Source organism: Mytilus edulis, chromosome 1 (genome assembly GCF_963676685.1).
Source record: "Mytilus edulis chromosome 1, xbMytEdul2.2, whole genome shotgun sequence".
NCBI lineage: Eukaryota > Metazoa > Mollusca > Bivalvia > Mytilida > Mytilidae > Mytilus > Mytilus edulis.
In genome coordinates, this window is record NC_092344.1 from 19563865 (window position 1) to 19708043 (window position 144179).

Consider the following 144179-nt stretch of genomic DNA (forward strand, 5'->3'; position numbering starts at 1 on the left):
CCTTTTTATTTAAGTCCCTTTTCCAACATATATGTTCATAGCTCCTGGTCATAACTCTTATATTTCCAGTATAAAAAGAATGTTTTGCATGATTACACACTCCAGAGATATCCATGTGAAAATTTAGTCAATTTTTTTTTTATAAAACATTTCTTACAAAGGACAGAGATTTACTTTGCTATTTTTTATACTAGTAAATTCTTTTCTTCCTTTTTTTTAATGATTTTTTTTAATTTTCAATACCTAGATTTAGCATCCAATTTATATGGATGCAGAATTTCCCATCTTAATTTTCTCTCATTTTTGTTATGATAAAATTTTCAAAAGTACTCTCAGATAACATTAAAATTGGAACTTAAGCTAAATTGTATTATTTTGTGATTTTTTTACCCACTCAGAATATTTTACCATATATTGTTTTCAAAAATAATACCATGATTTTAACATTTTAACTAAACAGGACATGTAAAATAGTCTATAAAGTATCATTTATGCATTTCCACCTCCATTGTCCAATCCTTATCTGATTCTGTGTCTTAAATTAATTAAATTCTTGTGTGATTTACATAAATCTTAATTCCAATACTTTAATATAATGCATGACAACAAATTGGTCATATAAAATTAGGATATGTGGTATGATTGCAATGAGACAACTATGCGTCTTTGTTACTTATTATCTAAGAATCCTATCCAAATCAAGTTTCCTTCTCAGTTAAAAATGTTGTCTTCACTATAAAACTGGTTGGACTCTTCTCCAAACAATGGAATTCTGCTTCTTAATGGGACCAATTCAGATTCGATTTTTTTGTTTTTTTCACCTGATAAAAGTAAAGTCATCAATGTTATAGTCCAAGATATCACTTGGTTTATAGTAACCAACAACAACAACAATACTTTATTTTAAAAGGGTTACACAGTTAGCTAAATAACTAATCTTCCCTGAGGCCCTCATCCTGAGACTACTACAACTAGTCTCAGCCTCATCATAGAAAAGCATAAACAAAAATGCAAACATATACATGATACACAAGTAAGTATCTTAAAGCATAGTGTATCAATAATAATTTTTTTTTAATGGAATCAAGTTGAAAATTCGAGTTGAATTAAAAGAAAAAAGTTCTTAATTGTAACAAAAAAGTATACAATTCATTTAAGTTGTACGTTGCATAATATGAAATATTTCCTTACCGAGTGGTATTTAGTTACTTCTGATCTCGATACAAAATACTCGTTGATTTCCCCTAACCCAAATGATTGCTAATGATGTTGCTACGAAAAACACTGATAACAATATGTTTATTACTGTACAGCTTCCCGTTATGTAAGCAGATTGTATAGGAGATAAACAATTAAAAAAATCTATTTCATAATTAGCTAATTCGCACTTACGACCCTCTATTGAAATGTTGAATTTTATGAGAGAAAATAGTAAAATAATAAATTAATTTTGCATTGTTGACATTCTTCAATTTAAAAAAACAGATGATATTACTTATTATCCCTGGCTGAGTTTACTTCTCGGATGTCCATTGGCTAATGTCATATTAGCCCTGATTGATGCTCTCTTAGACTCTGGGGAAGTTCATGGGCGTGTTCCAGGATATGTCAGTAATTTTAATTAAATAAATGTATCCTAGTGTTATCAGTTTTCGATAGTGTAACAAACTTTTGCTCTGTATGCCCAGTTCTTCAAACAAATGTAGTCAATGCTTATTGTGTTAATTTAAAAGTAGATACTTTTATTCATTTCCTATTATCCTCACGATTTTCTCTTGCGTAAATCAAGAAAAATCAAAACATCTGTTGTTGTGCTCAATTTTGACATTGTGTGCAATATGTCATCAGTTCTCGATAGTTGTGAAAAGTATAGTATGGTAAGCATGTTTGATATTAATAGAAGATTTAAAATTATGCAAATTGAAGAAAAGTATCAATTAACTATCATTTGTCTCTAGAAACATATTTTTTTTTTATGAATTTTAGCCTTATCGATCAATTAAATCATCTTTAACCGATATCCTAGGAATTATCACTCAAGTCAGTCAAGGACAAAAATTTGCATTCAATATTAATCTTTAATATATTTTAGATGATTTTAAATTATTAAACCAATTCTTATGTTATAAGATGTTGTCACAGCTGTTATTAATATTTTACTGTCACAGTAATAATATTAAAGGGCATTACTTTTCTGATAATTGAATTGAATTAAGTTTTAAAGTTCATAAGATATGGCCCAAACTGCATTCCATAGATTTTTTATCCATAATGACGTCACACCACATCTTACAATTGTGTATTACGTATTTTGACTTGACCTTCTTGTAAGTTTTGTTTACATTTGAAAACATATTATTTATGAACCGAGGGGATGAAGTTGGGGTTGTTTTGGGAATAATTAAAAGTATGTTAAAATCGGAAAATATTATTTTTACTGTTGTAAAATGTCTGAAAACTTGAAGTGTTGAAATTAATGCATGCTTGAAGCTACTTTTTAATCTGTCTTGGAAATACTGACAAAAATAAAACATGTGTCATTTCGCGAACTACTTTTATTCTTACCACACACATTGCTATCTAGAACTAATTACTATCGAGAACAGATGACTACACGATAATCCACTGAAGATTTTGTCCTGTTATGCGTATCACTAGCCCTTACTATATAGGGAATCACTGGATTTATTATTTTCAGTATTATAAGTTATAAAAGTTACAGTTGAATTTAAATGGCTTACAAGGCAAATTGAAATTAGGGCACATTTAAAAGGTGCTTTTGAGTTTTACAGATTGGCTCTGTAGAAGAAATTTATGGTGCAGAATCATAGTGAATGCAAATTAAAGTAACCACTTCAATGATGATGTAGTTAGATTTTGTGGCTATATAAGGGAACCTTGAAACTGTTTACATTATAATATGTATCCAAAATTGCTATATATCACATTATAATTTTTTTTTTACTTTTAATTTAAGGTTTTTCTGTATCATCAATCTTGTATGAAACTGGATATTTACAAGAATACTCGTCGTTTAGAAATGTCTTGCCATACATGTACTCCATGCCTCAAGATGCCAAGAATGCTAGAATAACATTCCGTTCAAGTCATGTTCCAGATAGTTGTGATACAAGGAAAGTACAAATGTAAGTATAAAATGTATTAACTAATACTCAAATATCTTTAAATAAAATATATGTTTAAAAACTTACATGTGGGCATTACATGTACATACAATTAAATATTCATTGTGACTGAAATGTAATGTACTGAAATGTTTTGTAAAGGAACAGTTGTTTCTAAGCTTAAAGGTGACTACGGATGCCAGATTGTGTATTCGGAGTGGCTATTTCCTAGCCGGACGAATAGAGCCTGGGCTGTTTTCCACATGGAGTTTTATCTTCTGTTAGTTTGGGATCCAGTCTCAGTATTGATTCCTTCTCTGGTATCCTTTCACAACTTGGATTACTGAAATAGTAAAATAATTATTTTCATTCTATGTAAATCAGGATTATGATATTCATATTTACTGCAATGCTTATATCACTAGATAAATAGTTCCTGAAATGTTCAAATTTAGTATTCTACTGTATGTGTATCCTACTTGTTTTAGCAAAGTATTCCATTCAGGTTGATGCAAGGGTCAACTTAAACTTGCAGTGAGGTGAGATCGGTTTTGCCCACATGTTGAATGCCTTACTGTGACTTTGAGATGAAGAGCAACAATAAAAATGTTATTCCTTTGCTATTTGTGTGCTTTTTACTGTGCATTTACAGATTTTGTATCATGGAAGGATACCCCATATCCTTTGTTTTTTATCGATAAAGCAGCAGAGAAATTTGTACATGTTGCAGTAACCAAAGTAAAGAGAATACAACAGACTACAAGATAAAACTGAAGACTTGTCATCATTATAATGTATACATTTTGTACCTAATGGTAATGGCTATTTTTTGAGAATTTACAAATATTTTACTGTAAGATTTTACTTTAAATCCAATGGTGCTTATTTCACTGTTTTACTGCTAACTATCAAGGTTATATCAGTTTCTCACATAACAAGACAGAAATTGGACCTAATGGTACTTTTTTCTAAACTAATGTTTTATCTTAGCCAGATTGAATTTAATCAAAATAAATCTGTTTAAAAGTTTTCTTCAACATAAAAATATTTCAGTATGAAAAAAAAGTATTTTTGAATATTAAATGATTAAGATATTCCGTTAATTCAAATATTTTGCTTTATTCCAATTTTTTTTAACTATTTAAAAAAAAAAATTTTTGGAATAACATAAACAAGGAACACTTATCAGTGTTTCATTTATTGTTCATAAGTAATATATAACTAATTAAAAAGATAAATCATAATTAAAACCTTTTATTACAAATCAAGAACTTATTAATTAACTATGGTAATAAGCTTGTGTAACCTTCTCAAATCCCAAGCTATACCAACCAATGAAATCATTTCTTATTTTTCATAATCCCAAGCTGTTAAATTCCATTAAACATTGTTTTCATTGCACTAGCCAATCAGATTAGGTGTTTTTACAACATTTTATGATAAAAACCCCATGACCACCAGGTCAGCCATCAAACAATCTCATACAGTAACCTCCAGTACATCAAGATGTCTCACTACCAGTCAATTCAGTCTTCTGTCCAGAGTTACCTGTCTTCAATACCACAAGGACTACAACTTACTCATCATACCAGGACAACAGATACTGGTCACTTCCTTATCTTGCATTTAAAGAATGATCCAGTTGCAGTCGACAGTAACCCAGTCCAAGTAAAGCAAGAGCCAATGGAGTATGCAACCAATATTAAACAAGAACCAACTATTAATGCAACTGTAAAGATGGAACCTATGGACCAAGACATACAACCAACCTTTCAAGACATCAAACAGGAAAAAGTTCAACAGGAAAAAGTTAAGCCATCACTCATCAGATGGGAGACAACTCCAGAGAAACCAAGCACAACTCAAACAGAACTGGCAAAACCCAGTGTATACTCAAGACTTGGAGAAAAACAACAACATGACAACAGATATTCATCAAATAACAACAGAAATCGTAGAAGGCACAACAAGAAGAGATCAACCAACTCCCACAACTCAGTCCAAAGGGAAGATCTCCGTACATATCTGAACCAGAAGAAACAAACCATGCCTAAAGATCTCAGAGCTTTGATACCAAGAAGACTTCCTCTTATCATGGAGTCAGAACAAGATTGTTTTCATCTGTTGACATCTGGTTCCTATTATAGATAGACTTTTAAATAATAGTTTTAATTCATATTATCATGTACTAGTTTGTATAAGTGCTATATCTGACTTTTAGCTATGTTTTTTTTTTATTTATATGATTTATTTGAAATTGACATGAGTGCTAAATATTGTTTACAAATAAATATATTTATAACACTATCACAGTTTTCATTTTATTTCCACCAATATAAAAAGATACAATTCCATAAGTCATTATTATGAAAGAAATTGATACATGAAGAAGCAAACCAGCATCAAAATCATAAAATAGCAGAATACATTTTATTTTCTACTTACAAGTTTTCTTCCTCCAGTAGTCCTCCTGTACAAAAATCTACATCTAACTGACATTCACAAGGACACTCACAAACCGTCTGTTCCATCTGTTTACAATTCAAACACAATCAGTCAGACTGAAAAATAAAAATATCAATTAAGTCGAAGGGCGGTTCCATAAAAACATACATGGGACCCAGGAATTTGCAACAATGGATGGATGCAAAATATTGTGTTGAACAGGTTAAAAATTATTCAGGACTATGTTTTCAAAGTGCCTTCCCTGGGTATCATATATGTTTTGGAATGGAATATCCCTAATGTAATGAGGCCAGAATATTCTTATCTAATGTTCATTCTCAGACATTCATAAATTACAGATATTTGAGATTGGTTGACCCACAGATTTTCCTCCTATCATGACTGAAGAAACTGATTGATCCGAAACTTCTTGAATGATCTGAAGTCACTAGAAAAATCACTTTTTACATGGATCTCTAGTGTAAATATAAAGTTTTGTTCACATATAATAGTGGGGCGGCTTAGTACCGAAATTTGACAAAATCATGCAAATTGTGATACAAGCAAGGGATTTGGCATAGACATTTATTAGGAAGTACTTTATCATATTAGAGGGGTAGCCAACATGTTTTCGATTTTATTCACGGCGGCCATCTTGAATTCAAAATTTACATCATTTTGCTCAATCGTGGAGATTGAAAAACTGTCCAAACCATTTTCAACGCTATATATGTCATGAAAACTATTTGAAATACAATAAAATGATATGAAAATATGTCAAACAGACAACAATTGTAAAAACAAATCACCACTTCCGGTTTGGGTCGAAAAAGTTCGTACACTAGAGTGAAATAATAGTGGTATAGATATACGATGAAAATGTCTGTTTGATATATCGGTAATTATGTTAGACATGCTGGAGGATTGATCAGTGTAATAATCTACGATTTTTTTCGATGTATTCCGTTTAAACAGCTACATGAACACAACGTTGTACAGGTCAAGTCAGCTTTGTAACACTTACATCTACCAGAACAAGTTTTTTTGCAGGCAAAACTCCTGGCAAGATGCAGCAATTGCTGCTAATTGTGTCCAATGAGGAATCCACATTCTATCTGCGTTCTCCTTAACCCATCCCCAATCACCAGGACTAGGTAGATGTTGATCACGTATGACTGTCTGTCCCCATACATGACCACCTTGGTATGTAGCTTGATTGGTATGATCAAGCAGAACAGCTCTAGTGGGTGGAATGGTGTCATACTGTCTTTGTTTGCGTGCAAACAGTTCAAGTCTGGATTCCTTGATGTCAAATGTTGTTGTAGTTCTGTCGTACATAACCACAACAAATGCCTGTGTCAACTCTATATCAGCGTCACTGACCAATACAGGTTTCTTACTTAATCGTTCAAAAACCTCGGTTACATCATTAAATATTTCTCACGTCTGCCATGCCAATTTCTTCCCCTTTCCATGAAAAGCGGAGACCGTGTCACATCCAGTAAAAGCATGAAAAAATGGCAAAGCTTTTGATTTAGGACCAAGAGCATGATTAATTTCGTGAATCGGAAGCCATCTCAGGTCTTTTCCCTATCCAAAGGCAACCCAAAGTTTTTCTACTTTTCTAGTGTTTTGAAAAGAGTCACCGCCAAAACCAGTACATCAGTGTCTGAGCTGATTATCAGTGAAGACTTACACCCTTTTCAGCTGCACTTTTGATATGAACAAATATCATTGTGTCTGCTTCTTTGTGATTACACGGACTGAGATCATCATGGTCATCATCAGAATTGGTCATAACAATTTCGCCTTTTGTCACAAAAATAATTTTGTCAGATCGAATCGAGTTAATTTTGTCGGCAAGGAAATAAAACATTTCCGTTTTGTTTTCGTCCACTCGAAGGAAGCTTGACCAAGCTTTCCGAGTCTTACTGGTGTCGACAACTTTCCTTCTGGATCCAGCACCCCTCGCTTTACTTGTTTGTGCTTTTAGACTGTTTTCTATGTAAATATCATAGATAACATCTACTCTGGCATGTTTTGAAGTAAGGTGGACAATGTACGGCAAAATCACATCTTTTGCGTATTCTTCAAAAGTGTATGTTCCACGCGGTGGTCTTGAATTGACCATAGCCGCACCATCAACAACTACCATGTCTGTCTGAGGTTCTTCTCTTGGTAAATCTCCCTTAGCTTCTAGGATTTCCATTAGCTGTGATTTGACGCCAATATTGATTTACCACTTTGAGATAAAGATGGAGGACATTTTTGATTTTCATTGCTGAAAAACTCTTCCAAGTCGCATTGTCTGCTTTGACAGGATATGAAAAGCCTTGAAAACAAACTGCAGTCTTCTCGGGCGAGATCAAGCTTGCTTTTTGTTTCACATGAACTTTTCTTTTGTTGGCGACTTAACAACAGAAACTTATTTTTCTTGATATGCTCATAGATGCTTTCCGTGTTCTGCATTCTGTTTCTGAAGTCAGCAAACTGATTGCATCCAATTTGTTTGATTTGTGACAGTTTCCCTGTGCCTGCTTGTACAATATCGTTACTGTCTGATCTTGTAAATATCTTCAGAATCCTAAAGAAATGGATTTCCAAAATCATTCATGACAGTCTTAAGACTTCTCACGTCCAAGATACACACAAAAAGGGTGTCTCACGATCAGCTGAATGTCTTTGTTCTACTGTAACCTTTTGTCTGTTTGGGTGATAATTAAACAATAAAAGTTGGACCAGAGCTAAGTCAGACTTTGTAGAAACGTTGTCTAACTGCGATTTGATATCAGGTCCATGTTCTATCATTTTCACCAACTGTAACAATGGAGGGGGTATGCTATCATCGATATCTTGAGAGACCTAGGATCCAGAAAATGTTGTCTTCGTTGTAGCTAATTGGCAGCGAATCATTTCGGTCATTTTAAGCAAAGGCTATAGCCGGTCCTATATCTTTTTCAAACATCAAAAGTACATCTCTGCCCTTTGTGTGTGCTTCTAATTCTGGCATCTTTTGCAATAGCCTGTCCTTGAGTCCAGTAGAATGTACCTGTGCAACAGAAGAACCAAGCTATGCAAATCTTTCCTCGTACAGGTTTGCCAGGTCTGCTAATCGAAACACAACCGACACTTCAGAGTTTCTTTGAGTTTCAAAAATGTATGTGACCAGCTCAGCTAATGCAGTTTCTTTCATTATAGTTCCCTCCTGTGTGCAACTGCTTCCGATCTCTGTTTGTCTCTTCTTTGATCTCTCTCTGTTATATACAGCTGCGAGACAAAACGGATGATACTTCATCTCTTGTGCTATAACATCACCACGACTCAGCTTTGTCAACAGTTGTTTATTCTGAAGAGCTGTTGCACAATCCACTAGTCGTTGGTTTGGTTTCATTGCCATTGCCTCTCTTAAGACAGATAAAGGTGACTCTTTATCACATATGAAACATTGATGCACATTTTCAACTGGATTTTGTTGTTGATTTTTAGAACGAGGAGTACAACTAAAAAGTTAAGAGGAGACGTACAATCACTAGGACTTCCAGATGGTATCGGTGACATATTGCGTTTCTGGGCTCTCTCCAGTTTAGTATTATTGAACTTTATCCTACACAAATTATGGTACTTGGCATTTTCTTTTTTCATTGTGCTTTCAATACCCTCTCCGTAGTTTAATCGCCGGATATCAAGAGGGATAGGGAGGGCATTTAATTCATGAAAAAGAGGGATATTTTTGCCTAACATTGTATATCCTTCGTCTGACGATTTCAGTAGGTCTGTTGTGACCTCCTGCCACAAACAACATTTTGTCCAATCAGTTTCCCAACTGTCTGCTGAAGAAGCTGATAATGCGAATTCGTTTCGCCATTTCAAAATCTAAGTAACTATTATATAAACAAAAGTAATCAACAATGAACTTATAGAACAACAACGCAAATATTATATGAGCAATAAATAAATGCAACAGCAAGCTAGAACCGAGTGACACTAATCACCTATTAAAGAAGTGCATGAAGAGTGTGTATCTGTAACATGAATAAATTTACGCAACATAGAGAAACGTCAAAGGAAAAATTCTAGAAATTGTATGCAATTCAAGATTACTTTCTACTAATGTTATTTGATGTATTAACAACATTATTATTATAGAATTGTGTTAGTAATAGGGATAGAATTCCTTCAAATCAATATCCGATCAGAATTGCAAATAAAACTTCGTAACTAAAAATATGAACGGTGGATAGACAAGTACCGAGCCACGTCTTATAACAATGAGAACACACACTCTTAAAATGGTTAACTAGAATAAAATTTCGCCCTCTATTGGCCTATAATCTATCGAACCTAATGTAGCAATCGAAGATTAGTCGTAGATTTGTGGAATATAACGACTGACATTATTCGGGTTATTAAACAGTCATATTCGGGATATTCATTAAACCAGGAGTGGGTTATCGACCGATATTTGACCGAAAGTGATACTTTATCTTATATAACAATCATTTACTCCATTTTGTAACATTTTGGATTCAATACAAGTTAAATGGGACATATATATGATGTCTTTTCCATGTGAAGACGTCATTTCGAAAATCCAAGATGGCCGCCATGATCGGATGATTTTTTTTCGTGGCTACCCCCCTAATATGATTACATACACTTAAAGGCATGTTCTTACAAAGTTTCATGCTTGTATCACCATTTGCATGATTTGTGTGGTAAGCTGCTTAACTATAAGTTTTCTGGCACTCAATTAAGACTTTCATATCAACTGAAGCTAGATGCTCGGCAGGGCACATCTTTATACGACCCCAGTGGTCCAACCCTGAACAGTTGGGACCAGTATGGACACAACACTCAAGCTTGATACAGCTCTGAATTTGAATTGTGATTAAGTGGTTGACACATCATAGGTTTCTGACACAGAATGAATGTGGTCTAATGAACTTAAAAGTTATTTGTTTTTGCTATTGAGCAATACACTATGCTGTTGAATATTAATCCCCTCAAAAAAAATGTTTGCTGAAAGATTCTTTTTAATTTCTGAAATCTGAAATGAGAAAATATTTACACCCCTACCCCTTACCCCCCCTCCCACATTTTTTTTCTCCTCCCCGGTTTCCTTATTAAAAAAATAATCGCAATCAAAATTTCGAATGGAGTTCGCAACAATAACTACTCATTTAATTACATCATAAAATATTATAATATAAAATGACATACAGTCATGGTTAAAATTAATATTAATAAACAGTAACTTCTAAAAATAAATTTACAGCTACACATCTTAATCCAATCATCATTTCTTAATACCCCGGTACATAATTTTCAAGCAGTGTAAGGGAGGTAATCCATACATTAAATAAAATATATGTTAAAAAACTTACATGTGAGCATTACATACAATTAAGTATTCATTGTGACTGAAATGTAATGTACTGAAATGTTTTGTAAAGGAACAGTTGTTTTTAAACTTTAAGGTGCCTATGGATGCCAGATTGTGTATTCGGAGTGGCTATTTGTCCGGCTAGCTGGACGAATAGAGCCTGGGCAATTATGGCCATTGTAATGTGCCTGTCATTATGTGTGTTCAGAAGTGCATGTAATATTATCTTCTGTAGAACCAGGGGGGGGGGGGGGGGGGGGGGCGCGTATAATCGGATCACTGATTTTCAATTTTAAGATCATGGCTGAAAATGGCGATATCAATATTTGTGATAAATTTTGCAGTTTTCGGAATTTTACAATGGAATAAGATAGAATGAACTTCAAAGAATGATACAATACAGCTGTATAAATGTTGGAAAAGATTTTCAAAACAAGAGTAGTTGAGAAAGGCCTTTACAATCGCATGTCTAACTAATTAAATTGCAAGTAGACCTGGAAAATTGGATAGAGTGGGGTGGGGGTGGGGGACGAGGTTACCAAAAGTGGGGATGTTGATATAGAATTATAAAAAGTGGGGTAATGAAATATGGAGGACTACAAAGGTGGGATCTGGAAAAAAAGAAAAAAGAAATTTGGGAAAAGGAGTACACCATGTCACCCGACCCTTCACATAAATTTAATAAAATCCAACCTGGAATTTCTAAATAAGATTTTAACAGGGCATTTTCCTTCTATTTTTTTTTTTGGGGGGGGGGGGGTGGATTATAGAAAAATCTCCAACCTCTCACTCAAAATATGGATAATTTTATGCCAAGGTGTCTATAATTCTCTTTGCCAGCTACAGACAACCTTTTTTCAGCTAGACAAAATCCTTTATGTTAACTAAAAATACATGAATCAATCACGACCCGAGTTTGTTGTACAAGTAACTTCTTAAAATGGAATATATATATGATTTTTTTCTAATTATTCATTATCCACATTGGACTATATACTAGTATAAAGAAAACAACAATTTCAATTACCAGTAACAAGATTGGGCCTTAACAATAAAGATTACAAACATTGGCTACCCCCTGGTGCTGCTGAAGATAATATTACACGCACACACAAATAGTGACATGCGCATTGTATTGGCGGGACAAATAGTTCTGGTACTATTCGTCCGGCTAGCCAGACAAATAGCAACTGCCTTGTGTATTTAACATTTACTTAATAAATTCTTTTTTTTTTTGCAGACAGTTACAGTATGGTAGTCTTCCATTAGGTAAAGATGAAACATTTCCTGTAAACTATTACCTTGATAGAGGTGATGTACAGGAGGTCAATATTCAGAGTGATAATAAGACAACACATGTAGATTTGACACGCCCACTTCCTGGTGACTGGTTTGCTATTGCTTATATCCCTGATAAAGATACTAAACTTAGACCAAAGGTAATTGTAGAGCACTGTTTTGAAATTTTTAGGCATAATTCAAATTAATAACAGGAAAAATTTACATGTTCAAAGAGGTTGCCAGTCCACAACAGGTTAATTTACACATAGGCAATACAAATTAATTGAGGTTTATGGTAACTGAATAAATCAATGTACAATGTATAAATCACTTGTACCTCAAAGGAAAACAATTAAATATCAGCTCCTGGAAAAATGGACAAAGTGTGTAACAATAGTAATTAACTTGGTGCAGGCATTCTTTAGAAAACTAGCTGGCTAATCGAGGTAGTTTATAGCTGCCAAAGCTGCCACTATTATTAAACGCAAGTTTCGATACAAAACAAAACACAAGTTCTATCACTAGTATCGGCAAACATAAATCTTAAACAGAATCATAGCTTTATCAAATTAGAATGTGAGTAAAAAATGTTTCTTTTGTGTGTATCATATATGCCGGTATAAGAAATATGTCGATATAATGATTTCTTCTTTTTTCAGGGTTTGTTCGCAACTTGTTATTACAGATTGAATGTAGAATTGACTTCCACAGTCCTAAGCAACATAGACAGTATTCATTTATACCATAATTATAAAGTTAGAATTTCTAAACCAGTCATATATAGGTATTGGATTCTTCCATTTGTTTAATGTGAAGTCTTGTGGTATGAAAGCCATTTCTCTATAGACAAATATAATTGTTAAGCTTTTTTTATAACATTTAATCAAATAGATTATTATTGCTGTTCATTTAAGTAAGATAATACAAAATCATTAAATGATCATGGATTACAAGTTCATTCACCCAAACAGGTACTATAGTTGCTCTGCAAGATAAAAGAAGGCGAATGATACCAGAGGGACTTTCAAACTCATAGATCAAAAATAAACTGACAACGACATGGCTAAAAAAGAAAAGACAAACAGACAAATAATAGTACACAAGACACAATATAAAAAAATTGAAGACTAAGCAACAGGAACCCCACCAAAAACTGGGGTGATCTCAGGTGCTCTGGAAGGGTAAGCAAATCTCACTCAATATGTGGCACCTGTCAGCCTTCATTTCATAATAAACTTGTATCTTTTTGATTAATTCAGTTTGTAGTATTTGCTGTTTTTCTTTTAACTACCCCTTGAGAGCAAGTTGACATCATTTGAAAATCACAGACACACATCTGTTTATTATTACTTCCACAGTTATGTCAGTAACATGACTAGTATATATGGGTCAGTATTGTTTACTGGTACAAAAAGGTTTTTCAAGAGATCATAAAGTGTCAAATACTGTGTTAAATTATGGAAAAATAGTATTCTGTATTTTCTTACAGTCCATTTTTTAGGCTGAAAATGAATTATAAAATTGATGCACATTATGAATTTTTGCTTTTCAGGTTTAACATTTTAGAAACAACTTCAGCCTACCATGTACTAGTTTCTGGTTGTACCAATGCTACAGGTATTCCAGTAAGCTGTTTAGTTGATGTGATAACCAGAGGTCAAGGGGTACCAGATTTAAATCACTATGACAACAAGTATATTTGTAATGCTACAGATCAATGTATTATCACTGTTCCCGTATTATACCAGTATGGTCATCAATATGTCATGTTTACATCCTCTGATGATATTACATTCACATTTAATATATCAACCTCCAGTAAGTATTCCACTTGTAGAACATATATTTATGCATAACATATTCATCACATTGTATTACAAAGCATATTTGCATTTTATATATCCCCCCTACAAAACATATTTGCTTTGGATATATTCACCTACAGAACATATTTGCCTAAAATATATCCCCCTACAAAACATATTTGCTTTGGATATATTCACCTACAGAACATATTTGCCTAAAATATATCCACCCACAAAACATATTTGATTTGGATATATTCACCTACAGAATATATTTACGTTTAATATGTCAACCTACAAATCATATTTTATTCGCATTGTACAAATAAAGCTGCAGAACAAATTTTATATTTACTATATCCATCAACAGAATATATTTTCATTTAATATATCCACCTACAGGTATCTACCTACAGAAAATAATTGCTTTTGATATTTCTACAAAACATATTTACATTTGATATACATTCCCCTACATGTATCCACATGCAGAACATATTACATTTAATTTATCTGCCTACAGATATCCACATACAGAACATATTTGCATTTAATATATCCAACTACAGATATCAACCTTCAGAACATATTTGCATTTAATACAGTATATCCACCTAATTAACATATTTACATTTACTTTATCCACCCTCATAACATATTTGCTTTTAATATATGCATATCCAAATCAATCATAGAAGATGTGATAAAGGTTTTTAATGCTGAAAGTTTAAATGTACATGCATATTTTATACCTGAAATACTATATATATACATGTATTACTCTAAACAAAAGTAGAATATGAAACATTAAGTCAATTTTTTTGATTATTTAAGTGTAATTGACTATTTGAATATGAATGTCTTTTTGACTTGCATCTGGAAACTATAACTAATGAATTACTAGATACATGTAAATATTGAATCTCTAATTGATCTGTGGAAATTATAAACAGTTTAAGGATGTACTTAGGTGAGGTTTTGGAATTTGTGTCAAATGTTCGGACTCCTTGGTGTTTTTCCATACAACACAATGTAAAATATTTTGCCCCATAACGTACACCCATTTATTTTTTCATATAAGATTAAATACCTCATGAAAGGTCATTTACCAAAATTTTAAAAGATTCTTAATTTTCTTTCTTTTGTTTTGAGACCCAATAATACCAATGCAAATATAAGGTAAAAGTCTGAGTCAGTCTTTTCCCGCCATATTTTAAATCTCAAATATCTCGAAAAGGAGGTCCATGACCTATCAATATTTTTAGCTTATTTTTATCCTTAATTGATGCTCTACCAGCTTATAGTATAGATTTTAACTTCTTAATTTATTAATTTTCACCTAACCTCACCTAAGTACACCCTTAAGACACAAAGTTTCTTTCAGTTGTCATTTTCATATATATACAAAAACAGAGACGTTTTTAGTTTAAATGAAATGTAATAAGCAAACAATTTAGTCAATATTTAACTTTGATAACAGTTATTTGGGTTTTTTTCCATAAAAATAACGTATGACTTTCCTTGTCAGCACCAAAAACTCAAACAGAAAACTACCTAGCATCCTAGGGAAACCTGATTTGGGTCTGTATCACTGCATGCCTCATGATCAAATAAGGAGTGCTCATGCCTCATGCGTCAGTACTTATCATGTGCTACACACATTCATCGTATGATATGTCTTGAATAAACAATGCTTATAAACATAATATAAGCTCTAAAAAATGCTGTTATGACATCAAAATTCCTGCTTTTTTTCTTCATTTTTTTTAAAAGAAAAACCAAATTTATGCTAGCTTTCTACAGTTAAACTTGCAATGAATGTTCAAGAAAAAACTCACAGTTTTAACCTCGCTTAGACCTATCAACTGTATTTACGAAAAAATCACATGATTTTGTTATATTTCAATTTTTTAGCATGCCTGCTCTTTTTACATTTAATAATTTCATCGTAAGTAAGTATTTAGATTTAATCTTTATAAAGCATTAGAATTATAGTATTACGATGTATTACTTTAGCTTCATATAACAACCTCTAGTGCATTATTGCAATATTATATCCACTCTATATATTATTAACATTAAAATAACTAGAAGATGCCCCCAAAATCGCAGTACAATTCGGCAAGTGTTAAAATTTCGCAGGCAGTATGTTGACTGAGTATGTGCCAAAGCATATGAGAAATGGATCGATATAACGGTCTCCAAATTGGATTATTTTCTTAAAAATTGACGTTTTGTGTGGTAAAAAAAGATTGTTTCAAAGCATATTTAGGAAGTACAAAACACTACATTTATACTGCATGTCATCGATATTTCCGACTTTGTATGGTTTCAGAGGAGATGCATCTCAATGAAATTGGTCTCTTCCTTCAGAAGTATAGATACAACCTTTAGTACATATATATATTTAATATATCTACTTTTAGTTGTGTGTTAAAATTTGATATATCTACCTTTGTGAAGAAATATGATAAATTTAATTATGAATATTAAATGGACACATTAAAGTCAGTATTTTTTTTAACTTTTGTTCTTTAAGAATGTAATTCATTAAGTCCTTAAGTTTGTAAAATTTTAATTGTGTTTCTATTTACAGATCATTACAGAATGTAATTATATTTAAAATCTTACTTCAATTTAAATACAAATGGTACATGTATTTGCTTTTGTTTACAGAGTGTGAATCTCAAGATCTGACCTCTAGTATGTTGAATGATTCCTGTATTATGTACCCTCTGATGGATAGACAAGAGTCCCAGACAGTCTTTAAAACAAAGTACATGTACATAAGAAATGGTACAATAGTAGACAAGCCTTATATTTTGTCAGAGAATTCAACATTAATTGTGCCATATGAAATCAAAAGTGGTATAGATAATGGTGGATCTGTTGTCTTAAAAGTCATTGTTTTAGCAGACCCAAAGGTTAGTTAGCAAACAATTGCAGGATAACTGGAGTCTGTTAAAGTTAGTATGTTCATACTAAAAAAGTCAGGAGATATTTTATTTCAGATATGTTAATTGTATTAACCATGTTAACATTTAACAATTTGATAGTGTGTAAAAAAGTCTTTTCATCAGGATACACAAAAACAAATTGTAAATTGAACCAATTACTTGACCATATTTTTGTATAAGGGTGATAAATATAAATCAACAGTACCTATAGTCCTTTAATTAAGAGTTTGAATTGCAAATTGATGCCACTACCTCCTGCACTAGATGGGAGTACTAAAACACAAAAAAACTGATGCAGTTTTGTCAAACTGGTTTATGCATAAGATTTTTTAGTTTATTTCATCATAAGGGCTAGTGTTAGCTCTTATCATCATTTGGGGTCTAGTTGTGACAAAATGAGAATGAAATAGTTAATGTTTCTCAATTGTCCAAAATCTGCAAACACTCAAAGTAAAGCTGGTTGAAAATTTGTTTATTTTATTTATAGGTAAAAGACGTAGATGTTAAAATCTTGGTTAGAGCATGTCTTCATAGGACAATGCCAGAAAGATCAGGGAACAGTGAATGTCCACCTAGTGCCGCCCAGCTGTCAGTCAACACTAGTACATCTGTTGTGTTACAAGATAGTGTGATTGTTCCATACCCTAAAGCAGGCACATGGTTTACAACACTGTCTATGTCATGTTTTATATCTGATACAAATACAAGGTTTGTGATACATTAACTAGAATCTCAAATGAGCCTCAATCACTCAGCTATATCTATTTTATTTGAGTCCTTAGACACATTAAGATTATTGTAGTGAAATAAACAAGAATGTGTCCATTGTACACAGATGCCACACTTGCACTATCACTTTCTATATTCAATGGACCGTGAAAATGGGGTCAAATTTCTAATTTGCTATTAGAATTAGAAAAATCATATCATAGGGAACATGTGTACTAAGTTTCAAGTAAAGCTGGATAGACATACAAACTAACGGACAGACAAACGGAACCACAGTCCAAAAAAACATAATGCATCTCTACTGTTGTAGGTGAGGCATAAAAGAGGATGGTATAATATTATAAGTCATGGAAGAAAGTCAATTTTAAGAACTTTTTGAATATTACACCCAAAGCATAAATGGGTTAAGTAATTCTCTTGCAAAACATAAAAAAAGCAAGCAGAAGATACAAAGGGGCTGTTCAAACTCATAAGTAAAGATAAAATGACAATACCATGACAAAAATAACTCAGAAGACTACAAAAAGACAGACAAGTTCACAAATCACTGCAGAGGAAACTAAAAACAGAAGACTACAAAAAGACAGACAAGTTCACAAATCACTGCAGAGGAAACTAAAAACAGAAGACTACAAAAAGACAGACAAGTTCACAAATCACTGCATAGGAAACTAGCAACACAAATTCAAGAAAAAAACTAGGGTGATGTCATGTGCTCCAGATAGGTAAGCCAATACTGATTAACTAGTGGCACCCGTCACATTTCTAGTGTAAGTTACTGAAGTCTTTCAGTTCAAATTTTATCTAAAAATTCTAGATATAGAAATTAATAGGACTGGCGATAAATACTAGCTCAGTCCCTTAACATTTGATATTTAATCTAAGCTTTTTTTTTTTATCAATTTACTTTTTTTCAACAAGCTTTTCATGAAATGGAAATGTGATTGACCTGTTGCTAGAAAATTGATCAGGACAGTTGTTGTTTAAACTGTAAAATTTCATTGTTTAGTGTAATTGCTGTGTCATGTGGAAACAGAACAGTGAATGTATCATTAGACATACAATCTGATAGATGTGTAGAAGGCAGATGTAATGACAAAGGGAGTTGTGCTGTTTACTTACAAGGTAGACTACTGGTGTCAACATGTGTTTGTCAAGGAGGTATGTAAAAATGAAGAGTTTTTAGAAAGGTCATCTTATGATTTCTAAATTATTTTGTTGAGTTTTTCATTATAATCAAAGAAAACATTTGGGGAAGATACATTCCAACATCTTGTAGTTACATTAATATAAATAATGATTGGTGTAAAAAGATTAGGCTTTTAAAATACTTGTGATACTTTCCAAATTTTAAAGTGCTTAATGTCTTGTAAATCAGTAAATATGAAACAGTTTTGATTAAATCCTTGTAAGACATGAAATTTTAATAGGTGTTAAGCTATATAAGTCTTTGTTGACAGATTTAAAAGATATAACCCTTTTCTTTCTATTTAAGGAATGACTGTAATATTTTTTCTGTCTATGAAGAAATAACATCAGAAATGTGGTGCACACTAAATAACCTGTCTAGGGGGTTATTTTAAAGTGTTCACATTTTTTATGTTATTTTGAATAGACAGAAAAAATATTTCAGTCATTTCTTATAATTTAATTCTAAATTCCATTTTAAACAGAGTAAACCATGAAAAAACGTTGATTACATCACGGTCACATGACAAAATTATGTCTATGAGCTGATAAACAAAACAACGTCAGCCAATCAGCAGAAGCATTACATCTAATATTAAATTATTACTTGATACAAAGTGATGTATTTGAACACACTCAATGTTTTACTATTTCCAAAACAAGAACTAACAACCATTAAAACCCAATTGTTATGGTTGTTATTTGTATTGCAGGATGGTCTGGTTATGCTTGTAATGATGGATCTGACCTAATACCAGGACATGAACAGCTTACAGAGTTAATACTACTGACAGTCAGCCATGTTATGTTTATACCAGCTGTTATTCTTGCTCTTTACAGAACACATTATGTTGAAGCATTCGTCTACTTCTATACAATGTTTTTTTCTGCAGTAAGTGTCTGAATTATTACATGTAAAAATACCTCTATATAAAAAAGTTGAAATGTATACCCATGGAGAAATATTTTATACCACTCAGAGAAGGATATATTGCTCAGTGTGTTATTTGGGTCGTTTAATTTGTGCTTAAAAATGGATGAGGTATGATGATAAGAGCCACTATCTGGTCGTGAAATTGCAAGGTTTAACATTAATGTGACTATAAAATTAACTCAACTTAACCGAGCATCATATCACCAGGCACTGTTAATTATGTGTATTGGTATATATACTATATTTTTATGCCATCATATCAACCAAGTTTGAATCATCAGAGGTGATTATGTATTGAATGAAGTGGAATTTTATGGAGAGCGAGAAATTACTTTAACTCATCCTATTTTTCGACACAACAAGGTTCAACAGTACCTGTATTCTTTACATGTATCTTTTTTATATACTTAAAGGCTGTAGTATTGTGCCAACATGACATAATTAACATACCTTATTGTGGCCTTCATTGTACTTATAATTTTCCAAGCACCTGACAAATGATGATATTTTTACATATTTTAGTTTTACCATGCCTGTGATGGAGGTAGATCTGATGAGTACAAATATTGTATAATAAATCTTAGCGTCCTCAGTTTCTGTGATTTCCTGGGATCTGTGACATCTATATGGGTGACACTTATAGCCATGACAAAATTACCTCGTACCATTAGGAGTGTGTTATATACAGCTGGACCATTACTTATAGCCATGGGTATAGAGTTAGAAAGGACCAGTCTGTACATGTTTGTAGTACCAGGGGCATTAGGAGCTCTTTTTATAGCTATATCTTGGGTATGATCTAGAAAAATTAGGCAGTTTATTTTGTATTTTGTCACATAAACAGTAACCAAAAAACACACAAAGAGACATCTAAAGGATGCAAGATGTGTATACGTTTTAAATTCTTCATACACATTATTTCATAAAATAGACATTTTTGTTGGAATTTGTTTGGTGTGGAAACATGTCGATTTCAATTTAATATAAAAATAAAGTTGAAAATAGTATTTTTTAGCATCAATTTCAAGAAATAAAAAACTAACAAATTAAAAAATGTTAAAACAACATCCAATAGTTTCTTTGAATTTTGTGTTCAATTTATGCATTAAAAATGAGGCAAATGTATACAAAATACAACATTGTCATATTGAACAAAATTTAACAAAAATATTAACCATCATTCCTTTAAGATCTTCATGTTGAATTGAGTTCCAAAAAAGAAATCTGTTATTCTTAAAATTCAATTGAATGAACATTTCATCGGAACAAATTTCATTTATATTTAGATATTTCTTTTTTTTATAGGCCAGAAAATGTTATGGAAGGCGTAAATGCTACCCACCATGTAAACGATATTTATTATGCTTGTTACCAGGATTACTGATATCAGGAGGTGGTCTATGTATATTTGCATTTGCAGAAAACAATCAAAATTACAAATACACACATAGTGTATGGCATATGTTAATGGCTACATGCACCATGTTTTTATTACCGCCTAAACCCAAGAAACAAGGTAAGATTTGAAAGGTTTTATTACATGTGTGACTGTGGCTTCCAGTAAGCAGTGTTTTATTTTGCTTGTTAATTTTCTTGTTAAAGCAATACACCTTCAGTTGGCCATACCATGATCACAAACTCATGTTTACAATAATTCCACCAAAATTCATACTACTGAGTACTGACATCATTTTCATGGTTCTTTGGTCAACTTTAGCTTTTGTTATTAGACCCCATCAAAGATACTATTATATTAAGACAACTATAACTATAGTGTGTATATAGAATGATTGTAAGAAAATTTACATGTCTGTCTGGAGGGGTTTATCTAACCTTGACCCATTATCATGGTTCATGGACAGCATTAATTTATTTTAGATTAAATCTGTTTATCATTTACATGTCTTTTTGTCAGGGATCTTTTAAACTTGATCTTCTTTTCATGGATCCTTGATAATGTTATATGTAGTAAGAACTTTCAAAATAAATTTAAGTAAAGAAGACGCGAAATTTCTTCAATGGTGTACACTCTTGTTTTAAATTTGATAGTTTTTAATTTTTTTAAATCATATACACACTCACACATTTAATCTGGATAATAGATAATACTTCTCATTAGCAATAGAAATAATTGAGACACAAGGTGTTTTACTGAGAATGTGTAAAACTTGAATATGCTTACAGGAAAATATGACATCGATGACGAAAACAATGCATTCAAATCTATGGTATACCAGTTATATTCTTTCTGTATACATTTGTTGGATTCAGGATTATACATCAGAAATTACTTTTTTTAGATTACATAGCCCAAAAGGCATTTGTTATTTTTTTGTTTTAACTAATTGAATATATTATTTAATGATATAATAAGTTATAATTTTTGCTGAAATCTTTGTAAAATTCTTTCTTTCAAAAATTCTGATGGTAAATGCCGTTTGTGACTCAAATATGGCTTCAAATGTTGAACATATTTCATATTCCCAGTAATGTATCATTTATATTGAAACAACTGAGCATATTGTTACACTCATTTACAGTTTCAATTAGTAAATGGCACACAGCTTAAAGTAAGAGCAGGGCATCATAATGAGTTACAAAAAGGGCAGAGGGCATTATAAAGAAAGAGTGAAACTACAGGCTTCTTCAATTAGTGCTACTAAGTAATCTTGTTCAAAAATTGATTTTTCAATGATTCTTTTTAGTTAAATCCTGAATCCAAGCTGTTGTAAGCTAGTATAGTTTATTTGTATTCATTGTTGCCTGCATGACATATAAGATGCGTAAATACAACTACTTTTGTATTTCTAAATGGACAATATCAATAAAGGTGAATGAAGACATCCTTTTTTATACGACCGCAAAATTTGAAAAATTTTTCGTCGTATATTGCTATCACGTTGGCGTCGGCGTCGTCGTCGTCGTCCTGCGTCCGAATACTTTTAGTTTTCGCACTCTAACTTTAGTAAAAGTGAATGGAAATCTATGAAATTTTAACACAAGGTTTATGACCACAAAAGGAAGGTTGGTATTGATTTTGGGAGTTTTGGTCCCAACATTTTAGGAATTAGGGGCCAAAAAGGGCCCAAATAAGCATTTTCTTGGTTTTCGCACTATAACTTTAGTTTAAGTTAATAGAAATCTATGAAATTTTGACACAAGGTTTATGACCACAAAAGAACGGTTGGGATTGATTTTGGGAGTTTTGGTTTCAACAGTTTAGGAATTAGGGGCCAAAAAAGGGCCCAAATAAGCATTATTCTTGGTTTTCGCACAATAACTTTAGTTTAAGTAAATAGAAATCAATGAAATTTAAACACAATGTTAATGACTACAAAAGGAAGGTTGGTATTGATTTTGGGAGTTTAGGTCCCAACAGTTTAGGAATTAGAGGCCAAAAAGGGACCCAAATAAGCATTTTTCTTGGTTTTCGCACCATAACGTTAGTATAAGTAAATAGAAATCTATGAAATTTAAACACAAGGTTTATGACCATAAAAGGAAGGTTGGTATTGATTTTGGGAGTTTTGGTCCCAACAGAATAAGGGGCCCAAAGGGTCCAAAATTAAACTTTGTTTGATTTCATCAAAATTGAATAATTGGGGTTCTTTGATATGCCGAATCTAACTGTCATGACTGTGTATGTAGATTCTTAACCTTTGGTCCCCTTTTCAAATTGGTCTACATTAAGGTCCAAAGTGTCCAAAATTAAACTTAGTTTGATTTTGACAAAAAATGAATCAGTTAGTTTCTTTGATATGCTGAATCTAAAAATGTACTTAGATTCTTGATTATTGGCCCAGTTTTCAAGTTGGTCCAAATCGGGGTCCAAAATTAAACTTTGTTTGATTTCATCAAAAATTGAATAAATGGGGTTCTTTGATATACCAAATCTAACTGTGTATGTAGATTCTTCATTTTTGGTCCTGTTTTCAAATTGGTCTACACTAAAGTCCAAAGGGTCCAAAATTAAACTTAGTCTGATTTTAACAAAAATTGAAATCTTGGGGTTCTTTGATATGCTGAATCCAAAAATGTACTTAGATTTTTTATTATGGGCCCAGTTTTCAAGTTGGTCCAAATCAGGATCCAAAATTATTATATTAAGTATTGTGCAATAGCAAGTCTTTTCAATTGCACAGTATTGCGCAATGGCAAGAAATATCTAATTGCACAATATTGTGAAATAGCAATTTTTTTTTTAATTAGAGTTATCTTTCTTTGTCCAGAATAGTAAGCAAGAAATATCTAATTGCAAAATATTGTGCAATAGCAAGATTTTTTTTAATTGGAGTTATCTTTCTTTGTCCAGAATCAACTTAAATCTTTGTTATATACAATATACAATGTATATTCACTTTTTACTACCAACTGATAAATTAAAATAATCTTTACCATTCAGTGATAACAAGCAGTTTTTTTACATCTTAATATTTTATGATGTATTTAAATGAGTAGTTATTGTTGCAAACTCCATTAGAAATTTTAATTGAGATTAGTTTTGGAATAAGGGAAAGGGGAATGTGATTAAAAAAATTGGGTTCAATTTTTCTCATTTGAAATTTCATAAATAAGAAAGAAAATTTCTTCAAACATTTTTTTGAGAGGATTAATATTCAACAACATAGTGAATTGCTCTAAGAGAAAACAAAAATTTTAAGTTCATTAGAACACATTCATTCTGTGTCAGAAACCTATGCTGTGTCAACTATTTAATCACAATCCAAATTTAGAGCTGAATCCAGCTTGAATGTTGTGTCCATACTTGCCCCAACTGTTCAGGGTTCAACCTCTGCGGTCGTATAAAGCTACGCCCTGCGGAGCATCTGGTTTCTAATTCTGTGTGTTTCTGCTAGTTGAAAGCTTAGTTTATATTCATACCTGCATACCATACCTTGTGTACAAATAAGCTTGTTATCGTTTCCTTTTCAAAATGTCTACCATATAATGTAATGTTCATCTACAAACGATACTTAAAATTTCACAACAAAAATGTTTTATCTTTTCTATTCAGTCATAATTGTGTTATGAAGGGACAGTGAAATAAAAATGGGATTTATATCTTTTTATTATTGTAATGGTAAACACCTTCAAAAATTTAGAGGGCAGCAATCTGATTGGCTGATATTAAAGTTACCAGAACAGAAACCACAATAGCACAGATAGACGATGTCTATTTTAATCAGATTTACAAAGTATGTTAGGCCACACCCATTTAATTTCTTGTTCTACGGATTTTTGGACTCCAAAAATTGGGGCGAGCGAGCGATTTGATAATTTTAATAAAATTATATTTAATTTGCAAATTTTTTAGGCGAGCGATTATAATTTTTTTTTTAAAACATAAAATAGTAGGTTTTTACAATATTAAAACTTGATTTATCACTTGTACTTTGACATTTCTTTAATTTATGAAGTATTTTATTCCTGTTCACCAAGAAATAATTGTATAATTAAATCTGGTCTATGCATATTTGACTGACAATGAGACATTCTGCATCAAAGTGGCATACTCAGGTTGGGAACAACCCCTTAATGTTATAAATATCCCTTTTATGAGGGGTCAATATAAGTTATAATATATTTCTTTATAAAAAACACCTTTTAGTACAAAAGGGCTCATATTTTCCCAAAGAACTATATATCTATCTTGTATTTTAAAAATGGTCAAAACTTGATCAAGAATTTTGTAATATTCCTGCACTTAAACCATGTTAACACATTTACTTCAACAGTTCAATATTATTAATCAAAGCGCTGTAAGCACTGTAGGCAGTTAACCAAAAACCAAGGCAAACATAACAAGAGGCTGTCACAACGACAGCAAACCGGATTTATTAACATTTATTTGTCTCCTGGCAATATCACAAGAACCATAAACTGATGAACGGTGAAAGTGAAAATCATCAATATCAAATTTGACCTGCATTTTATCATCAGTATCAACATATTAAAATTTGAAAGAGCTTAGGTTGAATGATTCGTGAGTAAATGCAACAACATGAATGGAAATGCCATTTTTTATCTTTCAAGAACCATATCTCCTGAACGGTAAAAGTCAAAATCAACATTATTGAACTTGACCTCCATTTTGTCATCAGTAACAACATATTAAAATTTGAAAAGCTTTGGTTGAACAGTTCGATATATCATGAGTAAATGCAGGGACACGACTGGAAACGCCATTTTTCAATCTTTCAAGAACCTTAACTCCTGAACGGTAAAAGTCAAAATCGTCATTCTTGAACTTGACCTCCATTTTGTCATCAGTAACAACATATTAAAATTTGAGAAGCTTTGATTGAACAGTTCATGCGTAAATGCACGGACACGACTGGAAACGCCATTTTTCAATCTTTCAAGAACCATAACTCCTGAACGGTAAAAGTCAAAATCGTCATTCTTGAACTTGACCTCCATTTTGTCATCAGTAACAACATATTAAAATTTTAAAAGCTTTGGATGCACGGTTCATGAGAAAATGCACGGACAACATTTGGTGCCGCCTGAACGCCCGCCGTACATCCCCAAATCAACAACCGACATTTTTGTCACAAAAATCCGGTTAATTATGAAAACTGTGGCAATGTTGATTCAGTTTTTTTTTTAAAGATTTAAAAGATCAAACATTAAACATTCATATATAATTGTACATTTATGTTCATTTAATGAATTAATCATTAAGGCAAATAATTCATATTTTATCAAGGTTTTCAATAGCAACGCACATGACCACGAATGGTTATGAGTCTTTCATGAGTCAGCAGTGGTACAAATTTGCAATGATTGCAGTTCTTCTAGTTGATCGTAATTGTTCGTATTAGTTGATTGTCGTTCAAGTTGACTTTAGTACGAGCTTGTAAAAGTATGAATGGACTTGCTTCCCTGGAAAGAAAACTGAGTTTGTGTTGTACAGTACAAAAGTTATGAGACACTAATCAGACAAATGTTTACTACTACAGGGATCAATGGTGAGGTCTGACTGACCTGTCCATAGTAAATGTAAATGACTCCCACCTTCACCCCAAGTCCATGTTGTCCCAGTTTGGAATAAAATGACAAGTGTTAGGGTCTAGGAAAGTGATATGCATATGTGTCGCCTATGAGATTGACCTTGTATGTCATTCAATCTTTTTTGAAATGACAAACAGGAATGAATATGGTTTAGGTATCTCAATCTTTTACAAGTCCTCAAAACACACACAAGAGGGTGTGGGGTGACCCTAGGGACTACCCCTATTTTTCATTTGATTTTTGGAAAGATTAGAACTTGTTCTAAATCTTTACTTAGGCACCAGCCTCCCTAACAACAGGACAGGTTAGCTACTGTTACTAAATGTATTCACACTGAAATATAGTTCCCTATGGTTCTCATGTATGTGCACATAATACACATGTAAACTGAAAAAAAACCTGGGTATATTATTGGAGCAGTTCATTCAAGAATGTATGTCATTAAGGTGTGTTGATGTGCAGGCTTTTTAAAAAAAACATTTTGATTAGGTAACTGGGAATTGATTCAACTAGTATGATTGACAACTGTCATTATCACTAAACAATCAAAGACAAGGTGGACCTTTAATTACAATGCCCCACCTCCTAAACTGCCAATCAAATTGACCACATTACCTATCAACCTCAGTCTTACATAATTATACAGACCACTCAATATACATATAATTCTTAATACACAAGCATTTGACCTCATAATTGAATACACAAATGTGTATATTAGATGTTTGATATTTATAAGGATGATAGATTTATTTATTGCCTATTACTTTTGATCTACATTACATAAAGTGATTCTGTAAATTATATCTGAAAGATAAATGATTAATGGATTAACAAGATCTTAAAAAAAATGAAATATGAATATAAATATGAATAAATAAAAGGTATTCAAGTAAGGCCTATAATTTACTTGATAAATTTCCAATAATCATCTGTAATTAATCAACAATTAGATTAATTTTAGTACACTTTTTTTCATCAGGAATTAACTTGAAACAGTTTAAAAATTTTAAAACTTTTAATTATAACAAACCATTGTTTATTAGTTTATTTCCCATCAATCATTATGTCTATTTTAGTCATTTGAATTTTTATTAGAAGTGAATATATATTTTTGCAATCAAGAAAGAATCCACATTTCAATAAGAAAAGTTTTTTAATTGGTTTACCTTGAAAAAGTACATTTTTAATGCCCTGTGTTGAAAAATACTTTAAAAATTGATCAAAAGGCACTCTAAAACTTTTAATCTCCAATGCCATATAACCTCTGTTTCAACTTACAAAATGCCCCAAAACAACATTTTTCAATTTTTTTTGTTGACACTTTAAAGTTTTAAGCTGTTAGTCCAGATTTTTGTCTTACAACGATAGTTGGTAACATTTACTAGAAGAATTTTTGCATTTTTTTGTTTTTTTGAAACATGTTCAGAACTGGCAACATAATTTTGATAAGATATAAACTGCAGTTTAAATAAAATTGTGCAAATTAAGAGACCAATATTATTTAATTTGAGCTCATTTTATCCTCATACTGGAAAAGCAAATTTCCTTCTAAAGACCTGCTGTAAATGCAATTTTCAGCAATAGTGCTTTATAAATGTTCATTTTTCCCCACCATACCTTAATATGAAATAATTCAAACTACTCTTCTAATCTTTCCATGAGTGATTTCCATCACTTTGATTTATATTGTCCCATACATGAATATATATGGTTTATGGGTGGGGATCTCGACCGTTATCAAGTTTTCAAACAGGAGGGGGTGGGGGACCCCAGTGACTTCCCCTATATTTCATTTGATTTGTTATATTGTCCAATACATGAATATGTATGGTTGAGGGGTGGGGATCTCATCTGTTTCTAAGTTATCAAACAGGAGTGGGTAGGGTGACCCTAAGGACTCTCCCTATATTTCATTTGATTAGTTCTCATACATGAATATATATGGTTTAATTTAAAGGTGGGGATCTCGACTGTTTCCAATTTCTCAATCAGGTGACTGCAGGGACTCCCCCTATATTTCATTTAATTTAGAGTTGGGGATCCCAACTGTTTCAAAGTTCTTAAACATGAGGGGTAGGGTGACCACAGGGACTTCCCCTATATTTCATTTGATTTGTTATATAGTCTTATACATGAGTATATATCATTTATATGGTTAAGGGGTGATGATCTCGAATTTTTCCAAGTTCTCAAACAGGAGGGTGTAAAGTGACCATAGGGACCCCCTTATAATTCATTTGATTTGTAATATTGTCCCATACATAAATATATATTGTTTAAGATTGTGGATCTCGACCGTTATAAATTTTTAAACAGAAAGGGGTAGTCAGAGTGGCCCAACGAACTCCACCTATATTTCATATGATTTGTTATATTGTCCCATACATGAATATATATGGTTTAGGGGTGGGGATCTTGATCATTACCAAGTTTTGGTCATGTTGGTCTCTTGTGGATAGTTGTCTCATTGGCAATCATACCACATCTTTTTTTTTATATAAGAAACTTCCAGCTATTTTAACTGACCTATCAAAATTGAGAAGAACCCCTTGAAATTGCAGTAATATGTTTAACTTGAAAAGCATTTAACATTCATTACCAACATTTATAACTGATAAAAAAAATTATACTGTTACCAGGAACATATATATTGTTTAATAGATAAAATGTTCCCAGCTGTCACATTGTATTGGATTTTGACATTAAAATTGGTGTACAAAATATTTTCTGCTTTTTCTTTCTTTTACATATATAAGTCAGGGACTTTTTTTTTAATTTAAAGTAATCACTTATAAGTTATCATATATCTTTTGGTTTTAAATTCTAGTGTTTATATTTATTTACCAGGCATATATGTATTTTGTCACCTGTCTGGATTTTTGTAGTTGATAGCCAAAACCCGGGATTACCCTTATCCGCTTCCGGAATCGGATCCGATATTGTAATCTCGCGGCAGCCATTTTGTTTTCAATGTTGTTTTTGACAGATAGTGAGATACGATTTTACTCGGATTTACACATTATTTATCGGCGATTTTCTGTATAAAGCTAGCGGTTGAACAAATTGAACATCGCTGTCATGAATGGTAATGATGAAAATAAGTTTGAGATCGTTTATTACGAAACTTCGGTAAAAATGTTTGCAAAGTTATTTTTTTTATTTTCTTTCAAGGTCCGTCGGGCGTAGCTAGTAACCAAGTAGAAAGTCCGACTGCAAAAGTGGAAGGTCGCAGACCTTGGACCACCGCTTATTTGAACCCTTGCGTCCAAATTGAAATTGAAAAGATACGAAAATTTCGTCTTCTATTTCAAAATTGCCGCCAACAGGGTGATCAGTTGAACTTATATTAATAGACTAATGACGTATATATACGTAGTTGACTACGTATTGACGACAAACAATATTCCTACGACTTTTGCAATTTGGGAAATCTTAACTACTTGTCTTTAGAGATTTTCGGCGATTAAATATTTCATACATTTGTTCTTTGACATCTTAGCCAAAAGCTCAGGGGATAATAAACTACATAAGGATTCCTAATGTGCTCTACTTCCTATGTGCAACTTCAAAACTTTTGGGAAAATCGACGATCATTTAAGGTTTTTCTGGTCATATTTTTTGTAATCCAGAATGAAAAGTATGAAAAAACTGTCCAATAAGTTATAAATAATATAGTAGCCAGCTAGATGATAACAATGGCACGTATTTCAGCATTTATTGGGTAGCACACAAATCCAGGGCGCTCGCATAAGGCAGCTTAACTGCCTAAAAATAAGTGGACCCCTCTTTTAGAAAAGTTATTTAAAATATGATGTACAGTATTTCTCCTCCTTTTTGAGTAAAAAAGTTTTCAAAGTTTTTGTATAGTAGCACTATACAAATCCTTGGTATTTTATTTCCTTTTCTACAACAGTAAAATGACCCCTTTTCTGAGGGTGTTTGTTCTCAACCTGATAATAACAAAGACAGGTCAAAGTAGGGCCTTTACACACGACTTTGATTCAGACTAAACAGCAAGCTATAATTAGTGTTCACAATTCGAACAGGAAAACCAACTATCTAATTTATATATCCAAACGGGAGAATACCAATGACCCACATCAACAAACAATAACTGCTGAATGACAGGCCCCTGAATCAATCAGGACAGGTGCATAAACATGCAGCAGCTATGGATAGTTTTGTTTCGCCAGCATACAATATAATTGCAGTTAAAGGCACATCCTTCAGAAGTTCTTTGTACTTTATTCTAACAACGAACATTTTTTGATAGGGAATATAAGTAAGGGGAAAGAAACCAATGTTTTGTACTGTACAGATATTTCTGCTGTTATATATTTATATCAGAGCACTCCCACGTGGCATAAATTGCTTTCATACTAAAACAAATATTCTCACAGATATTTGCACAGTGTGATGGGGTGCTTATAGGTTTAAAACCGTTATATATACAGGTTAGACTGTGATTTTAAAAAACAAATGTTGATATCTTTTTCTAATATTCTAAAAAACAGTGCAGGAAATAGACATGATTAAATTTCCAGATGCGGGAATATAAAAAAAAAATAAAAAATCTGTTTTGAAAAAAATAGGTGCAGGCGGGTCCGTCGAACAAGGAATTAAATTGGTGTGGCCTTACCAAATTTTATTTTTCAACAGCAAAACAAGTTCATTCAATTAGTTTTGAATTTTTCAATTAACAGGTAAGCAGTTTACCCTTCCAAAGAGTTGTTTCCCTTTTTCAAATTGATATAAAATTGAAAACAATGCTAGTAACTTGAAATAGACTTTTTGGAACAAATTTTTTCGATGAAACCTTATCGATTCTGCAAAACTTTATATGATGATCTCCTTTACAAAATACCATCAAATGACTATCAACCTATGAATTATATTGCTTCAATGCATCATTTGTTTGAGAATATATTAATGGTACAAAACTTTTCTTCTTTTCTTCTGTTTTATAGTGATTACATACAGTCAGGGATACAACTTATACTCATAATTTTTATATACTTAAATAAGTAAGTAATATTTTCTTGTACATGTGTCAGTAAATTTGTCATGTTTATATTTTCTTTTCAAAGTGGAAATCAACTCCTCTTATGCTTTACCAAGTTCTTTTCACAGAACTTTACAGCTAAAGAAAGAATGCAAGGCGTTTAAAATTCTTTTCTTGAGGCAGTATTTTTTTAAATTAATAAATAAAATTAAGATTTAAGACAAATATTATAGTCCGACAATAAAACACTACTGTATAATTTATAATAAAGCAATATGGTAAAGAAAATTCAAGAAGAATACAAAGCTTTCTTACTTATAAAGTTTTTTTTTTTAATTTTGAATATTTAAGGTAGATAAAGCTACCTCTAAAATCAGTTACCTGTACCAGTAAATAAAACATATGTACAAGAATTTTCCCTGACTGGCAAATGAATATTGTATTTTTCCATATGATTTACCGGTATATATTGTTTTATCCTGCAATTTAATATCTATGTTTGACTACATTTGAATATCTATTTATTGTATTTATTGTCATAGAAATCTATATTGCTTGTATTCAGACATCATAGAGGTCACACATTAATTAAATTAATTAATTGAATGAATTAATATTTTATTTGCAAAAGAATAAATAATAGGCTATGGCAATACATAAAAATGTACATTGCTCATAGTAGAAACAGTATATCCTAAGACTTGATTTATATGCATGATTTACTTCAACAGCGAAACTGTAAACCATTACTCTAACTGAAGGATGATAAACTATTTTTGATTTTTTTTTCTGTGTGATGTTTCTGTGCTAGTTTCCTTTCAGATGTGTATTAGAGAAAAAAAAGTGTGTATGCTAGTTCCCTTTGAGATGTGGATTAGAGAACCCATATGGGAAAGAAAATAAAATATTTTGTATAAAATACAAAATTCCTGTGAGAAATGATGTGGCATACTTTCTGATATGAGACTTCATTTTTTATAAAAATTGTTTTTGGATAAAAATTATAGCAACTCTTGCTTGATTGGAATGAGACTTTTTACAGATGGATTAATAGGGTAGAGGGAAGGACCCTAATGGTTAAGGGTTCATAGGTCACAGAAAAAGGTTTTGCGCCTCTCCCAAGTCAGGAGCCTCTGGTCTTTGTTAGTCTTGTATGATTTTTAATTTTAGTTTCTTGTGTATAATTCGGAGTATAGTATGACGTCCATTATCACTGTACTAATATACATATTTTTTAAGGGGCCAGCTGAAGGAAGCCTCCGGGTGCGGGAGTTTCTCGCTACATTGAAGACCCATTGGTGGCCTTGGGCTGTTGTCGGCTCTATGGTCGGGTTGTTGTCGCTTTGACACATTCCCCATTTCCTTTCTCAATTTTATTTCTGTTACTAAAATAGGGTGGTTTTTTTTAAGTTTTTCAGATGGTGCCTTGATTTCTTTGGTTTGGTTGGAATAAAACTTAAAAAGAGGAAAAAATATTAAAGAGAAGGGATTAAAAATATATCTTTTTGGTTTGTTTTGGGGTGTAATACCACTTTGAATTGTAACATACATGTATTTATGCAGGTGAAAATTTAGAAATAGGACATGTTTTTCATTCCTCATTTAGAACCATGGCACTATGATATAGATTTGTGTGGGAAATCTTTTGCAGTCATATAAAGTAAAATGCATAATTTATTGGTTACATATTGATACACAACAATTTTTATTTATAATTAAGACATTTTGGGTTTTTGAAATTGAAAAAATTCTTTCAGTTACATCATGATTTCGAAGATTTTTGTGCTAATTATATCTTTCAGGAATGCTTTATTACCTTATAATATTTTTCATTTGAGCTTATTTGTTGAAGAAGTTGTCCATTTGAACTCGGGGTGTTTTTAACGACCTTGACTGGCTATACAGCCTTCGCACTGTCATCTCATTGAACTCTTGTATCTTCTTACAAGAGTGATCACAAGTTCAAAATGGACCACTGATAGAATTTGCATTTGACATGTGAATAAATGCACAGATATACTGAATATTCATTACACATTCTTATAAAATTTTACGTCAGAAGTAATAATTAAAGGGAGATAATTTTATTTTTATTTATTTTTAGAACCACTATTTGGATCAAACGAAGGAGGGAGACAATGTTTGAGCAGCTGTTTAGCAGATGATCCTAATTCTACACCACTCACCAGTTTTAGAGACACAGAATCCCTAGAAAATCTTATTATATGATTATTTGTCTTTTACAACAAAATCATATATGTAACCAAATCTCAGTTTAGATGAATTTTAATTAGATCTGTTTAAGCAATATTTTTTGCAAATCAAAACTGCTCAGATAAAATATCTTGCATTAGTTTACCTTTAATTGACCTGATTTTAGAATTTACTTTATTTCAAACTTAGCATTTTTGGTTTTGACATTGGGTGAGTGATGGGGGTGACTGTATTTTGAACACATTTGTTGGAAAATTGACAAAAATGCCAGATGAATTATTGTGATTTTAGGAAATTCTACATGCAAATAATGCTTTAAATTTTAGAATGTGAGTTTTTTTATATATATATTATTGCAAAACCTACCCTGTTTCTGTAATGACAAAAACATTGCAAATTTCTGAATATAAAATATTTTGAAAAAAAGGTCTTGATGAAAATAATTAAAATACCATCTAGGACTTGTCAGAAATTTGACAAGAAAGACTTGTGTGGTTTATATGATGCTTATATCTTTTTAAAACAATAATGCACTTAGTGGTATATATATGTACTTAAAATCAGGATGGTCTGTAGACCATTTAACGGATTGTCTAGCAAATTGTAATTCAGCAAATCAAACAGTCTGAATATTGTCAATATATGTCACAGGGTTTAAACTACTTCAGAATCATTAGGAAGTCACTTCTCTTTTTGTGTGAAGTGTTGACACTTATCAAGATAAATGCTCATTCTATCTTGCCACAATAACGCTTGAGACGCCTGTAATTTATATTATGTTGTTTTCATTTTTACAAGGTTTGATTTATAAAAATGATATATCTTGCCATATGTATCCTTTTGTATCCTAACTATTTAATTCTTTTTTTGTATTGGTCAATTAAATTTCAATGAGGAAAACTATTCTCTTTATGATATTATTTTTTTCATTCTAAATTATGTATCAATTAAACAAATTTTAATAACTTGAATCACTTTTTAAAGAAGTAATAAATTTATTTTGTCAAAATTTGGAATCTTTTGTGGTAACATCACTTACAAGTGCTGAAAGGGAAAGAAATTTCATCGATTTGTTGGCATAAAAAGGTGTTCCTTTGAAATAAAATCAACCGTTCTTCAAAGTCGATGCTTTCACAAGTTTAAATATATCCTAGATCTGTTTTTATGAAGTTGATTTGAATATTTTAGTTGTTTATAAATGATAAACTTTTATAGTTTTTTCATCAATATTCATGTTTATATATTGTGCAATTTTAGATCTGACGAAATGATGAATCTTAATCCGATTGTAGTTTTATAACTTATTTTTTTGATACCAAGAAGTGATTAGATTTTATTTTATATTCTATGTTTACTACACAAATACATTACTTTGAGTCTTGCTTTCTAGTTCAAGTTTGACCAGTATAGTGTTATATGAATGTATTTGTGTGTTGTATTGTCTGTGAATATTTGTCAGGGCATTTTTCATCATAACCTGAATGTCAAAAATACTGCACATCTTAGGTCATTGGGTTGCTATCTCATTGACATATTTTTTATCTCCTGTTATATCCAATTATATTTATTGTGTGTGGAGTGATTTCAGCTTTTATGGATTTATGAGAAAGCACTCTTAGATTTTTTAAATTAGTAAAGTTGTACTAGTTATTTGTGAAAAATACCCAGCATCAATGTATTTCTGAAATCCAATGTACAGCAGAAAATTCAAAAGCCAGAATATGAATTTTCTACAAGACACTTATGTACATTAATTTTTGTGAAGTAGCTAGCCTAGCACCTTCATTTCTCTTGTCAGAAAGGAAAAAACCATAGAACACATTAATTTCAAAGGATTGGATTCCTTCATAAATTTTATCAGAAACCTTAGCCTTTTTCATGAAATTTGTACTAATTTTTTCATCAAATATTGTTATTAAAATCTTTGTATCAATTATATAAAATAAAGAAATATGGTTAAATGTTGAATTCCATGTATTATACATTCCCAGGGGCCATGAAAATTTCAAAAGGCATTAATTTATTGAACTCAACTTTTAATATACATTTTGTATTAGTTATTTAAATTTTAACACAAATTATATGCAATCCATAAACTTGAGTAAGTTCACTAGTTTTTGTGAATTTTTATCATGTATTTTATATTGTTTAAATGCCTAGATTTTTGTGGAAAATGACAAATTTCCTGAATGGAGATGAGGTCATGGGTTAATTTAAAATCCAAATACATGCTTTTTAATGGAAAAAAGGTAGTTTCAGTATAAGGTAATGAAATAGCTGTCCCCGTCTGATTGGGACAGCATTGGTCTTAAACTTTGTGAACACATTTACTCCTAATACTCCCATATTAGAATGTTTAGTCATATGTAATTGTTATTTTATCCCAATATTCTACTAAAATGTATTTGTTTACATATTTATGACTATCACACTTTTTGGAATAAAGACATAATAACATAGAACAAATCTCAGTAGTCCTTTTCATTTTTTGGCAGAATGGTTTTCCATCACTAAATAAAATTACAATAGTATCATACTTATTCAATTAAAAACAATTTAACAAGACCATATTCCACTGTTTACTTTGTATGCCTCAATTCTTAAAAACTAATGTGATCACATCTGTTTAGTATTATTTAGTATAGTCTTTTTGTTATTCCCTCTTTTAGTGGGATTTTTTAGTCATGATGCATAGCTTTTCATATTCACTTCCCATTTCAGTTTCAAAAACTTTTGCAAAAGCTTCACCCAAACAATTGAGTCTTTCACTACAATTCATCTCTCCCACTTGCAAGGACCTGAATCCTTACACACTTAAAACTCTTTACGAATCCTGGCTTTTGATTGGTGTCCTGTGGAAGAGGTGACCAATCAGCAGTCAGTTCCATTTAATTGAGATTGGTATATTCTAAGATAGTTCCAAACGATGTATTGACAATCTTTTTTTATATTCAAGGCATCCAGGCATTGATGTAGGCTGTAGCCATAGTAGAGCAATGAGATAGAACTACTAAATTATTTGTGTTAGCAGAAAAAAACACCATTTTAAAAAGCTAAATAAATAATACTTTTTAGCGCATCCTATTAGCTCATTCATGAGAAGTTTGTTGTATACTGATGTTATAAGTTGCTTTGTCTTCCCATTTGTATTAGTTAATTTTTAAAAGAAATATAAGGTAATTTTTTAATGTGCATGGCAAGGAGGTTGCCATTTTTCATATTTTTCCAACATCTCACTGTAAAATGTACTTTTTAAACATTGTTGATTGTTGTTATTTATTGTTAACATAATTGTTGTGTATGATATTTAATATATTGCACTGTTCATGAACTAATAAATAGTTAAACTGATAAAATATTGTTTTCTTAGACTACATGTATATTTATTGGACATAATCCCATCAAATGCTGTATTCATTTCAAAAAGAATTTGAGTTATTTTTATGCCCCTGCAACTGAAGGTTTTGGGGCATATTGTTTTACCCCTGTTTGTCTTTCCTTCAGTCCATCCATCTGTCCCATTATAGTTATATAGCTATTCCACACAACTCCTCCTACAGTTTCAATGTTAAGAAGTTTTCACTTTGCTAGCTGTTTTTTCATATGTATAAGGTGTGTATGAAGTCAGGGTTTTGATCTTTAATGATATATACTCTTTTGGGAAAAAGTTGAACTTTTGTCATTTTGGGAATACCAGGTATATACTTACATAAGAGGTGCATAGCATCTACGGATAACTCTTCCTACAGTGAACCATAGACCTATGTGCTCCCATGTTTATATTTGTGTATTTTAAAATAACACTTTGCATGTAAGGGCAACATTGTGTCTCCCAGAGACAATAATATCACAAGGGAGTCTTTCATTGACTTATAAAACAGTTACTTCAGAGTGGAGTGTGGGGACATCAATTAGTCTAGTTTTTTTAAATTGACAGTTTTGTTGAAGAATGCATGTTGTTCTCTATATGTTTTTAGAGTACATGTTTAGGCATATTTGATAGATTGTTCACATTTAAGCTTGAATGGGGGCGTTTTTAATGAGTAAATCAGTTAAAATCTTTCACACAAACTAATTGAATCAACTTAAATAGACACTTGAGTGTTTAAAAAGAGTCCAAAATCTTTCGTCAGATGAACCTGAAATTTGAGGCCAAAATAGGCCTTACCAGACCTACTCCTTTTGCATATAAGCCAAAGAAAATTTGTATTATTCAACAATCAAATTTATTGTTCACCTTATCCAAAGAAATCCTTACAAATATTCACAAGTAACCGTGAATTGACATAATGTAAAAAAAGAAATATCGAACAAGACTGTACATGTTGCTATGCAAAGAATATCCCTCAATTGAAATATGAAGTACCAGCAAACAGGAAGTAGGTGTCTGACAGAACTGAAAAGTGCTCACACATTACAAATCATCACTTTTAAGCTGCAGGCCAATTAAGTTATTCTCTTCAGTAGTACATGTAATTGAGAAAAGTCTGACAAAATAATTTCATTCATCTTATTGAAAACTCCATAGGTAAGCAGGAGGTGTATGACAGATCTGATAAGCGCTCACAACCTACACCTAAATTCAGTGTCCAGTTTTAAAATATTAGCTGTGGTGTATAGAAATCGACCTTACGCAAGTGCACATATACACATACATTTATAAGACTTTGATTGATTATAAAACTTTAAAATATGAAATAAAAGATAAATAATAGTCTGTTTTGAAGGGTTCTTTGTTATATCAATTAATTTTTCAAACAATTACAGACTTTGTATTAAAAAAAAATTTTCATTCATTTGCATAAGGTTTATTTATATCCGTTGCAGCTGACATTATAATTCTGTTAAGTAGCAGCTGAGATATTTGTGATGCAAATTTTGTTTAACAAATTTAATAAACAGATGGAGGGGCAAGGTGATTTGAAATACAATAATAATAGAATGACATTTCATAATTTAATGATAATCACAATGGTATATGTACAACTGGATGATATAACTCTGTCAAATGTCTTAGCTCTTCTCATCCTTCTGATTCTTCTGTCTAACAGCTGGAAAATAATAAAATTCACCTCATTAACAAATTTAACTTTTTAGGTCAAAAAACCTATACACACAATAGTTTATGCAAATAAAAAAAAACAATTCAACTGTAGAATTAGTAACTCAAAAAGTAATCACAACAAATATCTATTTAATATTCAATCCTATTTTAACTACAGTCATATACTTTTTGTGTTCACTTGCATACCCTTGGTTTAATTTTATCATGCTGGTTTAATCTTAGTATCACAAAGTTGCACATGTTTTGAAAATTATATCACTTTTTTTTACTTATTTTAAAAATAGTAAATATTAAATTTAAGAAATAATTCCTTCATGTCATGCTCTATGCTCATTTTAACATGGGTAGGCATTATATAACGCTCAGTGTAAAATGTCGACAAATATAATGCCTACCCATGTTAAAATGAGCATAGAGCATGACATGAAGGAATTATTTCGATTCTAATAGGACAAATACAGTACTTTTATAGGTCGAAGCGTACGAAATTACCGTAAAAATGTTTGGCTGTTCCCGTTTCCTCCTGGAGGAGTCTGTGCATTGCATTTCATATTTGATAAGTTTAAAAGCTACGAGCAGGGTAAATATATGTTGTTTCATAAAAAAATATAATAAAAGTTTATGTTAGCTGCTTAAATATATATATTTTAAAGGATAACAACGGAAAATAACGTTAATATAAACAGTAAGTTCGTGCGCATGTGTCAAACATATTTTTTGTTTACAAAGCGTAATAAGGACGTCATATTAGAATATATGATCAAATTGGCATGTGCAATACTGATAAGGTCATCCATTTTTCTAACAGTTGGTTGAAAACTGTAGGAGTAATCAATTACTCAAAGTTAGTAAAATGTGCAGAAAAACAACAATGTTCCAGTCTAGAAAAGAGGGGGAAGAAATCCTTAAACATTTCCATAGTAAAAAATAGTATAATTTGTGTTGATTACACAATATTGGTCCTGTCCTATGAAAATCATCTGAAAAATGAGTACGTTTCTGAGTTTTGAAATTGGGAGAAAAACATTAAACAATTCCCAAAATCAATATATATATATATAACTTTTCTTTGAAGTTTTAAGGATTTGGTTGAAATGTGTAAATATTTATTATACACATTAGTACTGAACTTGGAAAATTTAATGAAAAATAACAATAATTAGAAGAAGTCCTCAAACATAACTTCTGGGATATGAGTTAATTAGGGTACACAAAATAAGTTCCAATTTTACTCATCTGACCACCCAACAGACCCCTGACATCCCCCATACTATAAGCCAGTTTTGCACTCTGTGCAATTCGCCAAAGATTATTTATATTCTGCTTACAGGATATTATGATTGACTATAATATATGTACTACTAAGTTGGTTTTAAGACATCACCTTTTCCTGTAGAAAAAGTAAAGTACATGAATATTAACATAAAACGCACTTGTGTCATGATTTAAACAAAAAAAAGTGTTTACAAAACAATTTATTCAGTTCATCAAATGAAGTATTAAAAATATAATGTCGACAAACAAAACTTTTTTTTTCTGTCATCAGACCATTTGATGGTGCCAATTACAGAAAACAGAAAAAAATTTAGTTATTTTTTAAGACTGAAAAAAAAGTTCCTTCGTACATTTCCTTTGTCACAATGCTTATTTTATTATGTCACAGAAAATTACCTGACTGTTCAACGAAGTCATTAGTTTGGATTGACCTTTTTGAACTGTTGCTACTGAGTGATTCATAAGAAAAGAAATTGGTCAATATGATTTTGATTCTAAGAAAAAAGGAACTTTAGTACAATCATGTACTCGTAATAAAAGTGTCATTACATAGGTAGAGAACTATCCATATAGAATATCAGTGCCAAAGTTACTTGCTATCATAAATCTAGTTAATAACTTTGTTGGCCTCTGTTTTTCTCTAAGTGGTTTTGAGATGTGGAAGCTTTCCTGATAAATGTCATTTTTTCCAACACTATGTTTGCATTTATCATAATAATTGCAGAAGTTATATAGTATTTTTTATTTTACACAGAAATACTGATTACAAAATATATCTTGCTATCACTGATAAGTGGGCATTATAGAATAATACCAAACAGAATTGTAGATGATTTTGTAAAAACACACATTTCAGTATACTGTGGAATCATATTTATTCATGGAATACCAATATTCATTGATTTGGTGTGTACAGGTGAACCACATACCAATTTTCAAATGTTTAAGGAATTACAAATTTTCTATAGGCTTGTATGCAGACTTTGACAATGTTTGACAACAGTTTGAAACCAATAAGTTGAATTCCTTAAAATCAAAACTTACCTTCTCTCATTTCATCCCTAGCCTTCATCCTAGCTATAAATCCATGACTTTTACTTTTCCTGAACTGTTCAAATGGGTCTTTTAAGTCCATCCCTATTCCTTTAAACATATCAGTTTTATCCCTGGCATCAGCAGCACTGATAGGGTCTACAATACCTTGTTCTTCTGCCCCTAATCCTTTACCTCCCCAACCTTAAATATCAATTATAGATAAAAGTTACAATCTAACCTCTATTTCAAATCATTTAAGGATGTACTTAGGTGATGTTTTGGAATTTGCGTCAACTTTTTGGACTCCTTGGTGTTTTTCCATACAATACAATGTAAAATATTTTGCCCCATAACACCCATTTAATTTTTCATATAAGACTTAATAGCTCATGAAAGGTCATTTACCTAAATTTTAGAAGATTCTTAATTTTCTTTCTTTTGTTTTGAGACCTAATAATACCAATGCAAATATCACTGGGGTAAATGTGATCTCCGTAACTGCAGTTACGTATATCCAAAGATGGCGAACGATGTTTCTGGTCAATATTTCTTTTGTCAATTGTGTTATAATTCTGTATTATTCTTCGGTATTTCGTATCCTATCTCAAGTATTACTAAGTTTGAAACTTACATACAACGTTTCTTGTCATAGTTCAACCGCTAAATGGAGAAATCATCATTTAAAAAAATCCCGAGGATATGGGTAACTGTAAAGGCTGATATCCGTAACTGTAATAAATGTTTATAGAAGGATATCCGTAACTGTTGAATTTTATTATTTCTGCTTCATTCATTATTCTCGATTAAAAAGTTCGGACAATCATTTATTTCGGAAATAAATATGTCATAAATTCGTCAAAATAGTTATCAAAGGTACCAGGATTATAATTTAATATGCAAGATGCGCGTTTCGTCTTCATAAGACTCATCAGTGACGCTCATATCAAAACAGTTAAAAAGCCAAAACAAGAACAAAGTTGAAGAGCATTAAGTACCCAAATAATTGTGCCAAATACAGCTAATGTAATCTCAATCTAATTAAAAACCGATCTCTCATCGCTCCTGTTTTCTGATATGTAGCGTGGTAGCCCACGCGACATTAAAAAAACGGGAGCGATGAGAGATCGGGTTTTAATTAGATTGATGTAATCTACTCCTGGGATAAGAAAATCCTGAGTTTTTCGAAAAATTCTAAATTTTGTACACAGGAAAGTTATTAAAATGACATATAACTGATGTCCATGTCAACACCGAAGTGCTGACTACAGGGCTGGTGATACCCTCAGGGACAAACGTCCACCAGCATCGACCTAGTGGTGTAAAATAGTTATCAAATGTACCAGGATTATTATTTAATACGCCAGATGCGCGTTTCGTCTTCATAAGACTCATCAGTGACGCTCATATCAAAACATTTAAAAAGCCGTTTGAAACAAGCACAAAGTTGAAGAGCATTAAGGACCAAAAAGGAAAGTTATGCCAAATACGGCTAAGCTAACTATATGAAATCATCGGGATCAAAATAATATGTCCACAATATTCTAACAACATTAGAAAAAAATCTACTGTTTAAGACTTCTTCACACTTAACCCCTTGGATGTGGGATGTGCATTAACTGATAAATTAGTCTTAGATGCATGATTTTTTTTAATTGTTTTGGCTTTGAAATAGCTTTCAGTACTTGCGACTACTTCCAGATCTTAATTTGGTGACTGCTTAATTTTGGGATTTTGTTTTTGGGATGTACAAGTACCCTCCCACGTTCACTTTTTTTGTGTACAAATTATTTTTAATTGTATCCACCTGATGAGTTGAGCCTTTCAACTGATTTTTTTAGTTTTCTCTTATGTTGTACTGTTACACCACTATCCAAGTCAGTGGAGGATTGGACGCCAGTTAACATGTTTATCATCGCCACATTCAGTATTTGCCTAGGTCTGACACCAATAAGGAGCCTGCAATTTATTGGATGTCATTTGCTTCTGTGTTTTTCGTTATTTAAAACAAAGGCCCTCAAATAAGGCCTAGGCCATTAGTTGACCTGTTTGAATTGTGATTTGTTACAAGGGTTATAAACCTAGCTACAAAGAGCACGGAATTCTCTCAACATGTGACATCTGAATTAATGTCTCCATTCTGATCAGACGTAAATGCGTACTTGCGCATCCCGGACAGCAAAACTGACGCAACACTTTGGCAATAATTTAAGGGGAAGTAGACCAATGGAGACCATTTTTCCAACCCCAGTCTCTCTTGGGGGAACTTTAAATATGGTGTTTATGTACTTGTTTATCATCTGATGTACGTGATTTTGTGCTATTTTGTGTTGTCCAAATGTTTATTGTTAACCTTAACTCTATAGTACTGTTTGATTATGTTTTGGGGTGGCTCAGTATTTATACATACAGCCATTGTATTACGTTGCTATGGTCATTTTGTACTCTTGCCTTCAAATTTGTTTTATGAACTCTATCTTTAACGTGTGTATATGCCGTTTTGTGTTTCTCTGTTCAAATAGTTGTAAATAGTGTGATGAATTTTAAAATTATATTGAATTAGATAAATTGTTCCCCAAATTTTGATTTCTGACCTATCATGTCTGTTTGCTTTGTATTATTGTAAATATAATGGAATCCTATGTGAATATCATATAAGTTAGGGGCTTAGTTAGTTATACAACCAGCTTATACTCTACCATCTACTTAAGGAAATGCTTCTGCCAAATTAAGAATATGACAGTTGTTATCAATTCGTTTGGTGTTTTTGAGATTTTTTTCTTTTTCATTTGCTTAAGTTCTGTCCGTTCTCAATTTTACTTATATTTCATCTATAATAAGCTATCAAATCCTTTACCTCACTATGCATGCATCCTGCTGACAATATAGAAATTCAGAATTGGAAGCCTGATCAATTTTCCATAATAATTTAAGACTTCGAAGTTCGAAGATCATTTCTGATTCATATTTACTACACTTTTAATAACCGGAGACATTTATTTCATTTCAAACATGATTGAATTATTCAAAAATAAAATCAGTTACGGATATCAATATTTCCAGTTACGTAAATCATTAAAAATTTATTAACTTCAGTTACCCACATCATGACGATATTTTAAATGGTCGTTTTCTCCATTTAGCGGTTGAATTATGAATTAAACACTTAGTATTTCAGTTTCAAATATTGTAATACGTTATAAAAGACACGAAATATTGAAGAATAATACATTATTATTACAAAATTGACAAAAGAAATATTGACCAGAAACATCGTCCGCCATCTTTGGATATACGTAACTGCAGTTACGGCGATCACATTTACCCCAGTGAATATAAGGTAAAAGTCTGAGTCAGCCTTTTCCCGCCATATTTTAAATCTCAAATATCTCGAAATGGAGGTCCATGACCTATCAATATTTTTAGCTTATTTTTATCCTTAATTGATGCTCTACCAGCTTATAGTATTAATTCTAACTTCTTAATTTCTTAATTTTCACCTAACCTCACCTAAGTACATCCTTAAGCATAGCATTCAGTAGAATCAGTGTTTCCCAAACTTTGTCTGATAGACAAAATGTCAGACAAAAATCATTCGGTCAAACAGAACTTTTAAGATTTTTTAAATGAATATATAGCAGAAAAGTCCAAATTTCTTTTTCCGTAAGACAAATCCTAAAACAATTTGGCATAGACTGCAGTATTGTTGACTTCTATAAACAACACATTGCAGTTTCTCACCAAGTTATATAAATGTTCAGTGGTTGTTGTTTGTTTCTCGTTTTTATATAGATTAGACCCTTGGTTTTCCTGTTTGAATGGTTTTACACCAGTCATTTCTTGGGCCCTTTATTGCTTTCTGTTTGGTGTGAGCCAAGGCTTCATGTTTAAGACCGTTCTTTGGCCTACGATGGTTTTACTTTTACAAATTGTGACTTGGAAGGAGAGTTGTCTCATTGGCACTGATACCACACCTTTTTATATCTATATTTATATATATATCTATCCTAAATAATAACTATGTGGAGGAAACAATGCAACTATTTTACATTAAAATTCTACTTTTTGTGGACTATATTAAAGAGAAGATTTGCATAATAAAAATTCTATAGGTATATTTGGGGAAACCCATATATAACCTGTTATCTATAAAGGAAATTTATTTTACAGTTGTATCAAATGGTAAATATTGTAAATATTGATGTAAAAACAAACCCATTTTCATTAGAAGCTGATGTCCTTTGTTTTCTTGTCCTAGTTTTGAGTCTCCTTGTATTGGTGGAGGACCTCCTACAGCCATAAAGTCTCCAGCTGTACTAGAACTGAAAGTATAAAGTATACAACATAAGACAATTATATTTATTCAATGGGACGGTTCACTTTCAAAGAATTTAATACCATCACCAACACTATCTGATTCTCATAAAAGGTTGTATGCCCTTTGCAATCATATAACAGTTATGTAAAAATCAATACTTCTGAATCTTTCTAGTAAGTACCTATATTTAAGTAGTATGTAGTATATAAATTAAACTTACAATGTTCCCATTGGTGGTGTAGGACTTCTGGAGATCTTCTTACGTCCTGCTGGTGTTGGTGATGGGGACTTGCTGGACCTCTGGTATGGCAATGGTGATTGTGACCTAAATAATCAAGAAGTTCATTTAATCAAATTTGTCAAAAGATCTAAGCAGCCAAGGGTAAAAACTTGACATAATGCATGGTGTCAGCAACAAAAAAGAAAACAATGGCACACATTATTTTGAACAGCATTGTAGAGGGGGGATAGGACTTTTATTGGGACTCCGGGATCGGGTGTTTTTAAGCTCGGGATTTAGGGATTGACTCTTTCGGGATCCGGGAATTCTTTATTCAAATTTTGGGATGTCTGGATTTAAAATTAAATTCTGGACCTCTGAATTTAATGTTTTTAAACCTGGGATTTCTGGATCAGGACCCCTCCTATCCCCCTCATTGTATCTATTTTCCAAGATAAAGGTAGTGTAAGATATCATTTATACATTAATCTACAGCAACAAATACTTTAACTTTAGAAAACAAAATCAAGAATGAAAATTGCTGAATTCAAATAAAAATTTGGTAAAAATCATAAGCCTACCTAGATCTACTTCTTCTCCTTCTCCCTCTTGGAGGTGTTGGAGAAAATGACCTTGACCTACGTCTCTGTACAGGAGATCTTGAAATTGACCTTGACCTTGATGGTGACCTGGAGGGTGATCTTGATCTTGACCTTGATGGTGATCTGGATCTTGACCTTGAAGGTGACCTTGATCTTGATCTTCCTCTTCGAATTCTTTCTTCCCTTTCCATTTCTTTCTCTTGATCTCTAATTTTCTTTGCTCTTTGTTTTGCCTTAAAAAACTCATACAGACCAAGTTTTTCCCATCCTTCACTGAAATGATTGAAAAAACAATATAATGATAGTATAAGAAGTTGAAAATGTTAAATTTAAACTATCAAACTTATCATGAAAAGAAGCAAAAGATTTTTTATATATACAAGCTTTTCAACATGTTAGCCTTTTTTCATATTCCTATATAGATATAGGAAGGTGTCACTGTGGTATGAGTGCCAATGAGACAACTCTCCATCCAAACAACAATTTATAAAAGTAAACCATTATCTCCATTTTACAATTCTCAGAAAGAAGACAAACTTTACCTACTTCACATTCCTTAACTGTCCATTCAGTAAATATTCTTTAAACAAAGTATTCTTCTTTTTCAAATGAATGCAGATTTGAAAAAAAAATCAAACATAATGTCTTTCAATACCAACCTGTCTCTAGGACGCTCATGAGTAGGCATGCTATAGAAAGCCTCCACAGCTGCAAGTAACCTCTCACTAGGAGGCATAGGTGGAGGAAGTCGTATGTCTCGTGGATCTAACGATTTATACTCATTTTCATGCAGCTAATAAAAAAAACCAGACAGAAATTTAATGATGCAGACATGTTGCACATGATACTTAACACAGTAACACCATAATTCATGGCTTGGAGATGACATTAAGGGGATATACAATAACTAATAAGCAGATCTTAATTGCTATTAATTCAAAATGGTAACTTACTGAGGATATTATGTTTGAAATATGTTATTCATATAGGTAAACATTGTGGTATATTTTTTAGTTGGTTCTTCCATGTACCATTGTAACAGCTGGTCCTTTAATTTGCGAAGAAAACAAATTCTTGGATAGCAGTTAGGCATACTATTAAAATCATTAAATGCAAACAAAAACATAGAATTACAGTGGTAATTTTGGAAATAAGTTGGCGCTTCTAACGATTTGAGAGTCACTTATGAGTCATTTGTAGAAGAAACATGAATCTAGCACACACAATGTAATTCCTGGTAACTATGATGAGTTTTTTTCTAACCCTTGTTTATAAACTTTCCTAATTTCACACTAAATTTTTGTTTTTTAAAAGAAACAGTATATACATTAAATGTAATAACCTTTACCAAGGGGGCCATCAATCCTGCTGGTAATTCGTAATATGGTACTGAGGGAGTAAGATCTATGTCTGGTATGTGTCCTGGAGGTGGTCCAAATCCAGGAGGAGGTTTGGTGAAGTCTGGCAAAGGGAATGGACCTGGAGCAGATGTTGGAACTCCAAACTCTGGATGAAAAGTTGGAGCAGGTATCTGTCCATGACCTGTATTATAATATGGTAAGACAAATTGTAGATATGGTAAATATTAGGACAAAACAATAAACAAATAAAAGAAGAATGTGTGTGCTTATAATACATGAAAATATGTTTGAAAAGCATTTGATCTAGCTGCTTGTTTTTAAAGAGTTCTTTTGTTCTAGTAAGCATTTTTGTACTGTGTGTTATTTCATTAACTTTAAATGAGGCAAACTTAAGTCAGAGGGTGAAAAAAAGACAATTTTCAGTTATAAATGGGCAAATAATACAAACCATATTCAAACTGTTGTGGGGGCGGTCCTCTGGTCCATCCTGGATGGGCTCCAGGTGGTGGATGTGGTGGGCCGAATCCTCTATGAGGCGGTCGTGGGCCATCTTGAAAAGGTCCTGGTGGAGGGCCATCTTGAAAAGGTCCTGGAGGCGGCCCATCTTGAAAGGCTCCAGGAGGCGGTCCATCTTGAAAAGGTCCGGGAGGTGGTCCATCATGGTATCCACTATATCGAGGTGGAACAAAGTCTAATGGTGGTCCCTGGGGTTGACATGTTTGAATGGGAGGGGCAGTCTAAAAATTACAAAAAAATATCATATAGATGACCATGTCCCGTACATAGCAATACAGTCAATAACTTAATATTTGATATATTCTGTCATTCAATAAATGCATTATTCACAAGTTGTTCCTTAAAATAAACAATCTAATCTGAAACTATATCTTAACTCTGAATATGATTACATTATGAGGAGGGAAATCAACAGAAATAAATCCAATATTGTCTTGTTCTACTGAAAGATAGTCAATGACCATATTACAAGTGATAGAATGTTAAGAATAATGATCCAATATGTGGTTGAACAAAAGAATTATAGTGCAATATCTGCCAGATAAATATGTTGGTCTAATAACTGTCTGAAACAATGGTAATGAGCCATACATTTCATTTTATCAACAGATGTAAATCAAATTAAATCCTGTTGTCACAGTATCACTCCTGATTTCATATTCAGTTTTAAGATACAGATGAGTATTAGTAAATACTAGCATAAAACTATCATGGTAAGTATACACTTTTAACGTATAATTTAAAGACTATACATGTAAATGAAACAAGAATGACTAAATATAGACCAGGTCCAATGAGTCGACGTAATTGTAGATGGAAGAAAAAAACTAAATTCTTGGTAGAAATGGCACTAATTCAACTAAGACTAAATGGTCCACCATTATAGACTGAGGTTAATAACATACCTGGACTTTTAAATGGTGATGACCCCAACAGCTACACTACAGGTAGAGGATCATAGACCATGTTATACCTAGATTGAAACTGGTCCAAATTCAGCCTCTTTAGAAGGGATAGAGAAGAGACCCTAACATACCTGAAATGTGACCGACTCAATAGATACTGTTCCAATATCGGTCTGGACTAACGGTGGTGGTGCAGACACTACGATAGGTGTTGATTCAATGACAGAAGTCTGTACATGTGAAGAACTGATAGGAAATGATGTTGGTATTTGGATAACTGATGATGGCACCACAGATATTACTGAAGTAGATACTGATGTTGGTATAACAATACCTGGAAAGAAATAAGATATAATCAAAGTCAATGCTAAGGTAACATCTAAAACTTCTATATAAAAAATAATGTGTGGTAAATGGAGTAATGTGGAATCATTTCTTTTTGTGGGTAATATGGAATCATTTATTTTTGTGGGTAATGTGGAAAACATTTGTTTTTGTGAGTAATGTGGAATCATTTGTTTTTGTGGGTAATGTGGAATCATTTATTTTCGTTGGTACCAATTTTTATGGATTGAGAAAAATTTGTACTTTTCTTGGATAATTGATTTCGTGTTTTCCAAAAGTCTGCATATAATCAGAAAGCAAATTTGTAATTCATTGAATAGTGGTTTCCAATTGCCCACAAAATACATGAAAATTGGTATACAATAATAATGAATCCACAGTGATATTTACTTCCAGGAAAAAACTACATTTTCAATCCTTCAATTAAATGCAAATATAGAATGCATCAAAAATATAAAGATTGCCCTGTCCCAATCAGCATTGTGCATTAACTTTCAAATCACTATAACAATTAACTATATGCTCTATTTATAGTTACAATCACATATTTATAGTTACAACCACCAATTCACATGATTGTAGAACTAATTTAAACAGGATCCCATAGGTACATGAGCAGTATCAACTATTGGAATTGGTAGTATAGTCACTAGTACGTTTTGTTTGATGGACTAACAGTATTCCTGTAATTTTACTAACCTGGTGGAGGGAGAGATGTGGATACATCAACAGCCTTCTGTTGTTGAATTAACTGTTGTAATTGCTGTTGTTGATCCTGCAGTTGTCTGGTTAAATGGCTGGCATATTCATTATGTTGTTTCCGTAGGTTTCCATACTGTAAATTGATACTGTTAGTGATGGAGCTTACAACTGATGTGTACTGATTGACTAACTCTGCCTGTAAAACAGTCGAAGTTAAACTTATACAATGTTATTATTGATACATGACATTTCAACAATCAAAATCTTAAAGGGCTGGGTGAGATTTTACTATATACTAGTCTTTAACATTAATGTTTTTCAACAATCAGGATGATGTAAAGCATCGGTCATCTCTTTTTAAATTTTTACCTTTTTCATTCCAGAGCCATGGCTTACTATAATGTATGGGTTTTGCTTATTGTTGAAGGCTGTAACGTGACCTGTAGAAGTTCACATCCACATTTTATGGTTTTTGGTTGATTGCTTTCTAATTGGCCATCACATCACATCTTCCTATTTTAATACTTTTTTTGTAACAATGACCATGCTGAATGTATATCGGGACAATAGTTTCATAGGGAAAGATGAAGTTGTGATTTGTGCAAATAGATTTTCATAGGCTTTATTGTTTGCTGATAGCATTATGTTTGTTCGTTAACCTATTCAAACCAGCTAACCTCCATTTTCAAAAAAGCTAACACAACTAACCTGGTAATTTGTTATTGCCGAACTTGGATCTTTCAATTCCTGTAAATAGATAAAAGAAAAAACAGGTTAATTTTTTTTAAAAGCATAGGTAACTTAAAACATCTTATACCACATTCATCCCATTAATATAGAAATATTTGTCAGAAAAAAGGGATACAAAAAATGTTTCAAAATACTTGAGATACATAAGAACTCAGGCACCCAGCAACTACAAATGACTAACAACCTCTAGGTCAAGTCATCATTAAATGCATCTAGAGTTACTTCCCTTATACCATTTAGCATACTAGTTTGTTTCAATCAAACTTTTTTTAAGGAGGAAAAGTAGAGCAGTTTTATGACATCAATTTTTGTATAAATATTGACTTTTTTCAATTTATCGTTTGACATTATCAATATAGGTCATTTTATCAACCTGATTTTTAAATAGCCCATAGCATTATATGGGTCAAAGGCAAATATGGAAAAAAATGTTATTATCTTTTGTCACATTAAAATGCGGTTGAATATGAAGGTGGTTGAAAAGCCAAATTTGGCTGGAATCTAAAGAAAACTTACAATCAATCACATATCAAACTTTATATAAAAGCTAAATATTTGAGGTTAAACCTAACCAGATAATCATTGTATGCATAAATCACATTCAAATATATGATAATTAATACATTTAATTTCAATATTGATTTTGTTTTTTACAAATCATAGAACTGTTAAATGCATGCAATTTCCTTCAAATCAAATTGATAATTAATCATTTTTTAAGTTTTCATTGCAAAAGTAGGAAAAAAATTGGCAGACATGGCTTATTCCTCAACATAAGTCATCATCAAATGTGTTAAAAGTTACTTCCCTTATACCATTTAGCTTACTGGTTTAGGGAAGAAATATAGAGCAATTTTATGTCATAAAAATATAAATATTGACTCTTCATTTTAATTTTATCGTATGACAATATCAATCTGGGTCATTTTATCAACCTGATTTTAAAATAGCACACAGTGTAATGATGGGCCAAAAGCTTAGTACATGAAAAAATTTGTTATTAAGGTCTTTCCCCTACATGGGAAAGACCTTATTGTTTTTCTAATGTTTTTTTTTCTTTTTTTTCTTCCAGCATTTTTTTGGCAGGCCCTCCTACCGCTTCTATTGGAGTTATCAATACCAAAATTTAACCGTCGATAGACCTCAACATGAACTTTTACCAGATGAACTTTTGTAGGATTTCATCATCCCCTTGAGGAGTAATCTCCCTTTTATTGATTTTTTGCAACATGGTCCCCCCAAAATGAGTTAAAAGGTATCATGACTTTATTTGGTCAATAGGTAGATCTCATCATGATGTATTACCATATGAGGCTGCATATGATTTCATCATCCCCTTTGAGAGTTATATCCCCTTGAAGCAATTTCTTGTATTTGCATTTTTCTCAAAAAGTATTAGAGATATAATTGAATTGAAAATGACAGCATGTATGAGAACAGATGGCAATGTTTATAAACATAAACAATTAATTTGTTGCTATCCCTTATAAGGAGTTATTTCTCTTTAAAAATTAAAAATAATTTTTCAAAAATTCTATTTCGAGAACTGGAAGTCATAGAGACTTGGAACCTTCACCAATAATCTTAAATTCATATGACCTTTAATATGCACCCAAGGTCAAAGGTTACAGAGTGCAAAAAAAAAATTACGCTGCAATTTCAAGCTTACATATTAGAAAAACGATAAGACTTTGCTGTATACATACAGCGTATAAAATGTTCTTCACGACGAGCTCTACATTTTATACAATAAGTCCCAAAATGTCCGACCGTCTGTTCAAAAGTTACAACGAGATGATTCTTAAAAGTATAGTATTTTGTGTATATCTGTTTAAAGGTAACAGATATCAACCTACTATAAACTGCAAAGATGATCAGTAATTCAAGACCTTCAATTTGAGGTCAATGTCAGGTCATGATGAAATTTCACCTTGACCTTAACATTATACTATGACCTTGACCTTGTGATATTTGAAAGGTCAAGTGGTCCTGAGTTGAATGGTGGTAGTCCCATGTCTCCACGACTTCCGGTTCTCAAGTTTGGTATTGCATCATATATTTGATAATGGATTGTGACCTTGGTGAACTTTGAAATTGTCCCAATTCTTTTACTGTAATGTTGTCCTTTATCTGTAGGCCATTAACCATTTAACAGATTTGAGATATCTATTGTCGTTTTAGAGATAATCCAGTTTGAAGTTTTATGAGCGGCGGCATGTATTTCTGAATCAACAACAGCCTACCACTTAAAATGTTTAAGAAATTGAAGAGGTTAACATAGTTATATGTTTGACCAAATACCAAAAACATTCCATTGAAAAAAACATCAAAAAATCATTTTGAAATTTTCATGTTTTGCATCGACTTTGTAAGTTTCATAACTTCTATTTATATCGTTGATATTGCATCATTTTTGGCACTTTGTCAAATGGGGTCATCTGATATATCAAATTGAAGGTCTCAATAAACTCTACTTAAAAATGAAAAATTTAAACCTCTTTTTTCATCCCAGGTGGAAGGGTGGGGTCATTTAGTGCAAAAATTCAAATTTCTCAGATGGTAAGGTTGTCGCATATCAAATGAAAGCACATAAAGCGTACATTTTAAATTTCAAATTGACGTCCCCCAAAAATTGGTTGGATGGGGTCATTGAGTGCAAATAATAAATTTTCTTTTACGATAGGGTTGTTGTATATCAAATGAAAGGTCATGATGTGTACATTTGAAATATCAAATTCCCAACCTCCAAAAATTGGTTGGTTGGGGTTATTAAGTGCAAAAATCAAACTTTTTAGAACATGGCGTTGTCGCATATAAAATGAAAGCTCATCTATCCTGTGTTACATATATCATACTTTCGATCTTAAAAATGTAGGCGGATGAAGTCATTAAGTGTAAAAAGCGAAAAGTTTCAGAAGGTATGCTTGTCGTATATCAAACGAAAGGTCGTACAAAGAACATGACGAAAACATCACTTTTACAGGAAAGACCTTTCAATTGTTTTACAAACAATTGAGATACTAGTTAATTTATCTGTTTGTCACATTACAATAAAGTCCAATGTGAAGGCTGATGCAAAGCCTCTTGGCTGAAATCATACATTTAACCACACATCAGACTTGAAGGCTTAATATTTGAGGTTTAAACTAACCTGATTATCATTAGGTATACAAAAATCACATAAAAATACATATAATTTTAATATTGATTTTGATTTCTATAATGCAAGGAACTGTCAAATGCATGCAATTTATTTCAAATCTACATGATATTTCATCATTTTTATTGCAAATGTCATAAGAAAAAGGTTGGCTTCTGTTATAACAAATTGGCCAACGTGGCTTATTCCACATTAGCAGTATTAACACTAGGTGATGAGTCAGACTCTTGTGATGTGTTCAGTCTCGTGGATGTCACATCTGTTGCTCCTCACATACCATCCATTTATTTATAGCTCATGTAATCTGTAGTAACATTTTATTGAACAGTCTAATTTACTATTTTCCAGTTCTTTTTCCTTGTTATTAAAATCAATATCAAGTTTCTAGCTTACTAATATATAATACATATAAGTTCATAAATATTATTACCAGCTGTGTATTTTGAGAAATTTTTTCGTGTTATAAATCTTACTTAGACACTGTCACAGAGTATCTGCATTAAATACAAGTCTGGTTTAGAAAGAGTCTTTTTTATGACAGGCAAATGGTCTACATAACTTGCTCCCACTATATGTATTAACATGTTTCAAATACATGGATATTAAAAAAAGCAGTTATGAATTAATGTCAAACAGTCAGCGAATTTATAATTGTCTTAATTAAGGTGAAAATAGGCCACTTAAACCTAGTTTCATTTAGCTAATTTTTTGTAAATAATTAACATGTTAAAGGTACATACACTGCTTCCAAATTTGTTAAAATTCATAAGATGAGGCAACTTGACTATTATCATTCTGACATGGTTTAAATGTCTAAATTTTGCTTGCTTATAATCCATGGAATAACCCAATGTTAGAAAATGCAACAATTGGATTCTTAATCTTTATATTTAAAGAGTAATGCTTGTACAGTTTTCAACTTAGCATATCTAGAAAGGGAATGATGAACTAGTGTAACCTTATAATATGGCTGAAATAAAGCTCTATAAAAAGATATCTTTTCACATAGACTATAAAGAGAGTATCTGTACTGCTCACATGACAAACATTTATAAAATCAAGCAAAGGGAGGTAACCTTTGAAGAAAAATTGTGTCAATTTTGGTAAAAAAAAAATCAAAAACAAAAATGCACAATATTGCAGTAGAGACTACATAAACGTTATCAAAGAAAGACACTCCAAGCATTATTTTTTCCAGCAATTGAAAAGAGAGAATTCTTTTTGAAGCATCTATTTTTCTCCAGTATACTATGCACAACGTCAACAAACTCTAGGTGTCATTCAGTGCACATAAAACTTTTCTTAAGACTTGTCACATAGAAAGCCACAGGTTGGAACATTTTTTGTGGTCCTGTCAACTTTGGGTTAGCCTATCATTAATAATAATCTCTGTCAATTTATGCATCTATCAGAAAAAACTTGACCTTCATATTGTTTCAAAGTCATTTTGCACCTTAATCCTAATATGTGTCCGTTTGTAAACGAGCTATGTACTTTCATTAATTAAAAATTAAAATATTCTAGCAGAAACCTATTATATAATGATAATAAATTAAGGGTTACTAGGTTAATTAGTACTTTGTTCTTACACGTAAAATTTTACAACTATAAAAACTATTGTAACTGTGTTCCACCTTAAGACAGATTTGTACTAAACAACATAACTATCATTATACGTTGCATCGCAAATCTACAACTTTGAAAACCTCAGATTCAATGTACCTCCATAATGCAAGAGTGTGTCAACTTTTAATTTCATAAATTGTGGCAAGATTTATTAACAAAGTTAAAGAAAGATTTTAAAGCACTCTTAGTTCTTTCCTTAATATCTTTATATTCTTAGTCTCTAAGGCATTATAATTTTTTCCTATTTCCAAAAATTATTCCATAAAACAGTACAAAATAACAGATTTAAGACTTTTGGGAGAATAATAGTAATGCCAACTTTTAAACAGCACTGGTAGTGCTTTGATAACTTAAGAGCATCCATTCTTGGAAGAGGGGATTGAAAAGGAAAAAGTTGAAAAAGGACAAGCAAAAGATCACAAAAGACTACACGTAGAACTAAAGAATGAGCAACAATACCAATATCATTATCCTCAGTCAGAACGTCACTTTCACAAAATATATTAAGATCGTAAGATCGTAAGATCGTAAGTTTTACACTATTCAGTATACTTATGATAAACTTTAGTCATAAGATTTTTGGCAAAACTCATTCCAGAAACACCCACAATATAGAAAGTGTGAAGGGACTGATTTCCTTTATGGTTAAAAAAAAATAAAGAGGACAAAGCATGACTTATTCCAGGTATGAAATTTTCTACACAGGAACTGAAACTTAGTAAGATATATATGATGTAGGAGTTGGGTAAACAACCAGGATGTCGATCCCTACTGTTTTACATATATCCTGTCATATCATATTTTTTGTATCAATACACCTTACTAATATGTATTATGCAAATTTGGCAAACCATCAGATTGCAATATCTAAGGTACTTTTTATGTTCTATTTAAAATCCAACAATGAGTCCTAAATATAAAGGTAATCTATAGTCCCAACTTTTAACCACTGAGTTAACCATAAAATCGTCATTTAAAGGTAAACATTCATAAAGTCAGGTCTACATTTGTTAATTTCCACGTCATTGGATCTCTGCTGGAGAGTTCTCTTATTGGCAATCATACCAGATCTTCTTATTTTTATATTACCGTAAAAGCAGGTGTCAAATATTATGTGTAGAACTACATGTAATATATCATTTCATTTTAAAATGCCAAAGTTTTCTCACTTTGAATATGATAATAAAGAAATGACAGCTAGTCCCCTTGCTTGTTATTTATTGTATAAAGTGAAGGCCAAGGTCTCCTACTTTAAGTTCAGACCTTCGTCACTTTAAATATGATGAATTGAAAAACATATCAATTCTCTAAAATTTCTTGGCTTCAGTCTGGAGTCAAGAAGCTGGACCTTAATGAAAATTTAAAACCCGAGTCATTTTTTAATTCAAAATAAAGGTAAAAGTCACCTTATTTAGAATGGACTTTTGTTATTAAATGATAATCACTGTACAATTTGATGTTGATAAAACTTGGACCATCACAAAAACAACAGGACGACTGTTGATATCTAGTGTGTTGGTTTAGTAAATACTGATGACATGTGCACTTATACATTGTCACAATGCACTGATGTAGGTTATTGCGTATTTGTCAATGAGATAGCTAGCATCCTCCAACCTTTTTTCAAAAATTAAAACAAACTTAACAAAAACATTTATGTATGGACTTCAATAACTTAAAGTCTAGAACAATTGTAAAATGAATTTCCCACACTTTAATCCCTATGTGTTAGCCATTACAGGGTATTACAAACATTCTAGAAAATGCTGATGTTACATCAGAAAAATTTCTGATGTAAACTTAACAAGGAGCAAAAGTGATTGTTCATTGTTGTATGCATGTCAAAAGTTCAAGTGCTGATATATACAATGCAAATTCTCAGTCAATTGTAGCAGAACCAGATTATCAATATGGTCTATAACACAGATCATGTGTATAAGCTTTGCTTAAAGGAATCTGAAAACACTCTGTCTTGCTTTTTGTTCTGGTAATCATTCCATTCACCGATGGAAATTTTAGCCTTTAGATTTTTGAAGGTGTGTATCAATCGGACAAAACCAGGGGATCATGAATTTTAGTCTTTACAAAAGTGAAATGAATGGTTTTCATTTTTCAGATCCTTGAAAGCAAAGCTTATACACACACATGATCTATATTCTAATCAGATAAGCAAAGCTGCCATGAAGAATCTGCCCCAACAAGAAAAGCTGCCATGAAGAATCTGCCCCAACAAGAAAAGCTGCCATGAAGAATCTGCCTCAAAGAGAAAAGCCATAAAGCACCGAAATTCCTGACAGGGGACAGGCACATGAATATGTAGACAGTTAACCTTAAAATCAATTCATCTCCTTTGATAATCAGTCCAATAATGATTGAAGCCACTTTATATTCTATTAAAATGGAATCCAACGCACCTGCCACCTTTGGGGTATGAACTCACAACCTCAGTTGTTGACAGGCTAGTGATATTGTAGATGAACTACTTAGACCATAGAGGCCCTTCCAGCCATGAAGTTTTGTATATGCACATATTTGAAAAATGCATTTTATTTTGTTAACTGCTTATTTTTATAAATTACAACTGACTGTCTGATGAACTTAATTCTTATTAAACTATGACACTAAAATCAACTTTCTTCACTAAAAGATACATACATATTAGTTCAGTGCCCTTAACCTTTATTTTAGAGAAGACGTTGCAAAGTTGAAAAAAACTTGTGTCTGATCCATGTCCTTTTAAACAATTAAATGTGTTTAAACTAAACCTTTCTTATATAGTATTAATTATAAACTGGCATCATCATTAATTTGACACTCAAATGACATCATATTAAAGTGAAAAATAGTTTTCTATTTTAACCTCTAGGCCTCTCACATCTGCTTCTTCACATTATGAAGAAAATATATCTTTTGTATGGAAATTTATGAATAAATTAAATTGCCTGTATATTTTATCAAAGTGCTACATACATCATATTAATACTTTTGTGGATACAATATTTTATCATTTTTTAAAAAGATCGTGCTTTGCAAACTGAGACTTTTTTATGTATATGCCCAAAATGGTTAATTGGTTGACTGCATGTTTCCTTCTATAGAAAAGTGGGGTAGGGGGATTTCTATTCATTGAACATTTTTTGACCCTTGAAAATGACTTGGTTGTCCAAGATTTAGATTTCAGATGAGACTCAGTTTTCAGAGAAGAAATGTACTGTTCCATGTTTAGTTTTCAGCAGAGAATTAGGTTTTTAGAGCGATGTATTGTTTCAGGCTTAGGTTTAATGGCAATTCAGTTTCAATGAGGCATTGTTTCAGTCATAAGTTCAAAGGCAGTTCAGTTTTAGTGAGGTTATTGTATTTTTCATGATCTGGTACCATTAAAGTTATGTTTTAGTGAGGTATCATGCTTTTCAAATCTTGCCTTTCCCTTTTGGTTTTACCTGGTTTACAGATTCCGCAGGCTTTCTCATCCTAGTATTTTCTATCTTTCCATTAATTGCATATAAGAATTGTATGTAAGAAATCTTTCATTTTCAAATAAAATATTTTTAACATTTGTTTTTAAAGCTTGAAACACTTCGTTGTCACTTTATCTTATGATGTAATATCCTTGTTTTTCATTAACAAAATATACACCTCCTCAGAATAATAAGTTTTGGCAAATTTCTATTTATCTATTCATTTATTTTATCAATATTCAAGGTTTCACTAGCTTCATGTGTGTTCTTCAAGGTTTTTCCTATTTTTGAAACATTCAATCAAGTTATCAATGCCTAAAGATCATGTTTCTTCCATGTAATTAAGACTGATAAATGTCATTTAGTACATGAGGTCTTCATGGAGACCTGTGTGCTCATAAACACTCCAAACAAGAACATCAAGGATACTACATGAATTAATAACTACTTTGTTGAGACAAACTTAATCAAAAAGTACAATTTTGCCATTTTGACAGTTCAATGGCAGATTCAGAAATTTCACAAAGGGGAAAAAGGAGGGTTGTGAGGAGGTTAGACTGAAAAAGTCACAAAATGTTGCAACATTAATACATACACAAATTTTCAGCCATAACACCCTCTCCTATTTTTCAGTTAAAATTCAATTGTGCTGTACTTTATGAATTATATAAGGACTGTAAGGTCCTGTTGTCGCAATAAAATATGTTCTTAAATTAAACATAGACAAATAGGCCTACAAAATATTACTGAATTTGTTGCAAGAAATTGATAACTTTACATTAGTGTTATAACAGTATTCATTATATGAACTAGCAGGACAAGAAATTGATAACTTTACATTAGTATTATAACAGTATTCATTATATGAACTAGCAGGACAGCTTGACATATGTTCTTATTCACTTTATATGTTAACTTACAATATCTATATCATAATCAAGAAAAAGGGGAAAAAAGCTGACATGGCACACATATATACGGTCTATTAACTTTTTTTTTTAGGTCAGGTGATTGAAAAAAATGGTTTTATTTGAAATTTAAACACATTGTATGACAAAAAACTTTATTTTTAGGTCAGGTGATTTGAAAATATGGTTTTATTTGAAATTTAAACACATAAAAACGTATGACAAAAAACTTATTGTTATGAATTTTAATAGGATGTCACATGAATGATATTTAAATGTTTACTGGTGCAGTAAATATGGGGTGATATATTGAATGAAGTAGGTATTAAAAGTATATTATGAAAGTAGATTGTTTTGGCCATGTGACAGTTGGCATATACCCAATGTTTACATATTTCATCTAGACATAGCTGATTTTGTTTTGTTTTTATAGCCAATCTAGGTCACCTTGAAGTAAAGGTCAACCTTACCTGCGGCAAACGCATAAAAATTTCAAAATACTTGAATTGAATTGAAACTGATCTCAGGTGGAAAAATTTTCAATCTAATAAACAAGTATTACGGGTCAACGACCTAGTATAACTGTGGTTGGCTCATATCAATTGGCTCATAGTGGCAGGTGATTTCCACACAGAGATAAATATTATATCAGTGTAAAAATAAATACGGATTATGCTTATTTGTCAAATTGAAAATCCTTACCAAAACAAAACACCTTACTGTTCAGTTTCTTGTTTCTGTCAAAATGAATATCCTGATTGATACCTGAGTACATAAGTACTGAATAAGTTTCTTAACATAATAAAAACAATATGATTGGATCTTAAGTTATTAAACAGAATAAAGTGCCTCTTTTCCTATGCTTAGTAAAGCTATATACATGATATAATATTGAGAAATACAAGGAAACATAACCATGATAACAGCTAATCACCGTTATATTCCGATAATTCGTTAGAAATATGAAGGTTTAACTACCAAAAAAATACATATGAAATGACAAAAAATATCAATCCTAACAGCTGGAAATTTTCAAAAACTACAGGAATTTGAAAAATTTTGCATACAGTCTGTCACTTAGTAAGAAATTTAGTTTCAAATCGTTACAAAAATATTAAAATTTTTACATATACCTGTAATTCAAATGACTTTTAGCCTAATCTGGGTGCCAATTTGCCATTTGAAGACTGTTTACATAATTTTTCAGACATGGGTAGATGAGATTGATATTCATAACAATAACAATGATATATAGATCATTCTAAAGAGTACTTGATCACCCTTGCAATAGTTAGTTTAATATATAAAAATACATCATATAAGTTATAATAACAAGAATTAATTATTAGACAGAAAATTGTAAAGAAGTGGTTGCAGGTCAGAGAATGAAACGACAATAACTTTTCAAGATATGAGATATGCTGTTTTGAACTTTTAAGGTTTTTTTTATGTGGTTGATTACCTCCAAACAAAAAACATTTTAAACCTGACATATGAATGAACTTGGACAGCGCTAAAATCCTCTAGGTAAATTATAACAACACGCAATGCGTGTCTGCATCTACGTAAAGCATCAAATTCTTGAATGGCGTCCAAGATTTCAGTCAATGGAAATTTAATGTTTGTAAACAACGATCTGCGCAGAACTTGCCTCTCAGCAATGAATGACCTTTCAACTTATTTGTGTTGATTCAACAAGTTCACTTTTTTGTTATCAAGAAAATTTTACAAAACATAAAATTATGCTTGTAGTGCAATCCTCTCAGTACTTACATAAACAAGTGCAAATTGAACCAAAGAATTAAATTCAAGATAAAGTGTGCACTTTCATTACCAAAATACTCTTTCATTTATAAACCCCCAGAAATAGCAAAACAAGCAACAAAAACAAAGTTATGATTTAAAACATATTTTAATCAAAAATGATTTGTAGAAACAAATTGAAGCCTCCTAAAAGGTCATTACAAGGTCAGTTAGTTGGAAGTATTCAATTTTTATTGGAGGGACTTTGTACATGATTCTTCAATATTCTAAACAAACAAATTTTGACTTTTATACTATTTTTATATACCTGTTTTTATCTAAATGAAAAAAATGCCTTTTTAAAATGTAATCTATCAAAATCAGGAATTTGTTGACAATTTACGTTGAAAAAATAAGGTAAACAAACAATAGTAAAAGAAAACAGTATCTTTTTTTTTTTTAAACATATATGTCATAGAACAATTTTTTAATAAATTATCATAATTACTAAAAAAAACAATGAAAAAAACTTTTGTTTACAACAATTAAAGTTCATTGGGTAATGAATGCTACACTATATCAAGTGTCAACAACTTACATCCAACATTTAAAATACCAAGTGAAAAATAGATAATTATAATACGGATAATATTTAATACCGCAGAGAAATACAGGTCAAGTGCTGACCAGTGACCACCAGTTAATAGCTAAATGTACCAATAATATCTTGTATTACATAGCAGAGCTTAAAGTAGATAGCCGACACTGGCTATTACTAGTAAGTGTAAACATCCTCAGGATAATGTAATGGACAATGACCACTTATTGGGAGCTGGTTGTCCACTGGTGACCTCTGCCAAATTTGCCAGCAAATAAATACTGGCCATAACTATAATGACATAATGTTTTACTTAGATTTTACATTATTTCGTTAATTTCACTTTTTTGTTCGAGGATATAATAATTGACATTGACCACTTTTTCTGAGATGGTTGTCCACTGGTGACCTCTGTGAAATTTGCAAGCAAAATAAATACTGGCCATAACTATTAAAATTAACATTAAACGTGGCTTTAAGTTTTTTGTTTGTCTTCCATTTTAATATTGAGATGAGTAACATTAATAGCATTTCTCCAATATACGTCTTTTATTTTGGTTAAGAAAGAAAAACTGCAATGTTCATATTTATAATTGAAATGTTTTTGTTGACAAAAATATTATCTAGTAAGCAGGATATTGAAGGCCCGTATATTCAACCAGTGCATGTAAACATACTATTATTGATAAACAAGGTATAATAAGTGGGACTTTTAACTATGTCAACTGCACAGGGAAAACATTTTCTGCTGTTGTTACAATTTCAGTAATAGACATTCTGGGAATTCTTATTAATCATAGAAATTAACATAATTGATACTTGAATATCGGAAATTCCTCTTATTGTTGGTATCCATTAGCTGTCTACCTAACATGTCTAATTTGCAGAATTAAAATGACCGATATTAAATGCATTGAATAGAAAACAATGATTTTTTATTGGTTTTTCCTTAGGGTCAAGTTACTTTTTATCCATTATGGGTTTTTTTTTCTTTGATGGACAAGTTACTCTTTATCATGTGAATCATAACAATAATGAAAGTCTATCCACTTGTAATTATTCAGCTGATCCTTGGACTTTAACTGAACTCTGTATAGTAAACAGAAATAACATTACGGAAGCTATGTCTACATCTGCCATTATTATTCTGTTTTCTCATCGATCAGCCAAATGCATAAACAGAATTCGCAGATGTAAAAAGTCTTGTATAACACAAACTTTCCTGCTTAATGAAATGGTTGGTTTTTTTTACAATACATCTGAGAATAACTATATCTATTGTAATTCTTATAATTCCCTTTTACCCAATGGCTAGCTTTCAAAATGTATTTCAATGTATGTATTACAGAAATTTTCTTTTTAACGAAAATGTTTTTTTAATCATTTAGGTGTAGCTTCTTTTATTTCCTTTTTAAAGTAATACTAAAACTTGCAAAAAATACCAATAGGACGTAATTAAATGTTGTAGCCTTTTGATTCTTAAAATTGCTAATTATGAATGTCCAAATTTCCTATCAAATGATTGGCATTCCATTAAGGACTACATGTGCTCCTCTTCATTCATTACTTTACTGTTTAATACTGTTATAATTCAGTTTCAATGCAACTGTGAGTTATCCTTATAAAAAAAAAAAACAACATATTTTATATATTTTACAAAACTAATGAAAATTCATATGAAATATTCTGTTTACAATCCACATTTATTCAAACATAAATAAAATTTGTTCATCTCAATTCATTTAAACTAAATAAATACCAATAATAACAATTGCCCTTTCTTATATCTTGATTTTATAATTTTTCATGGTAATCTTCATGCTTAATTTAAGACCTTTTGTTTTGTCTAATTCATCTTTTCCTAATGGTAAAACATTGTTTCTTCTTTTTGAATGTACTTTGCTCAGCTCAGGTAGAGTTGGACCTTATTACATGTCTGTCACAGTTTGAATATGTACTTCACTATAGCTAGTACAATATTTATATAAATATATACAAACAGTTCAATATGGACAAATCATTTACAGCTTGCTTTATTACAATTATACAAATAATAGACTTTTTTCTCGCATTTACCAGTTACATGTATGCATTTAATTCATTGGTATAAACATCTCTTAGTCATAAGCTGTTAGGTACTAATGGACCCCTGGCTAGTATATTCAGTTCACACTTTGAAAGATTAGAAGGTGCTAATAAGAATCTGATAATACCATCCTTATATAGAAATAATGACTAGAGTTTAAACCTTTGAAAGGAGGGTGCTAAGTAAAAAGAACCACATAATGCAATCCTTTACCAGACGTGTAAAGTTATATTATAATAGATATGGGTGTTGAGCTGAGTGGTCTAGTTTCCTTCTCATTATAAATTTTATTTTTGACCGACAATATCATCTGTTCTGAAGAAAAATCTATGAACTTTTCGTTATAAACTTAAATCGAACATACCTGACATGTTTCTATATAAAAATATTTAGATGTGGTATGACAGTCTATGAGAAAACTCTCAGCCAGAGACCAAAGGACAGAGATGTAAACAACTATAGGTCACTGTACAACCTTCAATAATGAGCAAAACTGTACTATCCCTGAACTTGCATTTTATTTGCTGCTTTGAGATTAAGTATTGAGACAATGAAATTTTGAGATATCCATCTTTCAGTCATATCAAAGTTAAAGAAAGGTATATAAACTTTATGGAGGTCAAAGGTCATTAAGCCACAAGGACACTTATTTTATTTCTAACTGAAAATTTGATCAAATCATATCCTAAGGACTTTTACAAAACTGACCACAAGTCTGACCACTAGATTTAATAGTACATTTTGTTCATATCAGATCCTGAGGACTAAGTACTGTTATTGATAACTGGCCGACAATCTATTTTCAAATGATCACCATTTTATGACTGTGCATATCTGATATAAATTACTGATGGTTTGACATGAATCAGTATATACTGTAACATCTGGATATGGTGTGATTTGTTTCAGCAAATGGCTGACAGGCAAATCAACTCAGTTTTTAATCAATTTGAATCTTTTTAAAGTATAAAATCTGAACTAATCAATTTGAATCCTTTTTAAAAAAACAAAACCTTTAATCATCGATTTGTTTGGCACTGATTATGAACTAGTTTTACAAAAATAGCTAAATCATGATATTCTTTTAAAATTTGTATTGGTAAGCCTAAAGTCTTTGATACCGAGCCAGCAAACCTCACTGTTTAAAATCATAAACAAAAATATTTGGTTTAAAGTTTGCTCTGAATCATTGACATTTAAAAATCAGCTTATATCATGTATATGGTGCTATTCTACCTGTTCATACGTGGCATTCAAATTAAATATCTGCTGACTGACTTACCCATATAAATAGGTCCTTACCTGATCGAACAAGAAAACAACAAGTTCAAATCTATTAAAAAAAATTCTTGTAAGAACTTAATCCCACAAAGATTCAGAGTGGGTCATACTCAGTGCACATAGACTAAGGAGGGGGCTATAAGGAGTCCCTAAGTATCCCTTATTCATCCACATACATGATGAATGCATAGACTTTTTACAAGCATCCCTCTAAACGTTGGCCTTCAAAGGGGCAACCCTTTTCCAAACCCTGGATTCACACCTAGCTGGTACATGTATTTTTTTAAATGGACAAAAATTTATTAAAATTACCAAAATAATTAAAAAAAAAAAAAATATAAAGAATTATACTTCAGTTTTTATTTTATTAATAGCAAACTATTTGATCTTCAACAAATCCTACTTCACTACAATCAAAAGAAAATAAATTATAGATATTTATTTCCTCTTGGTTTCATTGGCGCTCTGCATATATATACTAGGAAGTAGGTTAATAGGATTGTACATTTATATTGTCTTTCTAAATACAGCTTGTACTTATAGATCTGATTGAGGATGTTTACAGTTCTAATAGCTGTATACTTACAGGATTATATTGTGAAGAATTTCTTTTTATATAATATCACAAATATTTAAAATTGTGGTCTTAATAAATATGCAAAAATTAAGAAAAATATCTCAACCAGCAGCCACATTCTCTACTGTATTTTATTGATTGCACCTCATAGTACTTTATATATCTTTGTTACTCATAGTACATAGTATGCACTCATTAACTTTTAAGATTATGTCCATACTACATAATAGCTTACGTATCTTGTCATCCAAATACAATATCATCTGTCCCCATTGTCAATCATATGTACCACTATCTTAGATATCTCATCAGTTTTACCTTATTTCAATGCAGATATTGTTTTTAAAAGATTTCCCTAATATAGACAATTTCAAATTAGGCTTGGAACACAGCAAATTCAGTATTTTTGACTTTATTACAATGTAATACTACAGTACCCCTTGGTCAGTACTACAGCTGATACTGATGGTCTAAGTACATGAGAGTATCAAATATATCCCAATAGTATTTAATATTTATATACTGAATATGAGTATCATTAACCATTTAAACTTTACAAAAACAAAAGTTGCAAGCTGATTTTATGTGGCATGACTATTCCTTGTGGTATTATTTGCCTCATTTGGTTACACAGCTACACTATGTGGCTTTCAAATATTTTGGCTCTGAGCAGTGCGATGTCAGATAAATCTAGAAATGTACATCAAATCAATCATACTACATGTATTAAAAGTCTGTTCTATTTTTGTTTACCTATATAAACCCCACCCCAACCCCCCTTTCTTCCCCTAATTGTTATTGTCCATAACTAACTAGATAAAGGCTGAACTAGTGTTCCTGGAGGAGATTAGACTACTTTTAACATGTAAAAAATAGGAAACCTAAAATAAACAAAATAAACAAAATAAAAGTACAAGGGTAATACAATCTGCTTAGGTATATGATTGCATATTAATATTTGGAAAAACACTGAAGCAACTGAGTCATACAGCAATAATAAAAAATATCTCAGAAAATCAAAATATGCATGTGTTCCAAGTCAGACGAATCTTTAATTCCATGAATTAGGAGTAGGTAGAATTTATGACGCATTTTTTTTTTAACTTGTTTACAGAATTATAATTTCATGGCAGCTAGGTTACGGGGTAATTTAAGGAGAAAACCAGTGTTGTCATTTGATACCTTTAACAAGTAACTGCATTCACATATGGAAAAGACCTTTTTGCAACAAACTGACTGAATGAAACATAGACCAGTATCTTAAAATCCCTTTTGAAAAAATTGGAAATGCAATAAGTATCAGCATATCTCCTATTTCACAAGAGGGAACTTAATAACAACAGAGCATCAAGTGTAAATAACTAATGCACCTCAATCAAAAACAGAATGCATCAATAAAGAATGCATCAATAAACATCTAAATAAACATCTAAACAGAGATAGCCATCATTCTGGGCCTCAGACCTGCAAAATGACACCAAGTTCTGATCTGTCAAGCAGAATAAAGCTTAGTTAGCTGAAATCAAACAAACAGTTGATTAGTTTTCCATGTTCAATAAAAGACCTGTACCCATTAATCCCTGTATATATCCATACATGTAGGTGGCCTTATGTTCAATGACTCTACGATCAGATACTCCTAATTTAAAAGGTAATGTATCAACAAAAACCACCAGATTACAACCTATCTTTGACTATCCATGAACTTTAAATGATTATTTGCTGGTTAAACAAAGCTATTTACACAATAAGAGTATATTTTTAAACCAATTAGATAAGCAGTATTGGGTGTTCCAAAACAATAGGGTATTGACGTCTTTCTTCTTCAATATAGGTATAGACATGCAAAATAATTAAGACAGGTACAAAGTGTTATCTTATCAGGAATAGCGCCAGTAATTAAACTTGAATAATATATTGATTTTAAACACATATGTAGTCAATATATTTCTTCATTTCGATCTGCCACTCTGGTGGTATTAGGGAAACCACCTACCTATTTCCATATGCATACCGTAATTTCAAATAGATCAAAATCATGTTTAGTTTCTTCAGCCTACATTAATATTGTAATAGATTAGAGTTATATGTTAAATTTGCATGGATGTGGTTTTTGAACAAAAGTTTCTATAATTACTAGTAATTGAATTATTGACATGATAAGATGATTTACTCTCACGATTTGATTTTAGCATGCAAAATGTGTATATTTCTCTTTACTTGTTAACAGTAAAACATTCTAAACTGCCAGACCTCGCCTAAAACCAGTTATGTGACATTTCACTAAATAATCAGTAAGAGAGCTTTATTTGAAAGAAGTCCACACTTATACAGTTAATTAATTAAAACCTGAAATAAGTAATCATTTGGTAAGCAGGTTTAATTAAGTGGCCTTCAACTCTCTAACATTAAGGAGTAAGCTTTCCAGTGACTTATGTTTGATAAGTTGCTCTCTCCCTCATGTTCTTTAGGGTTCTTTATAATTTCACCCAAGGGTGACTGGGATATAGAAAAATAGTCACTCTTTGATAAGTCTTCTTCAGTAGAACCCTTGCCTAAGTGGGGCATCTGTTACAGAGGCTGTCTGATTTTTTTAGATATAAAATTCAAAGCCAGGTCAGGTTAAAATGGGGACATTTCAATCTAATTCCTCTTGTACAGATAGTGCCACACTCTGTACATGTCAAGAGTCCTTGCAACAACTCTTAAAGGGGTCAATAGGTGATCTGCTACAAGCTAAAAAACTTCCCTATCCATTTAATCCCTCCTTTTCAAGGGGCAACGGCCATTTCACTCAATGCATGAACTATTTGCCACTGCATATTAAGCAAACAAAAACCAATCAATCAATCATTATAACTGCTTTGTTAACCAATTTTCTTGCATACTGAGGTATTTTAAAATTAAACAATAGTTTGGTATTAAAAAATAAATAAAAAATACATTGTTTCACTGAACTAGCTTGCAATAGGTGACCTTAATATTTACCAAGGTTCAACTAATCATTTTCAGTTTTTCACACCTGATTTTATTCAAAACATCTTTATCAAAAGTTTGAATTAACCACACAAATAACAGATCTACCTTCTGGTCAAGGTTATGAGTTATTTGCAGAACTACTTCGTCAACAAATTTAGCAATAATTTTTTAGTTCCATCAGATAATACTGAAATCAATACCCATTATCTTTACTTCTATAACAGTTTTCTTTTTCTCTTGAGCTAAATCCTTTGTAATCTTTGTAAAAATTACATTCCCTTATGTTTTATATATTTTTGGAAAATATTCTCCAAACTGCTGTTCATGAATTGTCAAAACAAAATTTTCATTTGAGAACAAATTTAAAACTACCGGTAATTTCTGTAGACAAATCTCAACAGACACAAAAACCAATTCTACCCCGTCTACAGAGAGAACAAGCCCAGTAACTAATATGTCATGGTATGATTGGGGTCCAAGGTCACTTCTGTTCTATAATAATTTTCAAGGCTCTCAGGGTCTTTCCACTGAACCATAGACACTTAATCCTAGTTATATTTACAAACAGTCTCATTACCATATTATATAAAATCAGTGCAATTTGTTCAAGGATAATGATCTCATACCTTAGTGATTTTATGTTTATTTGCATACATATTTTATTCAGATATCAATATTTCCTTATTGCTATTATGTATGAAAATCTTAATTTTAAATTTTACTAATGACAGTTATATGGATTGCAATTAACAGTGAACAATAAGACAATTCAATAGGAAGTTCGTAACAGGCTGTCTTTGTGAGTCAACTTTAATAAACGAAAAACAATTAATTCTACAATTCTTGTGATCAACTGGTAGTTACACCACTGTCCCAGGTCAGGGGGAGGTTGACACCTTCAATCTAGATTAACATAGTCTGTATGTGTGTGCCCCAAGTCAGGAGCCCGTATTTAATTTAGTTGTTGTCATTAATGTTTATGTTCTGGTATATCATATTTGGGTTTTTTTGTTCATTATTTTTTACATAAATCTGGCCATCAGTTTTCTCATTTGAATTAGGGTTTTTTTTTCATTTCAAGGCCTTTTGTAGCTGACTAAGCATTCTCATTGTTGAAGGCCATACAGTGTCTTATAGTTGTTAACTTCTAAATCATTTTGGCTCTAGGGAGAGTTGTTTCATTGGCAATCATCTTCTTATTTTTATATAAGTTTTAAGCTGTAAGCTATATTTTCTTCCCTACTTATTTGTGGTGATGTTTATATATTGTCTAGACTATTGCAATCCCTGGTGATGGCTCTTAATTTCAGAAACTTATATATTATGAACATTTCAGTATAACCTTCAATGGAGTTTAGTGGTATTAATTTAAGAGCTGGTGTTATTTGAATCACTGGTTTAATTTTCAGTTAAGCTTCCTAGAAGCCTCTGAGAGTGATTTCATTCTTTCTTGTTTAAGATGGTAATTTTTCAATCAACAACCTTGGACAGACATATTACACTGTGTTGCCAGTTTTTTGCAGAGAATTCCTGTTCATCTTGAAATACAAAACGTTCTTTGAGTAATTTCACTCTGTCTGTACTGTAGTGTAGCAATCTACCAATGATGTAATAATCTGACTCCTTTTTTTAGCAATTACTATGCCGTACTACAGGCTTTGCTCATTTTTGAAGGCCATATGGTGACCTATAGTTGTTATTTTTTGTGTCATTTGGTCTCTTGTGGAGAGTTGTCTCATTGGCAATCATACCACATCTTCTTTTTTATTCATACTGTGATTTCTAGTGCATCTCTCACCTTCAAAGGAGTCCATGATTTCATACTCATTATTGTCAGTATTGTAGGCCTCAATCTACCATTTATAATTTATGGTTTAGAATTGTCCCAGTTGTAAACACTACAATCCCATGTCAAGAGATTTTAAATATTATGCATATCTACCAAAAGGGAGATAATATTTTTGGAGATATTAATTGCTAGGAGGCAATCAAAAACCACAAATGCAACAGAAACAGAAACAATGTGGTCAAAAGAAAACTTTGAAAAGATCAAATCATTTAGACCGTCCACAACTGGCTTCACAGAAAGTTGAGGTTTTATTGGCAACACAAACCCCACAAAACCATGAGCTTTTATATCTTAGAGAATTCCTTATAAATAATTGATTGTGTCATTTACAATTCAAGTGTAATTCAATAATGTGAATTAGTGTTTAAGCATCTTGAGCAATTTCATAATGTTGCAATTATTTCTTCTGTATTACAAAATGTTTAAAACCAATGTCTGCCCTTCATAACCCTATGACACTGCTTTCAAAAGTTTATATGAAAATCTTGTATATTATGTTGATTGTCAATACAATGCTATACTTTAATCATATTAGTAGAAGTACAAATCCATGTCACAATAAAAACCACACACTTTATATACTAAATACTTGCTTATGACTTACAAATGCACTGCAACAGCTTAATTTGGCATACAGAACTACACGTGTCAGTTTTTGACTGATTAAACGTAATCATGCCTGAAAATGATCTGTTTTTACTCAGTAACAGACACACAGACCAATACTTGATTTTCCAGCACTTATTCACACTAGAAAAATAAGTAATGAACAAATCAATTAAGTGGTCCTTTCCTGTATAAGACTTATCCAGTATCTTTGCTAAGGTAGCCAAATCAAGGTCAAATTCTTTCATAAATTGTTTTCTTAAATTAGAATTAAAAATGGTTTCAAGATGTCTCAATTAACATTCATTAGACACAGTTATGACCATAACTTCAGACAACACAGAAAAAAGAAGATTTTTTTGGTTAGGTTGCAGAATTCACTGTTTACAAATTTTGTCCATAATTTCCATAGTACTACTGGCATTGTGTAACACATAATGTAAGTCAACACATTATAATGACTATACCATAGCAATATCAATATCTTTTTATTTGGTTTTGTATTTAGTTTTGATATTTTCTTGAACCAATTTGAGTTCAAATAACTATTTCATACTGTTGTTTTTTGTTGTTGTTGTGGTATATTTACTGTTGTTTACATGTTTGTGGTTTCGTTCTGTGGTTATTAGTATGACATACACCTCAGTGTGCCCTACCGAATTATACTTTGAGGACTAATACAGTGATGTTTTATTATCTGGTATAATTTCTTTATAACATGCTAAAGACTTGTTATAAAATTCAGTGAGTCAGGCAAACTTCTAAAATTGAGAAAGCAAAAAGGAAAACTATCAGTGAAGGATTTCCATTTTTATCATCAATGACAATATATACTTTTTTGCCAAATAGTGAGAGCAAAAACATAGATTACCTCACTAATACACCACACCTGGCTACAAAGACAGTGTTGTATCAGTCATATCCTATGCTTTGGCAACTACCTGTGACTGAGGTTTGAGTCATATTTTCTAAAACTGTTGAGCTATGAGGATACCATTCACAAAATCAAGAATATGTAGAAATATATCCATGGCCAAAAAAACAGCAGAATATTCAAGGGCAAATAGTCCAGTTAGAGGTCTTTTATTGGGTGTTAATAGAAGGTGCAATATTGTCATAATCTATTCTCAAAAACATTTCCCTTCAAAAACAAGTCATTAAAATTTCAAATACATATAGCAATAATGTTGACAGCTTAATAGTTCATGTTCCGTGTTTCCCTTCACAAGAAAACATTACATCAAACCAAATGGAATTTCAATCAACAACTGATCATTTACGTAATACATGTTAAAAATGTCCTGGTATCTTTGGCATAGTTGTTGACTTGTATTAACAGTATAAAGTGGGTGTTTCCCAGGCTTAATGATGTAGGGCCCATAGACCTGTGTAATTATTTTCTTGTAACTTGTTTATTATGTGTACGTAGAACTGTTCCATTTGACATCATCCAAAATGTCCTTGCTTAACATATAAACAAATCACATAATATACTACAAGGATTGCCAGAAGGCATGTTCTTGTAAATCGTCAAAGAAGACAAGTTGACAAAAACATCACTTTATATCTTGTAACCCATCGCCCAGGACAAAATGACAGTGTACTAAATCTATCTTTCTCTGCTGACGAAGCATCACATGCTAGATTTCTACGAAAAAAGGTTACGTGGAAAGCCATATTAGTCCACATTTATCATGTGACTGTGTAAGTCAAAAGAAAACAAATTAGTCCATGTCATGTGACTGTAATACATTGTTTAAACTATAAAAATGTATATATGGGGTTTTAGAAGTCTATCTAAGACTGCAATCAAAGAAATTAACTGAAAAAAAAATTAAATGGAAAAAGTCCTTTAAGTAAAATATAATTATATAATATAATATAATATATGATCTCTTTGTGATATCAAAACCCATGTTTATGGATTTCAAGAGTTATCCACCACAATTGTAATACAAACAATAAAATTGAGAATAGAAACAGAGAATATGGCAAAAAAACAACTTAAAACAGCCAAAGTCTGATTTACAGCCACCAATGAGTCTACAACACAACGTGAAAATCCCACTACAAGAGGCAGGCTTGAGTCTGGCCGTACACCCCTTAAAAAAATGTAAACTAGTTCAGCGAAAATGGACATCACACTTTTACTACAAAGCATGTGAATGAACTACCGGTAATTCTGATTCAATCCAAATCAATCCAGTACTTTTTGAAGCAGTTTGTAATTGTTTGCCATTTTTTCCCAATAAATCAGATAATAAAGTTCTTGTATGTTAAACAGCATCTTCAGATCATATTGAAAGCATCAAAATTGGGTTACCATTGGTTAACTATCACTTAGTCTACATTGTGTATGCATGTTAGTCTCCAAGAGTATGACATGTATTCACTCTTAGCTATCAATGTTTTGGCAATGGTTATGATACCTGTTGGAGACTGTTAAGTGTGATGCCTGTGGAAAACTGTTAGAGACCTAAATATTCATGTTAGCTGTTCCCTTGTGATTATAAAACTTTTTTCAGGTCTGCTTTAGTATGATTTTGTGTTGATTGGACACATTTTAGTATCTAATGTCGGTATATTGTGATTAAATCAGTCATATAATATTAAACTGAATATTTTTTTAAAAACATTGAATCATATTTTGGCAATAAGGAGAGCCATTTTGAATGAAAAACATGATCAGAATTTTTTTTGTTTGTATCTTAACATACTAATACACATAAAACAATTCATGAGTCAACATTGCTTAAATAATTCTCATGAATATTTCATTGATAAAGAAATGTAAATATTAAGGGCAGAGAAGTCACTGGCATATTTTAAAAACAAAATTAAAAAAATATTGTAATTAGATAGTTAATTATGACTATTGTTTCTTCATCAATAATTAATAAATTTAATATATAATGCCCCGCCTTAGTTTACTCATATAAAAGGCCAAGAAGATTAACATTTAATTGATCTATTTAAACTATAATATATTGGAATAATCTGAGGTTTTACTGTGATTTAACAGCTAAAACAATGCACATTTTTAGTCATTACTAAAATATCATCATTTGCGAAGAACATTTCCTCTGCGTATACAATAACAATTTTGTTTTAGAAATGTGATAATATTAAAGCGCAATATGCAATGATCGTACAACCATAAGGATGTAACCGTTTGATGGATTACGACGACCGCACATTTTTATTTTACCTTTTACGGCTTGAAATAACTATGGAACATAAGCCAATGAACTTTATACAAATACTACTGGTACCATAGATACAAAAGGTAACAGGGTTCAAACCTGCTACACACTATTGCAATAACAATCTGAAGAGCAGGAAATAAATGTGTTCTACGCTATAATAACAACTATTGTTTTAAGAGAAATTGGGAACACAGATCCTTCACATCTCCTGTACTGATAGCTGTAATAGAGTGTGCAGTGTGCACATGGCAATCAAAAATCACAATTGATTTAAGCCAAGACACTTTGTAATGATTTCATGGTCATCTGTAATCAACATTTATAACTGTTGAAAGACAAAGACAACTAGGATGACGTAGAAAGAAAAGGTTAAAATATAGAACTAAATGTCATATTATGCATGCGAATTACTAGCAACGATCCTATTCATGTAAAAAGTTTCTGAGTTTTAGCATATTTAAAAGTCATTGTTTTCAATCAAATTTTTAAAACAATAAAAACAATTATTTTTCTAGAATTAATATTGAGGAGTAGTGCGATGTACCAAGTTCATACTTTCGTCACAATGTTCAAAGTTTGATGGATCACAATATAGTGGTTTTGTTTATTTTTAATAATCGTTTTACACTTCCACAGAATGTAAACTGGAACTTTTGTTTACTCCTAATCAATCTTGGTAGAGAACTTTTAAAAAACAAATATGTTTTAAATATTTCTTATTCTCTGTACCAGTAAGAGAAATCCTACAGTCTTATTATGTCTCTCATGTTTTCATAACACCTTTCAATACATATTAATCATATAACAGCTATAATACTTCCTCTTTAGGGTGTTGAATATAATCATAGGTAGAATACTGACGTGGTTGGAATCTTCAGGGTAGAAATGGAATGAGCCAATAAAAATATACTTCCTTATTTACATACAAATGACACATTTTAGCAACAAAATCTTGTAGAAATGCAGATAAATAAAACCATTGGTCAGATCAGTGTCAGATTAACTAGGGTATTTTCTTTTTATAGAATTGGAGGGAAAAAATGCTTCAAATCAAAAAGGAGAGAAACAATTCATCAGTATTTCTGTTTTCAGCCAAGAAGCTATAGGCCAGTGTAAGACAATATTTCAAACAGATATTCAATGAAAATTATTCATATGGACATATTAACTGCCTTAGTATCAATTGCATTTTACTAGATGGTGACACTGGCATGAGCAAGACTGTGACCTATGGCTAGATGGCTGAATAATTTGCCATTATTTCACCATAGTAACAGTTTCTAACTATTTTCCTGTTTCATACCAATATAACAATAAACTTAGTTTTCTCCCCCTACTTACTCTAAATATATAATTACATTTATATAATTAGAGTAATTATATTATCATAATTATATAACAAAGGTTAAATAATACTGTGCGCAGAATGCATATATCAAAATTCATTATTTATATATACATTTGTATATCTGAAGTATTTACAGGCATATATATATATAATTATATAACAAAGGTCAATTAATGCGGTGCACAGAATGCATATATCAAAATTCATAATTCATATATATATATTTACCCCCAAGTATTTACAGACGTAATAATTCAGTCAAAGTTAGCTGGGACATTTTGTTAGTGTGCCAACTGCATGACTGCATGACGCAATCTGTTACACCCAGCAATACAGATCAATGCACTGTTGAATAATGCAGTATACATTCTTATAACCAGCATCTCTTGACAAAAATAATCAGATATGCATCAAAACATATATAAATCAGAAGGAGAAACAATAACATATAAAACACACACAAAGACAACATGTGACATCTCCACAAAAAAGATGTGCATTCCAAAACAGATATATACATTCATTGCTTCTCTTGATAGCAATCAACAAAGCATACTATGTCTTAGAATAAGAGTATTGAACTTTCTCATAGGGTCTAGGTCATGACATATTTTGTCTTTATCAATTTGCTTTCTTATCAGATTTATTTAAGGTGTCTTAGAAGCTTGGTCCAGTTGTACTAAACTGTTTCAGTTTCAGACAATGAAACCTTGTGTAATCCTAACCCTACTCTTTGAGCTGTGAGTGACTTGTACTTTTTTTTAGCCATGAAGTAATTAGAATTATTTAATTAAATTTTTCTAAAGCTTGGTCCAGTTGTACTTTAATATTTCAGACAATGAGACCTCATCTAAGCCTAACCCTACTATTTCTTCTCATCTTCGAGCTATGGGTGACTTAGTACTTTTTTTAGCCATCAAGTAATTAGAATAATTTAATTAAATTTTTCTAAAGCTTGGTCCAGTTGTACTTTAATATTTCAGACAATGAGACCTCATCTAAGCCTAACCCTACTATTTCTTCTCATCTTCGAGCTATGGGTGACTTTGTACTTTTTTTAGCCATCAAGTAATCAGATTTATAAGTTTTCTTCAGCTGAGTCCACATGCATGTACTAATATATTTCAGACAACGAAACCCCATCTAATCCTAACCCTAATATTTCTTCTCATCTTTAAAAATTCTGTCATACCCTGTGAATGACTTTTACATATTTTAGCCATTGAGTCTACAACAACTGAAACAGCCACTATTAGATCCCTGCATTTGATTCTATTGTTTTAAACAGACCTCATTAAAAGACACTTATTTACCTGTTAATGAACTGGTAAATAGATATTCTTTAATTATGCATATTGTATTACCTACGTACAGAATTTAATTAATGACAAAACTGTTTAATGAATTACAACCTATAAAAACGTGGAACAAGTCATCACATGGTACATCTGTCAAGAAGTCTTGTACAAAAGGGAGTTGGTCCACAAAAAAGAATATTTGTGTTTTGACAGCGATAACTCTGTTATTATGAATTGTATTTTAATGAATTAGTTACAGTACACACCTTTTTGAAACAATTCCATTTCAACATGGTGACACTGGTGCACTTTGGCAATCCAGAGTTCCTTGATCATTTGGCCTCTAATGGAGAGTAACAACATACTCAATCATATCAAATCGTTTCTTTTATATTAAGCGCTAAAGCAGATTTGCAGGTATTTCTATGTCCCATACTCTGTATGAGAGTTAGGGAATTGGAGGGAGATGATTTTTTTGTCTATTTCTCCTATACCAGTATACTATTTGAAAAGTCTTTGTAGAACGCTAACTAGCAGTGCATGAATTCCACTAATTGTGTATAGATTATAAAGATCCAGTATGAAAAATTACATAATAATAATATTGAATTTGAGTATATGAAAAGGCCTTTTGTTTATTTACCAATTTATCAATAAGACATGAATAAGACTATTGTATTTTTGAGATTTGACTACCGGCAAAATATTTAAATGCTGATCAGTATGAATGAAGATATTCATACAACAAGAATACGTCCATTATACATTGATGCCCCACTCACACTATCATTTTCTATTTCAGTTGAAAATGGGGTAAAAACTCTAATTTGGCATTAAAATTTGAAAAATTATATCGAAGGGAACATGTGTACTAAGTTTCAAGTTGATTGAAGTTCAAATTCATCAAAAACTGCCATGACCAAAAACTTCAACCTGAAGCAATACAGACGAACGAAATAACTGATTGAGAGATAAAGAACAGACAGACAAACTAACAAACAAACTAACAGACAGACGCACAGACCAAAAACCATTATGCTGCTAAGTGGGGCAAACAAATGTCGTTGTAAAATTTCAAACTATCGACAAACAGGAAGTTGATACATGGTACATGTAAAAAATTCTTACATGCTGCAACTCAACTTTATAAAGCTGCAAACAAAATTTTAAAATATTCCCTTCAATAGTATCCGAGAAATCTTTGACTAAAATTTCATTGTAATATTCAAACAATTGGCGAACATGAAAATTTTCTGAAAACCATTATGACACACGGACAAAACAATGACTATGATATATAGTACCATAAATTTTGATGCTTTATACACCACAAGCTCAAACAATGCAAGCCATACAGGCTTGGAACATGATCTAAACATTCCCTGTATTTTTTCCAGTCAACTGATGACTGTACATTACACCTGCTTTCAGCTAAGTCAATGTCAAGCTGGCAAACAACAGCTGATCAGAGTTACACATAGTATTTATTGATCCTTAGACTCGTATGATGTTTTGAAAAACAAAGTTCATATGTGATTTTAACATATGTTGATGTTTATGAACTATTGGCAAATGTTGAGAGATAGGGCAAGACTTGATTGGTCAATAAAACTTTGAAGTTTACAGTTTTAACAGGAATGAGAAGTCATTTCTATGTCGGTCACTATTTATGATGTCTTTGACTTTCGGTATCTATGACATCAGGAAACACGAGGTCAATTCTATGTCCTGTCAGGGAAAACCCAATTTCTATCACGTGTCTCTGACTGAATACTTATCTTATTGAATTAGGAAATACTGAAAATAACCTTGCTAGACAATGATAGAGCAAACTATATACCGTCTTGTCATCAAATTCCACAATGTAGAACTGTCTTATCTTCTTGACGTACTTTAACATTCTTAAAATAGGGCTGTCTAATTTGAATCACAGTTTAAACAGACCATTATACAGAGCCAAACCAGGAAAGGCAAAATGTTCTTACCACCTCTACATTTTAATCTTATTAAGTATAATATAATATTGGAAATTCAATTGGATGCTGAGATGCCATGATTTTCCCCCATAGGTCTTTATTTATAATGAATAATCTCATAACTGCCATTATAAACCTATAACTGTGTGGAATATATGTTTTAATAAATCATAATTGTATTGTATAATGGTCTGTATTTGATCCTTGACTATATATATATATGTGTTATGTGGCCTACGATTAGGAAAATAAAAGCATTGTATTTATATTTGCATAGCCGGCGCATAAATTCTGCTTGGAGTTTTAAATATTTGCAGATTATATGAAGTCATACTGCCTTTCCAAAATTGGATTTTTATATACTAATGTTTCCATACTTTGGAAAGCAGACATTCATTCATTTCAAACATTCCTCAATATTACTAATTTCAACAAAATTAATATAGAACATTCAATAAAGTTACCAGAACAAAGTTAAGACCACTTCAAATTTCGATACTTTCAATCATACTAATAAAATATTATATAACAAGTTAACAAACACAATGCTCTAACATTAATGAAAACAGCAGTATTATTTATGATCAATTTCTGATTATAACAAGGAAAACAATATGCATATTTATTAGTTTACGGAGTTTGTTGTCTTTTCTTGACAGGACAATAACCTGTTTTTGATGCTTTTCCAACAGCTTAAGCATACTAATGCACAGCATGAACGATCTTTTTTTATTTTAGTATTCAAAGTTCTTTGTCCTCTTACACATTAGATATGGTAACTGTTGGTAAAGAAACTTTAGCCACAACAAAATTACAGTAATTTTAGAAATTTGATACTTTTATTTCCTCTTCAATATATAATTAGTCAAACTGCTGTTACTCCATACGAAAGCACTAATTAATCAATTCACCTTCCAAATAGTTCTACTTTTTAGGTTGAACTTCAATTAAAAACAGCTTGTTTAAGAAACTGTATATTCCATTTACTATCCAGTTGAAATAATCCTATGGAGCAAATAAACAAATATTTGAAATTACAATTTACAGGTTGAAGGATCACCTGCAGTGCAGTCACTTTGAGCCAATCCTAGTGTTTAAGATTTATCCTTTTTACCCAATTAATTTTTCATGGAAGGTATAAATCGTGCTAGAATATGTAATACATATCCAAATCAGCTGTATTTATCCAATTATCTATCATCACCACTTACTATTACATATACCTAGCAGTCATTAGCAAATTGTGGATCTTTGATAACAATAATTTATGGAATAAGTGGTACTAAGTTGAAGAGTCAGGATGAAAACTTCCTTTCAGTTATTGATCTTCAAAGTTGCACATCATGCTTTTAAAGCTTTAATTTAGTCGCAAATGATACCTATTATTTTTTTTAAAACTAGCTACACAAAAGTATTGTTGACACAAATGAGTTGTTGCACAAAAACACATGTTTTGGCTCAAACAGACACGTGGCTTATCAAGATTTAACAAGATGATTCCCAGACTTTCTTCATAAGACTTGATTAGAATCGAATCTTCTTTAGTGCATTGAATGGTTGAGACAAAGATTTGAGCATCAGCAGCAACAATGAATGTGAAAACTCAGACAACCTCAGTCTATGGATCTGTCATCACCTTCATCAATAGATAAATTTCTAATACACTTGAAAATTAGTTTAAAATATACATGTATAAAACATTGAAACTGTTTGGTTGTGAAATGGTGGCCAAATCATCAAGGATTATTCTGATAAACCCATAGCTGAAATTTGCCATCTATATCTGGCTTTGAAAGGGGAGTGAACTTTGGACCAGTTTATGTCCATTCCATATCTTTTTTGATAAATCACTAACCTATCATGAATAAAATGTATTGACAACTTATAATCAGCATTTAGAAATCATGTCCAAATAATAGATCTAAATTTTACTAGTACATAGAGGTTGGTTTGAGGTTTTATAAATGTTAATACAAATGGTAGATAGTAACCACCTTTATTGTAAAAACATCATGAAATGGGCTAAAACAGCCTTGAAATGTCAGAAATATTGATGTGCAGTTAATTGATTGCTTTCAGGAAATATGACATTAAAATATCAATTATGTGAAATTGATCTATGTCAAATTATAATAAATTATAAATGATTTTTATCGATCATGATTTTCAAATCTATAAATATAAAAGTAAGGAGATGTTGTATGATTGCCAATGAGACAACTATCCATCAATATTAGTATTCCTCACTACAGGGAAAGAAGTATTTGGTTATCATTAGCAGACAGGTTTCTTACATGTAAGATGCAACTGATGACTATGCCTAAGTAAAAGAGCTAGTAAAATTCTGCTCTATCTTATGTGTCAAACCCTAATTTAGGATAATTTTTAAAGATAACATCATAAAGAATGTTGTTAGTCAGTTTCCTTTTGGTGTGACAGGTTAACTACCCTAAAACTTAACTTTAAGCAGACATACAAACTTTAACTACCCTAAAACTTAACTTTAAGGGGGCTCGCGGGTCTAAATCAATTTTTTTATTTAATATAGGATTTCTCTTTATTTATTTATAAACGAACTTTATCTTATACTTAATAGAAAAATGAAATAAAAAAATGGGGTCACCGTTCATTTACGCTCACAATCTGCCTTCGAAAGAAGCATACATTTTTGTTGATGTCCTTGTTTTCTGTTGAACTAATAGGAGAAATATCGGTAATATCGAAATAAAAAAAGAACTAAATTACAGAAATCGCTTAAATTTTAAAATTATTTAGTTTATGTACATCTTATTCGAAAACAACAATAAAAAATATAGGTCACCGATGAGTTAAAAAAGATATTTCAATTTTAATGCCAAAAAATGGCATTTTTGTACCAAAGGGAGATAATTTGGAGCTTTTTCAATGATATCAACATTTTAAAAGTCACCTGGGGCCAACACGAATTGATTTTTGGAATGATTTTTTGGATCATATGATAAAGTAACAACTACTAAAGGTAATAAATAAAATTTGTAATGAAAAATTAAAGTTTGATTTTTTTCGTAAAATCTTATACCCGCGAGCCTCCTTAAGCAGACATACAGACACTCAGACAGATACCCAATCTTTGTTTGCAGAAGAGGGGGTTTAAATAAGTTTGGTCCAGTAGTTTCTGAAAAGAAACTGTAACCATCAAATGATACAATGATACAAAAGTGACCTGACAGAAGATAAGGAAGTAGTTAAGTATACAAGGGCTGTCTCAGTACTCTACTTGAAGCTTCCTATTTTGTATGCAGTGGGTAGTATCAATTTTTCTTTTAAAATAATTATTTTGAGTGTTCCCATTTCTAATTGTCCTTTCTGACCAGATCAATTCTAAATACCATTCAGATGGTTCTGTAGACAAAAAGAACAAAACGTTTGGAAGCATCAAACATGTCATAACCAATAAGGTTGTAACACATGTATGCATATAACATGTTTCAAATATTTCAGGTTAAGCACAGATTAGATTTATGAAGGTTGTTTTCAGATATTCAGTACAAAACCAATAACATGTTATTACATGTGTTTGTATTTAGTATTAGATGTTAATTTTTACTACACGATTTATATACCAATCTGATTTTTAAGTCAGGTATCAACTTTTCATGGTTTCAAAAAAATGATAATTAAAAATAACATGAACACACATGTATATAATTGCGGTCAATTAAAAAAAAATGTAGGCAGGTAATATTGTATCAATAATCATCCATATTTATATCTCATCATCAATGTAGGCTGACTACTAGTATTTTATTTATTATTACTTGTCAGTCATGTTTAAGACATCAATATTAAGGTCTATACATTTATATAGGTCCTGCTTCAAAGAGATAAGGACTGCATCTTACATCACAACCATAACAGTGACCCCAAGAATAATCAATGGATTAACAATGATACTTGTGCCTTCTCAATCCTTTTTTTCACTGTTGGAAATCACACAGTTTGAGGTTTGAGAGTCACAGTTAAATATCTGCACACAAAAACACTGACAGCTAGATAAAAATAGACGTGAAGACATTTTATAGTGCTTTGATAGTTACAACCTAAGGCTATACAAGATCATACAATATTCCAAACATTATGAATCGTTATTTGTTTTTGATTGGTCTCCAGTTCTGACCTTAGATGTACCAGTATTATATGTCTATCTCTTGACCCAAGTCTCAAAAATTTGATAAGGATGACATACTACATAACTAGACTAAAGAATGTTCATAAATAAATGAGAACATTTGTCAATGTTTGTGAAATTCTTTAACCTGCATCTTTGCCATGCTACAATATTTTTTCACATTAATCCCTTTCAGTTTGGTTAAATTTAGAAGTTTCATAGAAGATGATGACATGAATGTTTAAGACAATTGAATTAAATGATAGATAACAGATTCAATGATGACAATAGCTCGATAGGTAAACTTTTTCCAGGTGAGCAAAGAATAGATATTAGAAGATGTAGTATAAGACTATTAATGCCAATGAGACAACTCTCCATCCAAGTCACAATGTGTTAAAGTAAACAATTAATGGTCAAAGTATAGTCAAAGAAGCACATAAAATGCAAAAAAAATACCATTTACAGAAAGTTAACACCAGACACTGTCTAATAAATTTAAATGTACAAAAATAAGAAGGTGTGTTATAACTGTCAAAGAGAAAACTGTCCAACAGAGACCAAATGACGAAGATACAAGCAAATATAGGTCATCTTACAGCCTTCAACTATGGACAAAAGGTACATTCTTGTTCACTAGTAGTATGAGTGTGATCTACTGCTTCATTAATGACAATCAAATATTTGTTCAGTTAATAACAGCAAAGAACAGATGGAAAAGAATACATCCTACTTGATAAATCACCTTCCTGAATTTATCATATCAAATGTACTTTTAACAGGAATAGTTCAAATATTTAACAACCCAACAGACCCAAATATTTAACAACCCTATTGACATATCATTCATGTGGTGTAAATTTCAAGAAACAACTACATCTCGTCACCAAAATTTTGAATGATGTCCACCCCACCCCTGTATGCAGCTACATTTATGGTATACATGCATGTACACCATACATGTAGCTGCCTTTTACATGTCCCACTCCTAATGTTGCCTAATCTGAACGCCCTCCATATTGGACACCCTGGATCAGCATTTCATTCCTGACATGAGACAGGCATGGAATCATTTTTTTTAAATCTCACTTTCCCAATTTCAGTCTTAATCAGTGAACTAACAAAAGCTTTTTAAGAGTATATATACATTGAAGACTGAGCTCTAGAATATTTGCCTAACAGAAAACTTGATCACAAGTACAAACAAAACAATCATAGACACAACTATACTGCATCAAAGAAAGCTTGTAGTTACTGAAAGCAAACTCGTTTGAATTGTTTTACATTTGTCATTTCAGGGCCTTTAATAGCTAACTATGCAGTATAGGCTTTGCTCATTTTTGAAGGCCATACAGTTATCTGTAGTTGTTAATTTCTGTGTCATTTGGTCTCTTGTGAAGAGTTGTCTCATTGGCAATCATACCACATCTTCTTTTTTTATATCCAAGTACATATGTTCTTAAAATCCTGTTGATTTAATTTACATTTAAGTACACAGGCAAATTTCACTCACATCAATTTCGTGAATCTCACCTCAAACGAGCTTATAAATGAAACTCACGTGAAAACAAGTTTTTGTGAGTTTCATGTGAATCTCATGTGAAACTCATGTGAATTTCACATTAAAATCAATTTCACATCAGATTCATGTGAATCTCAATTCACGTGAAATTCACATGAAAATCTTCACGTGAGTTTCATGTATAAGCTCGATTGAGGTGAATCTCACGTGAAATTTTTCATGTGAATTTCATGTGAGATTCACGTGAAATTCATGTGAGCAAATTTTGCCTGTGTAAGTCTGTATAATTTGAGCGGTATTACTGTCATTCCACAATCACCTTTGTGGTATTTAAATACCTATTGCCTGACCAGTATAAAAAATTGTCAACACAATTTGTCCATTTAAATTGTATGATAGGTATTGTGAGAGGTCATCAACAGGTGGTCATTTAACTACCCAGTAAAAAAAAATCACTAAAAGGTAAAATTTAAATGACTGATAGATAGCTTGCTTTCCTCATGTATCATGACCAATGTCCTGAATAGACTATTCTATTTAGAGATGGGGCATTTTAGGCCATTTCTTTTTGTGTCTCTTTACAGTGAAGATGGAAATTCAATCAGTGAATTTAGTTTATAAAAAAAGGAGATATATGTTTGCTTCATGGTGTTTTAATGTGGGATATATTTTAAGTTTCTGATTCCTGATATGGAATTAAAGTGTTTGCGAAATGGATTTTTTTGGATAGCCCATCTAATTGTGAATAATTCTACAAGATGAATTATGTGTGGCTTGGTGTTTTATAATGGGATATATTTTCATGTTATATTACGATTCCTGAAATGGAATAGTAGTAATGCTAAGTTTCATTTAATATTCAGGATCTTCTTCAATCGGAATTACTGTGAAAAATTTATTTTCAATATATCAAAAAAGTACAAATGGCTTAGTGAATAGAAATTTCAGTGCTTTATTCTTCATTATGAAAGTGGGATTTACCAGCAATGATTTATTTGTGATTGTTAGCAAAAAAAAAAATTTACAATAATTATCTTTGTTAGAAAGAACAAATAGTGTATCAAAGTTTCATTTAATATTCAGGATCTTCTTCAATCGGAATTACTGTGAAAAATTTATTTTCAATATATCAAAAAAGTACAAATGGCTTAGTGAATAGAAATTTCAGTGCTTTATTCTTCATTATAAAAGTGGGATTTACCAGCAATGATTTATTTGTGATTGTTAGCAAAAAAAAAAAATTTACAAAAATTATCTTTGTTAGAAAGAACAAATAGTGTATCAAATGTAAAATGTCCCATACCTAAATAGAATAGTCCATTCAGGACATTGGACATGAGGAAAGCAAGCTAGCTATCATTCATTTAAATTAGCTCTGTTAAAAACAAACCAGGTAAATCTACAGGTAGTTAAATGACCACCTGTTGATAATAGCTCTCACAATACCTATTGTACAATTTAAATGGACAAATTGTATTGGCAATTTTTTTAACTGGTCAGGCAATAGGTAAATCACTACCACAAAGGTGATTGGATACCCACAGTAACATGATTCTTTAAATGTTTACTATACAAATTTCTGTCTCCAAAATTCAAGAAAAATTATAATTCACTTTAAAATAAACATATTAACTAGAAAGAAAATAGTTCAAATATTTTGACATTGGAGTGTCAATGAAGGAAACAGTTGTAATTTCATGGTCAGATGGACAAACACCTAACACAAATGACAGAAAACACTAATTAATTCTTGTTTGTATGTACTGTCTAGGTGTGAAATAATGTCAATACATCAAAGGGAACAAACAACTTAACCTTGACCTTTTCTTGGTATTAAAACAGCCAAGGTACTTTTATATAAAAATAAGAAGATGTGGTATGCTTGCCAATGAGACAAATCTCTACCAAAGACTAAATGACGTAGAAGTTAGCAACTTGATGTCTATCACTGTCATCAATACTGAATTTAATAATATATAATATTTTCCGTTTCATAATAAAACTTTAACTATTTCTGTATCTTATTTACATGGTAAAAATAAGCAGCTATGTCAGTAATTGTTTTCATTAATGAAATCCTTGACCATATAATTTTTTTTAAGCAAAGAGACTTTGTATTCTAAATTTAGTAACAAACAAATAGTTGGTTGATTGATATTGTCTCCTACCTTTATGGTTGGAACATTTACTTATTACAGTTCTACTTATTTATTGTGATAATCTGTAAAACAACTCAAAATCAAATTCATAGAGCCTTTAAAAAAATAAGGCTACAAGGACCCCCTGTTGTAAACATTTTGATAGTTACAGAGTAGAAATGAATCTCACTGCAGGACAAGGTTTCAACTTTAAATCATTCCCAATTCCCTGTATATAAACACATTCAGAACATGTTTTCAATGTTTAAAAGAACATAACCCCCACCCCTATCCAAAAGACATAAAATTAAATTTTTCAATAATGCTTCAATACATTTTGTAAACCCATGTAACTAATTTTTAACCTTCTGAATTGGATATTTGTTACCTAAGCAGTAATAAACAGCTGCACCATGAGCGCATGATACGCCCGACGTCTTGTGTGGAAGTTTAATGCAATAATCATAAATAGTTTCTGAGAAAGTTTTAAGCAATAACCATATATTGTTTTTGAGACATGGCGGGACATGTGAAACCCCCAACCCTCTTTCTTTTTTACAAAAAACTAAATATCACTAAAATAAAATTCTGAATCAAAACCAAAAAGTATACAGATCTTTAGATTAATATAACAAAGAAGTGTGTAAAGTTTTAAGCAATAATCATAAATTGTTTTTGAGATACGGCACGACATGTAAAAAAACCCTCCCCCTTTTTTACAAAATACTCAATAACTCAAAAATGAAATTTTGAATCATCACCAAAAAGTATACAAATCTTTAGATTAATATAACAAAGACATGTGTAAAGTTTAAAGCAATAATCATAAATCGTTTTTGAGATATGGTGCGACATGTAAAAAAAAACTCCCCCTTTTTAACAAAATACTCAATAACTCAAAAATAAAATTTTGAATCATCACCAAAAAGTATACAGATATTAAAATTAATATAACTAAGAAGTGTTTAAAGTTTTAAGCCATAATCAAGAATCGTTTTTGAGATACGATGCGACATGTGAAAAAAACACCCCCTTGTTTTAGTTACAAAGTGCCGTAACTCAAAAAGTTTTTATCTTATTTTCACCAAAAAGTATACAGATCATTTGACCATCATAAAAAACAACTGTTTTAAGTTTCATGAAATTTGGATAAGTCATTCTCAAGTTACGGTGCGACATGTTTACGCCGGACAGACAGACAGACGGTACGAGACGGACGGACACCGGACATTTGTATACCATAATACGTCCCGTAAAAATTTTGACGGGCGTATAAAAACATGAACAATGTTTTATGCCCTTGTTTGTGATTTCTGTCAAATTGTGATTTGTCAAATAGTCATAAATATACCAGAAACATATTCATAGCTGTCACTTTTAGACATATTAAATGAATATTTTTTTAACAGTGGGCAAACACTCACCTTGCTCTTAATTACAATAAAAGTAAATTAATTACAAATTTTTCAGATGTTATTTTTCATGCATTATGATTTTGACAGAGGATTTTTTTATATCATTTCAATCAAATTATCATATAAACAAGAAGATGTATATATGAGTGCCAATGAGAAAAATATCCACTCAAGTCACAATTAATTTTTTTTTTAACAATTACAGGTCTAAGTATGGCCTTCAACATCAAGCCTAGCAAGCAATAAATGGCCCCAAAATGACTAGTGTAAAACCATTCAAACAGGAAAACCAGTGGTCTAATCTATATAAAAAATGAGAAATGAGAAACACTTATGAACCACAACAAACAACAACCACTGATATTACAAATATCACATGCATAAGCAGGATATGTCACTTGACTATACCTGCATTATAATAGTCTATAAAAGTCAACATGCTCGCTTACAGGGTAACAGTTGGTAGTTAACATTACTAGAAACATTATTCAGTCTATATGTATAAAGCCATCTGTCTTTGCTTCTACTCCAAAATGCTTCGTGTATATCTAGGAAGAAGCTAATACCACTTTTAAGGCCTCAGTTTAACAAAGCTGAGGATTAAACTAACATACTTGAGGACTAGAGACAATCATGATACTATGGTTAGATGAATTACTACAAATTCTTATAAACTACACAAGTTACAACCTATTGTAATCCTATGACCTTAAGGCATTGTGAAACGTGATCCATACCAAAGGAGGAAACAGGTCACATTTTAATATTAATTGACAAAATCGACTGTACAAAAAATCTTAAAGTGTTTTGGAATGTATATATTTGCAATGGCAAGGTTAAAGCTGACAAACATTATGACCGATACATAAAAATTCAATATCTAGAAACATTAACAAAATAGTGAACACATGCTTTGTTTTATCAAATCATAAGAAGTTTATATTTCCAGTACAAATCTAATACTAATGATAATTTTCTATTTTCAGAATTCTGTTAGCAGTTTTACTTATAACAATAAGGTTGTTATCAACAAAATTCACAACTTATGAACATTCTAAGATACAACTGTTAGATATAATACGGATTACTATTACACATAACTCTTCCAATAGTTTGTATATAATTTCAATAGGGCCTTTTATCATCATCTTACCCTGCTACTGATCTTGTTGCCCTTGGAACTTTATTCCTCCTGAGTTGTACATGTACTATCATTTATTTTTTACTGTGATGCAATGTTTTGATAACAAGCTATTTCAATTATGTTTATGGCATAACATGAGTTACATGTCCCAAAAATGCTACAGAAGTCTAATAAACTCATCAGAGATACATGGATTACAAAAGACACATGTTTCTTCTGCAAAAAAATCATCAAAGATGCTCAAATCAAAAAGGTTAAAATAATGCAACAGATCACACCAACCACCAACAACTGATTACCCAAGGTTAGATGGTACATAGCGTTTCAAGTGAGCAACATTCCCTATATTTCATTTCATCAAGAACATAACCTAATTTGATTGAGACAAAAATAAATTTGCAGTGTAGTCACCACTGATAATTCACAATAATAAATGCACACATAAATTTCTCAATTTATTTAAAACAAGTTATCCTTAGGCTTGTTATTTGATGGATTAAGATACTGCTATTTTTGTCAAACATATTCACGATCTATCATTTCAAATCGATAGTTTATCAATACATTATCAATATATTATATAACTTTTCATCAGAAAACTTTGGTATTCTTCAATTAAAAAATTATGTACTATTACTATTACCTAATGTTTATCTGCAAAATGTGTATATTATTCTTAACATGCATCGGTATGAATAGCAGGAATTGAACATTATGAAGAGTTGAAACTCTAAAAATGTTGTGCATGCTTTAATATTTGAGTTTTAAAAAAAAACATATCTTTGAAGCTTAGGTCAAGGTCAAATGAAATTTTTCAGATGTATTTGTGTTTCTTTTAATGAATTGATATGCAAACATTGTTAACCATCATGCATAATTTCTCTAATATCTGGAGCTTGACATAGGGTCATGGTCAAATGACACATCAGCTTTGCACAATTAATTTTGTTATTTAAATCTTTGGTGAATAGTTGGCCCCTTGGCATTCATGTAAAATATCCTTCATTGCATATCAAATTATTGTTGATCTGTTATATACATATACTATGAAACAGTACAAATGTATCTTGAAACTAAAATCCAACCATTAGAAAGTGAAACAAGGTCAGTACCATATGTCAGACAGATACATATTTCTTAATACAATGCATATAACAAATATTGTTGATCTCTCTTGCATAATAGCTAAGAAAACATGAATTTTAAAAACAAAACTAGACCACTTATACCGGTAATTAAGACAGTGAAAATGAGTTCAAGGTCATATGACTAAAAAATACATGAAAAAAAATATCAGTATAACAAATATTCTTGAGCTATCATGCATGTTTTTGAAGGACAGACATAATCTAAAGATCTAACCAGAGCATTGGACCATCAAGAGGAGGCCCAAAAATGCAAGGAAGCATGGATTTATATCATAAAATATACCTCATTATGAGAACTTAAACTGATCACTGGAGTTCAAAATATGGTCAAGGCCATATATGACAAATGACATATTTTACACTTCTAACAACCAATCCACAAAGCAAATAGAACAATGTCAGAACTAAAGTTTCATTTTGTCAGTAACAGATGGTAGGCAGTATATTAAATATAAAAGTTTCATATATGCTAAACCTAATATGGTTTGTAAATATTACCCTCGAAATTAAACATAAACTAATCTACCAGCTGCTATCAGCAATATCTGATCAAACTGCATTATATTTGGTCTAATTATTAGACAAATAAAAATTGATAAAAGTAAAATCTGCCTTGTCACCAATAGGTCAACAAAGCACACTTACTCTTAATCAATCTGGTCTACAACCAAAGGGTAGGAGTTTGTGCACAAGGTGCTACCTTTCTTTCACAAATAATATGTGAATATATCCAGAGAAACTGTACCATTTACTAGTAGTAAATTACTACGATATAACTCCCCCACCAAAATAATGGCAAAAGCTATACTCCAGACTGTCACTATTAAATCAAACAAAACAACAAGATGTATACATGAGTGGACTAAAATTTGCACATGAAATATATCATTAATATTCAAATGTTGATATTTTTATTTGCCGGTAATGAAAATTAATGATTTCATATATTAAGCCTTGACTTGGACTTTTATCTAATTATTATGCCCTCTAAACAACCTTTTTACTTTGTTTCTAAATAACCTTTTTGCATTGTCTCTAATTAAACAAGATATCTCCTCCCATGTTGTCATAAAGTAAGGTCGTAACAAAGTGTGAAAATGAACTCCCCCATAATTGACCAAACAAGAAGTGCATACTAATAAACAGAACACACTGTCACAAACAACTTGGCCTTGACAAAGCTGTAATAGTTGTAAAAGTACTAGATAGACTTGTCAAATGTTGACATCAAAATTGTCATAACATACATCAAAGCTGTGGTCAGTCCACTAACGACAGAGACATACGCCCTATAGGGACAGGTACTTACAACTTCCTAGATATCATAATTATCCATGACAATTAATAAATACACATCTGACAACATTTGAAGAGTCCTGGCACCAACCATTTTATATGTATTTTATCTATACTAACACAACAGGTTTTGGCGGGGGATTTTCTGGCAAATAAAATTATGCCTTAACAGACAAAGTTATTATCCTAATGCAATAAAAAGGTATATTAAGATAAACACTTCTGGAAAAATATGATAATTGATATTCAGCATTTTTCCACATATCATTCAAAACCATTTTTGTTTGACTTTCAGATATAAAGCTAATATAGCATCAATGCATTTTGATTGCAACCACGATCATGTAACACAGTGTGTCTGTCCCTTTGAAGCATAACGCCCAAAACAACATTATTAACCATGCAATTAACAACATATTAGCATTCAAAGGAAGGAAAGAGCCATGTTTCTGAGGAAAAAAAAGAAATACTATCTGACACTTAGGGAAACTACAGAGGAATACTTATCATATTTACAATTATTTCTTTGTAAAGGAAGCAGTATGTATAATTTATGCCCATGATTGACTTATATTTGATTTTAATTAATCAACAAATTAACATCTCTGCATTAATGTCTTGTCACAGCCTTGAAATTATGTAATTATGTATACCACCTATCTATGAAATGTAAAATGACAATTATGTTTTATTGAGTTCCCTTAGTACCTGGAACTACCATATAAGGTCTGAAATGTAAATCAGGTAAACTTGTCTTACAGGTAAATATAGTACAGCTGATGTCTTACCTTAATCGTTGTGTCTTTGAAATAGTGGTTGGTTTCCCATAGATTCAAAAGCTGCAAATAATAAAGCAACATTATTTATTAAAGATTTTACAAGACAATCAGTTACTTTAATGCTTTGAAAATAAATGGAAGTTCTATTATCTTCTGAATTTCTTTTTCAGTTCAACCAAATTTACAGCATTTTCAGACATTTTCTCTACATGAAGTTTATAATTCTAATTCCACAGCACTCAAAAGTGTCTGAAAAAAGTTGTCCTTGATGTTTTATTATGCATAGATTTTACTCAATACTGATTTGAGCAACTCGTATATAAACCAAAATCTTGTCAAAAAATTAAAATCACCTAAATTTCTTAAATTCTCTGGCATATTTCTAGACACATTATATACCACAATGTGGCTGCTGTGATCTCAGAAGACGATTGCTTGATTTAAGGGTCATAACCCTTATCAGCTCACTGGATGATGAACTGATCCGCCATTCCATCTAAAGCTTCGCACCTAAGGAACGGGTTGGAGCCGGTCACAGGGGCATTAATAGAATGAGTCTTATAAATTCAACAATTTGCTACGAAATTAACCAATTATATTGACAGAAACTTGACTGTCCTCAAATGTTGATAATGTAAACACATCGCATGATGCACTAGTATTGTCTAAATTATGAAATCATGTTAACAGAAGGCTGACCACAGGATTTAGACTGTACCTGTTGTTAGTGTAGCAATAAGTGAACACAACGGGTCCAGCTTAACTGGATAAATTCAGGTGCTAGAGAAGCTTACAACTTTGTAGAAAGCGGTAGGCACTCAAAGGGCATTTTTATTCTTCAAAACTCAAAAATTTATCATTACCCATTTCTTGCAAAGACTTGGACTGTAAAATTCAATAATTTAACTATCTAGATTGAATAATTCAGATAATCCATTGGTTCCATTGTAAGATGTGTGAGTGTTAATTGAAAACATAAATTCTGAACAGATATATTATGTTAAGGAGGGGTATTTGCGAAAAATACCAGTCGAGAGAATGTTAAATTTCACGAGCCGTAAGGCGAGGGAAATTCATTCTCAAGACTGGTATTTTTCGCAAATACCCCTCAATAACATGATATATCTGTTTAATTACACCAAATGTTAATGTACTAAAACGCATTGATGATCGTGACGTTACAAGCGTCCAGTCAGATAGAGTATTTTTTGGCAAATACCACGGCAGAGAGGGTAAAAAAGGCATATCCTTTTAGCAAATACCCCGGCGGCGTTAAAAATGAACGATATTCATTTCATATCAGTAAATTGGTGAAAAATACACTGGCTATTAACCAATCAAAAACCCGGATTCTTACATAAGGTGTAATTATTACTGAAATTTCAATATTTGATTATATTTTACCTTATTCAGTTTATTTTTCCTGCTTTCCTCTAGACCAATGAAAGATTTACAAAATAATGGTATAACAACTTTCTCCAAATTTTCTTTCAGTTCTTCTGCATTCTTTCTTTGGCTATAAAAAAAAAGTTTACAGAATATAGATTTGATACATATATATCTTGTCTATATCATCAGAGATTAATAACCAATTCATGTTATGTCATTAAAATCTCCATTTCACCTGACTTTTTGACATGATCTTGTATGATGCATGTATAAGACAGAACCTTTTAATTTACATAAATTAAGAGTGAAAAAAATACATATGGAGCTGTACCTCTACGCCATTATTACAAATGTATTCATAAACACTTTGCCTGGCTTAATCTAGAAATATTAAATTCATTCTTTCTGTGAAAAAGAAAGTATCATTAGGACTCATCAGATCCATGTTCAGACTTAACCCGAATAATTTACTTATTATATTCTGGTGATCTATGATGGCTCCTAGCGTGAGAGAAAATGGAACACAGAGAGGGATTGAATTATTCGAGTAAGATCAGGCTTTGTTCCATATTCATCTTTCTGTGTGTGGTTTTGAAAAAAGATTAAAAGATCAAAAGACTTTTTACAAAGCATGGAAATTCCTTATTCTTCTGAACATAGCTGACCCGTTTCTTCATTTGAAAAGGTTATCAGAGTGAATTTTCCTCATTTAAGATATACAGATTAGAGTGAATTTTCCTCATTTAAGACATTCAGATTAGGAAATGTAGAAGTGTGCCTTACATTTTGGTTGTCAACAACTTGCTGTTAACAATATTTGGGCATGTGTGTCTTTTTTTGTTGAGTGTGGGGAGCATGAGAATGTATGGGTGTCAAACAGGGTTATGATTTGGGTTAACTAGATAAGATTTGATCTTGAGCAGATTGCATAGAACTTAGTAAAAGTACAAATCTTTTTTATGTTACTGTCTAAATTTTAACATATATTTTGTGATTGCAGTTCTAACTGTTGGCTTCCTATATCATATCAAAATCTACATCTACCATTTAGTGATTTACTTGTAAAAAGAAGGTCAAATAAAATTGATTCAACAAATAAGTTGGTATATAGGACTACTGGAAGGATAAAAACTGGTCTAGACTGAAACAAATGTTCTAGGTATATACAACTTATAAAATAATGTCAATTTCCTTGTACATTTTACACAAATTTGGAAAAAAAATATCGTCATAAATTTAACAAGGATTGACACAACATGTCTTACCAACCAGCTGTAATATTGAAGTCATTTAAAAGGTCACTGAATTCAGGAAATACGGTCAAAATCAAAAGAAAATTTTCTGATCAACATAACTTAACCTGGAAAACATTGTTAATCTGTCATAATTTTTAGAGATACATGCCTATTCGAAAAAATTAAAACTGACTACTGGAGCATAAAAATTAGGTTAAAATGGTCATAAACATCTCACAGAAAATCCAAATATCAAATTTTGTTGAATTGCTATAGCAAGACCACTGGAATTTTGAAACTGCTGTTTTTATGACATATAATGCTCATGGAAACAGACCTATTGCTGAAAACTTTAAATAAAGTTAAATTCAATACTAGAGCATGATAATGTGTTCAATGTGGATGACAATTACTGACTGACAAGTTCCAAATTTATATACCCTCCATACACATGTTATGTTGGTCACCAATGTTAAATATGGGATACAGATTAATTAATTGTCCTTTTTGCTGTAAAAGTTATATTTCAGTCTCAACCTCAATGACTGTCCTTACAAGCAAGGCAAACAAGCTAAATTTAGATTTTGAAATTTCCTTGAACATAATGCTTATTATCAGATGAAAAGCAAACTTGTACCTTTAATAGTAAAAAATAACGATAATTGCATGACTGCACGTACAAATGGGCCTGGTAACATAGTTTTGAATTTATAAAAATGTTGTCTCCTGTATAAATTTTCATATTTTACCACCAAATAAAAATCCTTGAAGTAGATTAATTTTGTTTCTGACACATATTTAGTTATTATTGCAGCTTGATGCTTGTATTTGACACAAGTTACATAATTAATCATGTAAAATTATGTCATTTTAACTAAAATAAAGATTTTAGCATAAATGATAAATCTATTTTTTGTCTAATTTTCAGACTCTTAAAAAAATAGAGAATTTTTATATAAAACACCACTTGCATGCTTTATTTTATATAATTATACATGTTTATATATAATATTGATTTAGTCCTGTCAATAATTACAGGGGTGGTCAGGTCAATAACACTCTGGATGACAAATCTGGTATTTTTACTCAACAAATCCTTTAACAGAAAAAAAATAATTCAAATACTAGTTCAACCAAGAAAATCATTGAATTTAAATTGTTCATACTTTCTGTATGGCTATATGTGATTTATAAAAGAAAAATGTCCAAATTGCAAAATATACAGGTACAAATATACTTAACATTTGAATTGTCCATAACCTTCATTAAAATTCATGTACTGGTATTAGGATAACATATATATTTACATAGCACATTTATTTTTATGCCACTGACTGGGGTTAATATTGTTGTTGACCAAAGAACTACTGGTTTAATCTCAAATCCCATCACATGGTTAAAAGACTGTGTCAGTAATTGCTATTTTAAGCACTTTTGACTTAATCCATGTAATCTTTAAAAATCTTTGGTCATTAACTGTGCACTGTTGCACAATGCAATGAATTTGACAATTAGGTCTCGTTATACAGTAATAAGGCTTTCTATTGTTAACAGTTAACATAATATAGTCTTCGGGTAATCATTTTAAAAAGTCCCCTTTTATTCTTACTGTCGGACTCTTACCTAACATTATATATCCTCTTATTCATATAATATCATTTAATGAAAAGTTAAATTTTCTCTGTTACCATTACGTAATGTCATTCAAAGGAGATTACTGTATATAAACATTCATTAATTTTTGCTCACATTTAATCATATAATTTTAAGAATGGACAAAAAGGTTAGACTGTATTGGAATTTTAGTATATTCTACAGACAAATAATGTTATATGATAATGAACTTGAAATGATACTTTTTTTTACAATCACTACCCTCGCAATTATTGCAATATATGAACATTAAAATATTTCTAAACTTGAAGTATGTCTTAGGTCAGGTTGAAATGTTTGTTGTGAGTTTTGCTCATTGCTGAAGGCTGTACCCATTGTTGTAAACTTGTACATCATTTGGTCTCTTGTAGAGGGTTGCATTGTTGGCAATCATATCACATCTTATTTTTATAAAGTTTACCAGGTTTAACTGTTTGTTATGGGATTTGCTCATTGTTGAAGTGTAGAGGGTTGCCTTATTGGCAATCATATCACATCTTCTTATTTTATATTAATAACCAGGTTGAACTGTTTGATAACATCAGCACTTACCAGTGATGTAACAAATCATTAACTAAATAGATAAGATGAAGTCTTAACTCAAATGTTGCATTTCCAGCTGCAATTCTACAAAAAACAAAACATGTGAAAAAAACATGATATTTCTTAAATGGAAGCAAAACATTTCAAAACACACGAAAATTGACTATAAAGTTAGTAACCCTGTAGGTAAAAGCTATCTATGAAAACATGCTAAAAATTAGCATGATGCAATTAAGGGTTTATTTTCTCTATGAACTGTACTGAAAAAGGTCATATTTAAAGGTCAGGGTTAAATTTTTGCTACATGAATTGTTTGTTTTCTTAAATTTTCCTTGATCTTTTTATGTGATTATTTTCCCTCTCACGCTTCTTAACTTGGATGTGTATTTCTCAGTTGAATAGAATTTGAATGTAATGAGTCAAAAATAGCAATAAACAAATTATCTATAAGATTTCAAAATAAAGTTGAGGTTTCTCAGGTACATCTCATCTCAGTGTAAAGTTACCCTTCTATGAGAGTGAAGTAATTCCTTCACGTTTTCACAAACATAGATAATCCATAATTAAAAATATTCATATTTCTTATTCTTTAAACATCTTTATCACTTTAAAAAAAAAAAAATTAAATGATTAAACTAATCTATAAACATTGGGAGGAAACGTGTAAAATTAACGTCTTCATCCTTCTAATGACATCAAATTCATTGACATTTGCGTTCATTTGTCTTTAACTAATCTTCTTTTAATGTGGACATGTATATCACATGTATATCTTCATGTTTTCCTAATTCTACCACATGGTGTACAAACCATACAACTATAAACATGAAAAGGTCCTCATTGCTCTTTTGAAGGGGTTGTAAGTGCTATAATAATATTTCTTGTATTTCCCAATCCATCTGTCCCTTCATTCCTTAACATATTTCCATTGAAGGATGCTTAGCCAAAATAATATAATAAGTTATATGGTTCACTACTGACCCCCTACAGATCCATAGAGGGTATGCAAAATCCATAGGATATTCAGCCAAACAAATATCATATGGATTTTACTTATCCTCTATCCATCCGTAGAGGGTCAGTAGTGAACTGCATAACAATCTCATTAAAATCTGATGTTCTGATACACTATTCCCCCCCCCCCCCTCCTGTAGCATATCAGAACATCAGATTTTAATGAGATTGACTGCAAAATTTGCACTGCTGCATTTTGTAGCAAGAGAAACAACAAAATAAACATCAATAGATGAAGTCACCATGAACAGTAGATGTGACGTAATGAACCCCCTATGAAATTTACTAACCCCCTACGAATCCATACAGGGTCACCACATTACTACATTGACAAGTTCCAAATTTATAACCCTCCATACACATGTATTGTTATGTTGGTAACCAATGTTAGATATAAGATACAGATTAATTAATTGTCATTTTTGTTGTAAAAGTTATATTTCAGTCTCGACCTCAATAGCTGTCCTTACAAGCAAGACAAACAAGCTAAATTTAGATTTTGAAATTGCCTTAAACAGAATGCTTATCTTCATATGATAAGCAAATTTGTTCTTCAGTAAAAAATATTGACAAATTGCATAACTGCATGAACAAATAGGCCTGGAAACATAGTTTTGAATTTATAAAAAAGTTGTCTCCTGTATAAATTTTCATATTTTAACCAAATAAAATTCCTTGAAGTAGATTAATTTTGTTTCTGACACATATTTAGTTATTACTGCAGCTTGATGCTTGTATTTGACACAAGTTACATAATTAATCATGTAAAATTATGTCATTTCAACTAAAATAAAGATTTTACCATAAATGATAAATCTATTTTTGTTTAATTTTCAGACTCTTTGAAAAAGCGAATTTGTATATAAAACACCATTTGCATGCTTTATTTTATATAATTATACATGTTTATATATTATATTGATTAAGTCCTGTCAATAATGACAGGGGTGGTCAAGTTAATAACACTCTGGATGACAAATCTGTTTTTTTTACTCAACAAATCCTTTAATAGAAAAAATTAAATCAAATACTAGTTCAACCAAGAAAATCATTGAATTTAATTTGTTCATGCTTTCCATATGACTATATATGATTTATAATAAAAAAAAACGTCCAAAATGCCAAATATACAGGTACAAATATACTTAACGTTGGAATTGTCCATAACCTTCATTAAAATTCATGTACTCTGGTATATGGATAACCAATATTTTTACATAGCTCATTTATTTTCAGCCACTGCCGCCAGATCAATATCCCTATGTCGAGGCTCAAAAATAATGTGAACAAGAATGTGTCCATTAAGTACATGAATGCCCCACTCGCACTATCATTTTCTATGTACAGTGGACCGTGAAATTGGGGTCAAAACTTTAATTTGGAATTAAAATTAGAAAGATCATATCATAGGGAACATGTGTACTAAGTTTCAAGTTGATGTAACTTTAACTTCATCAAAAACTACATTGACCAAAAACTTTAACCTGAACTTCGCACTATCATTTTCTATATTCAGTGGACCATGAAATTGGGGTCAAAACTATAATTTGGCAGTAAAATTAGAAAGATAATATCATGGGGAACATGTGTACTAAGTTTCAAGTAGATTGGACTTCAACTTCTTCAAAAACTACCTTGACTTTTTAACCTGAAGCGGACGGACAGATGGACAGACGAACAGACGAACGGAGGCACAGACCAGAAAACATAATGCCCCTCTACTATCGTAGGTGGGGCATAAAAATCCTGTTATTTCTTTACTTGAAGCAAAACATTTCAAAACACAAGAAAATTGACTATAAAGTTATTAACCCTATAGGCAAAAGCTATCTATGAAAACATGCTAAAAATTAGCATGATGCAATTGAGGGTTGATTGAAAAGGGTCATATCTAAAGGTCAGGGTTAAATTTTTGCTACATGAATTGTTTTTGTTTTCTTGATCTTTTTATGTGATAATTTTCCCACTCACGCTTCTTGACTGGGATGTGTTTTTCTCAGTTGAGTAGAATTTGAATGTAATGACGTCAAAAGTCTACGTCTTAAGTCATGCTAAGAAAAATAGCAATAAACAAATTATCTATAAGATTTCAAAATAAAGTTGAGGAGGTTTCTGAGGTATACATCTCATCTCAGTGCTAAGTTAACCTTCTATGAGAGGGTAGTTATAATTCCTTCACGTTTTCACAAACATAGATAATCCATAATTAACTAACTGTTCATATTTCTAATCCTATTAACGTCTTTATCTCTTTAAAATCTGATGTTCTGATACGCTTTTAATGAGATTGACTGCATAAATCGCACAGGGGACTTTCCTGCTGCATTTTGTAGCAAGAGAAACAACAAAATAAACATCAATAGATGAAGTCACCATGAACAGTAGATGTGACGTAATGAACCCCCTATGAAATTTACTAACCCCCTAGGAATCCATACAGGGTCACCACATTACAACACATTTAACCAATCGCAATGTCATAATTGACCTGCAGTGCAATAACTATGAATATGTAGTATTATTAATTCAGAAATATAATTGCTGTAGTTGAACAATGGACAAAAATGTAAAATTATTTCTAATGATTTAGTGATATATACAAATCATGCTATCACTATTTGAAATGTGAGGTGTATTTTTTTTTGTGAAACCTATTGTGATGCAATTTTCACAATAATAAAAACATTGTAAAAATTTCTGAATATAAGTTTTGAGAAAAAAAAAATGATTGTGATTTTAGTAAAATCTGCATACAGATAAATGTTCTATATAAAACAATGCAATCCACGCAAAGTCTCAAAATTCACAAAATTTAAATTAATCAATAATTTATGAATTTGCAGTATAAAATGCACTAAATAATATTTGCAATTTATCATTACTGAAAAATATAAATAGACTACAGTCAGTCTTATCATTCAGTTAAAATTATAAATAGGTAACTGACATCCCTACTGGGTTGATACCTACGGAAAGGTATTTAACTTTAATCATATGCAATTACAACGAATTGAACAATAATCTATTTATACACATTTGTTTAAATTCAAGACTATGGAAGTTAACAGATTATTCTACACAAGGATAAGTGGTCTAATATCTATAAATAAACACGATACAATACTATCGTTATCTATATGACACATATTTATTGGCACCTGTATACAAAATGAATGTTTTTTAAACACCTACTTCAAAATTTTAGAATATAATGAGACTACAGACTTGTACATGTAGTGAAATTAAAATTATACAATAACTTCCCTCTAAGGTTAATGCAACATTGCACTGAACTTTGACACTGATATCATTTAAATAAAATTTACTTTTTGACATTTCAATTTTCCTTTATAAAACTGATAGTACTGTAATTATTGTGGGTTAATTCAAAATATATGTTTACAGAAACTAATAATACTACTGTACTCAAGGGGAAACCTTCACTTCTTTCAAGCAGTCCCAAAATATCTTATCGCTTGAAATATTGTTCTGTGAGGCTTTTTATAAAAGGCCAATGAGAAATTTAGTTCCTATGCGGTAGTAAAGATAGTTAGCCACTCAACTAGAGTTCACAAAATATTAGCAAAACAGGTTTTAAATGGTCGAACACTGAGCGGAAACCCATTGAGATATTTAACTAAAATTCATAACTTGAACAATGATCTATTCTTACGTAATTGTTTGAATTCATAGAATATTCTATTTTAGGAAAAGTGGTCTGATATCTATTTATAAACACAATACAATAATAGCTAAGCAAAAACCTGATATAAATAGCTTCAGGGATTTTTGTGTAAAATCCAATGACTCTTTTTATCTTCAGATATAATTATAAAGTGATGTAACATTGTGTCTACTGATTTTTCTATCGACATTTAAATGGTTTTTGTGTGAAATAATGCATGACTTTTCGAAAAATGCTTATGTCAGCCTGCTGAGATTAGAGAACATGTCAGAAAATTGATTAAAAATTAAATTAAAAAAAACAAAAACATAATAGTGACACTTAAAACAATATTGCCATTAGTGTAGTTTAATCTATCACATGTTAACAGTTTTTATTATGAAATAAAATTATAAGCTTATGAAATATCTCCACAATTTCTAGAATGTACCGGAACAACAGAAAAGCTTGTGCTGAACAAAATCACTATAACTAAAACAATATTGCCATTGGTTTATCTGTCATATGCTATCAGTTTTTATTATGAAAATTAAATTATAGGCTTATGAAATATCTACACATATTAAATCTAGATCATTCTAGGACAAAAGAATAGTTTGTGCTGACCAAAATCACTATTTCTTATTAATGGAAACAATGTTACATTATATAGAACACTGTCCATAGTTATTGCATCATTCATATTTTAGCTGAAATCACAATAGGAAACACCGAAAACAAACTTACGTAAAATTTAAAAATATTTTAAAGTATTCTATTGTTCTCCAGCCATCCTTGGAGGACACCCCTATCAGATAACTTACCTGTTAAGAAGATATCTTGACATCAACTGACAATGTTCATCTGTGATACATCTTTGGAATATCCATACTTTACCATTCTGAATGTAGAACATAAAAATATATTTACAATATGATTTCAGCATTACTAATTATGTATAGTGGATTAAGTCTGTTATTCAAGTTCTTTTCTTTGATACTACATTTGTATATTACCTTAACCAAATTAATAATGCTATTTCATTTTACTGTAACTTTAGAAATTATTGCATGCATTTATCAATGTGATTTTTGATGAATGGACAAAATGCTAGATTTATTATTGCAATTTTAGGGAAAGTTGCAAAGAGATAAATGTATCAGATATCAGAATGCGAGTTCTTACTATTGCGATATTCACCCAGTTACATTTTTTGCAATAATTCCTGAATCTTCAGTATTTTTTACCTGAATTGCATCTTTTGTACATGAGTCTATGATTGGCTGGACAGCTGAGCCTACATCTTCGAGAGGAATCTCACATTTGTCCGACAGTTCCTGGAGTTCATCTTCCTGGACTTTCTCTATACCTTCATCTATTTGCACCTGTTTTAAACAAGAGTGCACACACTGAAATGTCTCTTCTTCTATACTAATCATTGATATTATGTTGATAGACCTAAGCATAAAGCTAAGCTTTAATACAAGTGTCACATAAACTTAACATTAACCAAGATAACTAAACAAAGACCAATGAACCTTGAAAATGAGATCAAGGTCAGATGAACCATGCCAGGCAGACATGTACAGCTAACAATGCTTCTCTACAACATATATAGTTGACCTATTACTTATAGTTTAAGAAAAATAGACCAAAACACAAAAACTTACCACTGTGCAATGAACCGTGAAAATGAGGTCATGGTCAAATAAAACCTGCGCGACTGACATAAAGATCATAAAACATTTCCATACACCAAATATAGATGACCTATGGCATCAGCTGTATGGCATATAGTATTAGATAAAAAGACCAAAACTCAAAAACTTTACTTTGACCACTGAACCATGAAAATGAGGTCAAGGTCACATGACATCTGCCCGCTAGATAGGAACACCTTACAATCATTCCATACAACAAATATAGTAGACCTATTGCATATAGTATGAGAAAAACAGACCAAAACACAAAAATTTAACTATAACCATTGAACCATGAAAATGAGGTCAAGGTCAGATGACACCTGCCAGTTGGACATGTACACCTTACAGTCCTTCCATACACCGAACATACTAGCCCTATTGCTTGTAGTATCTGAGATATGGACTTGACCACCAAAACTTAACCTTGTTCACTGATCCATGAAATGAGGTCGAGGTCAAGTGAAAACTGTCTGACAGACATGAGGACCTTTCAAGGTACGCACATATCAAATATAGTTATCCTATTACTTATAATAAGAGAGAATTCAACATTACAAAAAATCTGAACTTTTTTTTTCAAGTGGTCACTGAACCATGAAAATGAGGTCAAGGACATTGGACATGTGACTGACGGAAACTTCGTAACATGAGGCATCTATACACAAAGTATGAAGCATCCAGGTCTTCCACCTTCTAAAATATAAAGCTTTTAAGAAGTTAGCTAACACCGCCGCCGCCGCCGCCTGATCACTATCCCTGTCGAGCTTTCTGCAACAAAAGTTGCAGGCTCGACAAAAAACAGTTGTAGGTTTTTAACTAACCAGTAGTTTAAAATGTAACATATTTATATCTTCATTATCATAAACGAAAGTAAAATGCAAAGACAACAAACAAGAACACAACAAATAAGATTTTAAGTCCCCCACTATAGTCAATTAGGGCATAAGTGCTACCCTTGACCATCTATCATTCCATCTTTCCGTCTTTCCCATTTTGATAGTTTGAGCAGGAGCACTTGTGTCCTCAGACACATTCTTCCAAATACTTCAGTTTGTGATGGTAAATTTAAAGTCATTTATTTCAAACCTTATAGTACTATTGACATAAGAATTGATTACTCCTTAACATGTATACAAAACTAATTTCATAATATTCATTAAGCTGAAAAATAATCACACCATACCACATGATATACATGTACTTTTATTTGGTTTTTTTTATTAATTTCAGTGATTATTTAATATCAAATTGTCTTGCGCAATGAAACATTACCTTGAACTTATGAAACTATATCAAATTTTATAAGTATGTACTTTACAATATCCTTGATATAGTTGTTTTTTACCTGTTGTTGTTGCATCAGGCTCTGATACTGAGCAGCTAAATTCTGTTCACTTTGTTTGATCTGCTGGTCGTTGACTATTTGCTGCTGAGCTATTTGCTGCTGTAAAGCCTGGATTTGTTGACTTAGCTGCGATGTCTGCTGGGGCATTGGCTGAGGCATTGATGTATTGGGTTGCCATGGTGCTGGTGGAAGAGTCTGATGCTGTGTAATCACTTGTTGGACGATTACTTGCTGCTGCGCTAATGTCTGCTGCTGTTGGTTTACTAAAGTTAAATAGGAATAAACTTTAATAGCTTGACAGTTTGACTGAAAGATCACTGACATTTTTATGACATGTTTAATTTCTTGTAAAAAATCAAAAAAATACTATTGGGCAATAAAGAAAATATGCAACAAATCGAAAAAGAATAACCTATTAAAAGCTTAGGTCCAGCAAATGTTGGTTACAAAGAAATAACTATTTCTCGAACATTGTTACATGTACTTGTTGTTGTAATCTATGTTTAAATATGACAGGAGTAGGTGTGGAAAGGTTCTTATTTGGCCTCTAATATCAGGGATAATTTTTATCTCAAGATAAAAGTGTTTCAAGTTGATAAAAAAAACATACAAAAACATATAATGCAAAGATTTTCGTTGATTTTTTTTTCAAATGAGACAATGACATTTACTTGGACAAATGAAATAAATAGAGATTTCTGAAAAATCTGACAAAATCTTCTGGACTTCAAACAATCTAAGGCCTTGTAAACATAGAGTGCAAGGTTGAACAAACTAAATATCAAAGTCATATATGTTGTATGTTATGAAAAAACAACAATTTAATTTACTACAAGATCTCTTTTTGTCATCACATGCAAAATTTAAGCTTGAAATAGGGTCCATATTTGTGCCTTTGTAGCGGATTCAATTAAATGTGTTGATAACAGCTAGTTATAAAAATATTTGAATAGGAATTAAAGGTAACAACAATGAAGACGCAAATCAAATCTAGACTCAAAATGCAAATTTCACTCAAAAGATTGATTAACCTGTTTCCATTATTTTTGATATATTCAGAACAATTCTAATTAAGATAAATTGTGTTGGTTTGTCTCCTTGGAAAGTCAAATGGACCTTTTCTTGCTAAAAAATTAATGGTTTTGATCATTCGACCAAGGAATCATCATTTTTAACAATATATAAGAAATGTATTAAACATACAGTTTATGAGGGGACTGCGTTATAATCCTTTGTTAGCGAAGATAACATTTTTTGGACATGGTGGATCTTCGGACTGAAGTGTGAGAACAAACTCCAAGAGAACATTTTGACAAGTGTCAATGAGACAAAAGGAGAGGGATGCACAAAGAAAGAGAGTTTTGTGTCCCTCAATTAACTTACACAACAATTATCCTGCTAACATGAAAGTATCATTATCCTTTAAATTGGACCACAAGTGTCTTTTATGGGCATATAAAGAATTGACTGACATCAATTTAGATAACAGAATCAAGTAATGAATGTGTAGTAATATCAACCTGCATTTAGAGTGATCTCTTTAATCTGGCAGGTTACATGTATCAAAACTTGTATTATCATATGGATAAAGTTATTTTTTTATACAATTTTTTTTTTAATTTATAGAGACACTTGTTTTTACCATATATAACATTTCATTTACAAAATTGGATACAAGGGTGAATGTAAATAAAAATGCTACAAAAAGATGTTCATGTATCTGCAATAAATAAAGTTTCAATAAACTGTTGAATGAAAACATTTATTTCTACACTTCATTATATTGCTACATGTATTATTAGTTACATAGTGTGCTAGTGACCTAATACGGTATATATGGGGTCAGTAAATTCCATATGGGGTGAGACTGGTGACCTATCAAAATTAGTAATAAACTCATCATAGATACCAGGACTAAATTTAGTATATACGCCAGACGCGCGTTTCGTCTACAAAAGACTTGTCAGTGACGCTCGAATCCAAAAAAGTTAAAAAGGCCAAATAAATTACGAAGTTGAAGAGCATTGAGGACCAAAATTCCTAAAAGTTTCGCCAAATACAGCTAAGGTAATCTATGCATGAGGTAGAAAAGCCTTAGTATTTCAAAAATTTGTAAACAGTAAATTTATAAATAGCAAGTTAGCATTAAGAAACTACTTCCATTGATCCTACCAAAAACAGATGCCAACAAAAACAACTTGTAATTTTAAAAATGTTTTATGAATTTATTTCAATCTTAATCATCAATTTCTTCCTCTGTTGAAACCTTTAAGAGTTTTTCTCAGTACCGTTTTGTTTTTATAAAGGGACGTAACACCACTACTAGCCGTGTATGATATAAGCCCCGCCTCCCTACTAACCCAATATCAAATATACACGGTCTTCACGCGGACGCTTTTAACCAATCATATTCCTAGAAATGTATAGGAGGTAAGATATTTCTAATTTGTGTTTTTCTCCTTCTGAGATGACACTTTATAGAGAGGGAAATTAACAGTTAGTTTGTGATGATGGCGTCAATGCAGACACTTTATAGGGCGGGAAATTAACAGTTAGTTTGTGATGATGGCGTCAATGTAGACCTTTTCAGAATAGTATCAACAATGTCTCACTTCCAAACAGACAAGACTCTATACATGTAAACTAATCCGTTGTTTTAATATTAGTTTCAAATGCATCTAAAAAATAAAAGTAAATGTAGATTCCTCATTTAAATTCTTGTAATTAAATTATGACTTTTCATCAATGTGTCTGGACCACATTATTTGATTTATAACTATCATTGATCCTATGATTTTCTTAAAATATGTTAAGACATATCTTAAGAGTATTTATATTTGAGTAAGTAAGTAAGTAAATTTTATTTAGATTCGGCATATATATACATAATAACAGAGAAAACATGAGCTCTGGTGAGCTCTTTAACCGACTATCACATAAAAAAAATGATATTTTTATTGTATTCTATTTTCTTTTAAATATGAACACAACTTCTAAGAAAACTATTAATTTATATTAAAGTCAAATGCTATTTACTCTAAAAATGTTTTTAGTCTTATAATATCATTTGCATATTTTTTAATATTTCCCTTTTTACTAATTCTAGATGTTTTCATACTCCCTCTGAGATGACACCCTTAGAGTGAAATCAACAAGTAATTAAGAGAGGTGTCAATATCAATAGATTAATTAACAAATTATGTCTATCATGGTGTGAAAATTATTTCCAATTATATATCTCAAATAAACAAGGCTTTGTTTTTCATGTTATCAAAGGATTAACCCATATTTTTGTCTGACCTTTATCAATTCGATAATTCTCATGAGAGATCAAATAATTAAACTAATGCAATCTTCAAAAGATTTCTGATCTCTTCAAATAAATGCATAAAGAGGAAGTCCTAGGGGGAATTAAAATGGACTAAGAATATAACAAAAAGAGTTCTTTCACCTGTTATATAACTTTTCCTAAACCTGTGAAAAATAATAAAGTTCTTTGATCTATGCGATCTACAGTTTTAATTCTAACAGTTTTGGATTAACAAAACAAAACAAAAGATATTTATTAATAATTCTATGTTTAATTATACAAAAATACATTGACTTCATTATAAATTATGTATCTGGAATAAAATTCTAGAAAGACCTGTTCAATTTGTTGTTTTGGCATTTGACATCAAACTGTTCTATAAATAATGTTGAGTTTTTTTAAAATTTGCATTCAGTCAGTTTTCTTTGAGAAAATATATATTTTACTGATTGTTCTATGACAGATTTAACAAATTGATAAGTTCTTATTCAAGAGACTTTTTCTAATAACAACACAATTGCTCTTAACCTATGTATCAACTTACCTTTAAATTTATAATAGTTATAGTGTTCTCCACCAAAAAGAAAAGAGAATTTAGGATTGTCTTTTTGTTTCTGTTTTGTCATCTGTTCAAATTCGGGTCCATTTCGAGCAACAAAGCTTGCCAATTTGTCTATAATATTTTTTAATTCAAGTTCTGAAAGGAAAAAAATAGTCATTAAATAAAAATGTTAAAAACAATGGTATTGTTGAAAACATCTGGTAAAACTCCTCAACTTTAAAATCACAAAATGAAACGAAAGTTTTTCATCCTTTAGGAAACTGAGGATTATTAAAATTTCTTATGATTTATAGTTTCAATTAGAAGACATTTGAGACTTTGGTTAGAAGGTATTAAACATATTCCAATAATATTTGAAGATAAATGAGAATAGAAGCTGAATGAACTGTGACCAAACTAACAAAACTAAATTACACATTTCCAATAGATTAAAATAAAAAGGATGTGCAATGCCATTGTAATCTGAGAAAAATTCCATATACATTTTTACATGTACATGTATAAAGGGTTTAGGATCAGAGAAAAAAAATCCAAAACTGTACTGCAGTGTACTGATATAATAAAGTCCATGCCAAAACACAAGAAATTGAATTGCAATGAATATTTTACTGATATATAAATAACATTTATTAATTCATATAGACTGTAATTGATTAATTATTGAATTTTGCACTATAAATTTGTGTTTTCAGTGATTCAAAATATAGTTACAATTACAAGTGAGCACAAATAAACAAAATATTTTAAAACAAGAATGTGTCAATAGTACAAGGATGCCCCACTCACACTATCATTTTTTATGTTCAGTGGAATAAGAAATTGGGGTAAAAACTCTAATTTGGCATTAAAATTAGAAGGATCATATCATAGGGAACATTTGTACAAAGTTTCAAGTTGATTGAAGCAATTAATCCTTTATATTTGATATACATTTTGTAAGAAAGGAAAATAGGGAGACACACAAGTACATTATCTTTTGCGAAGGTTTAGGTGTCTCAATCTGACAAAAAGAAGAGTGTTTGCTTCAGTGTTCTATGTTTTAATTTATTGAAAGCTAAAGGATTCAAATTTTGTCAGTTAAGGATTATGGTCCCTTGTGTTGATTAAATGCTAAACATATGGAAATTTTATAGAAAATCCACAGCATTTATCCTTGTACCATCATATTTGGCAATGTCATGACTGAAAGATATAAGATTATTGCATGCAGTGACAGCATTGATTTCCTTAAAATGAGTTTATTAATGTAGCTATTGGTTAAAACAAATTAAAATATGGACCAAATCAAGTTCACCTTTTAGGGTACATTTGACTTTAGTGACTCGGACAGCACGAGGTATTTTGGAATTTGCAGGTTGATTAGAACTTTTTGTAAAAAATAAACACCAGCACATCATAGAAAAGCAAGTGCGTAATCTATGTTTCAAATTTTATAACAAAAATCTCTGTATTAAAGGCTGTGGATTTTCTATAAAAATCTTGGATTATTTGCCATAAAGTACTCTTTTTCTATTAAATGCAATGAAACAATAAATAATAATGCTTTGCATCAAGTTTCCCCTCTTTTATTCATTACATCTGTAGTTTTGATACAATTGAAGTTTGAAATATTCGTACAAAAATGGCTACAGAAGGGGTCATAAACCTTAATCATGTTATCTCCCCAAACATTGAAACAGTAAGCAAAATACTAAACTGACCATATCAATGATCACAACACATATACCTGACTAAGAAAAACCTCCATACTAACCATAAATGAACCCCAAAAAGGTCGAAAATTTAGACATGACAGCAACTTTAGACTAACAGTAACAAACCCTTGAGTAAGACAGTGTTTACCTTTTCAATATCATGATTTATTGAGAATTAAGATAAATACAATTGCACATATCAATATCTGTACAAACAAGCTATTTAACAAACAAAAATTTGCTTCTACAAAACTATACATAAACTTACCGTCAGGATGATTTGGTGGAATATCCATTTTTTTCTACACACAAAACGTGAGAAAAATAAATATTCAATGTTCAAAATTATCTCTCTTTAAATATGCTGAATTATGATTATTAAAACGTTTATAAGACTTAAATTTTACAACTTTTAAAAATCTTATTTTTATATATATATTTTTTGCGTAAGTTAACTTTTTCATTAACTTTTAAACAAAAAGTGATGCTTTCTAGAAATTAATTTCAAAAATTAATTTTCATTATTCTTCCGTAAATCTCCGACTGATTGTTTTGAGAAAATGGTGACAGCGGCGGGAGGATGCTTGAAAGTTCTAATACAAAAAGCGTCATGATAGAAGTAAGTTGCATTGAGATACTAAGAAGGTTTCTTTTAATCATGAATAAAAGATTGATTTTGATTGATATCAAATGCTGTTATTGTATTTAACACCAGAAATTTAGAAATTTGCATTGTTTGTAGGTCACGCCATAGTAAACATGGCCGACATTGTTGTGAGACGGATGTAAACAAAATTGCGTGGAACTGCGTACGTAGACTGGGGTCACATATCGTTGAGTCAACCAGTCAACGTTGAGCCACGTAGCTGTGCTAGTATAAATAGCTTGGCTGACGTAAACTTTTTCAGTCTTGAATGTTTATTGAGAGTGTGTTGAAATGAAAGGGTGATCAAAATTATTCAGGTCTAATGACCATTTACCGGTTTAGAAATATTGGATTTTACAAATTTTGTCGGAATATAATCAGGAAATAATCAGTTTTATTTAAAAAGGAATTTTATCAGCATTTAAAATGATCGATGTAAGTAGAATTATTTTTTGCAATCATTTGTTCTTCCACAATTAAAAACATTGAATATTTTTGCAAAATATTGTTGACTTGGTCTTATTTTCTGAAATTTTACAATTTAATACTCTGGTGTTGCCTCAGGGTGTTTGCAATTATTTTCATGCATAATTCCAGTTCTTCCAGTAGATATTTTTTTTTGTTATTTACATCTATTGTTTATATTAAAATTTATATTTGTCACAAACTATTAACAGTTTTATAGATATTGTCTATTATGTTGATTTCAAATTTACTTTTAATTTCACTGTAATCTTTACATGAAGGCCATGGATATTGATTATGTATGAAATGTAAATATTTTGAAGATGACCCACTTCTTTGTTGACACAATTACATGTTAAGCATAACTGAGTTTTCTAAACAGTAAATGTTTATCAGAAAGCAAAACATTATCATGAATATAGATGATAATTAAATATTTAACTCTTAAAATTTGTCAGAGGTCTGGAATATTCTTAGGTATTTACTGATATTTTGGCGGATTGCCCAAATGGAAAATCCTAAACCATAGAATGACTTAATCAACTAGCATTCTGATTGGCTGGTTTAACAAAGCAGTTCTAATTTTAGATTCCTTAGCTCAACTACTTAAAATATACTTTACCAGTAAATTTGGCTTTTATAAATAAACTTTTATGATGCAACTGTTACTATTGCAATGATTTGGTGAAATCCATTTCATTTTGAAAAACCAATAGAGTAGGAATGGATTTGTGAATGTCTTGTCAGTATGGTGAAAGGGTTTACAACAGAGGAGTATGATTTTCAATGCTCAGTTGAAGAAGGTATTTTTGAAGTGTTTATTTCTGAACATGTAAATTGAACCTATTATCTGATTTTCATATTATATTGATGATTGGGATTTAGTTTGGTAGAACTTAAAGATATGAATGAAATTTTATTGTGAATGTATCATTTTATTTCAGATCGACCAAAAGTCAAAGTATTGCTCACAATCACCACCACGACCAGAAAGTTTAATGTTCGAAAGTATAATGACAAACTTGGATATGGAATTGGCAGACTCGGAAAACAACAACGGCCCATGCTCTATGAATATCAGAACAAGAAATAAAAAGAAAAAAAGGAGGGCTGCTGACAACTCTGTTAAAAAATTTGAAGGTAACTTTTTTATTTGTTTTCTTGCAGTTGAAGTGAGAAGGTTCATGGTATTTTTGGGAAAACACAACTTGAAAAGTTTAATAATATTTGTGGGTTAATTCAATGTGAAACACTAATGAAGATGTCATGACCTTTTAATAAGTTTTTATTATTGAACAATGTAATGATATTGTTCATTACTGTTTGTATATGTATTTATGGTATGAATCAATCATTTAATATTCTTCTTTTTAACAGATCTGTATACAGCAACTGGAGAAATTCTTGGAAATGGAGCATGTGCTGCTGTTAAAACCTACAAAAAAAACACAACGAACAAAGAATATGCTGTTAAGGTAATTTCAAAATATATATTTTTATTATCAATGAAACAAATAACACATTTTTGTGATGACCAGTGATAAGTAGAAACTATGAATTTTGTATAAATACAGTTGAATATTACAAAAATTAAAAATATGAATATAAATAAACAATACCTACATGTATCAAGAAAGTTAAAAATGTTATATGAAATCATTTTATTTTGCAGGTTATTGAAAAAGATTTTACCAGATCAAGAAATAAGGTTTTTAAAGAGATAGAGATTTTCAGTATTTGTCAAGGCCAGGATAATATTTTACAACTATTTGAATACTTTGAAGAAGAGGACAGATTTTATTTGGTATTTGAAAAGATGAAAGGCGGAACATTACTTGCCAATATTGAAAGAAGAGGCCACCTATGTGAGAGAGAGGCTGCACTTGTAGTCAAACAGATAGCCATAGCTTTGAACTTTCTTCACCAAAAAGGTAAATATATATATAAAAAAAATAATTATACTTCAGTGTGGAAGTGTCCTAGTTTTCCAGCATTTATCTTAAATTAATGTCTCTTAATAGATTGACATTTATTTGAAGAAAAAAAATGTTATTTTAGTTACTTTGTTGTAAAGATACCTATTGGCATAAAAAGCAAAGAAGAAAAAAAACCATACATTATACATTTTGCAGTAGGAGCATCAAATTTCATGATTGTTTTTAGCATATTCTGTATATAATGATAATCTACAAAGGAACATTTTTCCAAGCACAAATTAATATGATCTTATTTATTATTTTTTAAGGCATTGCACACAGAGATCTCAAACCAGATAATATTTTATGCGAGAGAACTGATGAAGTAGTCCCAATACGTATCTGTGACTTTGATTTGGCTAGTGGGGTACCAGGTAGCCAGACAGAAGACAATTGTACAACACCAGAACTTCTTACACCTGTAGGTTCTGTCGAGTACATGGCACCAGAAGTTGTTGATGCTTGGGTTGGAGAATCATTCTCATATGATAAGAAATGTGACCTGTGGAGCTTAGGAATTATATTGTAAGTTCTTTACTATTTTGGTTTTAAAAAAAAGAAAAAAATAGCAAAATTTTCAGGTGTTAATTTATCCAGATGAATCTTTTCAATGTGTTCCTTCGTAATTTTCTTGTTGAATAGCATAGACTCAAAACTTTCATTTACATAATTTAGAAAGATGATATTGATTAGTGCTTAAATATTGCTAAATAGTGAAATTCAAAATGAGTAACCTAGAAATGAATTTTGTGTTTCAGGTATATTATGTTATGTGGTTATCCTCCATTCTATGGACAATGTGGTGGTGACTGTGGCTGGGAAAGAGGTGAAGCCTGTCAGTCATGTCAAGAGACCTTGTTCACTAGAATTCAGGATGGCATGTTTGAATTCCCTGACAATGAATGGGGAGATGTATCCAACGATGTCAAAGATCTCATTCAGAAATTACTAGTCCGTGAACCCAGGAAGAGGCTGACAGCTTTGGAGGTTCTACAACATCCATGGATCACATGTCCTGCAGCACCTACCCCATTGGCTACTCCTGGTATTCTTACAAGGTATGCTTTATTTTACTACAAGTCGTGTACATTTCCATATTAAGAACTGTATGTTGGTGGGATGTAATAAAACGTAATTTCCTGTATACATCAGATAAAGTATGTGACCACTTGATGCTTTTCCTGTTTACATTGTTAACAATGTAATGTCTTGTTTTTTACACTATAACTGTTACATTAAATTGAGACGGAAATATGACTGTTGAAGCAAATAAATTTACACTAGTGTTTGATAAGCTTGAAATAAGCATCATTTCTTTAAAGTCTTACTTTGCATGACATTTAATTTTGTTTAAGATGAAAACATGAAAGCTTTTATCTGTTATACATTGGACTCTTATTTATATTGCAGAAACAACAGTACAAAAGATCTGGAATGTTTTGCTGGAGAAGCAGTCTCAATCAACAGAATGATGCAGCAACATCTTTTGATTTCGGAGCCTCCCAATTTCTTTATTGGTGGGAGGGACGATTTTGACTGTGATGCATATGAAAGTGGTGATGATGATGACAAGTTTAATATACCAAGTTTCAAACTGTCTCCACCAAGTTCAGGACTGGCTAAAAGACGTACAATGGCCAGGAAACCAAACAATTTAAGTGAAATTACTGAGGACAGTAGCGACAGTGGTTGTTCATTGCCAAGCTCTCATTCATCTAGTTGTGGCATAAGTATCTGAGACAAAGACCAAACTCATTTGATATCAGTTATTGTTCTGGTTGTGTTATTTTTTGAGTGCTTAACTTGACAGATTTTATACATGTATTGAATGTGTGTGCTATTTTGTATTTTGTCCATTGTAAGAATGTGTTGTGTATAAAAGTGTCGAGTATGGATGTAGGATTTGGTACATTATATATCATGTAAATACCACCTACAAAAAAAATAAAAACAACACGATCTTGTAGTGGAAATCCATTTTTATAAAGAAAGAAATTTTATTTTTCCACAATGATAAGTATGTCATGTTAATCTAAAATAAAGGGAGATAAATCCTATCAATACTTATTTCTATGTATGTTTGTGTATAGAAGATCAATAATATTTTGTTGAAAGGTTTAGTTTCAGGGATACTCATAACGTTATGTTAACATTGTCTTTCAAAATATGTGTATGGTTGTGGACTTGAAAGTGCTAGAATTTAAAAGAATTGGGTCCAAATAGAATGACTGTACACATTGGCAGTTCTAATACATGAGAGATTATACATGTGTTTATCAGTGATAAAAAAAAATATGATTGAATGGCGAGTGATTGATGTGAGATTGGACATAAAAATTGTGCCTGTCTTTTATGTGAAAATGTCTTTTATGTTTTGTACTTTTTCATGTTTTTCATTTTTTATACTTTTACAATGTTGAATTTTAGTGTAGAAAGCTGGTACAAAACCATAAAATGCCATTGCAGAGCAAATTGTGAAAATGTTATCAACTTGTTGAATTTAACTGCCAAATTTGTTTGTGTTGCAAGTTTTATTAACAGCTCAGTTGTTTTGATGTTATTTTCCTGTTCTGTTGATTTTGTTTTTTAACTAAAAACTATTATTGTAGCCACAGCTTATAATTTTATCAGTATTAAATGACGACATGAGAGCTTATGAAAATAATACATTCTCGTTTAGAATATAACATTCCAGTCACCATCAGAAGAAATGTGTGTTTTGTTAATTTTTAATGTACATAACTTCATTCTAAGTCATAAAATTAAAGCAGTTGAATTATCTTTAGCTCTAGGTGTAGTAATGTCAATAAGTATTAATTTCTCTGTTTGACTATTGCAATACACATTTGATGCTCAGCGATAATTCAACTGCATTTAATGAATATTTGTTTTGTTGAAACAGGACTTGTGTGTGAGCTGCATTTATACTGGAATGAAAATATAGGGCATATTGAAAAAAATGTAAATATTACAAAAAAATGTTCATAAGCTTATTCATTTGGTGTCATTTCAATCGATAAAACTATTATTTTTACTTTTTAAAGAAAATTTTTGTCATTTAGAATGTAAAAAAAAATTGAATATTTCATATTTAGATCAAATTAATTTGTGAAAAAGTACAGCACAAAAGTGTTTTAATACAAATCCTTATTTAAAAGTGCAGCATAATAATAGTTAACTTACTAAAAAAGAAAACTGATTGTTCAACAATGTCACAGATCTCCATTTTATTTTTATGAACAATCAGTTTTCTTTTAGAGGAAATTTGTTAAAAAATCAAATAATATTGCTTAAAATTGTCTAATACCTCAAAAAATGAAAACATATATCATGATCATCAAATACAAGTCATTCCAATCATTTCGAGGTAGGTACTTTGTGTACCTAAAATTTTGTTATTTAAAAAGTTAACCATTGGCCTTCGATCGGAGAGACAATCGTTCTATGGCCATGTTGTGTATTGGACAAGTGGTATTTTAATAACTGCAAATACCAGCAAAATGGATATGAGGGTCTTATGGTTGGTTATATTAGATCTAGAGGAAGGAAATCCAATAGAGTATTTATACATTGTTATGAACTTATTGTAGTAACAACAACAACTTGTGTACTTTTAGTCAGATAAATGGGGCATTGATAACAGTAGTGTAACAATGTATAATTATAAAGGCAATGTGAACTGTGATAAAGCTGGGGGGTTACCAGCTAAAGTTGGACTGGTATCATCAAAAATATAAACAATGCCACATGCCAGGCAGCCTACATTCATTGTTTTGATTGTGACATATTCATTCCCTTAACATTCTTCATATCATACATGTATAAAAAAAAAAAACAAGTAAAAGTGTTCAAATCCATTCCAGTTCTGACCATTGTTCCACTTGGCATGTGGTTGTGTTTATATCTCTGATTATACAAAACTATGTTTAAGGTGCTATTTATTTTTGAGATGCAGATTGCATGTTAAAATGTGAAGAAATTTTATTTTTATTATGCGATAAGTTTTGCTGAGGCTTTGAACATATTGAAATGGTGCAATATTCTGTAATGATAATTTCTGGTGAATAATTACATCTTTTATTTTCGTGACAATGATCAAAAGTTTTATATAAGGGCCTTAATACTAATTCAAGCAAAAGTTTTATTAAGTTTATAAAAATCTGATTAAGATTTTAATTAGGTATAGAATCTATGGTAAAATAACAGTTTAGATAGTTTGATTTTAAACTAACAATTTTCGGTTATTTTACAATGTTTTTAAAATTTGAAGATGTGTTAGAATGAAATTATGATTTCTGTCTAATGTGAAATGTATTCAGTGTTATTTTTGGATCACCATCTTTTATAACTTCTGCAATATAATCTGTTTTGTTTGTTAAATTGCAATATTTTCAAAATAAATGGTTACAAATTTATCTCGCTTTGTGTTGAAAATGTGTTTCAAGGTCAGAAGTAGGAAAGTGTGATCCTAATGTTTGTCTCAGGGTTTGATATGGCCATTATATGGTCTAGAATTATGTTTATGAAAGTAAGTAAAATGTCTTATTTTACAATGTATTGATGAAGCATTTCAGAAATAAAGTTGAAATAAAATTTAAAAACAATATTCTATCTTTTGTCATTCTTGCCGACAGAAATTTCTGTTTCAATAAAAAAAAGGAGGATGTGTTATTAATGCCAATGAGACAACTCTTTACAAGGAACCACATGACACAGAAATTGCCAACTATAGATCAATGTACAGATTTCAAAAATGAACAAAGCCCATACTGTATAATCAGCTGTAAAAGGCCCTGAAATGGCACATGTAAAACAATTCAAACAAACAGCCTAATTAATGTACATAATAATGATGGAAAACAAAGTTTTTAAAATGAGCAGCATAGATTACAAAAAATGCTGGCATAGGGTTCAAACAAAAAAGGATGTCAATTCTTGAAAAGCAATTGAACTACTACTGCATCTTTATTACACACCCACTAAAAAATATCAACTGGTAGACCAACATAAAATATGACGACATTATTAAAACAAAGTAAAAGGAATTGTGTGCTGGGATATTTTATTTGTTATAAGAAAATGGAGAAGTGTTCTGTCAAAACATGTTTTTTTACAGGGTCAATAGTTCGGTACATGCTGTTGTTAGTTCTACTATATAGGTATACTTATATTACAAGGTTCTATTGAAATGGAGCATCAATTTTTGTCTGCTCAAAAGTTTCATTTAATCATATACCAGTAATTCAAAAATTAAAAGTTATGAAAGTGAATACCTGCAAAAAAATCACAAAAGCATAGAACTGTCACAAACAGAAATTATTTTGCTTCTGTTCCAAAAAATAATTTATAGAAAGTAGACAACTTTAATAACCACTTCATGTTCAGTATCAATAATGACTGTTCACAGATAAAAAAAAAAAAAAACAACAAAAAAAAAACATTAGGTATTTTGCTTTCTGCAATAATTTTGGGTATGTCAAAATTATAATGGTCTCATTGATTCAAGAAAGACTGAAACTTACACTAACAACCTGAAACAATATTTACAGAGCACAGCATTAACAGATGCCTAAACACATTGATTTTACATCTGGAAATCACATGTAAAAGATCATTTCATTCTTCTAACTAATAATAAAGATAATTCATACAGTTTGTGATAAATATTGCATCATTGTTTTTAGTAGACAACTACTGATGAGGCTCTCCTTTATACAGTAACATTTACAGCTTCGGGTATGGCATTCAAGCAATCAAAACCCTTATGAGCTGGCTTGTTAGTCATCAATTTTCAAGACTTCCATCAATTCTTTTAAAAAAAACACAGTGCTTTGACACATTACACCATTCTGTGCATCCTATATATAAACATAACAAGAAATCTATAACTGAGATATGTACTCGGATATGTTGAACTTGCTAAATGATGTGTATGTGTAGAACCATATTTGCCAAGACATAAAATGTGCATGGTAAAAGTATCTAGTATACACTCTAAAATATCAATCATGTCATTGCTAAACTAATATTAAAAATCAAACTAGAAGAGTTAAAAGAGTTATCTGCCTTTGCTGGCGTTCACAATTTCAATTCTTATGTGTGTTTATTTCTAACAATTTTAGTTGAACCAACTAAAATTATTGGAAATGGAACAAATCTACAATTCATGGCATTGCTTTCAAATGCTTAACACAAAGGGAAATGGAACAAATCTACAATTCATGGCATTGCTTTCAAATGCTTAACACAATATGCAAGTTTTAATTTTCAGATCTCACTAAACAATGAATGCAATCTTTACCCTTCAGTGCTCAAAAGCACTTTGATTTTAACCTGTCACCTTTAAGTCTCAATCAGCGGAATTAAAAAAAGGTAGATAGACGAAAGTACAAACACACTCAGTTCATAAATAGCACTGAACTGTACATTACCGGTATAATAAACTACAAAAACACAAGACAAAGCAAACATATAATGCTCGAAATTACTGATAGAAAGCTGATAGTACTTTTGTTTAAAACATGCTGATTTGACACTATGAACAGTAAAAACTGACTAGTCAAATCTGTCACTACATGTGCCAATTTGAAATTATTTGACATATCACGAGCCAGAGATTGTCAATAGACATCGACATACTTCATAATTCAAATTATGGAACCCTGTTTAGAGCTGTACAATTATGCATAACTAAATAGACAGATTGGTACATAGACAAAACATTGTTTGCAATAAACTGACATATTCTTACTTTGTTATAATTCATTGTTACTTTTGAATTTTAACGAATTGCTAGATGCTGAGTGTGTCCTTTTCTACTACTAGTATCCTAAATGAAATCCCGGAGGAACATTGCAAAGAAGGAGAGGGGACTCCTAATTTTTTACGCTAATTTGTTTTCAAATTGATAATATAAAATAAGTGTAAGCAACTAAAGGTAATCGTACGAATTTCAACAATGATAAAAACACATAATTATATACCATATAATCAGTAATAAATGGGCCCGAAATGAACAAAAAATGAAACTAATTAAACAAGAAAACCAAAGGCCTGACATATGACAAACAGTAAACAAACAAACAAACATATAAAACAGACTGTCTCTTTGACAATCATACCACATCTTATTGTTAAACACATGAAAACCACTGAATTGTGTGCTTCTGGATTGGGACAGGCTCATAAAAAATAGACAGAGTAAACCTTGGAAACTTTCATAACTTATTAGTCGAGACATACTAACACAGTAATGGCATAAAACAAACAAAATAGTCTACAAAATATAAAACTTAATAAGAAGATGTATGATTGCCAACGAGACCAAATGACAAAGACCGAAATTAATATACGGGTCAGCCTACGGCCTTATATTTCAACAATGAACGAAGCCCATACAACATAGTCAGTTTTAACAGACCGCGAAATGACAAATAGAAAACTAACGGCCTAATATATGTATAAAACAATCATAAACGAAATATAAATATATCAATATTAATAACAATAAAACACAATATTCAAAGATCTTAAACAGTGTTGAATTTGTAACCTTTTAAATAATAGATACGAGACAATATCTGAAAAAGTTTAATTTCCATGTCCCATCATTCACCAGCAACTATTTTTTTATTCAGGCATCTTTTTGGAAAATTTTAAGTTTCAGTATTAACTCGAGTATAAAATGCACCAACTGCAACCAATTTTAAACATTCTTTTTAATATTTCGTCTAATGAAATATTGTAATTTAAATGGTCAATCCCCCAAAAAATCATGTTGTCCCCTGTTATTTTCTGAAAATTAAATCATTCAAAGAATATCTAAATTAAGCAAACAGCCTTCCGATATTCACAAACTGATAGATTATATAAAAAAAACTTCTCCATTACTGGTGTGATTTTGTTATAACTAAAGCATGTAAGAAAATTTTGCATTCAGTTTAAGGGTCTTTTAAATGTTGTCCCCGAGGGGTAATTTCCCTCCTGTTACCGCTCGTTTTTTTTTTCCACCTGTGGACTCGTTTGAAAAACCAAAAAAATATTTCTTGTAATGCAATGTGAAGAGCATCATTTCCTGAATGTATGACTCCATATGTTTAGGTGAATAGCAGCCAGTTTTAAAATACTGAACTCCCCAAAGATCAGAATTTGGAAAGAAAAAATTTCTTGTTCTCTCCTGTTACAGACTTTTTGTGTACCTTTTGCGAATATTTCATTGTCAGCACTATATATAACAGTACATGGGTTTTTATAGTATCTTATCAAATTGATATGTAGATGGAAGTAAACTTCTACACAATTCGAGTAAATGCACAAAAAGTACTGCGTAATTCCTTTCTGTTACGTTTTGTCATGTTACCTGATAAAAAGTAACCATAACCATAATCAGTAACAGGAAAGATGTTCAAGACAATTTCACTGATGAATCAAAAAGTTAATCTACTATATGCCAATCATTTCATTTAATATAAGTTATCATCACCATATTAAATAAATATAGTGTAAAGTAATATACAGTATATTGAATGAAAAAATAGGTTTTTTGCTTTTGATAACAGCAGAGAACATTGTGCAGTTCTAGTAGAGTAGATAGTAACAGAAAGGATTTTATTTCATAATTGTTTATTAACTAGGCAGATTTTTCATCTTTCAAACACAGTTTCAAAGGATAAATGACAGTGTTTGCTGTTATCTTTTAATTGTGACCAATCTGAAATGATGTATTTTTTTTAAACTATAAAATAGTGCATTTTTTTCAGAAAAAAATCCTTTCTGTTACCGTTGTCCTGTTCCTCAAGATTCTTTCACGTTACCGACATATCTGACTATATTTTAGTAGATTTCTAAACCTTTTGTATTGCAAATGCTAAAATCAATAATAAGCAATTGATAAACTATTGCAGGATATACTAGTAAACCACAAATAGTGTCTTAAACTTATTCCTTATTCCCATTAGAATATTTTTTAAATTGATTCACTTTGGTAACAGAAAAGAACTTGATTTTTTTGTACCATTTTTGAATTTGCCATTGTTACCACATTTAACAATTGTTTGAATTACAGACAACAGTTCCTCGCTCATCAATGTGTATTCTTCGATTTGTGCTATTAAAATACCGGGTCTAAAGACATTTTTTTTCTGTTTTTTTCTTATTGCTAAAATTAGACTTTTTCAGATATTGTCTCATACAAGAAAATGTGGTATGAGTGCCAATGAGACAACTCTCCAGCCAAGTCACATTTTTTTAATAGGTTTATTTTAAACAATCGATAAGTTTAGCCGAATCTGTAACAATAAGGATTTGTTACCCTCCCCATTTCGAAAATAATAACTTTTAAATATATACAGTCAACTTGACAAACATAGGCTGTTTTCTGCTCATTGGTCGGGTTGTCTCTTCGACTCATTCCACATTTCCATTCTCTATTTTATACATTTCACTCGAATTCCACGTCATAAGAAAGATAACTCTTTAATTTCAACCACTAAACGCAAGAAAAATACATTCGAACAAATTGTGAGCAGTCTTTAGCTTTTTAACTGGGAGGAGTAATGTATTACTATTTTTAGTAATCTCCAATATAAACCGGTTACTGGGTTAAATCTGTTTAAATATAGTTTTAGTTATTGCTTTAGATATTTGCAATTTTCACCAATTTGATTACATGATGGCACTGAACATTCCACAAATGGAACTAAAATAGTTTTATTATAAAAACAACCATTATCTGATAATACTCTTTAAAAATATGTAATAAAAAAAACCTACAAATGCCACTTATATACTGTCTTTTTTATTGACAGCATATCAGGTGTTAGATTAAAAATGCTGTTGGTGTCTTATCATATAACTCCTAAACTATATCATCATAGTACAATCGCCAAGATGTCGTTAATGAAATGAAATTGTATACCCTGCATTTACCATGCCTTTCAATAACGTATGGTCAAATTGCTGAAATACTACCCCCTCTTATATTCTGTCAAAGACATATATAGGTGAATATATGTCTCTGATTCTGCATTGACAATCATGCCATGCTAACGCCCTCAATGTGTGTCTAATATATAATTCGTGTAATGGTCGAAATTCGATCATGTAGTCACGTTAGTTTCACAACTTATACAGACTCGTTTCTAGCACACAATGACATCCCTGTAGATTAACATTGAACAACGTGCAGATTAACACTCGGATATATGTCATGTTTTGGAGATTTAATTACTATGCAACACTTTTTATGATTGCTCTGTCGACAGGTGATGAAGTCGTGTGTGTCTAACACATAATTTGGATAATGGTCGAAATTCGATCATGTAGTCACGTTAGTTTCACAACTTATACAGACTCGTATCTAGCACACAATGACATCCCTGTAGATTAACATTGAACAACGTGCAGATTAACACTCGGATATATGTCATGTTTGGAGATTTAATTACCATGCAACACTTTTTATGATTGCTCTGTCGACAGGTGATGAAGTCGTGCACTCAACTGCAAGACAACGAATTAACCATCATTTAAAAAACACAATGTAATGTAGACAGACGATGAACCATTATTTTGAAAATTGTAATTTTGACACATGAACAGGGTCATGCAGAAAGATTACGAACAAATCCAATGACATGTTTTTCAAATTTCAAATATTTTATTGGACAAAACACATATGATACAATGCGTATTCCAAGATACAAACACATTAAACATTTAAACATGACAATTTATGCAAATACAACATAATGTAAACATTTTAACCCCGCCGCATTTTCACGCCTGCCCAAAGTCAGGAGCCTCTGGCCTTTGTTAGTCTTTTAATATTTTTCATTTTAGTTTCTTGTGTACAATTTTGAGTTTAGTATGGCGTTCATTATCACCGAACTAGTGTTAGTTTCATGTGTACAATTTTTAGTTTAGTATGGCGTTCATTATCACTGAACTAGTATATATATTTGTTTAGGGGCCAGCTGAAGGACGCCTCTGGTTGCGGACATTTCTCGCTGAGTTGAAGACCTGTTGGTTACCTTCTGCTGTTGTCTCTTTGACACATTCCCCATTTCCATTCTCAATTTCATTTTATACCATGAACCACTCAATTAACGTGACACATGTTTAACTACTAAAAGACAAGCGATGTAACCGTCCCATTACTGACAGACTGTCAGAAATAAAGACAGATGATGTCACCGTCCCATTACTGCCAGATTGTCAGAACTGAAGACAAACGATGTGACCATCCCATTATTGACAGACTGTCAGAACTAAAGACAGACGATGTGACCGATCCATTACTGGCAAAATGTCAGAACTGTACAGACGATGGGACCGACCCATTACTGGTAGAATGTCAGAACTCTAGACAGACGATGGGACCGTCCCATTAATTGCAGAATGTCAGAACTGTAGACAGACGATGTGACTCTCCCATTACTGATATTCTGTCAAAACTGAAGACAGTCGTTGTTACCGACCAATTACTGACAGACTGTTAGAACTGAAGACAGACGATGTGACCATCCCATTTTTGCCAGACTGTCAGAACTGAAGACAGACGATGTGACCATTCCATTATTGACAGATTGTCAGAACTGCAGACAGACGATGTGACCATCCCATTATTGACAGAATGTCAGAACTGAAGACAGACAATGTGACCATCCAATTACTGTCATACTTTCAGAACTGAAGACAGACGATAACCATCCCATTATTGATAGACGATGTGACCGTCTCATTACTGGCAGAATGTCAGAACTATAGACAGACGATGTTAACGATTCATTACTAGTAGACTGTCAGAACTAGACAGACGATGGGACCGACCCATTACTGGCAAAATGTCAGAACTGTAGACAGGCGATGTGACTGTCCCATTACTGACAGAATGTCAGAACTGTAGACAGACGATGTGACTCTCCCATTACTGATATTCTGTCAAAACTGAAGACAGTCGTTGTTACCGACCAATTACTGCCAGACTGTTAGAACTGAAGACAGACGATGTGACCATCACATTTTTGCCAGACTGTCAGAACTGAAGACAGACGATGTGACCATTCCATTATTGACAGACTGTCAGAACTGCAGACAGACAATGTGACCATCCAATTTCTGCCATACTTTCAGAACTGAAGACAGACGATAACCATCCCATTATTGACAGACGATGTGACCGTCCCATTACTGGCAGAATGTCAGAACTATAGACAGACGATGTAACCGATCCATTACTAGTAGACTGTCAGAACTATAGACAGACGATGGGACCGACCCATTACTGGCAGAATGTCAGAACTGTAGACAGGCGATGTGACTGTCCCATTACTGACAGAATGTCAGAACTGTAGACAGATGATGTGACCGACCAATTACTGCCAGACTGTCAGAACTGTAGACAGACGATGTGACCGTCCCATTACTGGCAGAATGTCAGAACTGTAGACAGACGATGTGACCGACCTATTACTGGCAAAATGTCAGAACTGTAGGCAGATGATGGGACCTTCCCATTACTGGCAGAATGTCAGAACTGAAGGCAGACGACGATGAATCCTTCACAGTAATGACCAATCATTAGGTAATAAAGGTGATGGGTACAATCTGTACAGCATGTTAAAGGTAAACAACTCACAGACTGGTTAACACACGACCAACCAGTGTTAGTATAGGCTAAGATCATACTAGTTGATGGATATAGGCTTAGATCATACTAGTAGATGTATATGGGTTTATACATCTATGGTTAGATATACAGAGAAAGAACTACATGTATATATATATACATATACCCAATCATATAGGAAACTATTATACCCTTTGTTCACCATAGACGACAATGAAAATAAATTAGCCGAGACACATGACTCTGGTATTAATCAATTGAACTATGTTTTATATTAGGTAAACATCTCAATAACAAGAAACTACCAGGAAGAAGATGGTGGTATGACGTAAATGCTACACGGAATCTCAAAGAATGAAATCAAATATTAATCCACATTCAAGGTCGTGCGCTCAACAAAAATTCAATTAGTAAATAATCTTGTCATTACCACAGTTCTGCTGAAGGCATATTCTGAAAATTTTAAAGTCCATATTATATATCAATTCGTTACATAAACTACACACACATCCGTTCTAACATTGTTCATTTCAGCTTCTAGTAAGTGTTCTACGATTATTAAAGAGCTAGTAATGTATTTTAGTAATAAAACACATTTAACATTGGAATTAACTATGGTCCGTTCAATTCAGTTGTCAGTTTTGAATTTTGGACTATGTACACTACACTACCTAACATTCTTATCAAACAGAAGTCCACTTATTAAATAAAAAGGTCCTTTAAAAATCTGGTTGCAGATTTATTTGCTGCATCTGTGTATATGGACCTTCTTCTGAAATGAAAAAGGAAAATATGCTTGATATACATCCTCAAACTGTCAAGGGATAATTAAAGCTTGAAATTCTGTTTCTGGCAATAATATTTTACGTTTCGGCAATACAGTTTATCGACATAATTATATTAGTTACATAGTGTGTTAGTGACCTAATACGGTATATATGGGGTCAGTAAATTCCATATGGGGTGAGAGCGAAGCTCGAATCCCCATATGGAATTTACTGACCCCATATATACCGTATTACGTCACTAGCACACTATGTAACGAATTTATCTTACCGACTATCTTAACGTGTGAAATTAAGACTAGTGATTCTCAAAATGAGAAAGTCTACTAAGAAAATACATCCATTGATCCTACAAAAACAGATGCCAACAATAACGACTTGTAAGGTTTAAATGTGTTTTATGATTTTTTTTCAATCTTAATCATCAATTTCTTCGTCTGTTGGAACTTTTAAGATTTTTTCTCAGTACCGTTTTGTTTTTTATAAAGGGACATAACACCTTTACTAACCGTGTATGAAATAAGCCCCGCCCCCTTCTTACCTAATATCAAATATACACGGTTTGCACGCGGACGCTTTTAACCAATCATATTCCTGGAAATGTATAGGAGGTAAGATAATAGTAGGTATTCCTATGGACATCAATTGTGCCGATTAATAGAAGACTTGTTCAAATGATTGTGTATCTTTCACATTTTCAAAAAGGCTATGTGATGCATAACTACTTGAATACTTCTTGAACAATACAACAGGAAGGGAATTATAAAGAATAGTACAATCAACATAAGGTCAACTTTGCTTACAGGAGTTTGAACTTTTTGATAATTTCTAAACGTATATATATGACCATATATCAATGGAGAATTGAGAAGGATACTATGTCATCAATCATTACGGAACCGAACATTTTGGGGAAAGCTTGTTCCTCTGGTTCTTCATAATAATAAAACTTAAGTGATATGTTTTATCCTGGTGCACTATTATCAGCTGTGGTGTCCGTAGGTTGTTTACAAGGTGCACTATTATCAGCTGTAGTGTCCGTAGGTTGTTTACAAGGTGCACTATTATCAGCTGTGGTGTCCGTAGGTTGTTTACAAGGTGCACTATTATCAGCTGTGGTGTCCGTAGGTTGTTTACAAGGTGCACTATTATCAGCTGTAGTGTCCGTAGGTTGTTTACAAGGTGCACTATTATCAGCTGTGGTGTCCGTAGGTTGTTTACAAGGTGCACTATTATCAGCTGTGGTGTCCGTAGGTTGTTTACAAGGTGCACTATTATCAGCTGTGGTGTCCGTAGGTTGTTTACAAGGTGCACTATTATCAGCTGTGGTGTCCGTAGGTTGTTTACAAGGTGCACTATTATCAGATGTGGTGTCCGTAGGTTGTTTACAAGGTGCACTATTATCAGATGTGGTGTCCGTAGGTTGTTTTATCCTGGTGCACTATTATCAGCTGTGGTGTCCGTAGGTTGTTTTATCCTGGTGCACTATTATCAGCTGTGGTGTCCGTAGGTTGTTTTATCCTGGTGCACTATTATCAGCTGTGGTGTCCGTAGGTTGTTTACAAGGTGCACTATTATCAGATGTGGTGTCCGTAGGTTGTTTACAAGGTGCACTATTATCAGATGTGGTGTCCGTAGGTTGTTTACAAGTATTATATTGAACACCACTCAGTCTGTTCTTTTTAATCTTTTGACACATCCCACTCAGTCTGTTCTTTTTAATCTTTTGACACATCCCCTTCAAACAAAGGGGCAGCTTTAACGGTGACAAGAGAACCTGTAAACGAATCCGGAAGATTTTGAACACTCACATAAGGACTCCAACTGTCTTTTAAATACCACACTATACCATAAAGGAATCTTGAGATTTATTTCAAGGTGTAAAGAACAAACTTTATCGTGTATGGGGAATATTTTCAACGGTACAATCGCTTGTCCATTGTCCCAGTCAATGGATGATTTTAATGTGTCAATCAATGGCCACAGCTACACTGTTTTGAATTTCATTCTATATTGGAACTTTTCTTTTTGATTCAATAATTGACTATTGTAAAAAAAAATATGAGGAAGACATCCCTGACAGTACAAATACTGTTTATTCTGGTTTAATTTAGTATATTTCCTACACAAAAAATGTTTTTATAACTAGCAATTATAATTTATATTACACTGCTATGCCATGAAGCATACATTTTTCTTACATCCTTTGCAAATGTTTTCAACATTGTCAATTGATGGTTTACCGTTCTGAAAGTCGAAACTTGATCATTATTATTTAAAAGTTTCAATTCTAAATTGAATGCCGGTTCCTTTACAATAATGATTGATTGTTAGTTGCTTTACGTCCAGTGGCAAATATTTTAAGCCTGTTAAGAACGATCTTCAACAATAAAGTTGGTTTGCTGAATGAGTGATATTCATGTGGATCCTCTTGTTATTTTTTTGTTATAAAAATAAAAGCTGTAAGTTAAGATTATTTGCTGGAGATCCTTTACATACTGTCTTAACTTTATCTCTTAAGTTGCTCCTCCCTTTTCTGCTCTAGAAAGAGTGTCTTCAACAGACATATCACAATTTCAATACTACTAACCTTGTTTTTGTATTCGTTCATATGAAACATAAAACAAACCAAGTATAAAAGTACATTGATATTTTCCTATCACTTAATAACCCTCATGTCAACAAGTGCTTTCATCTCATGTACCTAAGAGAACTTGAAATCAAGAATACTCCTGAATTAAGAGAGGTCTGCTTCAGATCTTTATTTTTTTTTTTGTCTCAGGAAATTGACATATTTGGACACTTTAGTTATCAATGAAATGGACAGTCATGGTGACTGAAATAGAAGTGGGAATATAATAAATTTAAATTTCTATTTATTGAAATAAATTTAGTCTGGTGTTTGGCGTTTTTTCTTTGCCTTGCCTTAATGGAGCCAAAAATAGATGTCCTCATCTTAGTTTTACCTGTGGCAACAATTTGTTAAATTTTGTGATTAGGTCAGTAATTCAAACCACTTATACATGTATAGTTTGTATACAGTAATACTGGTATTGTCAGGCATATCCCATGGGGATTATACTACTCCATCCCCTCAGTCATCATCTATTGACTTTAAACTGACTTCTTTGTTTAATTAGTTTGGGATTAAGTTAGTTTAAGGGGAACCAACCACTAATGGCAAGTCAATGATATTATTATTTGGTAAGCAGTTGTATAATTATTTCATTTATATAGAGATTATTTAGTCCTAATCTTCACTCGTGGTTCATGGAAATTGGAATATTTTGCACTTTTTGCTTAAAGTATTGCAATTTCAATTTCAACATTTACATTTTACTATGAACTAGTGCATGCTAGTGTATTACTGATAATCATAATTATGCTGATTAAGAACATGTGCTTTATAATCACAGACTTGAAATGCAAAGCTACTTTACCATATATAATACAAAAACAAATTTCTGATGTCCATGGCATTGCACATATTTTATGCCTTTCCCTCAGTTTTAGTTTGTTACCCCGATTTTGTTTTTTGTCCATGGATTTATGAGTTTTGAACAGTGGTATACTACTGTTGCCTTTATTTATATATCCACAGACAATAACTATTTTGTTCTCTGAAACTTTTGTAAAATATCTTAAAGAAATGAACTCTTTAGAGCAAACATATTGCAATTTCTTATACAATGTATAATAAATATTTCCAAGGGGCATAACTCTTTTAAAAATATTTGATTAGCACTGATTTTCAAATTTGTCCAAGACATTGATATAAATTTGATAAAAATCTGACAGAATTGTACATATGAGAGAGATAACAATGAAATTTTCCAAGAGGATAAGCCTTAACCAGATGCTCTGCAGGGTACAGCCTTATACGACTGCAGAGGTCGAACCCTGAACAGTTGGGACACAACATTCAAGCTTGATACAGCTCTGAATTTGGATTGTGATTAAATAGTTGACACAGCATAGGTTTCTGACATGTTTAGATTCAGCATATCAATGAACCCCAAGAATTCAATTTTTGTTAAAATCAAACTAAATTTTATTTTTGACCCTTTGGACCATAATGTAGATCAATTTGAAAACGGGACCAAAAATAAAAATCTAAATACACGATTAGATTCCGCATATCAAAGAACCTAAATAATTCAATTTTTGATGAAATCAAACAAAGTTTAATTTTGGACCCTTTGGACCTCATGTGGATCAATTTAAAAAGGGGACCAAATTCCAAAAACTTAATGCGAGGTTAGATTCAGCATATTTAAGAACCCAAGAATTCAAGAATAAAACTCAATTGAAATTGGTCAAGAAATAAGCAATGTATAAAGTATTGGAAAAGTATTGCTTTTGGCCCCTAATTCCTAAATAATTTGGGCCATAACCCCCAAAAATCAACCCCAACATTCCTTTAGTGGTTATAAACCTTGTGTTAAAAATTTATTGATTTATATCTACTTATACTACAGTTTTATCCGGAAATCATTTGTCTTCGGAAAATGCCGAGATACCAATATATAACCAATATATTTTTTTTCCCCGACGTAGTCAGTATAGTTTCAGTTCGTGCCCTTTGAACTTAAGGACGCTTAACTATGGCAACAGAATACGCATGCTCGAAAATCCTTTCTGTGATTGGATAAAATGCTGTCATGGTGGGTGATTTGGTTGTGTTTGAAAAAACGTCTCGTTAATTATATCGTGACGAAAAGCAAGTGAAAAACTATAAATATTTGAACTAGATCTTACAAAGATTTATATTTTTATTAAAATAATTGTTTCTCCAATAGCTCTTTGCATCCGTGACAGCTGTTTATTCGGGACAATTATATAATTTTTAATGTAAACTTTGTTGTACGAACGTACATGACTTTTAGAACGCAGCCACACATGTGAGATTTCCGCGGGGTTTTGGTGAATGTAAACAGAAAGATACGAGGACCGAGAATACTGAACACAAACAGAGAAAACGTTATTTAAATGGTATCTTTGTGCTTCTGAAGGTTATTGAAATGATAGTTTTAAACATATACTCAAATTTAAATACGTCGGATATCTTTTTTAAAGATAGTTCTTGTTAATTTTAGCGGTCGTATGAAAATAGTTCATTGACATTGATTTTCGAATTTGTCCAAGATTTTGCTGATATAAACCTAAGAGATGTTGATAGGAGGACGCTAACAAATCTGGAAGGAATTATGCACGGACAGACAGACTGCCTGTATTTCTATGTCCCTCACAACACGTCTCACAGGAGGCAATGAAACATGCTTTGATTCTCAAGTCTACACAGGAAATGTGAATAAAAGGAGATGTGGGATGTACTTCAATTAGACAGAAACCCATTGACACAAATAATCAAGAGACATCTAGAGGGCAAAATACAGTCTTTAATAATAGACATGTGTCTATATAATATCTCTAAATAGTGAATAAATTAAATAGAATTTATCAAAGATCTGCCAATAACAGCAAATTCTCTTAATAACAAAACTAAAATAAATTAAGACAACTATCAACAAAGTTTCTGACTTTGAACAGGCACTTGAATATCAGTATGTGGTTGGGCTTACTTTTTTGAGATTTCAACACTCTCTCCTTTAATACTGTAATCCTACAAAAGGTAGAACTAATAATAAAAAAAATAGTACAAGAACCTCACTGAACTCTTAACCCTTTCCTCAATGGATTTTTTTTGTTGCATACTTTATTTCGCATAGGATTTTTCAATAAATTGCTGAAAATATGCTCTATTTAAAAGTATAAATACATTGCGAAAAACAAATATTTCATCAAATAAATTGAAGTCAGATATTCTTATGAATATCCTTTTCATAATAGATACAAATTTATTAAGTCTGACACAGACATTTAGTAGTCAAAGCGTTTCAACTGAGGTACTACACAGGTGTCAAAAGGCGTCATTATGGAGTAAAGCGGGCGGTGTCATTATGATTATGGAGCAAAGGGTTAAAGACTGTTCCAAATTTTCAAGAATCATTAAAAAACCTTTCTTTACAGCTTTGGTCAATCCATAATATTTTTATTCTTTGTTAACTGTTTAAATAATTATCTTCTTGTAATCTTTATCTGCTAGGGTGCTTCTCAGCCATGTCACATGTTTGAGTCAATTCTAAATAATAGAATGAAGATATACTATGATCCAAAGAGGTTGAAAAAAGATATGACCCAATATAATTGCAAGTATCAGCTGTAAACTTAGCCTTTTAAATATAATATTTCACAAATATAATCCAATATATTCTTTAACAAGAATGTGTCCACAGTACACGGATGCCCCACTCGCACTATCATTTTCTATGTTTAGTGGACTGTGAAATTGGAATAAATTCTCTAATTTGGCATTAAAATTAGAATGATCTTATCAAAGGGAACATGTATACTAAGTTTCAAGTTGATTGGACTTCTACTTTATCAAAAACTACCTTGACCAAAAACTTTAACCTGAAATTTGCACTATCATTTTTTATGTTCAGTGAACTGTAAAATTGGGGTCAAAACTCTAATTTGGCATTTGAATTAGAAAGATCATATCGTAGGGCACATGTATAATAAGTTTCTAGTTAATTGGACTTCAACTTCATCAAAAACTACCTAGACCAAAAACATTAACCTGAAGCGGGACAGACGGACGGACGAACGTACAGACCCACAGACCAGAAAACATAATGCCCCTCTACTATAGTAGGTGGGGCATAAGAAGCATTGAAATTGATGAAATGTCTATGAATAAGCCAAACTGGTAATTGTTAAAAATGTTTTAATTTTATAATAATATAAACATAACAAATTATTCTGATATTAAATAATGCTATTTTAAAAAACAAGCTATACAAAAACATTCTGGAAAAAAACTTAATATTGTAACAGAGCAAATAAGCTTGACATATAAAACAAAATAGGATATGGCATACTAGTTATCACTCACAATCAATCTGAAAACAGACTTCATTTTCAACAAAGTAAGCTTCGAAACTTTATGGCTTTATAAAATATATTGTATTTGTGCTTCTCAATTAGATAAAACATAATCTTATCCTCCAAAATACAGGAGTATTTATTTTGGTATTAAATAATAAATAACCACTATAAAATTCCCCACATATTATTATGCTATGATGATCTCCCCAAACAACATTTCAGATTGTCCTTGTAAACTATATGTAATGATTATGTTATAACTGTTGGAGACTGTCTTCCAGTTAATTCTCTAAGTTGGGAAATCTCTAATGCTATATCTATCAATGGCTTCAAAACATCCTGGAAATGTAAAAAAAAATATTGTAAGAAAATGCTACATTTTGAAATGGTCAATGGGAGATAACTCTTCACATTCTGAATTATCAATTTTGCCAATTTAAGCAAACACAAGCACAAATCTTATTTTAAAATAGGTGTCTCTGTTTTTTGTTTGGTTTTTAACACTCACCACTTTAAAATACTATATTCTTGACTTGTTGTGCTGAGCCTCAACCTGAATTCTTCAAAAATTTTCATTAATACCAAACAATTTTGGGAATTTTTTGAAGGAATTATATACATTATTGACATTTTGGCCAGAACTTATGTGAATGATAAATATCAACTAATAGATGAATTGTTATAGAATCTTTACTACTATTGCTTACCCACTTAGCTGCAATAATGAAGTATTTAGTAACAAATAGTCAATACCTGAGGATCTCTAGTAAATGTAGCTGCATCCGACTCGTATCCTTCTATATACATCCTTACTGTGGCTCCACTGCTACCTGTACCACTCAAACGGAAAATTATCCTAGAGTCATCCTCAAATATAATTCTTAAACCCTGAAATAAAATAAACAGAACATTAGCCAGAGTTGATCTAAATATTATTCTCATACCCTGAAATAAAATGTACGGCAACAGTTTACCGATAGTCAAGTTGATCCAAATATATGTATAATTCCTATAGTTTGCCTGGTTGTTAGTTTCACAAGAACATAAGTAAAGTAAATCTAAATATTCCTTGCATACAAATTTAACTCAAAATATTGAGTTTTAATAAGATTTTCTATTTTTAACAAAATTCTAAAGTGTTGAGGCCAAACTTTATATTTAGCATGCAGACCATAGATACAATATTGGTGTTTTGTTTGAAAAGACAACAGGAATGAAGAGTAATTGCTGCAAGTTAAGGTTCAATGTTAAGTGTCAAACAGGAAGTGGGTCAACAGAGCCATTGTTAGCATATTGAGTATTGCTGCCTTGCTGGATTCAATAAAAAGATATTTTATTTTTACAGTAACATGATTAATGGATTTTTAGCTTTCATTTACATTAAAGAGCCCTGTACTTCAGAGGTAGCATACGGTTCCTTTAATGGTTAGGGTTGTTAAAGTGGGACAGGCAAACAAAAGGAAGCCAGACAAAAAAACATTATGCTTCTAGGTGTGGCATAACAAAAAAATGACCCTCTTATCCTTTATTTTTATCAAATAAATTCAAATTAATTTTGTTACACTTCAGCCTTAGATCATCATATATCCTGAACCAACTTGAAAATACCAGACATACCTGATTTTTACTGACACTTTTATCTATTGGGTCTGTATATGAAAAATTATCTGTAATGGCTACTTTGTATGATTTTCCTCCTGATGAAAAAGTTTGACCTTTTAAACTTCCGTCATCAGCTTTCTTATTTAAATTGTCCATCATTGTTTTAGCAGGATCTGATTCACAGTTTTCATAGTCATACCTAAAAATGAAAGAAGAAGTGATGAAAGACACATTAAAAGAGTCTTTATCAGAAATATAAACTCAAAGTACTCAACACAATTTTTGATATGCTGTAGATTTGCAAGATCTGTGAATTGATTTATGACATACGACTTCTACACTAGACAAAACCAAAAAGATAGAAAAGGGAAAAAAAGGTCCAGAAATTTTAAGTCAAATAAAATATCTATTAATGTGAAAATTCCTCAATATATCAAAAATATTATATCCCTTTACTTAACCTTTAGTAAAACTGCTCTAAAAAATATAAATCTAAAATTGATTTAACAAGAATTAATGCAAATGTTGAAATCAAAAATAGCAATAGATTAACGTGTAAGTTATGCAAATATTCAAAGCCGATGAACTATAACTAAAGGTGTATGGCTTAACAGTCTCCATGCAATTGAGAATTGCCAATGCTGACACAACTGCATATCTTATACCATTGACTTATGATAAGTTGTTCACTTTAAACAAACTTAAACACAAACATTAACTTGTTAACTGGGTACAAATTTTAAAGTCAATGAACCATGATGAGGGGGTGGGGCTATATAATCTCCATGGAAGCAAAACTTGCAAATGCCAATAAATTTAAATACCAAATACAATGTAACATTGACTTAACATCAACAGTTAATTTTAAACTGATCTAATCACAAGCTAATACATGTACATGTAAACTAAGCAAAAGTTACTCAAAGCCAATAGACCATTAATGATGACCCATGGGGTGGGGCCAAATATTCTCAATGGAAATGAGATGTGCTTATGCGTATACAACTGCATATCAATTAACATTGGCCTACCACTAATGGTTCCCCTTGAACTGACCTAATCACAAACTAATACATGTAAATTAGCAAAATTTTCAAAGTCATCAGACCATGACTAAGGTGGCAGGGGCAATAATCTCCATGGAAATGAGATATGCCAATGCTTATACAACTGCATACCAAAAATCATTGACCTACCACTAGTGGTTTACTTTAAACTTGACCTTATCACAAACTTATACATTGTTGCCGCTGTCACAGCCGCCACTGTCGGTGAGGCCCGGAACAGAAAACCTATGTCTGGCTTTTTTTTACTCAGAAAATTACTGAAAATAAATAAATCCAATATAAAACTTACCTTGTATAAAAGTTTCTTCCATACTGTTTCCAATGATCTAATATTACTTCTTCCACACTACATTTTTTATTTGCTAAAACAGACAGCCATGCCAATACAGCCCATAAACCATCTTTTTCTCGTATATGATCTGAACCAGTACCAAAACTTTCCTCACCACACAACGACAACCTGCCAGCATCCATTAAATTACCAAAGAATTTCCATCCTGTTGGAACTTCAAAACATTCTAAACCTTTGGCTTTTGCTACCCTAAAGTAAAAAGAATTTTATGTACTATTTGGTAAAATTACTAATGCTGCTCACTCCTGTAATATTGAATACAAATAATATACTTAAAGTATAATTATGACAGTGAGTATTAATTAACAGAATGCATTGATAAACCCCTTTTAACATTTTTCAGATAAACATTGCAAACATAATTTCTGAATTACAGTGTACTGCTAGATAGACCTTTGAACTCTTCAGTCTTCACAGTAAACTTTTAAATTTACATGACAGAAGCTGAAATTTACAAAAATTTTATTCAGATTCTATTGGCTTGTACAGATGATTTTTACAAGCCTAGACTGGTGGGCCTGTGGTTGAGCCTGAAGACTGCTCTTGCTGGTTTATTTAACCTGTTTAATGCTCAACTTGTTGGCATACTTTTAGTTAAACCTTCAAACTCTTGTGTGTTATTTTTTACCTGTCTACTGCTCCACTTGTTGGCATACTTCTAGCTAAACCTTTGACACCAGTTCTTTGGAAGTATGGGATACATTCTAGGTTATTAGCCAACACAGCCAGTGAATCAGATGGGTTTACAAAAAAAGCATTTTTACCCAAAATCATATTTCTGTCCTGTAAAATATAAATGATATCAATTCAATAGTGGATGAGTAACAGGAAATCAAAAGCAAAATTGTGCATCATTAATACAATAAAATTCAATTTACAAAAAGTAATGAAATTATTGAATTTTGTTTTTGATAGTCTTTATTAGTTCTTTTAGTGACCGTATAAGGAAGGCTGAGATATAGAACCTGTCACATAATTTTGTTTTAAATCAAAGTGACAAAATGAAATAGACTCAGTGGCTCACTTTCACAGATCTGCTACTAAGTTCTTCTGTAACTACATTAACTTAACAGTAAGGGGTTCACTGATGTCAAACATATGTGATTCAATCCTGTTTTATTATAAAAATCTATTTGTTATCTTATTCATGGCTAGAGGTTGAGGATTAGAAAAAGTAGCTTTTTATACATTCACATCAATTGGTCAGTTTAATTTCATATATGAAAGCATAGTGTACCTATTTCTACAATTAGACATGACCTTTGATGTGTAACAGCTACACTTTATCATATATGACAGCATAGTGTACCTATTTATACAATTAGACATGACCTTTGATGTGTAACAGGTAAACTTTATCATATATAAAAGCATAGTGTACCTATTTATACAATTAGACATGACCTTTGATGTGTAACAGGTAAACTTTATCATATATAAAAGCATAGTGTACCTATTTATACAATCAGACATGACCTTTGATGTGTAACAGGTAAACTTTATCATATATGAAAGCATAGTGTACCTATTTATACAATTAGACATGACCTTTGATGTGTAACAGGTAAACTTTATCATATATGAAAGCATAGTGTACCTATTTATACAATTAGACATGACCTTTGATGTGTAACAGCTACACTTTATCATATATAAAAGCATAGTGTACCTATTTATACAATTAGACATGACCTTTGATGTGTAACAGGTAAACTTTATCATATATGAAAGCATAGCGTACCTATTTATACAATTATTTCTGACCTTCAAAGTACATAAGGTAACACATGTGACCTTGAAAATAAAGTTTCAAATTAATGATGTGATACTATTTCTAGCTTACCCCATCTCCGTCAAATGCACAACCAAAGCTATGATTTCCTTTCTTTAATTCTGTGACAAGATCAGCAGCATAAGTAAGGTTAGGGTCAGGATGTAAGCCTCCAAAGTCTTGTAATGGTTTACAGTTCACTATACTGGACGGTGAAGCTCCAAGCTCATCACAGGCTACTTTACTTACATATGGACCCATCACTGAAATACAAGAATATAATATATCATCAGTTCCTTTAATACGATAACTGTAACAACAAAATCTTTTCTGCTTTCACTTAAAAGATATAATTAAATATATTATAGTTCCATTTTCAATATATCTCATACAATTTAAATGAAATTTTAAGTATTTTTGTAAAAGTTAAAATTTTGTAATTTAAGACTGAACTACTTCATAGCAGCTGCTATTTATAAACTGAGACACTAATTACCATGTATGTGTGTTTTTTTTTATCTAATCTACTTCCAGTATTAAATTACTTCTTATTAATATTTTTTTTATATACATGTATTTATCCAAATTTTATTTGGCAAATAACATTTTCACATTTCATTTTTCATAACATAAAAGACCTGATGACTAATCATAGTGTGCATATATATATATAACAATTCATTTGATGTTTTGCATGATGGAACCTTCGATCTAAGACAAAGATGTCAAGTTTTCTTTATCACATAATAAAACTGTGGAATGCACAATGCAAAATTTGTCAGAAAAATTACTGTGTGATAATATATAAACCTAAATAACAGTGACATCTATATTGAGAACTATTTTTCATGAACTCATTGTGGATGTGAATTTCTTTTATCTATTATGAAACAAACCTCCATTCATAGAATTTAGAAGAACATCAACTCCAGGTGATGATAAGTAAGATTTTATAGCAGAGAAATCAAAGATCTCTTTCATATAGTGTACATAATCTGCTACAGAGTCTATCACTTGTACAGTAAATTGTCTTCCATCAACTTGGAACTTTTGTTCTCCAAGTGTTGAGAGGTCAGCATTTAGATCTTTACATATTTTATATTCTGTAATGGTAGTTGTTAGCTGGTACATGGCATTGGTTACTGCTTCAGGAGCTGGACCTGGAAAACACAAACAAAAAAGTGCAAATTTTACTAAATCTATCAATGAAACAATCAAAGTAGTCAAAACTATCAATCTCTAAGTTTAAAGGCTACTCAAAGTTGGCATTTAATATCATCAAGTTTTAAAGATTTAAATTAGTAAGGCATGTCCTTCCACCTTTGCTTGGTTTTCACAGGAGTCCATATAGTTCAAAATTTGATTTTCAGCTCAGTTTTATTTTTGTCTTCTGACACACAGACAATTGTTTGTTGTTCCTTTGTATTGACCTGGTTCGTTTTCTACGCCTCAATTTTCTTATTTCCCTTTCATAAGTCATTAATACACAGGCCTTAATTTCATTTGATTAAATTGATTTTTCAAAGTTAACTGGTTTTCATTACTTTACTATATTAAAGGGGTAACTTTTTCTTCCAAGTGAAGAGGAAGATTTCAGATCATCTATAAAGGTATACAATCAACCATTTGAAAGAGACAAACCAACTATCACATACCAGCAGGAAAGTGATAATCTTGAACACATAAAGTATTGTTTTTAAGGAAACAATAAGGATGAACAAATTTTCGATAATCATCTGAAGATTGCTAATTGCAAAATTTGTTGACCTTGTGACAATTAATCAATGTTGTTTTTCCATTAAGATTTTGAGTAGTGCTTGTCCTATGTTAAATGTAACTACATGCTTTTTTAAAAGGTACAGAATGTGTGTACAAGTACCAATGTAAGTAGGAGCAAAAAATAAACCCTAACCTTCTTTGTGTTTGCATGCATATAAACATATTCACTTTAATTCCTGGCATAAATTATATATGTATAGTGTACATGTAGATATGTACCTACCTCCATTAGATATATTAAATTTAATGCCAAAATCAGCATTTGGTCCTCCAGGGTTATGACTGGCAGTCATTATGATCCCTCCATCTGTATTATACTTCCTAATGACACAGGATACACTTGGAGTTGACATCAGACCATTCTGGGCTATTATTAATCTTGAAACCTGTAAACGACACAATTAAATCAAAACATTTTGAAACAAAACATTTCAAGCTTTATCATGTTTATAACTATTAATTCATATTTGAATGAATGTATGTATGTATTTCGAGATTCCGCCAGTTGAGACGCACCCCTCGATTGACTGCAAGGGTACAGCCGATCCATGTACACTCCCTAAGGATTAATGGAGATGTGTCCTTTACAATATTATCCCACCACCAGAATCATCCCCACCCAACACTGCCCAAGGGAGTATGTAGGACACCGGGAACTCTGTTATCATGGTGAAGGAGGCCGAAGTACTCAGAGAGAACCACCAGGCTTCTTGGCAGGAACATTCAACCGGAAGAGATTTCAGAAGATTGATCTCCAGGTCAAGATGGGAACAACTTTGACCTTCTGAGACCCCCGAAGTATCCAATCTAGTTTGAACTCCAGGCTGGATACCAGAGATGTGTGAGAGAGGGTGAAAATCACCCTACTGATGTACTGAAAATTTGACGTCTCGAGTGAAGTAAAACTGGGGACCTTCAGTACTGTAGCCATCACTCTTAACTTCTAGACCCACACACACAGTGTTAATGGGTATTGATGTCAGTCAAATTTCAATAGCTCACACTGTGAAAAAGGACCAATTATCAACCTATTCTTATAGTATGCATTAAACAAAGTTTAACATAATCACTGATAATCCCTCCAATGGCTCCATGTATAGAAGAAGATAAATAGATTTTGAGACCGGTTTGTAATTTTGGTTACATAGGTCGGCAAAGTTTTTTTTTCAAGTCGAAACGTCTGTTTGACATAGTTAGTTATCAAAACAAAACTCCAATAGCAATAGTGGAAGGTCACGGACCTCAGACCACCCCTAATTTGAACCCTTGTTATATTTAGTGGACCATGAAAACGGGGTCAAAACTTTAAACATGTGTACTGAGTTTCAAGGTGATTCAACGATTGAACTTCAACTTCATCAAGAGCTACCTCGCATCCAAAATCTTAAACCTGAAGCTGGATATACAGACAAACGGACAGAAGAAAGGAGGCACAGACAGAAAACACAATGCCCCAAGGTTGGGCATAATAAGAATGCATTGTACAAATTCATATGAGGTACGAAAACAAAATTATCTGACCATAGGCATAGTATTACAAATGTCCACAAGGCAAAATTAACATGAAGACAATTTTTCATGGATTGTTTTCTTTAGCTTCAAATAAACTTACCCCATTAGCTGCTGCAATCTTCACAATTTTATCAGCTACTTCAGTCATGAAATATCTTCCATCTCCGCCAACCACTAAAGTGCAGCCGGTCAGTTTTTCTGCAAGTGCACCGGTCAGTGTGCATTGAATAAAGTTTTCTGTGTAATTTTCTTGCTGAAACACTTTTACAGCTTTCCTTAGTCCGCTTGTTCCCGGTTTCTGACCCTCAAAAGGTTTCGTGGAAACTGCAGTAGATGACAGCGACATGATTCTCTGTATACGATACGTTGTACAAGGATGCTGCAAAGTTACGACCTTGACCTTGACCTTACAAGTATTTTTTCGGTCTCACTAATTAGCGACAACAAGAATTTTAGCGACAACAAGCGTCGACAAGCGACAAGAAGCGACAAAAAGAATTATTTTAGCGACAACAAGCGACAAGAAACTATTTAGCGACAACAAGCGACAACAAGAATTATTTTAGCGACAACAAGCGACAAGAAACTATTTAGCGACAAGAAAACATTTTTTTTTAAATAAAATTAATTATTGCAATAAATATTAAAAGAATATGCAAAAGAAAATAATTTTAGCGACAAGAAAGTTAAAATTGTTAGAAAAAAATGAAACATTATTTACATAATATTTTATCATCTATTATGAATAACAGCCAGTATTACGTTTAATTATTGTATTATGAGATTACTTTTCCTTGTGTTTTAGAACATATTATTTATCTTATAATTTGTTTTTTAAAACTCTTTTCGTGCAATAAATAATAATATTAAGCTCGTAAAATGAATTATTTGTGCATCATTGTCCTGAAAATATTGACACAAATTGTGAAATACAAAGAACTGAAATCAAACAGGAGGAAAAGAAAATTGAAATGTGAATGTTTTCATCTTTTTTTTTATTTATTGCCTCATTAAACGATATTTATCATGTTTATGCATATTGATTGAAGATGAAAGGAAATTAATGACAATCTT

The 144179-nt window shown here is 31.5% G+C and overlaps 5 protein-coding genes across 11 annotated transcripts; 2 read left to right on the plus strand and 3 right to left on the minus strand.

Moving 5' to 3' along the window:
- The first annotated feature begins 1224 nt into the window (after positions 1–1224).
- Positions 1225–37436, plus strand: LOC139526568 (post-GPI attachment to proteins factor 6-like). Of its 2 annotated transcripts, XM_071321736.1 has the most exons (13): positions 1225–1324; positions 2978–3146; positions 12194–12392; positions 12894–13018; positions 13787–14052; positions 16716–16963; positions 17484–17704; positions 18735–18886; positions 19627–19805; positions 20370–20639; positions 21153–21363; positions 22032–22075; positions 33971–37436. In XM_071321736.1, exons 1-13 carry the CDS (start codon positions 1264–1266, stop codon positions 34010–34012), a joined length of 2187 nt encoding a protein of 728 aa, XP_071177837.1. In that variant the 5' UTR covers positions 1225–1263; the 3' UTR covers positions 34013–37436. The 2 variants fall into 2 exon arrangements, with proteins under 2 accessions (XP_071177837.1, XP_071177829.1); XM_071321728.1 differs by lacking the exon at positions 22032–22075.
- A 1586-nt stretch (positions 37437–39022) lies between these two features.
- Positions 39023–111956, minus strand: LOC139527047 (calcium homeostasis endoplasmic reticulum protein-like). Of its 4 annotated transcripts, none has more exons than XM_071322328.1 (20): positions 111840–111956; positions 109860–110012; positions 106006–106268; positions 104205–104342; positions 103782–103858; positions 98289–98363; positions 94864–94975; positions 93469–93519; positions 51130–51168; positions 50419–50617; positions 49506–49708; positions 48402–48690; positions 47941–48134; positions 47252–47385; positions 46572–46865; positions 45991–46095; positions 45668–45774; positions 41465–41656; positions 40474–40535; positions 39023–39131 (listed from the first exon to the last, which is right to left on the minus strand). In XM_071322328.1, exons 1-19 carry the CDS (start codon positions 111865–111867, stop codon positions 40507–40509), a joined length of 2682 nt encoding a protein of 893 aa, XP_071178429.1. In that variant the 5' UTR covers positions 111868–111956; the 3' UTR covers positions 39023–39131; positions 40474–40506. The 4 variants fall into 4 exon arrangements, with proteins under 4 accessions (XP_071178429.1, XP_071178421.1, XP_071178412.1 ...); XM_071322320.1 differs by having other exon boundaries at positions 47935–48134; XM_071322311.1 differs by lacking the exon at positions 40474–40535.
- Positions 111957–112076: 120 nt separating this feature from the next.
- Positions 112077–119264, plus strand: LOC139527148 (MAP kinase-interacting serine/threonine-protein kinase 1-like). 3 transcript variants are annotated; one of them, XM_071322448.1, is made up of 7 exons: positions 112077–112190; positions 113627–113822; positions 114060–114157; positions 114355–114613; positions 114928–115183; positions 115417–115716; positions 116069–119264. In XM_071322448.1, the coding sequence occupies exons 1-7, from the start codon at positions 112152–112154 to the stop codon at positions 116394–116396; spliced, it is 1476 nt and encodes a 491-aa protein (XP_071178549.1). In that variant the 5' UTR covers positions 112077–112151; the 3' UTR covers positions 116397–119264. The 3 variants fall into 3 exon arrangements, with proteins under 3 accessions (XP_071178549.1, XP_071178543.1, XP_071178532.1); XM_071322442.1 differs by lacking the exon at positions 112077–112190 and adding an exon at positions 112314–112652; XM_071322431.1 differs by lacking the exon at positions 112077–112190 and adding an exon at positions 113231–113485.
- A 9771-nt stretch (positions 119265–129035) lies between these two features.
- On the minus strand, positions 129036–129806 carry LOC139520513 (putative uncharacterized protein DDB_G0290521). Its single transcript, XM_071313616.1, has 2 exons — positions 129635–129806; positions 129036–129394 (listed from the first exon to the last, which is right to left on the minus strand). The coding sequence occupies exons 1-2, from the start codon at positions 129804–129806 to the stop codon at positions 129036–129038; spliced, it is 531 nt and encodes a 176-aa protein (XP_071169717.1).
- A 5040-nt stretch (positions 129807–134846) lies between these two features.
- On the minus strand, positions 134847–143547 carry LOC139527140 (phosphoglucomutase-1-like). The gene is made up of 9 exons (XM_071322419.1): positions 143206–143547; positions 141817–141979; positions 140711–140974; positions 139887–140077; positions 138672–138826; positions 137981–138232; positions 136640–136823; positions 135776–135910; positions 134847–135361 (listed from the first exon to the last, which is right to left on the minus strand). The coding sequence occupies exons 1-9, from the start codon at positions 143449–143451 to the stop codon at positions 135272–135274; spliced, it is 1680 nt and encodes a 559-aa protein (XP_071178520.1). The 5' UTR covers positions 143452–143547; the 3' UTR covers positions 134847–135271.
- Positions 143548–144179: the final 632 nt, after the last annotated feature.

Coding starts and splice junctions, on each gene's coding strand:
- LOC139526568 (XM_071321728.1), top strand. CDS start 1,264: ATGATGTTGCTACGAAAAACACTGATAACAATATGTTTATTACTGTAC. Junction 17,705..18,734: donor ATATCTGATACAAATACAAG/GTTTGTGATACA, acceptor TTCATTGTTTAG/TGTAATTGCTGTGTCATGTG. Junction 20,640..21,152: donor TTTTTATAGCTATATCTTGG/GTATGATCTAGA, acceptor TTTTTTTTATAG/GCCAGAAAATGTTATGGAAG.
- LOC139527047 (XM_071322304.1), bottom strand. CDS start 111,867: ATGGATATTCCACCAAATCATCCTGACG. Junction 49,709..50,418: donor CACATCTCTCCCTCCACCAG/GTTAGTAAAATT, acceptor ATTTCTTTCCAG/GTATTGTTATACCAACATCA. Junction 39,132..41,464: donor TAGGGATGAAATGAGAGAAG/GTAAGTTTTGAT, acceptor ATTATTTTCCAG/CTGTTAGACAGAAGAATCAG.
- LOC139527148 (XM_071322448.1), top strand. CDS start 112,152: ATGCTTGAAAGTTCTAATACAAAAAGCGTCATGATAGAA. Junction 115,184..115,416: donor TGGAGCTTAGGAATTATATT/GTAAGTTCTTTA, acceptor TTTGTGTTTCAG/GTATATTATGTTATGTGGTT. Junction 115,717..116,068: donor ACTCCTGGTATTCTTACAAG/GTATGCTTTATT, acceptor TTTATATTGCAG/AAACAACAGTACAAAAGATC.
- LOC139520513 (XM_071313616.1), bottom strand. CDS start 129,806: ATGTGTCAAAAGATTAAAAAGAACAGACTGAGTGGGATGTGTCAAAAG. Junction 129,395..129,634: donor ATCTGATAATAGTGCACCTT/GTAAACAACCTA, acceptor CGGACACCACAG/CTGATAATAGTGCACCTTGT.
- LOC139527140 (XM_071322419.1), bottom strand. CDS start 143,451: ATGTCGCTGTCATCTACTGCAGTTTCCACGAAACCTTTTGAGGGTCAG. Junction 138,827..139,886: donor GTGCATTTGACGGAGATGGG/GTAAGCTAGAAA, acceptor TATATTTTACAG/GACAGAAATATGATTTTGGG. Junction 135,362..135,775: donor CATTTACTAGAGATCCTCAG/GTATTGACTATT, acceptor TTACATTTCCAG/GATGTTTTGAAGCCATTGAT.